Source organism: Tenrec ecaudatus, chromosome 1 (genome assembly GCF_050624435.1).
Source record: "Tenrec ecaudatus isolate mTenEca1 chromosome 1, mTenEca1.hap1, whole genome shotgun sequence".
NCBI classification, from domain to species: domain Eukaryota; kingdom Metazoa; phylum Chordata; class Mammalia; order Afrosoricida; family Tenrecidae; genus Tenrec; species Tenrec ecaudatus.
The window spans coordinates 25,827,665-25,949,560 of record NC_134530.1 but is presented as its reverse complement, the minus strand read 5'-3'; the positions used below and the strand labels follow the sequence as shown (position 1 = coordinate 25,949,560).

The 121,896-nt window shown below is 56.1% G+C and overlaps 2 protein-coding genes across 3 annotated transcripts; one reads left to right on the top strand and one right to left on the bottom strand.

The window, feature by feature from the left end:
• The first annotated feature begins 390 nt into the window (after window positions 1–390).
• On the top strand, window positions 391–6,246 carry FAAP20 (FA core complex associated protein 20). 2 transcript variants are annotated; one of them, XM_075550183.1, is made up of 4 exons: window positions 391–470; window positions 702–843; window positions 942–1,243; window positions 5,629–6,246. In XM_075550183.1, exons 1-4 carry the CDS (start codon window positions 397–399, stop codon window positions 5,636–5,638), a joined length of 528 nt encoding a protein of 175 aa, XP_075406298.1. In that variant the 5' UTR covers window positions 391–396; the 3' UTR covers window positions 5,639–6,246. The 2 variants fall into 2 exon arrangements, with proteins under 2 accessions (XP_075406298.1, XP_075406290.1); XM_075550175.1 differs by having other exon boundaries at window positions 5,625–6,246.
• Window positions 6,247–6,937: 691 nt separating this feature from the next.
• Window positions 6,938–118,500, bottom strand: PRKCZ (protein kinase C zeta). Its single transcript, XM_075550162.1, has 18 exons — window positions 118,251–118,500; window positions 112,562–112,683; window positions 111,077–111,166; window positions 110,101–110,151; window positions 42,668–42,753; window positions 38,286–38,417; window positions 36,511–36,592; window positions 35,103–35,155; window positions 33,257–33,445; window positions 30,359–30,456; window positions 16,465–16,551; window positions 15,929–16,064; window positions 15,722–15,809; window positions 13,669–13,788; window positions 12,936–13,015; window positions 12,411–12,500; window positions 9,525–9,640; window positions 6,938–9,129 (listed from the first exon to the last, which is right to left on the bottom strand). The coding sequence occupies exons 1-18, from the start codon at window positions 118,319–118,321 to the stop codon at window positions 9,042–9,044; spliced, it is 1,779 nt and encodes a 592-aa protein (XP_075406277.1). The 5' UTR covers window positions 118,322–118,500; the 3' UTR covers window positions 6,938–9,041.
• Window positions 118,501–121,896: the final 3,396 nt, after the last annotated feature.

The window sequence follows — 121,896 nt, the reverse complement described above, 5'->3', positions numbered from 1 at the left end:
GTGCCAGCCCACCTGCGTCCGCTCTCACTGCAGTGGAGGAGAAAGTAACCCTGCCTCAGTTTCCCCACAGGCTAGGGTCAGGCTAAGCTCCTGTCAGGGTCACAAAGCGGCCACAATCCCGGTCTTTGACGGGAGGGTCTCCCGGGCGCGGGGCGGGGCTGGGGGCGGGGCTCTGTGCTGGCCGCGGGGCGGGGCTCTGTGCTGGCCGCGGGGCAGGGCTGGGGGCGGGGCTCTGTGCTGGCCGCGGGGCGGGGCTGGGGGCGGGGCTCTGTGCTGGCCGCGGGGCGGGGCTGGGGGCGGGCTCTGTGCTGGACGCAGGGCGGGGCTGGGGCGGGGCTCTGGCCGCTGGGCGGGGCCACCTCACTTCCGCTAGACGCGCACGCAGGGGCGGGGCACATGGCGGCGGAGGCGGGCGGCGGGCGCCGGTCCCGGCTGAGGCTGAGCCGCCGGAGGCCGCCCTGCGAAGCCGGGTGAGGAGGCCGGCGCGGCCGGCCCGCCCGCGGGGGTGAGGGAGGGTGGGGGTCGGGACGCCTCCCTGGTCCGCCCCCAGCTTCCCGCCCACGGGCGCCACCCCGCGCCCCGTCCCCTCCCCTGGGACCCCTCCCTCTTGCTCCTGGATCCCGTCGAGCCCCTCCCCCGCAGACCCCACGCCCCGAGCCCCTTCCCCGCCCCTCTCCCGCGCTGACGCGGCTGCTCCGCAGGCCCCCCAGAGGTCGCCCCTGGTTCCTGCAGCCGGCCGGGAGCCTGGGCCTCGCCGAGCCGTGGGCCGAGCTGCTGCGTGCTGCGTGCCCCGACGGGGACCTGGCCGCCGCCACCCCACCGCTGCCCGCCTTCCGGCCCCAGGTGAGCCCGGGGCTCCGTGCACACGCGGCACCGAGGCGCCCTGGGGCGCGCGTGTCGCTGGGCACACGCTGACCCAGCCCGACCACCCCTTCTTACAGGAGCCCAGGGGCGACCCCCAGCCCGCGGCGCCCGCAGAGACCTTCACTGCCGGAGGCGAGGTCTTTGCCTGGACTCCCTTCCCGCCGCCTCTCAGGTGCTGGGCCCGCCCTTACTCCCTGCACTGCAGGGCAGGGGTGCGCGCGAGGACCCCGGCCCAGCTTCCCTCCCAGGGCCTGGAGCCCGAGCCGGAGCCGGAGACCCTTAGCGCCAAGGAGCCACAGCTGGTAGAGAAGTCGCCATCTAAGGAGGCGGCACCGGCCCTCCAGTGCTGCCCCATGTGCCAGGCAGAGTTTGGCACCACGTGAGTAACCCCCCAACCCCAACCTCCAGGGGACCCCATCCCTGATTGGAAACTACAAGCGTCTGAGTGTGCATTGTGTTGTCTTGCTGGGATGACCAGGGTGGGAGTCTGCCATTAGCCATACACGGGAGACCGCGTCTTGGGATGCAGGGAGCCTCTGGGTGTTAGTTAGCCAGGGTGAGCGATACAGCCCCCTGGGATTATGGGTGATAGTACGAAAGGTTTTCATTGCCGGGGGGTTGCTGAGTAATTTTTTTTCTCCCCAAAAGGGGATGGTAGGTCGGTCAAATCCATCTGGACGCTATGCCCTCTAGCCAGACCCAGCTGGGCCTGATAGCTAGACCCACCTAGTGTCTATCTCCAAATAGGAAGGCCGGCTGGTGGTGTCTGGAGAAACCTTTGATTTTCCCCGTAAAAACTCAAGGTGGTTTTATAGCTTCTTTCTAAATAAGAGGAGTGGAACTCAGTTTCACAAAGGTTAAACTGGATTTCCCAACATGGTGGTTGGAGGGTGGGTGGGGGAGTCCCATATCTTGCTCAGCCAGGCTCCTTACCTATGGGGCCCTGAACTGCCTGCTCAGGCCTTCCCACTGATGAGGGTCCAGGAGAGGGAGTGAGTGGGTTGGTGGTAACTAACTACGGCCACCACAGGCACCAGGTCCCACAGGCGGGGAGATTGTGTGCTGAAGTTACTCTGTCTGGTTGTGGGAGATCGAAGACAGCCCTCTCCAGCACAGCCTGGAGGCGAGTTGACCTCAGAGTTAGCCCCGAACCTCAAAAGCCCAGATGGAACTAGTTTTCAGAGTCCACAGCACAAAATCTGTACAGGTGCTTAAATGCTCCTATTCTGATGGGTGATGGAGACAGACCCTCAAATGAAATGTCTCGACAGCTCCAGTTTGTAAGTTTGTTTTTTAATCAGCACCAAGCTAGGAAGGACCTGCTGTTGACGGGCGCCCCCCCCAGGTCAACCACGTAGGCAAAGCTAGCACACCTGTGCGGCAGGTACCCAGCAACTGAGAGACGCTCTGATTCACATAGCTTAGTCTTTGTAGACAGCAGCAGCTGGTTGTGGAACGGGGATGCTGGTGCATAAGCCCTTTTAGGCCCTGGGGACACGGCAGGGCCTGCTGACTGCCTCAGGTACGCTGTGTGTAGGTGAAGCCACAGGCAGGCCCCAGGTAGGTTTGACAGGAGTGTTGGTGGGAGGGTAAGCTCGTCTGAAGTACTTCTAGAAACTTCCCCAGCTGGGAACCAGAACTGGTTGCTCCTACACCAACTGGCAGCCTCAGGACGCAACGGTCCTCCACAGGGTGCTCAATGGCGGACGGACTTCCAGCATGCCTTTCTACCACACCTTTCTTCCAAGGCACTTGTGTCCACACCACCCAGACTCCTGAGCCTGGAACAATACTGGGGACTTACACCAGTGCCCTGCAATGGTTGTCAGCTGACGTGCACGCTCACTGACCCTGACCAAGCACGGCAGTCTTCTCTTACGACAGGGAGGCGTCCTTGCCCCGTCCCGTCACACTAGTCAAGCAGGTGACACTGGTGACGGCATTCTGGGAGCTTGGCTCTCGTCCCAGATTTCACGATGCCATCAGGGTGACGCAGACCCTTTCTGCATTGTGAGGGAGTGGGAGCAGGCAGGGGAGGGGCTCTCCTCATGCTTCCGGATGATCTAAAAAAAGACTCCTCAAGTCAGGGGCTCGAGGGAAAAACGCTCTTGTCTTGAGCTTTGAAAGCCGTTGTTTCAGCGGCTTGGCTGAGTGCCCCGGGTGTGCTGAAGGGTGTGTTGGTGACGTGTGGTTCAGGTTTCAATGTGTCTGGGATGCGTCTAGCACGTTCTTTTGTTTGATCGTGACAGTGAGCGAGTGTACTTCATTCTGAAGGAAGACACTTGGGGCTGAGGAGGTGGCACTGTCTCTGATGAGCGCAGAGGGAGGACCAGCTCTGGGTCCTAGGGCACTCCTACAGCAGGTGACCACCGGGGAGCCCCGGCGGCCCAGCAGGGACCACGGACCTCAAAGAGCCCACAGGAAGGCCCAGCTTAGTGGTCCAGCGTGTCATCAGGCTGTTCGAATTGACTGGCAGCCTTCGGTGGTGGTGGGTGCATAGCTTTGAACCAAGTTGGTTCTTGGTGACTCGGGGTTGTTTTAAGGACAAGACTCTTGTAGTGATTTCTGGAGGGGTGATGCCGGGCCCCAAAGTGGTCAGGCAGAGGCCATACCGTTTCTTGATGACCAACTGGCACTGTTGGCCAGTATAAGAGAAGGCCGCTGGGTCTGAGGGTGAGGAGAGGCCATGTGAGCACAGGAGGGGGCACCAAGGTGACAGGGCCGGCAGCAGATCTTCAGGTCTGGTGGTGGTGTCTTTCTTCGTGGCAATAGGCTTGACTGACTTCTTCCAATAGAACCCAGGCATCTGTTTAGAACCCTTGACCCGGAACAACCCTGGAGGCCTGCTGTTGTGGGCTGGGGGCGCGTTCCACCTCTGGCAGCCACTGTGGGCTGCACAAGCCCAGGAGGCTGCAGTGGAGGCAGGCACGCAGTTCAGGCCGGTCAAGTGGGAACAGAGCTGGGGACCGGGCTGTCCTGCACGGGGTTGTGAGTGCAGAGTGCCTTGGGTCGCCGAGCTAGTCAGGGAGGCGGGTCACGTAGTGCCCCAGTGGCGGTAGCACCAGGCTCCTGCAGATTGTGTTGAGACTTGGGATGCTGCCCCCCATCCCTACACCCCCATCGCTGATCCTGCAGGCAGGAAGTCCCAGAGCTAGCAGCTGAGAACAGATCTGTCACAAACCCATGCTGTGTGTCCAGCCATACTATGTAGACGTTTGCCCGAGAGAATGGCCCCGAAGCAGCAGCACATGTAGGAAAGGGCCCAGGAGCCCGAGCATGGCTGTGGATGGCTGCCCTTGCCCCAGGCCCTGCCCCTCTCCTGCCCGTTAGGTCTCCAGCAGGCTGTTCGTGCAATGGCACCTTCTTTTGCCAGCACAGGCGAAATGAAAGAAGGGTGTCTAGCAGATAGTTCTGGAAGCAGACCTGCACAGGGCTGTCCAGAGCCGGAGATCAGGCTACCCCTTCCCAAGGTCTCCTGGCGTCTCCCACCAGCTGTCCCCTTCTCGGCTGGGTTTGAGGGTTCATTGTGACCTCTCTTCCGGCTGCCCGCAGACCTTACGATGGTCTCGTGCCCGATGGTGAGAAGGTGAGGGGGAGACAACTCAGGTGTCATGGGAGCTGGCCGGAATCAGCGTTTGGAAGGGCCCCTCCATCTTCAGTCAGCTGGATGAGCTCCTGGAACAGCGTTGGGCCGGTTTCCTTCAGCGGTAGCTCAGCACCCTGGCGCCCCACAGAGGCCTGGGCCTGGCGCGCTGCTGGTGGGGGGGGGGCAGAGGTGTGGGTCTCAGGCTGCTGCCACCATGGCCCTCGGCCAGAGCTGGGTGGTCAGCTTCCCTGTGCTGGGGGACGAGCTCTAGTGGCGCTGGGGTTACCCAGGGGACTGCTAACTTCGAGGGGAACGGTCATATCCACCAGCCACGCCTCGGGAGTAAGAGGCGACTGTGAAGACTTCTGGCCTCAGAAACCCCCAGGGGCAGTCCACCGTATCCTGTGGGGTCGCTCTGAGTTAGAAAGGACTTGCGGCCGTGAGCTTATTTTGGTGTGGTCTTCCGTAGGCACTCACTGCCATCTAGTCCACTGATGTGTAGAGACCCAAAGGCTAAGGTAGAACTGTAACTCTTCACAAGAGTGGAAAGCCTCGTTTTTCTTCAGAGGCGCAGCTCGTGGGTTTGAGCCTCCCACCTGGAAGTCAGCAGCCCAAGGTGTAAGCCCAGCATAGGTCTGAGGGGATGACAGATTCATTGTGGTTCTTGTCAACCAGAAAGCCCAGGGCTCAGTTAGCCAGTTCTCCCGTTCCTGGTCGGTTAGCGAGCCGGCACCCAAGCCGATGCTGTCTACCAAAGCCTCAGGGTTGCCAGTTACTTAGACATCCTGGAGATTGCTTTTGCTCCAGAACCAGGAGCAGCTGGCTGCTCACCTTGTCATGCGGCTCTGCTGCAGGGGGCCCTGGTGGCGTCGTCGTGCACGCTCATCTCAAGGTCAGCAGTTGAGAACCCCAGTCGCTCCTCTGGAGAGAGGCTTTCTACTCCTGTAAAGTTAGCCTTGGAAGCTCACGGGCTGCTCGCCCTGTCCTGCAAGGTCACAGGAGTTGGAAATGACTCGATGGCAGTGCGTATGTTTGTTTGTTTGGAGTGCTGCTCAGGGCAGGCAGGTGCCCGCTGACATCGGCATGGGCACAGCAGCAGCTAGTGCCTCCTGCCCGGAGCCCCACAGGCCAGGACTGGGTCGAGGTGAGTAACCTCTCTCTCCTTCCCTTCCAGGCAGTCCCAGCTAGACATTGACGGGCACCTGGCTCAGTGCTTAGCAGGGAGCGCTGATGACGTGGTGTGGTGACGTCAGTGCCCCCTCACTGACTGTGGAGCCCCTGGGCTGGCACACTGCCTCGGCTCTGGCTGCATCAGCTCCACACCTGAATGGCTGCCTGAACGACATCTCATCACACATCCGTCCGCAGTGTCTTTGGGTTGAGAAGTACGCTCGCCTAAGCTTCAAACTGGTTTGAAAGCAGAACCGCCCTACGTGGGTCTGGGGGACCACTTGGTCCCCGGTGAGTAAGCGGCAGCCCCTTGGGCAGTGGACGCTGCTCACCCCCGGGGACAGCTGACTGGACGTGGATGCTGGGAGTCTCCGGGCTGTACAGAAGCTGCAGGCTGAGGGCAGCTCTTTTTTGTTTCTGTACTCTGCACAGTGAGCCCCAAGTGTAGTCTGTTGACCTTTCTCCTTGGGTGCTGTCCGGCTGTCCTTAGGGCCCACCTTGACGTCCTGACACCCGCAACCCCCCCCCCCCCCCGCACCCCAGCTGCCTGAGAGCTCCGGCCGGGGATAAGTGGGCTAGATGTAATGTAAAAAAGTCTGAATTAAAGTTGTGTGTTTTCCTTTGGATTCATGTGGAGAAATCTATACTTCCTTTCAAAAGTGGCTTCAGGAACTTTTGCTTTTTGGAAACAATGTTAATGGGTTGAAGTGTGTGGCGGGGGGTGGGGGTGGAGGTGGTGGGAATTGAAGTCCTGATCTTGGGGGGCCTGTGCGCATGAAATTGGGCTTTTGAAGATGCCTTCAGTTAGAATGAAGCCATGCTGGAGTTAAAATCGAATTCACTGTCATTGAGTCCACTTGTGACTCATAGTGACCCTAGAGGACAGGGCAGATCTGCCCCCGTGGGTTTCTGAGACCTTAACGGAGTGGAAAGCCGCCTCTCTCCTGAGGAGCAGCTGGTGGTTTTGAACTGCGGACCTGTGGCTAGCACCCAGCATGTAACCCATGACGCACCAGGGCTCTGGAAGCTGGAAGAGGGGGTGCTATCCAGTCTGAGTGGGGCCCCTTAGATAAGAAGAGACACCCAGGGAAGAGGGATGGGGAGGACAGAGGGATGCTGTGAGCCCAGGGCTCTCAGGCACTGGCAGAGCCAAGGAACTTCTCCAAGAGCCCGGTAGCACTGCCCCGCCAACGGCCAAAGGACGGATTCCTGCGCTCATCGGCCGCAGCCCGTGGTGTGTCCCCGTGGCCCCAGGAGGGTCTCATGCTTCCCAGGTCCTTTAATGAAAAACATCACCCACAGTGTTCTCATGAGTCTTTAATGTTTGTGAAGAACACCAACAACCTTGGCAGATCGCCCACGGGAGGAAGCTGACCGGCAACGGACCCCGCCCGGCCATCGTACAAACCAACCACGGAGTGTGCCAGCAGCCTGGCCGGCCCGAGGCCTCGGGAGCCGCTTCAAAGATCCCCGCTGCAGCGGGACGCCCCCTCCACAATCACACCCGCAGTTACAGCCTCTGCCTTTATAATTTATAAAACAATCTATATATAAAAACTTTTTCTTCATGAACAGAGCACTCTCCATACATTTTATACACGGGCAACCACGCGGACAGTCGGACGGCCACCACGGCGATGCTGTGGGTGAGGGCCGTGCATCGCCGCCAGCACCAGTGGACCCCACGTGGCACGCCGACCCACACCGGGCTCGGGAGGCAGGCTGTCCATGTCCGTCCTCGGTGTCCTGGAGTTACATGTGACAGGGCCGCTTCACGCCACTGCCGCCTGCCTAGGTGGCTGTTGCTGACCACCAGCTGGGCAGGGACCATGTGAGCCGCCTCTGGCTCCGCGGGGACACTGTGCGGTGAGGAGTGCCGGCTGCATCACCCCGGCCCCATTGGGGAGAAGCTGCCCCAGGTTGTGTGGGGCTGAGGCAGGCATGCGTGTGCATGTGAACGGCAGCGTGGGGCCCCGGGGCGGCTGGCACGTGGGCGTTTTGGCACTCCGTCCTAGCACCACGGGGCCTGGTGGATCCGAGGTGCCTGTTGAGCACCAGACGTGGTGCCGTACCTGAGAAGCCTGTGAGAGTCCACGCAGGGACACCGCCGCCCCCTGCGTACCAGCAGCCCGGGCTCGGCACGGCCTGGTGTGCAGCCGCACACTGCACAGGGCGCCCAGGGGCCCGGCTCCGGGCTGGAGGCGCAGTCCCCGCAGTAGGTGGCACCCGCCTAGACGGCAAGGGGTTCAAAAGGCAGCTGTCACCTCAGCATGCTTGGGAGGAGCTTCTAATTCCAAATATGGGAAGAGTCACTCCCCACCCCCACCCCCAGGGGAAGCCAGCTGAGTGACTGCGCCCTTGGCAGGCCACAGAAGTGGGCAATGAGCTGTGCCGGGAAAGCAGGGTGCCCGCAGGCATCTAGCTGAGGCCACAAATACCCAGTGCCACTGAGCCAACCCTGGCGCAGGGTACGGACTGTGGTGTCCGAAGAACATCATTCTGTGGGGTTTTCCATGGCTCGTTTGGGGGTTAGCAGATCGCCAGGCCTTTCTTCCGAGGTGCACCTCTGCCTCTGGGTCAGCAGCTGGGCGGGTTCACCATCTGGGTCCAGGCCCCTCTTCTCGGTCCCCACACCACACAAGACATCCTATTGTTGGCTCTGCTTCATGGTCTCAGACAAGTGTTTGGTGCGGGCTCGGTTCCTGGTCCTCCTGTTTCTGTCTGCAGGAGCTGCGGTCAGCCGCAGGCAAAGACTACCCTACGGTCCAGCGTGCTGGCCTCGGCCCGGGGCCCAGCCGGTGAAGGGTGACCAGGTGAGTGACATGCGCCGTAGGAAAATACTTGTTAAATATTAACAACAGGAACTTACCGGGACTTAGAAAATGTTCCGAGTTTGTACAAATTCTCCACCGCCGGATGTCCCATTAGGCACTTAAAACTCCCGCCCCCCCACCTCTATCTGATAGTGCACCGAGTCCTGCTCCTCTGTGGGGCGGGGCTGCGGGCCGGCACGTGCCGCTGGGGAAAAAAGGCATCGGGAGGAAGCTTCGACATCACAGGTACACTTTATTCCCCGGACACGCCCCACGTGCGCGCGCCTTCCGGGAGGGGCCGGCGGCGCATCAAGTCCCATTTCTGGAGAGCCCGTGCCGTCGCGGGGGTCCCCACAGCCTCTGCCGCGCCGAGTTCGCCCCAGGCACGGGCAGATGCTGTCCACACGGAGCCTGCCCGTCGGTCCGGAAGCCCAGACTGTTCTCCCAGAGGGCGGTGCCTGTGGACGCTGCCCCCCGTGGCTCTGGCAGCGCCGGTCTCTCCCTGGCCGCACTCCAAGCCTCGCGCCCAGCCTGGCATGCATATGCTGTGGCTAAGGATAGAGTTCAAGGGTCATTCACACGGTGTCTCCCGGCGGGGCGGCCGCCCGTCACACGGACTCCTCGGTGGACAGCAGTAAGGGGTTGATGTACTCGAAGCCTTCAAACTCCGACTGGTCAATCCTCTTGATGACGTCCCTTCGGGCAAAGGGCAGAGAGCAAGGTCAAGAACATCTCCCCGGTGTCTGCCCCTCCCTCCCTGGTCACGCACCCACAGCTGTCGGTGCCCACGGGTCAATTTAGGCCCCTGGTGATGTTACGTGACAGCGTAGAACTGTCCCTTCAGGTTTTCTTGCCGTCTTTACCAGGGCAGAGTGACAGGTCTTTTCTCCTGGGGGTCAGGGGAGGGGTCCCCAAACTGCTGACCTGGGTAGCAGCCGAGTGCTTACACCCGTTGCACCACAAGGGAAGGGAATGTAAAGGTGCCGACCTCAGGCAAGGGGGAGCCTCTGGCCCAGATGCCGGACGCCGCCATCACCCTGTGCCTCGGGCCAGCTTGGCACAGGGCGGCCCCGCCCCAGGGGAGGACTCACTCGTCGTCCGGAGTGAGCTGTACGGGCTCGCTGGTGAACTGCGTGTCGAAGTTGTCCAACCCATAGTCGTCCGTGATCTGCGGCTGGAATGGAGGGAGCGCCTGCTTCTTCTCCAGCTGGAAAACAGCAGGGCACCGGGCGGTCAGGGCTGTGCCCGTGCCCTCTGCTCGCCCGCACGGCCGAGTGGCCAACCGCAGGATGAGGGCACTGAATGCTCCAATCTGTCGTAAAGGATCACGGCGAGAAGCTACTGTTTCTTATTGTATCCCCCTCTTGGCTCTGCAGATCTCTCTGGCCTGTCCATGTACACCACTATCCCCCAGGAACTCAAATCCCGTTCCAAACCAGTTACATCTCTGGGAGCAAAGAACCTCCTTTTTCTCCTTCAGAGCAGCTGGTGGGTTTGAATTGCTGGCCTTGTGGTTCGCAACCCTATGCCCAGTGCCCAGCACCACCAGGGCTCCAGAGAGCAGAGGAGGGGGGCCCTGACTACCATGGAGAGAGTGGAGCTGGGGGCGGAGTGTCCTCGGACCAGGGTCTCTGGAATAAGCTTCTCAGCCAGGGGAAGCCTGCTGCCAAGAGGTCGTAGGGGTACCAGGCCCCTCCTCTGGAGCAGGTGGGAGTTCTGCTGTGTGGGGAGGGGGCTCTGTGGAGGCCTGAGCGGGGCTGTCGTGCTGTGTCTGCCCCTGCCACGCACCTCCCCTCCCCACATGCTGGGGAGCCCTCCACGCCAGCCTGGTCCTGGCTGGGCCTCACACAGCACCCTCTCTGGTTGGTCTCACTCCTCCCGTAAGCCCAGGATGCCACAATCAAATCTCAGCCCTCGGTGCGCCCAGCCTTTCACCATAATGATGCCTGCAGTGGGCAGGTGTGGAGGGCTGGTCCCCAGGGAGAAGGGCACGGCTTTCTGGTGTCGGAGAGCCACAGGGGCAGACCTACTTGGTCCTGCTGGGTTGCTACCAATCGGATTTGACAGGACATGGAATTTGGTTTGGGTTGTGCTTCTCCGAGTCTTAGGTCCTATCACACCCCCCCCCCGTCCGCCCCCCACCATGGATACACCACATCACCACCATCACTGCCACCGTCACCACCACCGCGGACATCACTCTAGTCCACAAAGGTGACAGCTCACTTCTGCGCTGAGAGTAGCGGAGCCGCTGGCTTCAGTCCCAGGTGTGGGGGCAGCCGTGGGAACTCAGGGGTGGAGCTGGGGAAACTGAGGCAGGGGTGGTGGAAACAAGCCAGCTTTGGTCATGCCATGGCCAGGAAAGTGGCTGGGGCGATGCTGGTTTACAGGGACCCAGGTCTCGGCAGGTGTAAAATGGTCTTTTGTGGAAAACACCAGGGCCCATCTTCAAAGTCATCTGGAGGCAGGATTTTCAAGTGCTGGGTGTGTCAGTGAAGGCACTGGGCCCAAGAAGACAACAGGGGGCACGTGGGGGGGGGTGCACTGTGCTCACTGGGCCTGGGGGAGGCTGGCCATTCCAGGAAGGCGAGGACATTGTGGCAGAGGATGTGGGGCCTGCTGGAGCCCCGTCAAGAGCCCCAGATGGAGGGCACCCGTGCCTTGTTTAGCACCCGCTCAGGTTACCGTGGGTGGTCTTTGTGCAGCCGGCAGGTGTAACTCCCAGACCGTGAGTCCTCCTGGACCCCCTGCCTGGGGCAGACGCCATGACTCAGAGCTGCCCAGCTGGGTGCCCCACCTGGGCTCCCAGGAACATGTCTGGAGGCCAGTGTGGCAGGGTCTGGCAGTCTGTGTGGGGGTGATGCCGGAAGCGAGGCCGTTGGTTCAAATCCCAGCAGGGCAACCTGTGGTGGGCAAGTTTCAGCAGAGCTGCTAGGCTCAGAGAGGAGGAAGCACGGGCTGGCGATCTACTGGAATCACTCAGTGACACCCCCTGGGCCCCAGCCGACGACTGACTGACGCGGTGCCACGGGGTGAGCTTCCAGGGTCAGCGGCCGCTGCCGTGGTTGAGAGCAAGCATGCCCAGGATCTCGGATGGCGCAGGACGGGCAGCACCTTGTCCTCTTGTGTGTGGGGTTGTCCAGAGTCAGCTGACATGATGGCAACATCGACCACAGGCTGAGCTGTGGACAGATTGCCCTGCCCCGTGGGCTGCAGATCCACAATGTTCACTGTGTGAACAAGAGCGTGGCCGGGCCGGGGTCAGGTGGGAGTGGACACAGGACAACCACGCAAGCTGGGGGCAGCAGGGAGATGGGGAGCGCTCCATCCCTAAAGCTGGGCTCCGTGCTGGTCTCACTGAAGAGCAGGTCGGGCATGGGCTTTCTTGGCGCTCCAGCCAATCCTCTGTCTTCTCTACCACAGGAAGCAAGGAGTCGAACGCTGACCACAGGTAGCTCTTCGGGGACTGCTGAGGCTCATTTAAACATATTTTTAACATCGGGAGCCTTCCCACCCAAACTCCACGGGTGATGCCATAGGCTGCCTGCTGGCATATCACGCGATAAATAACAAGACACGGCTGAAGACGGTAGGCTTTTAAAACTGAGCATAAAACCACCGACAACGCCCCGCAGGGCACGGGCAGTGCTGTCTGCACAGAACCACCAGGCTGGGGTACGCACAGCAGACAGCCGTCTGGACCCTCGGGGCAAAGTGCCAAGACCCCAACGGCCTCAGGGTGCAAGTCTAGGATCCCTTCTGCTCTCTGAGGCCCTGAAGGACCAGGCCACCCCACTCCTCGCCGGGTCACCAGGAGGCTGAGCTCCCCATGCCTGTGTCCCTACCGCCACACTCAGAACTCCTATGGAGCTAGCCCTAGTCCCTCAGCACCTCCACACACTCCCGCCCCCCACCCTCACACCACCCAGAGCCTAGCCCGTTCCCCCTCGGACACGGCCGTCCAGTGACGCCTTTACCAGGTCCCAGTCGATGCTGCGGAAGAAGGCGTGAGACTTGATGTCCGAGAATCCTGTCTGGGGCCTGCAGCCGAGCCTCTCTTTGGGGTCCTGGGTTAGAGTTCAAACGAGGAAGAGTCGGCAAGGCAGCATGCAGACCATGCGACTGGCAGCCCCCGCTCCCCAGGAGATTTCGGGGTTCCGGGCACCCCTGCACACCAGCGCTCCTTTCGTCAGCAGGGCCCTCCACGCCCCCATCCCAAGCTCTCCCAGCTTTCTTCGGAGGCTGTGAGGGGAATGGGCACCTCCGGGCTGTGGAGCTCCTGTCAGGGAGCAGGCCTTCCACCCCCACATGTGACAACACCAGCCCAGCGGGGAGAAGCCTCCGACGATGCCCACTGAGTGCAAAGGTGCGGGGCCAGGAGCTCGGCACCCCCATGCAGAAGCATGCGTGCACAAGGGCTCGTGCAGAGCCTCATTGCCACAAGCAGCAGCAGTAGCAGCAGCAGCGGCGGCGGCGCACGGGGCTGCAGGGGCTCGTGGTACCTTGTTTAAAAATCCTTTGAGGACGTGGGAGGCTTTGACGGAGAGGAAGCGAGGGATCCGGATGGGCTTCTCCAGGATCACTGTGGAGGGAGGGGGATCGTGAGACCACATCTGACAACATCCTGACTCCCTACTCCCTCCAGTGCGCTTGCCCTCGCACACTTCCAGGCCAGTCAGCTAGCGCCCCATGTGCCAGAGGCCCAGGGGTCTGCCCCTCGCCCCAGGTCCTTGGTTCACAGTCGGGTAATCAAATGAGCCACCTGCACGGACTTAAGTCCAGGTGAGCTCCGCCCCTGCTGCCTTCTCGTTGGCCACCAGAGGGCGCCTGTGGGCAGCAGCGCTCAGGGCCACAGACAGGCTCACCCCGCAGCCCAGGCTCCCCGAGGTGGAGCTGGGTCGTGGGCTGGGAAGCAGGGTGTTCCGGGTGGGTGGCGCCAGGATGTGGGCTGGGGCCAGGGGCTCTGGGGTAGGCCAGGGAGTGGGCATGACCATCGGGGAAGGGCGGGGGCACTATCAAAGTGGATCTGAGGGGCCCCTAGCCCCTTTCCCATAGCTGCCCCCATCTGCTGGCCCCACCTCCCTATCTGAGAATCTGGGAGCGTGGATGCACCTGGGCACTTACAAATCAACCCTGCCACGCACACCTCTGAGACAGGTAGGTAGGACAATGTCTGAGGAGTCGGGTGTGTGGTGTGTGTACGGCCGGGTCAGGGGTGCCTTAGGGGTCACGTACCTTGGAAAAGGTAGTCCTCGGTATTCATGTCGGGGTTGTCGGTGATGATGTCGAAGGGGGACCGCCCAGCCATCATTTCGAACATCAGCACGCCGAGCGCCCACCAGTCCACGCTGAACCCTGCAGGGAGCGCACCCATCACGCCCGGTGGCTGGCCACACCGACCAGCTATGTGCTGGCAGAGCCGCCTGCTGCCATCCATGTGCTGAGACACGTTGAGGTCAACAGGGCACCTGAGCCAAGGCCAGGGAGAGGTGTGTGCATTGCCTCAGCTGGTGCTGTGCTGGGGTGTCGTGGGCTTAGGAGTTTCTTTCCCTTCAGCCCCAGTGTCTGAGCCTCTGAGCAGGGGCCCTGGCCCCGCGAACAAACTCAACTCACGGCGGCACCGCAGCACAGAGCAGAACTGCGCTTCCCGGTGGGTCTCCAGGAGCGGCTGGTGGTTTGGAACTGCTGCCTGCAGTTAACACATAACTCACTGTGCCACTGGGTCTCCCGTTTGGCGTGTTTAGGGAGGGTGGCCCGGTCCCTTTGCAGTCCATCCTGGTGGGTGCCCACCTCTCTCTTGCGGGCTTGTTATGGGGAAAGGGCAGTCCTGTCGCTGAGCACCAGTCCGTGTCACATCTCTAGGTCAGCCCTGGCTCATGGCCGCCCCACGCACAGTGGAACCAGGCTGCTCAGGGTCCCACGCCATCCTCGTGATGGGGCTACAGACGGGACATTGAGACTCTCGGCTGATTGTCATTGGCTAGCTTCTAGGATCCCCAGGCCCTTTCCCTGGTGTTTCTTGTTCTGGGAGCTCCGTCACAGCCACATGCCACACGCCACACTCCACTGGCAGCCGAGTGGTGGCTGGGGCCGGAGCTGGGTCCTTGTGTGGAAGGCAAGCATTCTATCACGGGGGTCCCCCCACTGCCTCTACGCCCCACCACTCTCTGCCTGATGCTGCAGTTCACCGAAGCCGTCATCCCTTGGCCTTGGAACCTTGCTGGTGGTGCCTCTGACCACACACATTTACCGTGGGGCTACATGGATGGCAGACTTCTTTCTTGGTGTCTGGTTCTAGCTGAGTTTTAAACTCCGACAGTAAGATGATACAAACACAGGCCTGTATCTTCTAGACTTGCTGACCGCCCCACCCACCCACCCAATGCTCAAGTGATGACTCTACCTGAAATTATATCCTAGTTGGATATGTGGGGGGGTGGGGGCTGCGGTTCTGGCCTTAGTTTGGCCCGAGGACACAGTGATGCCAGCGTCTACCCAACAGCCCACCCGCCAGCACTCAGTCCAGGTGCTGGTGTCACAGGTAGCGGCAGTCTCCGCCTGGCGCTGGCTCTGTGCGCTCCCGTGGCCACTGACCCCTCCTCCTCTGGGACTAGGTCCCTGGCATCCAAGGTGCCTCCCAGGTGTGCGTGAGCCAAGAAGGTGAGCAACTGGATGCCCTCCCCCTACCTCATCTTAATAATAAAACATTGAAAAAACATATTTACTGTCTTGAGCATGGTGTGTTCCCTGAAAACTCTTAGGTAGGCAAGCATGAACCTATCAGACACTGCAGCAGCTGGGTTCGGGCACCGGAACAATTATAGGGCTGGCAGGAACCAGGCTGTACCTCATTCTGTTGTGCATCGTGTTGCTATGGGTCAGAACCGACTAGATGACACCTAATAACAACCCTATCCTAGTGAGCATGCACACGCGTGTGAACACACACACCACACGCTGGTTCACTGACCGCCGTGTCTTTAGCTCCTCCCTTCCTTCTTCCTACCTAGGAGGCCCCTGTCCTGCATCCTGTAACCAGGAGCCCCCGGTGAGTAAGCAGCTAGGCTGTTGGGGGCTTAAAAGCAGGTGTGAGTGAAAGGCGGGTGCTGGGGGACAAACCCAGGGGAGATAAAAAAATGGGACAGAGCGCACACTGTGCGCATGTCTGGGAGTGACTGGGTGTGTGATGGCCTTAGAGCTGCTCCAGGCCCTCCGTCGGGTGGGGTCAGGCGGGACCCAGGAGGGCGGAGCATCCAAGGGTGAGAACCCCCCCACGCTCCGAGCTTACCATACTCCTCTCCCCGCAGAATTTCTGGGGCGATGTAATTCGGGGTCCCGCAGAAAGTGCTCGTGGTGTCTCCGGGGCCCAGGCCTTCCTGTGGGGACAGAGCTGGTCACTGGGGTCCAGTGTGAAGCACAGACACATGGTGCAGGGCAGCAGGCTGGGGGCGGGGCTTCAGGCTGGGGGTGGGGCAGGACGCGGCCAGGCACCGACCTTGCACATGCCGTAGTCGGTCAGCTTGATGTGCCCATCGGCGTCCAGCAGCACGTTGTCCAGCTTGAGGTCCCGGTAGATGATTCCCCGCTCGTGCAGGAAGTTCAGGGCAATGCAGATCTCCGCGGCGTAGAACCTGGGGGCGCGAGAGACTTACTTAGGCAGAGCCACCTGGCAGGGACTGCTGTGGGCCCCACTCCATTAGGAGGTGTGGAGTGTGTCTCTCCTCCAGCCAGAGGGCTTTCTCACCAGTGGCCTTCCCCCCAAGCGTCCAACTCCAAACCAGAATCCCACCTCCACCCTACCCCCCGCCATGGGGTTCATTCCACTCAGAGGGGCCCGCGTCACACCCAGGGATGGCTGGTGGTCGAGTGAGGAATGAGGGCAAGAGAGCATGGGCTGGAGAGGAGGGAGGGTGGATGCAGCCGGGGTCCCACTTGAGTCATGGAGCACCACTGTGTGTGTCTGGATGCTGAGCCAGCAGGGCTATGTGCCCCCAGTGGCCCCGTGACCCCCTCCCCAGCCCCGGTGCCCACCTGGCGTGTTCCTCTGGCAGTTTCCGTTGCCTCTGCATGTGGAACATGAGGTCCCCGCCGTTCACGTACTCGATGACCAGGAACAACCTGAGCGGTAGAGAGGGCACAGTCACCGCCGGGCTCGCTCTCCCTCCCGCTCCACAGGGGCATCAGCACCAAGCACCCACGGCCGGCCGAGAGGGTCCCTGTTCTCTGAGACGCTGCAGGTCTGCACCCAAGGAGAAGCACCCCGGAAGAAGGGCCTGGTGGTCCACTTCCCAAAAAAACAGCTGCCGAGCTCCCCGAGGTACCCACTCGGGTCCGACATGCGTGGGCCTCCAGGTCACAGCGGACTCAGTAGCGTCTGGTTTGGGGATATAAGCGGAAGTGTGGTCTGGAAGTCTGCTTTTCAGTTAAAGCAAAATTGCGTTTGGGGTGCGTTTCCTTTGGGGTCCGACTCTGCTCCCCACTGGCCACCTGCTTTGTGTGCTTTTCTGTGTGGCTGAGGATGAGCAGGTGCCCGGGGTACCTGTCAACTCCTGGAGACAGTAAGGAAACCCCCACCCCCAGGCCGGCCGGAGAGGAGAGCAGAGGTCAAGGTCACAGGCTGCACCCTGCTTCAGCACCTTCTCCGGCAGGGAGCACAGCAACCACTCTGCATTTGGAGAAAAGAGACTGCCTGTCGGGGGACACCGCGCCGTGTCCCCGACGCAGTCGAACTCCGCTTCCGTCCACTCCTTCATTTAACCCGCCCAAGAGTTAGTTCCCCTTGCCTCCGACATTAGCTGTCGAATAAGGAAGACCGCAGGAGAGCGGAGGCCCTTGCACGGCGTGCTGGCCAGGTACACGCACAGCCCCGTGACCCGCCCACAGGGCAAACCCATCTGCCCCGGTGCGAGCACAGCCAGAGAGCTCCGGGGGCAAGGGTGGCAAGGCTTCCACTTATGTATTTGGACATGCCATTGAGAGACCAGGCCGGCCACCAGGCTTGGTACAGGGGAGGAGCAGCAAACGGGGAAGGATCCAGCACATCTGTAGACAGGCTCCCGTGACATCCTTCAGCTGGCTGACTGCATGGACTCGATGGTTTGTCAACGCCATGCTGTTTACCTGCCAGCCTTCCCCAGGGGTGGGGAGGAGGGTTTCACAAAGTAGGTTAACTTGCTGCCTATCAGAAAATGACGTGTCAGGCTCCATATTCTGATTAGAAGGTATTTTTTAAAGGCAGAAATGGGAACTAACATTGTGACCAGCAAATGGAGCGTCTCAGCAGGACGGGTACCAAGGGCTCTGTCCTGAGGCCACTATCTACATGTTTGCTTGGGGGACCACGGGGGCTCAGCCAGCTTCCACTGAACTCCCCGGCCACCAGGACATGTGTGAAGTTCTCTCGTAATCCTGACCTTGCCAGCATAGTTTTACTGGAATCGTCGACAAGAATTGGGAGAGAAGTAGACCCATAAGCGACTGGAGGTATGGAGAAGGGCTGAGCTCCGTTCCTCAGCCTGCTCAGGGGCCAGTCACTCTGGAGAGACACGAGCCCTCTGGAGAGAGAGGCTGGGGTGAAGTCCAGTGCAGGCAGGTGCCCCAATACTTCGAGGAAAGAATGGGCTCCAGCTTCCTCCTTAGCTTCCACCCAGGTGTCACCTGCACATTATCTCCCTCCTCCCTTCCCCGGGTCCAATGCAGAAGACCCAGCCCCAGCACACTGGATCACAGGGAAACCCGATGGCAACAATGAGAATGAAGGAATAATATAAGCCAGGCATTGGCCAAGCCCGGCTCACAGCCTGTATTTGAAAATAAAGTTTTATTGGAACAGAGCCACGCACACTTCTCTCCAGAATGGCCCTGGCTGCTTTCACACTGCAACAGTGAATCTCAGTGGCTGCCACAGAGACCGCCAGGCCCACAAAAAACAAGTGTATTTCCATCAGGCCTCCTGAGAAAAAGTCTGCTGACCCCTGGTATGAACAACAGCCAAGCAAACACAGTAGCCTGCACTCCCTAGGAACCACACACATCCCTGGGTGGGGGACAAGGGGCAGGGACTTTCCCAGGGCCATGCAGCTACTGTCCAAGCAGGGACAGCGTCAGCCCTTGGAGGAGTAAGGGGCAGCCGGTAGGCAGGAGACCTGGAGTCCCACTGGAAGGAGGGGTTGGCTCCGGGAAAGAGAGAGCCTGCCGCAATGTTGAGTGACAGGTACAGGAGGCTGAGCCAGAGAGAAACCCTGCTCAGAAATCACGCCGGCACAGGGGAGTTTGAAACACGGCTCAACGGGAAGCATGCGACCACCTGAGCAGCAGGTGAGCCAGGCAAAGATTACAGCTCCAAGCAAGGCTGACGGGGCGCAGGAAATCTCCCCCAAGAGGGAGAGCCAACCAAGCTGGCCCTTGCCTCCTCTGAAGAGGGCTGAGGCCAGACACAACCAGGGCCGCCACCTAGGGCGAGCGTGCCCCCGCAATGCCACACGGAGCGGGCCGACATGCTGCTCAAGTGCAGAGTGGCAGGTGACTTCATAGCGGATGGAGCCCACGCCCTGCCCGGCGCGCCCTCCCTGATCCACGCTGCCTCGCACCCCCGGCAGGAGCCCAGCGAGAGGGCAGGGAAGGCGAGGGTCAGAGAGCCGAGCGATGGGGAGGAGGACCCTGCCAACAACACCCCATGAAAATGGGGCCACCGGGGCCACAGTTCCCACGCAGGAACCTCGTTTACGGTCAACTCGCATCCCAAACACACAGAAACGTCACGCCACAGAATGCCGTACATTAAGAAAGTAAAACACGAGCCCAGGGGGTGGCCCGGAAGCAACCAGGCGCCGTGGGTGTCTCCTCGTGGCAGCTCCCGTGGCTCAGAGCTGTGCCATGTGCTCCGGGGTCTTCCATGGCGGAGGGAGTGTGGGGAATCAGATCACTGGGCCTTGCTGAGCTGCCTCGGGGTGGACTCGAACAACCGACTGTCTGGTTCACAGAAGCTGTAAAAGGACGGGTCGGCGTGAATGGCACCCAGTTTGGAGCTGACACAGTAAACAGCAGTAGGGTCACGGAGGGAGGTGTCACCAGCCTGGCACACGTTAACACACGGTCACCCCAAATGGGAAGATGGAGGTGAGCCGGCGCCCCTCCCATATGTCGCAGGACCCAGCAGCCTCGCAGGGAAACCAAATCCACTGTGAGAAAGGCCCAACTCAGGCCCCTCGGCGAGTGCTGACTCAGAGCCAGCCTAAAGGGCCAAGGAGCGCTGCCCTGTGGGCTTCCCAGACTGGGGCTCTTTCTGGGGGTAGAGAGTCTCAGCTTTCTCCCAAGGAGTGGCCGGGGGCTGTGAACTGCTGACGCTGTGGTTAGCAGTCCAACGCTTAACCCATGACGCCACCAGGGCCTGAGAGTCCTGATGCTCCTCAAAATGTCTCAGAAGGATAAGCAAATGAGGGACACCCCCAAATTCCACGAAGACTATACAGACAAGGGATACCATGGACCAGTCGTTCAGCAGCATGAACGTCTGTACAAAACCTCCAAGGATGAAATTAACAAACTCAAACCCGACAGCATGACCCAGAACAGAGACAAGACGAGGCCGGCTCCTTCCTCGCTGCCATCGAGGTGACCCCGACTCAAAGTGATCCTATAAATGCGCCGGAGTGGAGAACCACGACACAGTCCCTGGCTGACACAGACAGTTAAGTGCTTGGCTGCTTCTGGAAGACCCTAGCCCCTGAGGCCCCACAGAGCACAGCTCCGCTCTGACACACACAGGGGGCCATGAGTTAGAGCCCAGGTGACAGCAACGGGGGTTGCTTTAGGGAGTGAAAACCACAATCTTCATAAATGTTGGAAGGACCTTTGAAATAATTCAGTGTTCTTGATAAAAACCCTAATAACAGACAGACAGAAATTGTTTCTCTATGATAGAAGGTCACCATCCAAGCCAGATATCTGCCTGTTATCTCTCTGCCTCTTGGTCCATTCCTCTGACTTCCGACTCTAGGGGCTGGAAGTCTGCACACTTCACCCCCAGGCTCCTATGCCTGGAAGAGACTGGATGGCATGGGAAGAGCTATGACCCCTTTCTTCAGCTCTGGGCAGGGCCATCCAGGATTAATATGCAGAAACCGAAAAGCTTGTTGCTAAAACCTTCTTTGGAAAAAAAAAAAGGTCTCCTCTATAAGTGACATGAGATAAAATACTTAGGACTAAATACAACAGTATTTTAATAAAAGGCCCCATGAAGGAGACTATGAATAAGTGAAAAGGTAGATCATGAACTTGAATAGGAAGATTCAACAACATAACCCAAGAGCCGTGAGAGTTAGGTTTACTGTGCCAACCTGGCCTATAGGGATTCATCAGGTCGTAGTTTGATTGGAGGGCAGAGAGGTAAATGGCTCTGGAGGGTCAGCAGGTGTCAGGTGTGAAGGACACTGCGTGGAAATGATGTGACTTTGGAATGTTACCCAAAGAAGGCATGACGGCCACCATGCACCTCTGCTCCCAAGTTTGGCAAGTCACACAGGAGAGTCCTGGGTATGAGCCCCCTACCCCCAACAAGCCTGGTCGAGGAGCTGGCTGGGGCCTCTCAGTGAGGAAGCAACCACATGGCCACCTTCCCTGTGGGTGTCTCAGTATAAGCAGAGAACAGTGCCGCGAACCCCATGCTGAAGGGGTGGGGGCTTCCACATGAGCCCCTCACTCTTCAGGGCTTGGGGATGACGTGCCAACGTGGCCCAGCCAGCTGAAATAAAATCACACCCTTACGATTTAGTCTGCATTTCCTGAACCACAAACTCACTTCTGCTGGTGCCACTGGTCCTAGCCCCTCACTACCAGGTGGGCCCCTGGCCTGGACGCCTCTGCCTGGCACACACCATGCTCTGGAGTTTGGCTTTGACCTTTGAGACGCCGTGCGGCACACGCGGGCTGGAAGGCACCAGGCTTGTCAGGAGAACAAAGGCTGCAGTGAGGAGCCCACGTCGTGCAGACGCGTGTCACTCAGCGCCGGCTCCTTCTATTCTGGGGCTCGGGTGATGACTGAGCACAGTTACTGCACTTTGGGCGGCAGTGACTCATGCTCAGGGGTTGCACCAAGGTCATGGCCGTATGCCTCAACCTTGTGGCCTGCACCCCAGTGCTGATGGGCCGCCAGAGATTGCTTCGCCACCATGGGGCCCTGGCGTTCCTGCAGTGCCCCCTCCCTGTGCCTCTTCCTCTTCCACCAAATCACCACCAGGTGGCTCCACAGGGGAGAGCACGGCCCTTGGCTCTGCACACCTGTACATGCTCCCTGTGGGCCAAGCGTCTCCTACACTGTGTTCTGCGGGGGAAGGAGGCTCTCTGCACTGGGTTGCATGCACTCTCCTGTCCCCCCCAGAGCCTCCTGTGGGCAAGTACTGGCAGGTATCTGGTTACTGTGGATCTGACCCTGTTCCTCATGACAGACCCCATCCATCCCTCATGCTGCGACCCCAGCCCCCTATCTCTTAGGACATGGCCCATCCCCCTGAAATGGTGACCCGATTTTCTTCACTTCAAACTGGTTTCTGTTCTTCACACTGTGACCCCATTCCTCATGCCTGGGCTCTACTCCTCAGGCCCTGGCTCTGTCCTTCACACCATGTCCTCAGACCTCACTCCGTGTCCCGTGTCCCTGACAACAAACAGATACAAACTCACTGCCACCGAGTTTTTCCTGGCTCATGGGGGCCTACGGGACAGGGTTGTGCTGGCCCTGTGAGTCTCTGAGACGGTCACTCTCTACGGAGTAGAGAGCCTCGTCCTTCTCCTGGGAGCAGCTGGGATTCCAGACTCCTGATCTCGCGGTTCACAGCCCAGCGCCAAACTGGGATGCCCTGTGTCACACACCACGTTCTTATTATCCGCACGGTGTCGTGAATCCTCACACTGTGAGGCTGTACCGCCTCTCCTGGGAGCTTGAAACTCACGGATCATCGGAGTTGGCTTAATCTGACAGGCCTCGCCTGACTGAGTTCCCCAGTGGCCCTCAGTTTCCTAAACGGCTGTGATATCATACAACCCTGCTGAAGAAAATGAAACAAAACTGCCCCAGCCACACACCGACAGGAAATTGCCAGAAACTCAGGCAGAATTGAGAAGATGTGGAACAAGGGGTATCATTGCTGATGTCGGCTGGACTCTTGGTTGTAAGCAGAGACTGTCAGGAAGATGCTTCACTGGCTATACAAGGCAGTGGACCGTGTGCATCCTAACATTCTGAATAACGCCAGAATGGGGATTCCAGAACAATTTGGAATCGGTACACGGATCAGACAACAGTTTGAAGAGAACACAGAGAGACGACATGCTTCAGAACTGGAAAAGGTTGGCGTCCTGGTTGCCTCTCCTCGCCACAGTGATTCGCTCTGCACACTGAACAAATAATCCTAGGAGCGGCATCAGAAGAAGAACGCAGCCTCAGGACTGGAGGAAGGCTCACTAGCAGCCTGCAGCGTACAGGTGGCACAGCCTCGCTGACTGCGGAAGAGGACTTGAGCATTCGTGGCTGAAGAGGCTCCGGCGTGTGTTAGGCTGGATGATGAACCAAAGGAACGCAATCGGCCTGACAACCGACAGAGAAACACCCTGAAATCACCAAGGGTCTCACTCCTGGGATCAGCCTCCCACCCCATCCCCAGGGCAAGGATACACTGTATCTGAGAATCTCGAAACAGACCTCCTCAGACTGTGACACAAACATGAACGTGGACAAGGAAGAACTATTGGGGTGCTCAAAGCGTGCTGCTGAAGGAAGAGGGGCCCAGCCATTGCCCAACGCCCAGAACGCAAACGGGCCCATCTGTCGGAAGAGATGCGGGAGAAGCCCCAAGTCATCCGTTGTTCATGTCTAAGTTCAAGGCAAAGCTGCAGACGATGAGAACAAGTCCGAGAGAGCCAAAGTTCGACCTTCGCTCTCTATCCCGCCTGCATTTTAAGGCCATCTCACAACGCATTTGACACGCTGGGCGTGAAGGGCAGCAGCCCAGCGGAGCTGTGGGAGGACATCAAGACCATCGCTCGTGAGGAAAGCAAACAGGAAAGAAAGGATCAAAGCGGCTCCGGAAGAGACTCGGAAACTCGCTCTTAATCGCAGAGGAGCTGATGCACGTGTAGGAAACGCAGGAGTCCACGAGCTGAACAAGACATCTCAAGGGGCATCGTGGGGAAGACAAAGTAAACTATTACATTGAAATGTGCACCGACCTAGATTCGGAAAAGCCAAAAGGGAAGTACATGCCCAGCGGAGCTTAAACGTAAAGAACCCAGAAAAAATTCAAGCCTGGAGTCGGGCTCCAGAAAGATGCTATTGCCAACTGCTGAAGGAGGCGGGAAAGCACACACAGAGCCGCCGCACCAAGAACAGCGAGCGCACATCCCACTATTTCAGGGAGAAGCATCCGAGCAAGAGCCAAGGTGCTGAGGGCAGAAATTCAAGCTGCACTGAAGCATTAGCCCACAACAAGGCTCCAGGACTTGACGGAACAGCCATGGGCATGTTCCAACCAGCTGAGGAAGCACTGGATGGCTTCTGCTTCAAAGCAGAGAATCCCAGAAAGATGTTTACTTGTGTTTTATTGACTATGCCAAGACATTCTACTGTGCGGATAAGAAACTATGAATAACCTTCAGAAGACTGGGAATTCCTGAACATTTCACTGTGTTCATTTGGAATTTGTACAATAGAGGCAATTGTGTGCTCAGAACAAGGGATTCTGCATGATTTAAAATCAGGGAAGGTATGCATCCGGATTGTATCCTCTTACTTGTACCTTTTATTCAATCTGTGTGCTGAGCAAATCATCAGAGAGCTGGAATCTATGAAGAGGGCGGCATCAGGATTGGAGGAAGGCTTATTAACAACCTGCAGTGTGCAGATGACACGTCTTGCTTGCCGATAGTGTGGCGAAACTGAAGCACTTGCTGATGAAGATCAAGGATTACAGCCTCCCATGTGGATTGCAACTCAATGTCAAGAAGACCAAAATCCTCACCGCTGGGCCAGTCGGCAACATCGGAAATGGAGAAGAGGTCACAGTTGCCCAGGACTTTGTCTGGCTTGGATCCACCACCAATGCTCATGGAAGCAGCAAGAGGTCAAAAGGCGCATTGCATTAGGTCAATCTGCTGCACAAGACCTCGTACTGCCGGGACTGTGCGGTCTAAAGTGCGCCTGATCCAACCCACGGTATTTTCATTTGCCTCACATGCGTGTGAAAGCTGGACAAGGAGTCAGAAGACTTGATGCACTTGGAATGGTGGTGCTGGTGAAGAACACTGACAACACCACAGAGTGCTGAGAGGAGAACTCATCTGCCTTGGAAGAAATACAGCCAGAGTGCTCCTGAGAGGCAGGAGTGGCAAGACTTCGACTCACACACTTTGGACTGGGGGTCAGTAGGGACCAGTCCCTGGAGGAAGACATCACGTTTGGTAAAGTGGAGGGGCTGCGAAAAAGGGGTAACCTCCAGGAGCTGGAATGACACCTTGGCTGCCACAATGGGGAGGATGGCACAGGACCGGGCTGTGTCTTGCTCTGCTGAGCAGAGGGTCGCTGTGGGTCGTAACCGACTCGCAGGCACCCAACCACAACATACGGTAGACTGCCGAAAGAATGCACACATCCGGCGGGAGAGCTCCCACCAGAACACGCCTTAGAGCGGAGGGTGAGACATCATCAGGAGGGGCGGATGTTGCTGGGGTCAGCGAAAGCAAGGCAGACCCCCGATGGGATGAACAGACACAACAGTCACCAGGATGGGCTGGAGCACAGCAGCAGCCACAAAGAGGGCAGAAAACCGCGCTGCCTTAGACGAGGGTGGGGGCTTCAAGAAGCTGATGGAAAAGCGAAATCCTAAGCTAACGGAATTTGTGTTCGAACTCTCCCAAGTCCCCTAGGACCCAGGCCATGAGGAGGCCAGGCTAGCACAACAGCCATGAACAGAAACAGCGAATGGCTACAAAGAGTCTTGCTGATCAGCCTTTTCTCCTGAAGCCCTACAGTGTGGGATGAACAGCTGCCCTGAGAAAGACAGAGCCGTGTGTTCAGCCCGGGAAGGATTTCATGGGACTTGAAAAGAAAAGAGATGTGGTTAAGAGTCTTGAGAGGAGGGGCTCATTCTGGATCACCTGCGTGGCCCCTAAATGCAAACCCGTATGTTCCTGGGAGACCGAGAGAGATGTGACAGGGACAGAAGAGAAGGCCTGGGAAAGCAGAGCAGAGAGGGTTTGAAGATGCTGGCCTTGGGGATGCTGCTGCCACAAGCCAAGGGAATATGGAAGCCACCTGAAGCAGGAGCAGGCAGGGAAGGCTCCTTCCCTGGAGTCTCTAGAGGGAATAGTGACCTGTTGACACCTGGGCTTTGAACTTCTGACCACTGGAACTGTGAGAGCATACCTTGTGTTGTGAGCCCGTTTGTTATAGCAGCCGCAGGAAACCCGCTTATTTGTCAAAACCAACACCCAATCTCTGTTGAGCATAGGTTCAGGGTCACCACCAAGAGCAACCTGACCGCCACTGGGTAGAACAACACTTTCTCACATAGACGAGAGGGCAGGCCCAGCTTTGGCAGTGGGCACTGGTGGCAGGGTCAGTGAGTTCCCTCCCCATGGTTGCTGCAGGGAGGCAGGCCGCAAGCAGCCCTCTTGTGTGGCTGTGGAAGGGCCCTGCTCCCTCTCCTGCAGGCACAGGTGTAGCAGTGGGGCTGGCCAGGTGCCCTGTGACACGCACACATGAATGTAGCGAAGGCACTCGTGGATAGAGTCTTCTTGATGAAGAGGAAGAAGAAACAGGACGGAGGGTGCCCCGGCTCCGCTCAGCTGCCCCAAGGTATGTTCCAGGGCAACAAGCATGAGGTTCTGGTAGGCTGTCCTTCTCGCAGGCTCCTCCGGCTGAGACAGTTCACTGGTGTCCTTGACATTGACCCCCACCTGGAGAGATGTCCCTTCTACAAGGTTCTTGGGTTGAGATCTGGCCACGCCAGCCCCTGGCAGTACCAGCCCCCTTCCCTTCTCTCTCACAAGGTCCCTGGGTCACCCATTTGTAGGCTGTCCCCCAGCTGTCCCTTCTCAGGCACCCGCACCTTGACGCTGGGAGCCCATTACGCATGCTGAGTGGCTGTCTGAACGGTGCGTGCAGGCGGGCTGACCACAGGGGGCACATCTAGACTTGGCTGGATTGGGGGAGGGGGAGAGAAGAGACACTTTGTGCTGGAGAGGCTTTGAAACTAGATGGTGGTGATGCCTGCTCACAGCGGCGAACACGAGGCGCGTTCCCAAACCTTACACGATGAAACGGCAAGCTTTCGTCCGTTCAGAGAGGTTTTCCTAATGCCGGGCTCATGTGGGGACTTGGCGCTTTATTTATCGGACTCCGATTCAGGCTGGCCAATGACCACCACCAGGCTGCTCATGGGTTTAATTGGCTTCCTGTTGTGTTGGGTCCAGCTGTGACAGCAGACAGGGTGACACGCATCTGGCCCGGGTTAAAACCACACGGGGTTGCAGCTTCAGGGCAAAAGCTTCTCATGAAAGCTGCCGTTACCCTGCAATCCCGGCCAGTGGCAGAGGCAGCAGCACCGCCCCTCCCGGAACAGCTCCCTCGTGTAAAAGGCAAGCACCCTGGGCCCCGTTTCCCTGAGGCCCCTGGGCACCTGCCACCCGGTGATACCACCACAAGGCCTCGCTGGCCCCTCTGGGCGAGTCACGTCTTTGGCCTGGGTGCCTGAGTGAACCTGGCTGGCGATGTGGACCCCATGGCACTGTTTGTCGGCACCCATCGTGCGAGATCCAAAAGCTACGGGATGGCTTATTTACTCAGGGGCACAGGATCAACGCCGGGGACAGTCCCAGCCACACCTCATGCGAATGCCTGGCTCAGTCCCAGCCTGGACTGTTATAAGCTCAGATACCGTACCGCGTGAATTCCTCCAGCAGCCTGACCTGAGGGCGCAGGCATTCGGCAATGTCTTCTTTTAGGAGGGGGAAACCGAGGCACAGAGGTGTTAGCCTGTACAAGGTTGAGCATCTCATTGGAGGAGGGTCCAAGCTGTCAGCCCCTGAACATTATCAGGACAGAAGGGGGGGGGGCGCTGGAGTGTCTCCAAAGAAGGGTGTCTCTCTGGGAAACCACTGTCTGGCCTGCTCCCTTCCAGGGAGCCATTCCCAACTCAGCTAGCTGCAGATACTGGGTAACAATGCAACTGAATCTTGTGCACAGACACGCACATGAAGTCTACCCGCTGCCAGGACGCTCAGTCCCCAGACACAGCCTGTTCTGCATGCAGGTGTTTGTAAAGCCACCCCTGCACTACAGGTCCCAGCACACACGCGGGGTTCCGAAGTCTCCTCTGGGTGGGCTGTAGCGTCTCACTGACTGGTTTCCACATTAATTCATCAGCGACATGCAATCTCATGCGTGTCCACTTTAGGTGAGCCCACGGCACACTTTCACCCGTTTGTTTGTAATGATCCCTCACCAGTACCGATTAAGTGCCAGGCATGAACCAAATGCCGGGGGCATCACCGTCCTCAGGCCAGCCCTCCTCCTATGGGGGCACTGACTGGAAACAAAGACAAACAGGAGAGAGGGTTTGTGAACAACTAACTGCGAGGTCACGGGCAGGCTCCGTTTGTTTCTGTGTAAGAGGTGCACTCATTAATTCTTCCTGAGCCGTGGCTGCCCAAGAAGCATGCAGGCTGTCTTTCTCCTCAACAAGCCTCTCAAATGCCCTTGGAGGAAGCAGTGCCGGAATCACACTGAAATACTTAAAGGAGGATGTTTCGCTTTGTTTTAAGCCCTAGTTTTCTGCAGCCAGGAATCTGGGAAGGATCAGGGGCTCGGGCAGTGGGAGCAGGGAGGGAGGGAGAGCCACCAGGGCCCGGACGCAGGAAGCTCTGCACAGGGAGCCACGTCGAAACACCAGACTCTTTCAGATTGACGTCCCTACAAGTTTCTATGTTAAGATTAATTTTTTAAAACCCAACAGCACCCTCACTATTTAGGAACTGCAGGGGTGGGGACCGGCTCCTCTCCTCGGGCATATTCCATAAGGACAGGGGCTGTGAGTAAGCTCAAGCCTGGGCGCGGGGAAGTGTGTGGGGACACAACAAAGGACGCCATTGACACTGCTGGGCGTTTGGCTGCCCCCGGAAAGGGGGCGAGGACAATGGAGCGGAGGTGAGGGAAGGGCAGGACTCCTGGAGGCACGGACAGGGAGGGCCGGGGTGGGCTGAGCGAGGAGCCGCCCACGGAGCGGAGGTAGAGCTGGAGTGGGGCAGGTGGGTGAGGCCGGGAGAGGCAAGCTGGGGACAGGTCGCCGAGGGCCCCACTCCCATGCACTGGAAACTTGGATTCACCCCAGAAGCAGCGAGGGATGCAATCAGAGGAGCGTTTGAAGCTGAGAAAAACACCTCAGATCTGTGTCTTAGAAAGATGGCTTAGCTCCAGGGGGAGGAACGGACAGAGGGGAAGGCCCCGGGGACCGGACTCTTCTGTGGGCGGGGTTCCGGGGGGAGGGAACAAGAGGAATCTGAGCCTAACAAGTGAGGAGGACTCACTGGGAACCAGGCTGAAGGGGAAAAAATGCAGGTTCCGGCGTAAGCCATTGGGATGTGGGAATGCCGTTCACCTCGTAAACCTAGATGGTGCGCACAAGCTCCGCAGGGCTGGGAAAGGGCCAGCTAATTCCAGGTGCTCTGGAAAGACGGTGGCCATCTGTACAGGTCAGACCGGAGCCTGGGACTTCGGAGTAGAGATACAGGTGTGTGAGCCCCTGGTCGGGTTTACAGTCACAAGCTGGGCCGAGGAGTGACCCTGGAGCCCGAGCCCGCTGTCCTTAGAAAGGCCTGGGCACCACCCTTCCCCCACTGATGTAAAGCGTCTGCCAAGGGACAAGGGAGGGACTCTGTGCCCGAGGGCTTGTGTGAGGACCCGCTCGAGGCCCTGCTTTCCCCTAGGGCCTGGAGTTGGTACAAGCCACAGAGCGGTGCCTCCACAGCTGCCGCCAGTGAAAAGCTGGGGCGCCAAGCCCCTGAAAGCTCCAGGCAGCCATTTCCCACCTGTGACCGCAATTCAGGGTGGGGGAATGAGTAGGGGCCAGGGCCTGGGAAGCCTCCCAGCGTTCCCCCTGGACATCACCCCACGTCCTTCTCCCTGTGTTGCCGACATCCTGTTGCTGCTGTTAAGTTCAACTACATGCTGAGTCCCGGGGCCCTGCCAGGGAATGCTCAAATCTAGGGTGGTCTCCCTGCCCCCCCCGCAGACCACCACACTCCCCTATCTTTCAAACAACCTAATGACATGCGTCCACGCCCAATGAGAGGGTCAGTGAGTGTAAGGAAGCCCCTCAGTGAGAGGGCTCAACAATGGCCTCCGTCCTGAGATGGACGGTGCAGGACCAGCAGCGTTCGGTCATCCTGCGGTGCAGGGCGCTCCATGGGGGCTGGCACTGACTCAGTGGCCAAACCACACCACCTCCATCCAAGAGTCCATGCCCAACACCCTGGCCCGGGGCTCACCACACGATGTTAAAGTATTAGAATTCTAATGTACACAGAGTTATAAATAAACCCGCTACTTATTGATTTAGTTACTAATCAGTGAGATCTGTAAGCACAGACACCCCACCTCTTCCATTCACCGTGGCCTCCCCGCACCTCACCCAGCACCTGCACGCGCGAGAAAGTTTTCAGTAAACAGTTCATCAACGGAATTAAATCATTTAGGCTCTGATGTATGAGATTTGCTTAATAAGGCACCAACGAATCTAGTCTGATGAACCCAAAAGCCCTGTGATTGGCCTTGGGCGGGCTCTCCAGATGACAGCTGAAGAAGTCTCACGCCAGACTCAGCATCGTGCAGTCAGACCAGAAAGCCGCGGCAGCCCGGAAACACCTTTGCCCTTACCGACTCGTCGTCTGGAAGCAGGAGTGTAAGCCGACCAGGAAGGGGTTGCTGGATGCCTGCTCAAACACATGCTTCTCCGTCTGCACCCAGTCGATGTCCTGGAATAGAAACCGGGGGCGCTGATGAGGCTCCGCACCGCCCGGCGGCAATACAGGGCGTGCTGCACCTCTGCGGGTGGGAGGACAGTGAGAAGTGGGAAGGGCAGTGGCCATCAGGAAATGCACCGGCGCCCCGATCACGGGGTCGACCACCAGCTTCATGACCTTCGCCATTTCCGAGGGCCATTATGCCTCACCACCACGATAGCCTCTCACCAGATCACCCAACTTCTAAGGGGCTCTCTATGGAGGGCTTCAGGGAACCCCCACCACAGCCTTGGGAGGCTGGCACCATGACGTCCCTTTCAGACACGAGGAACATGATCTTGGGAGGGTCAGCAGGTTCCCCAAGGGCCCACAGCTAACGAGGGACGGGCAGGAATGCAAGCCTGCACCCGTGTCCAGAGCACGGATCCCAGGCCACAGGAGTCCTGGCGGCGTAGGGGTTCTGCGTTGGGCTGCAAACGGCAAGGCCAGCAGTTTGAAGTCACCAGTGCTCCTCCGCAGAAGGCAGACATGGCCTTCTCTTCCCTGAGAGAGGTCCAGTCTCAGACTCCCGGGCAGCGCCCCCTGTCCTGCAGGGTCACTGTCGGTTGGCCGGCCGGCACAGACTCGACGGCAGTGTGATGCTTGGATTCTTTGAGTTTCAGGCCACGGGGCTGCCTCTCTCTCAGCCATGCTGCAAAGCTACAGTCGATTCTAAATCAGGATGTTCTCGTAGCTCTCGTGGCCTTAGAAAGCAGAGCTGGGTCTGGCCCCCCCAAACCTCCGAAGCGAACCCCTTCATTTTCCAGGTGAGGAGGAGAGGAGAGAGAAGGCGGTGTCAAAAGGAATACCACCTTCCCCAAAGGTGCCGGGAACTACGTGAGCGAGTGGACGTCTAGGGTGCACCACCGACTGTCTGAGGGTCCCCTCCATGGGCTCGTTTCCCTGGGCTCCCCTCGTGCTGGAACCTAACAACAGAATGCACACAGAGCTCCTGATCACACCCTGCTCCCCTCTCCCCCCCTCGGGCTGCTACCGTCTGCTACAGATCGGCCTTGTTTCACTCTGGCTTCCAGGTGCCAAAGAACAAGACTGAGAGTGCAGAGGAGGATGCTCCGTGTGGTAGTTATGTCACCTGGTGTCAACTTGAGACCACTAGGAGTGAAGGGGTGGAGTTTAGCCTGTCAGTCAGGTCACAGCTTGATGGCCTCATTTGGCGGTGCTAAGGAGATCAATGGCTCACTAGAGGCGGGGCACACACTCCCTCCCTGCCAGACAGTCCTGCTGACAAGCCACATGGAGGTATGTTGATGGAGTCAGAGCCCTGGAGATGGAGGAGCCACGTGGAGACCCACGCCAGCACTGAGATGCTTTCGCCGCCACTGGATCCACAAGATTTTCCACCTACTGGCCTGTGATCTTCCTACACTTGGCGTCACTGCATGTGTGTGTGTGAGTCTGAAGAGGAATTTACAGACTGATATTGGACATATGGGCTAATATAAGACTTATATGGATTTGATCTGGACTGGGCTGGGCTATTTTCTTAAAGTACAATTACTCTTTATATAAAGTTCTCTCTTACACACACGAGTGCCTCCTTAGATTTCGCAGTCCACCCAGACAACACACTCCACGTCGCCCTTGATGAGGGAGCTGCAGATCACCATCAATCACAGTGAGACACCACTGCAGATACCCCACTAGAGGGGCCACAGCACAAAGACAGAGGGGGCCACGGGCCCACGAGGACCTGGAGAAACCGGAGGCCTTTTTGTGAAATGACGCGGCCACTCCGGAGAATGATTTGGCGGCTCCTCAAGAATTGAAACCTAGAATCGATCTCACGAGCCAACAACTCCTCTCTGAGGTACCCAAACACACGAGACCGGAAGGCAGGGGCTCAAGCAGCTATGTGCAAAGCCGCACTCAGCACAGCCTGATCCACAAGAGTCAAGAGGTGAAAGCAGCCCACGTGTCCATCAGCAGAGGAAGGGCTAAACACCACACAGTCCATCCAGACAACATCCAGGCAAGAAGTACCGACACACGCCACGCTGCGGAGGGACCTTGGAAACGCCATGCCGAGGGAAAGGAGACAGAGGAAAACGTCAGCCCGGTTAATGTGGTTATGAAATGTCAAGATTGGGTAAATGCACCGAGAAAGTAAATGAGTGGCTTCCGAGGCCCAGCATCTGTCCTGGCGCCTCATCTCTCTCCCACAGCACAGCTGGTGGGTCTGAACCACCGACCCTGCGGTTAACAGCCCACGTGCCACCAATCACACCACCCAGCTCCACGAATGTACTTGGTGCTGCTGAACTGCACGCGAAAATTAAAATCACGCGGTAGGTTTTATGCAGTGACTCCACAACTACTGGACGGGAAACAAGGACATCCCGTCGGAATGAAGATGTAACATGAAGGTGGTAACATTTCGACGTCAGAAAGCAGGGGCCTGAGAAGTCTCTAACTCGGTAAACGACTGCAGAACCCGGAGCTTCCACTAAGTTATTTGTGAAGACAGCCGAGCCTGGCGGGGGCCACATGTGGGGGGAAACAGGGCCACCGCTCGGGGTGCTCTTCCTGCCTCACCCCCTCCAGCCCTAAGACACCCCAAGGAACATCACAGTGACAGCTGGCCGTGCCCACCCAACTCCACTTAACTTAGCAATGCAAACACACCCTCCTTTTAAGAGTTCAGCTCTCCCCAGGCCCGATCCACACCACTGCAACCCCACAGGTCCGGGTGTCCACTGAAGCCCTGGGAGGGCTTCTCCGGGCATGGGGACCTCCTGAGGCGGGGGGCACTGACCTCGTCATCGTGGACCAACTCCTTCTTCACCACCTTCATGGCGTAGATCTGGTCGTTCTTTTTCAACCGCACCAGGAGGACCTTGGCATAGCTCCCGCGCCCAATGACTCTGATGAGGTCGAAGTCCTGCAGCCCGAGCCCCTGAGAGATTTTGATCCCGTCCATCCCGTCGATAACCGGCTTAAGGTCCTGCGGGTGAGACAGAGAGAGGATGGGTCTCCAAGGAGCATGAGGGAGGCCTGGTGCATGCCAACTGAGCCCGACCCACAGGGTGCACAGCCCACAGCTCTCTTCACACAGGGAGAGCGGAGACTCACGCACCCACCCAGCCACCCCAACCAGGGAAGAAGGCCAGGGGGCTCCTGAGGGTGGCCCCCGCCCATCTGCCAGCTCGTCGTTCCGGCTGGCTTGCTGCTGTGTGATGCCGGCAGTTACGCCCCTGTCATTTCACGTGCCGGCGTGGTCACCCATGGATGGGGCACAGGTTTCAGCGGAGCTTCTGGACGAGGAAGCAAGGCCTGGTGACCTACGTCCAAGAGTCATCCCGTGATGCCCTCTGCCTCACCACAGAACACAGGCCAACGAGCTTGCCTGGCCAGGTCTCCAGGAGGCCCAACCACTGGCGGAAGGCCAGCGCGGGCGAGGAAGACCCTGGTGGGGCTGGCTGGCACAAGCGCCCCCATGCAGGGCTGGGACAGTGACATGGGCTGGGGCGGCGGCAGCAGTAGCAGCAGAGTGTGGTGCTTCTCAAAGCGGCTAGAAGCCCGCAGCGACTCCTTGCTACAGGTGTGGAGCTGGTCACAGGTGGTACTCGAGAGAGGTGTGGGATGCCCAGGGCTAAGGAGATTGGTCACAGGGCCCAGAGATGCCCAGCCATCTGGGCTGGGTCACGGCAAGGGAGTGCCTGAGCCAGCTTTCCAGCCTCGGGCGCCCCGCGGGGGACTGATTACAAAACATAACCGGATGCTGTTCTGCAGAGATCAGCCACACCCCGAGCAAGTATTATTAGGGATCCATAATGAGAGAGTGGGGACAGTGGTCCCTCCTGCAAGTGGCAGGAAGAGCGGAGGTGGGGGCGGAGCTCCGAGCCGTCCTGGGGAAGAGCCCGGATTCTCGGCTCCTGGTGCTGCAGAGGGTGACAGCCGCCAGTGGCTTTGGGAAAGGTCTATTTCTTGAGTTTTGTGGGGGAATGAAAGTGAAAAACACCAGCCTGTGTCCGTCTGTCTTCCCGGCTCTAGAGGAAGGCAGGCAATCAGACAGCCTGGGTGTCGCCGCTGCTGGGACTCTGCTCAAGAGCCGGCCCCGAGGGTCCGTTCTGCTGTTGGGGTGGACAGGCTACTCGGGGAATGGCCAGACTCGGGGGCTTTCAGACACAGCATCAAGGTGGTGCCAGGGCCTGGATTTCCCAAGTGGCCTTTGGGGACAACAGCTGGGGGGGGGGTGGGGATTCATACAGGCTGTGCCACAGCAGGACACACTGACAGCACAGGAGCTTGGAGGAAGGCATCCCCCGATCTGACAGCCAAGGGCCCAAGGCTCGGAGTGGCCACTCGTCCACGGCCCCGACAAGGCCTGCACTTCATGAAGACTTGTGTTGTGAGCCCCGTGACACCGAGACACACCGTGGCTCGTGTCTTGCCACGATCACGTCTCTGCCCGTCCATCTGGTCATGATGGCCTCTGATCTACATACGAGGGAGACCTCAGGGGGGCTTCCCCCACAAGACTGAGGCGTTCCTTCCGATGCCCCGGCATCATTCCTGAACCCGTCAAGTCTGGCTTCAAATTCCCCACACTGCCCTGACATAAGGAGGACGTTGAAACCACGGCTTTCCCAAACACTTACCTCCGAATCATCCTTAATGCTGTCATGTTTCCGGGATGAAGAGATGTAGGCAACTGGTGGAGAGCGAGAGAAAGGGGCCGTCACAGACATCCCCAGGAAGATGGTCCGAGGGCCCTTCACAGGGATGTGGCAGGGGTCCAGGCCCTGCCAGCCGTACTCAGAGCAAGTCCACGGCCTGGGCCAGACTCATCCAACTTCAACTGGAGCCTGACAGCGAAGGCAGGCTCCTGGGTACCACGCCTGGGGGCGGGGCCTGTGAATCCAGTGATAACACGTTTCCCCTGGGGGTTTGCAGCCTGACGTATTCAGTATTCAGAATGAACCTATTTAGAAGGTTTTGGGCCCTGTACTTCGGACACCTTCTCAGGAAGGATCTCAGGCTTGGTAAATAGGGGGTCTGTGAGGAAGAGGAAGATCCTCCACAAGCCTGGGTGACGCGGTGACTGCAAAGATGGGCTCAAGCGTAACAAGGGCGAAGAGTGGCCCCGGGGACAGGGCTTGGCTCTGCTGCGCACAAGGTCGCTGTGACTCAGGATTCGCTTGAGGGCATCTTACAACAACAACAACAACAAGATTTTGGTGTCTAGTTTCTCCCTAAGAGCATATGGATGGATGGAGAGATGGACAGACAGGCAGATGGGTGACTGTTTATTTAGAGTCTCCTTCTGGTGAGGTCCTGTGCCAAGTTATCTTCTGCCGCGTGATCTCCCTGAAGCCCTAATGGGCTCCCAGTGGGCCAGGGGCTCACCCTGATCAAAGGCTAGCTGGGGATTCCGCTCGTCATCGAAACAGCTCAGAGTCGTGAAAACTCAGATCTGGGTCATCGATCCATCTGTTGTTTGAAATCTGAGCGCTTCTTTAAAAATCACCCCCACCCCAACCCAGGAGAACATGAGTAGCATGTGCTTGGGACTCTGCAGAGTGGGGACCAGAGGTCTTGTGCACAGACATCTGTTCTGGGCAGCAGCAGGGTTCTGGGGCAAGGTGAAGGTTACCCTAAGAGGGCTCTAGAACTCCTCATGCCTGCACAGAGGAGAGGACTCCTGTGAAGGGCCCCCCACTGCCCCGGGGAAGGCAGTCTGCGGCGGGGGGGGGGGGGCGGCTGCTGGGAGCACGGCATTCCAATGAGGAAGGCCCTGGTGCACTGTCCCCAGTACATCGCTGCCGGCACACCCCCCCCCCCCCGGGCCCCTCTACTCACAGTGCAGCCATGCCAAGGGTTGCCGGCCCAGCCCTTCCCACAACCCCAGGACTCTGTATGAGCCCCACACCAAACCCACTCCCACTGAGTTGATGCCGACTCGGCGACCCTGTAGGCCAGGGCTGTGGCTCTTCATGGGAGTCACCGTGTGGGCAGGGCTAGGAAGAACTCGGTCAAGAGGGAGGGGCAAGAAAGCATCAGCCCTACTTCCACCAGTCTCCTCGGAGGGCAGGTCCCCGTCGTCATTCTTGTCATCTACTGGAGGTTCTTGGGAAGGCATGACAGAATCCTGCGGGGAGACAGGCCAGTGAGAGCACCCTACGGGCGCCAGCCCGGGACTCCTAACACTGCCGGGCAGCCGCAGCTCCGGCACTCACACTGTGTCTATCCCCGCACTGCGCGGCTATCCGCACACCCCAGGCTCTCCCTGTACCCATCCCATGTAAGCACATTGCTGTACCCACACCACAAAGCCACCCCACAACCGCAAACAGATCCCATGTGTAACCACATCTTTTCCATAACCCCAAGGTCCCCCGCACCCAGCCTGTGTCATCACACAGTCGGCATAACCTCCTGGGTTTGTCAGCGGACCCCCTTGCACACATCCCGTGGGACCACGCCCTCTCTGACCACGTTGTATGGTCACGCACTGCGTGTGTGAGGAAGGACACGGAGGTAACCTGTGGCTCCAGTCAGATGCCCACCCCATCCCTTAGGTGCTGGCCTCCTGGAAGGTGTTTTATAAAATGAGGTCTTTCACATACTGCTTGGCCTCTGCCCAGCTCTGGCTGCCGGTGTGTCTGGTCAGTAGGCCCAGCCTGGGCACACCCTGGGTGGCCCCACTCGCTGACCTCACAATACAGCCAGCCGCTCCAAGGGTAGAGGTCTGGGTTGCAGGCTCAGCCCTTCCCACAACCTAGGACTCTCCCTACAAGCCGCAAACCAAACCCACTCCCATCGAGTTGAGGCCGACTCATGGCGGCCTTACTGGCCAGAGCAGAACTGCCTCTGTCACTCTTTACAGGAGTAGAAAGTCTTATCTTTCTACCAAGGAGCAGCTGGTGGCTTCGAACTGCTCACCGTGTGGTTAGCAGCCCAGCGCACAGCCACGATGCCTCCAGGGCTCCTTTCAGGACTCCCTGTATGTGGAGGCTAAAGAGAACCGGGGTCACAGTGCAAGTGTGGGTGCAAGGGCACGTGTGTTACTTTGGTTTCTTTCAGGCATCCACACACCAGGGTGTGTCAGGGAGAGGACTCTGCACCCTGCACAATTGGAGGGGGGCCCCCACCCCCAGGACGGTGCAGATGCAGCCTCCCTCACCACACCACCACGACACCCCACTGGCAATCCCAAACCTTGGCTGCCGCCACACGCTGGCAAGGCAGTGGGTCTATAGTAAAAATGCAACCGGCCAATGGGAGCCAGGGAGGATGTGGAAGGAGAGCCGCTACACTGCGGGGCCAGCGACCAGGACCACCACACTGAGCACACACAGACCTGCTGCCTGACAACCCCTGTGCCCTGTGCGCTTTCACCGGGATCAGAGTGAAAAAATCGATTGTTTTCAACAAGGAACCCCCCCCCCCCGCCCCTGCATCCTGGAGCCAGGCAGGGCAGAGCTCACTCACGGCTGTCTCCTGACTGGGGCACTGCCTGTGCTGGTCACCTCCTGCACCGCAGGGTACACTGGAGGCCCCCACAGGGCACTGGGGCCTGTCCCAACCCCGCTCACTTGATCTCTAGCCCAGAGGTAGAGATCCTTGCTAGAGCCTGCCAGGATCCTGGGGGAAGATGCGGGAAGTAAGGGTCAAAGGGGCCTGGATGGACCCCTGGCTTGAAGCGAGACTCCCTGCTTGACCCACCCTGGGAGGACTCCCTATCCAGGACTCCCCATCCAACCCACCTGCCTCTCTAGGTCTGGACCACGGCCCCCCAATTCCAAGTTCCCTGCCACCACCCTCCCCTTCCCCCAACTCACCATATGCTTTTCACAGGTCAGCGGGACGAGGACGTGGCAGCGTTTATGGACCAGGAGTTTGCAGTTGATACACTTGTAGCCTTGCTTTCCGAGACCCCATATCCTTTCGCTGCACTGGCCACAGTATGCTCTCTGGGGACAAGGAGGACAGTGTCACGCCATGAACCCTGCCGCCCGGGCCTCAAGTTCACTGTGGACCCACTGACCACTTCTGGCTGCCTAATTTTTTCCAAAAGATGACACACACAGTTGGAAGGCAGCTCCCCCTCCTCACTGGGGCCACCCCAGCCCAGGAGCCCCCTCTTGGGTCCACCAGGGAGCAGCACTGGGACCACGCTGTGTGGGCAGAGAGGGGGCCCTGTGGGGCACAGTCACGCAAGACCCTGCCTGGCCCCCTCCTAGGGGGAGGGAAGCTGCCTTCATGGATCTACCTGCCTGTCCATCTGTCCGCCAAGTAGCACAGGGTTCTCTGTCTGGATGGATGGACGTATGGCTGAGCAGGACGTAGGGGGAGGCCCTCACCTGACCACATCAGCACAGAGCGTCAGGAGGGAACAGTGGTTTTTGTCGGGCACTGTGATGTGTGATGGCTTTTCATGGCTAAAGGGCAGGACGCACGTAAACAGGGTCGATTAGTTTGTTCCCTCTCTAGATCTAAAGTGATTGGTGCATCTTCTTCATTTGCGTCCGTTTGAAACCAGTGACGATGGTCACTTGCTGAGCGGGGCGCTCCCGGGCTCGTGACTCCTGCACAGCGCAAGAAGACGGGGTCCTCGGACCGGTGGGCTGCCTGCACGCCCAGCACCACCCTAATGTCGCCTTGTGGGCCGGAAGGGAAGAGGGCTTGAAGCCCTAACTGATGAAATGCCAGTGCTTCTGTATGGATCCCAACTCCACACAAAGGAAATGAAAATCCGCACACCTGGGCCAGTAAGCAATAAGCAGAACACACGGAAAAACCACATGGACCCTGCCATGGATTTCACGGCTACCTGGATCCACGATCAAGGTCCGTGGGGAAGCAGCAGTGAAGGAATCCAAGAACCCACCACACTGGGCAAATCTGCCGCCAAAGACCTCTCGACCACATTAAAGGCAAAGCTGCCACCTGGAAGGCGAGGGTGCCCCTTGGCCACGCCTTGGTCTTTTCTAATAGCCTTAGATGTATGCAGACACCAGATAATAAACAGGAACCCCAAACCACGCAAGATGACTTGGGGTGAGGGTGTCGGCCAAGAGTTACCAAGCGCCCTGCTCTGCCGGAAGAACAGGCACATCGGTGTTGGCAGCAGTCTGCAGGGAGGTCCACAAGCTCCGTGGAAGCAAGACCGGCGAGACTCGGTCTCGTGCACTTTGGACTTGTTCTCAGGAGGGACCAGGACCAGGGGAAGGACATCACGGTTGGTAACGCAGACCATCAAAAAAAGAGGAAAACCGTCAATTCCATGGACCGACGCAGGGGCTGCGATGGCGGAGTTGAACAGGAACGACTGGGAAGCCGGTGCAGGGCGGGAAGTGCGTCGTTCTGGTGCACACAGTCACCATGAGTCGGAGCGGTGAAGGACAAAGACGAGGAAGCAGCAGCAGGAACGCAGAAGCGGGATCACGATAGTGGAGAGGAGGAAGCATCAAAGAATCTCCATTCTACCTTACAAATCCGGCTGGACCAGAGGATGCACACTGGTACAGGTAAGAGCTGGAAACACAGGGAATCCAGGACGGATGAACCCCTCAGGACCAATAGTAAGAATAATGATACCAGGAAGGTAAAGGGAAGGTGAGGGAGAAAGAGGGAACCGATCACAATGGTCTACATAAAACCCCCTCCCTGGGGGATGGACAACAGAAAAATGGATGAAGGGAGACATCGGACAGTGTAAGGCATGACAAAATAATAATAATTTACCAATTATCAAGGGTTAGTGAGGGAGGGAGAGTGAGAGAAGGAAGGGGGAAAATGAGGATCTGATACCAAGGGCTCAAGCAGAAAGAAAATGTTTTGAGAATGGTGATGGCAACACATGTACAAATGTGCTTGACACAATGGATGTATTTATGGATTGTGTTAAGTTGTATAAAATGCTTTTTTTTAATCATCTGAGATCAAAGAGGGTAGCATTTACCCAAAAACGAAGTTCAAGAGGGCATAGTAGAGAAGACACAGGAATGGAAACAGAAAGCACAAATAGAAGGTGGGATAGAGGATGCTATATTGTGGGGATTGTAATCAACGAGAGGAAACAAAATGGATCCTTAAATGGAAACTTAGTCTGCTCTACAAACCTTTACCCAATTCACAAAACGTTAAGTGAAAAAAATGAAAGTGATTCCAAAAGTATTGTTCCCTGTGAAAGGAGCTGTATGCGCCCCCAATAAAATGATTTTTTTTAAAAGCATCGTTCCCGATTGTCTATGCATGGGTTTATCACCCAACCAAAATGTGTTTACATATGCCTCTGTAAAGAGCTCTTAACAATACACTTGTCTTAGTCCCCCACCCGGACCCCCCCAAAAATGTAAAATCAAAACAGTGGCTTCAGAGGGGCTGGCGGCCCAGTTAAGTCCACGGCAGAGTGGGCAGCTCAGAAAGTGGTGACCAGTTTTTGAGATTCCCCCAGGGGTCCTCTTGATAGTGTCTCTCAAAGGGGGCAGGAGCATAGCCGGGGCTTCGTACGAAGCAGCTTAAGAGAACTGAGCACTGAGAGGGTGGCGGCAGGCCGGGAGCTGTGCCCGGGCACCGGACTTCTCTTTGGGGTGCAGGGCACGTGTCATCCGTAGGGGGTAGCGAGGGCTGGCCTACAAGCATTTCGTTGGGAAACCTTGCCTAGCCGCCCTCCAGCCTTGCTCCCGGCTCCGTGGGCTGCCCAAACTCGAGGAACGCTGGAAAGGAACAGGATCTGAGTGTCCGGGAACTGCCGGGTTGGCGTGGGGTAAGTGAAGACGGCAGGTGCTGGGGGGCGGGGGGTGTCAGAGAGATGGAAACACTGCCTTCTGAAGCGCACCGATGCAGACGGAAGGACGGACGGAACATGCTGTCGGCAAACAACGGCTTCCCGTTCTGAGATCTGTGCTTCACCCTCGTTTCCGGGACTCCGTCAGCGAGCCTTTTTGACGTACCTTCGTGCGGCTGTGCTGTTGACTGGTCGGAACGGAATTCGTTTACCCAAATGACCAAACCCTCACAACACAGGGCGCTGGGGGCCCTCAGTGTGTGGTGCTTTGTGCCAGCGTCCTGGGGAGTCAGCGGGGTAAGCAAGAGGGGAGGCTGGGCCCGGGGCTCTGCCTGAGACAGGCGTCTGACTCTCTTCACGGGAGGCAGGAGCCGTGGGCGGGAAACGAGGAGTGCTGGGTTCCGACAGCTCTGTGCCCCATCCACTAGGACCCTGGGCTTCCAGCCCCATCCGGGGGGCTTCTGCCCCTCCTTTGCCGAGATCACCTCCTCCAGGAAGTCCTCCAGGCTCCGGCACCACCCACATTTGCCCTTCTGAGCACTGCCTGCCTGTTGAAGCCTGGCACTCAGCGCTGTGCACACTCAAGGTCACTCAGGAGCACGTCCTGGCCTCACCAACCTGTCTGTGGCCCGGGTCAGAGCACAGCAGACTGGCCAGCCCTAGAGAGTGGCTCTACCCCGAGACCACTGAGGGTGGCCCTGTAGGAGAGCACAGGCTGTCTGCGTGTGTCTGAGACACTGAGCCTGGTGGCACCTGTCCTGGTGTGGAGATGGGTGGGAGCGGAGGGGTCAGGGCTCTGTGACAGGGACAGGTCAGTCCACTCACTTGCACACCCACTGGGTCACCCCTGCACTGAGAGAGTGGCCACTCCCAGGTGTCACATGCCTCCCCGCACATTGGAAACGGGATCATCAGAAAGCCGCTCAGTCACCTCCTTTCCAGAAGACGGAGAAGCTCCAGAGAAGGGTGGACAGAGTGAGCAGCCCGCAGACTGGGTGGGCGGCAGGGTGGAGGTGAGGGGACAGGTCTGGGAAAAGGCTTCCAAGGACACAGACCCTGCCTGCCGCTGAGAACACAGGTGATGTGGGCAGCCCCCCTGGGTGCAGCCAGTACAGGAGTTGGGGCGGGGATGGGGAGAAGGAGGGTGCCCTGAAGAGGGGCTCCCGAAATGGAGCTACAGTTCCAATCACATGCCTGCCCCACCCTGGGAACAATGTGAGATGGAAAACTCCTGGACCAGGCTCCCATGTCCGGTGAAGCAAGCATTCCTGTCCTCCTGCCTTGGGACCCCCACCCACCCTGGCCTGGCACGTGGGGAAGTGGGCCGTGGCTTGGGGAGGCCAGGTCTCGCCAGCTGTCTCCCTGGGCTGGTACGAGGCCGACAAAGAGTGGCAGTAAGAGCTACGCTTGCGCCCCAGTGGCACCACTCACCCTGTTAAAGCGCTTGGCTTGGAAGAGGTGGCCGTTGGCGCGGTACAGCTTCCTCCATCTTCTGGCTCCGCGGCGGTAGATGGACTCTGGGGAGGAGGGGAGCGGAGTAAAGGAAACGCCGTGGCCACCAGGCCAGGCGTGGCGACGACAGGCCGGGCCGTCCAGGCTGCCCACGGGGGTGGGGAGCCACCGGGAGCCCAGGACTGCAGGACAGTGCCCGCTCTCTCCTCACACGACTCTTATCTCATCACTGAGCTGTGGCTCAGACAGGCAACCCACGTGCAGGGACAAGGGCAGAGAGCCACGGCGGCCCTGGCTAGCCCTGCCAGGAAGGACGGTATCCAGCCAGTGCGCTCCCAGCCCTGCCCTGCCGCCTGTTTGTTTTGCTTTCCCCCTGGGCTGCTCCGGGAAAGCCAGGGCCCTCTCCCACACAGGGACACTGTCCAACCGGCTGCAAGCTGGGCACTATGTACACAGGCCCGTGCGTGCTGCCCAGGCCTTGGCCAGCTTAGCACGGCTGACCACGCTGCCGCCCGACTCTCGGGTGGAGGGAGAACCGGCCGGGACCCCCTAAGTCACACGGCACCAGAGACGTCCTCTCCACAACACGCACTAAATAACGCTGACTCGCAGGGGATGGAGAATACCTTTGATTCAAAGCGAGGGCACTGCCCCAGTGGACGGACGGCGGGGAGAGGGGCCGGTGCTGCTCTCTCGCGCGGCCATGTGCGAGGGCTCGGTGTCGGCAGGCGCGTGTAAAAATAAAGTCCGTGGACGCAGAATGCACAAAGGGGAGCTTTGTGCTCAGGCAGAGCTGCCGCCGTGAAAGCCACTTTCATGGGCGCAGGGAAGGCCGGCTCCCGTGAGTGTGCCACCGGTATGGAAATTGTAACGAAATGTTTTTAGAGCAAGCAAATCACCAGCTCGGGCTGGAACCTGCCCGAGAGCAGGCCACAGCTCTTGGCGAGGCGAGAGGGACACCAAGTCCACAGGATCCTTCCAGAAGCAGAGCGCAGAGAGAGGGAGGGTGCGCTGCAGCCTGACCACCTCCCAGGCCCCCAAATCCTAGCTCACACCTTTGAGTCGTAGTCCAGGGTCTGCAGGAGACACGCCCTTGGGAAGGACAGCAGATGCAGCGCCCCCACCTCCCCCCCAAGCGTTTGCCCAGGGCCAGAGAGGTTTCTCACTGCCCTGCCTGGCTGAGCCCAGCACATGTTGGACCCCCTCCTCCAGTGTCTGTAGATCTGCCTGCCCCACCCCCCACGTGGCTCCCACCCTCCTACTAGCTGTCCCCCTCACACCCCTGCCCCACCGTCTCTCAGGTCCCCTCTACACCCCTGCCTGTCCCCTCACATGACCCCACACATCCAACAGGCTCTTGCCTCATGACCGCACACCCACCTGGCTGTCCCCTCACGGGGTCTCGCCCCCCCCCCCCTCACTAGCCTGGCCAGCCCCATGTGGGTGAGCCCTGCTTGACCTCCCTGGAGGCTGGGGCTCCTGGCTGGGGCCCTCAGAGACAGCAGCCTCCCCGGGCTGCTCTCTTTCTACAGTACAGAAGGGAGGCTCCGCCTTGGGGAGCCTCCGAGGACCTGCATGCGTGCACAGCCAGGCACCAACCACAGGTGCCGCCAAGAAACAGCGTCCAACTCTCTAGGCTGGACGCCGGCAATTCTGCCCTCTGTGTCCACCAGACATGCTCCCGGTCACCAGCGGTGCCACGGAGCCAGGCTCACGCTCTGCTGCCCGGTGTCCTCCCTGGGTGCCACCCCGGGCTCGCATTCGGAAGAGCAGAACCCTCAACTCCTCTTCGCCTCCCCTGCAGCCGCCCTGCTGGTGACCCCACGGCACCACCATCTGTCCTTTTCCATTTAGCGCCCCCTCAGTGGCCTCCAGAAAAAGGGACAAACGGGTTCCTCTCAGAGCTCGCTTCCCAGATCCACACTCACCGTCCAGGGGCCCCACGGGCTAAGCCCGAACACAGCGCTTGTTTGCAGGTGGGCCTCAGGAGGGTGGAGGACACACAGAAAGAACAAGGCTGGGTCTGACTGCTGGGGTCAGGGCCCCCGACCCCTTGACTCCCTCCTGATCTGTGACTATACGCCCAGGGCCTATGGACAACCCAGAGAGCCAGAACCAGCCAAGCTGGGGCTCCAGGTGGCTGGTTTAGTCTCATGAGAGGCTCACACTGAGCCAGCCAGAGGCCCCCAGGGCCTCCTGTGCCCCCCATGTAGACCAGGCCTCCCCTCTTTCTCGGCTGGGCCACACCACTGGCTGCATGCTCCTGACCACTGTTCCAGGAGTCGTGGCTCTCACGGGCAGATGCTTGTGAGCCCTGGCCAACGCCCTGGGCGCAGTCAAAGTATGCAGAGAAAGCACAGGCCTGACATTCCAGAGCGGGGACAACAGTACTCCCTCGGGATCGGTCTGACCAACTGGCCAGGATGTCTGCCGTGGAGCCTGCCCCCAGGCCCTTGGGGCCCTGATGACAACACAAAACCCCTCTTCCTACACACCCCTTTGTCATGGGACGCTCAGTAAGGCACCCACAAGTAAGGATTTCTCCGCTACTGGCAAAGAGCTGCCATCCTGTCAGTCTAACCGACGGAGACCCCACGCGTATGTATCAGAGTAGAACTTGAGCTCCACACGGTCTGCTGAGGCCTTTTTTTTCAGAAGCTGGTCACTAGGCGTGTCTTTCGAGACAACCTCTGAGTGGACTTGAACCCCCAACCTGTGGCAAGCAGCGCCACCCAGGGCTTCCTGTGCAGCTGCCGATGGGCCTGCAGCTGCAATTCTGAATTCTAGTTCAGCTAAAAGCCAGAATGGAGCTGCCCTTCAGAATCTTGGAGCTGGCCCTTAATTAATTAACTGCTATGCTTAGAGAAGGCTGGGGAGGGCCGGGAAGGATGCAGGATACGGACAGGAGTACAAACACACCCCACTGAATTCCTTTCTCGTCACATCAGCACCTGAAAGGAAACCACGGATAATTGGCAGAGGGAAGCCCACAGCAGGCTGGACAAAGGGGCTGTTGTGGGTCCACGGTGCCTCCTGAAAAGTCACAGGGAAGTGCTAACCCCAATGCTTATGAACGTGGCCCGGCTTGGGAGCAGGGGGATTCTTCTGCTATGTCAATGAGGTCATACAAGAGAAGGGTGGGTCTTAAACCCAGTCACTTCTGAGCAGCGTCTGTTAAAAGAACCTAACAGACACACACAGGGGGGTGACAGGTGTCAGCGGATACAAGGAACTCCTGGGCTACAAAGAAGGACCCGCCCCGTAGAGCTGATGCACCAATTAGGACTTTTGGTCCCCCAAACCGTGAGACCATGAATTCTTGCTCTTGAAAGTTACCCTCTTGTGTATTTCCTTTTGTTACAGTAGCACTAAGTAACTAAAGGCACTAGCCCATGGGGTGAACAGAGAACCTTCCGCGGCCCCCACGATGCGGAGCACAGATGTGATAGCAGAGCGTCGCATACGATCAGGAAAGTTACCCAGAGCTGAGAAAACAAAAGCAACCCCTGTTTCCCACCACAGACAAACCCGGCTTCTCAGAAACGAAGTACCTAAGTAGGAGAAGGGGGGAAAAAAGGAAAGAAAAAGATAATAGCCCCAGGGTTAAAAAAAAAACCAAGCCCAAACTCTGAAGACATAAAAGACATTAGCCAAAAAGAAGGAGATGAAGGCATCTAACTTCATTAGCGGTATTATGCTCACCAACAGGGATCATGAGAGAAAGACAAGCTACACACTGGCCGGGACACATGCGTGTAGCTCAGGATACAGCAACCCCTTGAGTAAGCCAACAAGGAAACAGCAACTCAACTATGAGCAAGTGCCTGGAGAGAAGTAACGATGATCAATCTGAAGAGAGGCTCCACCTTGTGAGTTGTGTGAGAACCACTCACGGGTCAAGACCACACGGCGTGCTTTTACGCTCGAAGGAGCAGCACAAACGGATCTCGGTCAAGGACGCAGAGTGACCAGAGGTCACTCATCCTCCCGGAAGGGTCTGTAGCCACACAAGAAGTTCTTGTAAGGAGAAGCATGTGTCCCGGCCAGTCCACTGCTCCTCCTCACAGTCCAAGCGAAGCTCTCGCATGTGGCGCTCACATTCAAGAGTTCCCAGGAGACCCGAAGGCCCACCCACGAGGTGCACCGTGGGGAGGACATCAGCCAGCTGCGCACACGGGCTTCAGGCGCTCAGGAGTAGGGACGTCTAGGAAACTCCCCACCGCAAACCCCAGGACGTCGCGCTGGTAAAACTTAACAGGGAGGCCGCCCATTACTTTAAAATACACACGTAGGTGATGATGTTCCTCTCTGCTTTTGTATTTGGTTACTGATGTGCGACTGAGGAGAACTACTCCGATTAAAGAGCTGGTGAAGATTATTCCAAGTATCATGGACCTGTGGACCCACAACCAACGCTCATGGAAGCAGCTGCCAAGGAGCGCTAAAGATGCTGCACAAGACCTCGTTGTTGTTAGGCACCATCCAGTGGGGACCTACCCAGAGGAGCCCTAAGTACAGCAGAAGGAAACCCTGCCTGGCCCTGGACCATGCTTGCAATTGTTCCAACCCCCGAGCCCACTGTTACAGCCACCGTGTCAATCCACCTCATCAAAGGCCTTCCTCTTCTTCCCTGTTCCTTTTAGAGTGTTGGATAGCGAGGATGTTACCCTGATCCCTGAAGTGCAGCTGCCCCAAGCCCTGGTATTTCCCATCGCCTCATATGCACGCGAAAGTTGGACACCGAATACAGAGGAATGAAAAAGAATCAATGCATTTGAGTTGTGGTGCTGGCAACGACTACTGCAAACATCACGGACTGCGCTCAGTACAGGCCGCTCTGCCTCGGAAGAAGGCGGGTCAGAGGGCTCCTTAGAAGCAAGGATGGCAAGACTTCGTCTCTCCTACTGCGGACGTGCTGTCAGGAGAGGCTCGTCCCTGGAGAGGGACATGGTGGCTGGCAAAGGGGAGTGGTAGTGGGCGAGGGAAGGCCCTCAAGGAGCTGGACTGACCCTGCGGCTGGGGCAAAGGGCTTGGGCATCGGCACCATGGTGAGGGCAGCGCAGGAGCAGGCCGCGTGTCCTGCTGTGCACAGGTCAGAACAGACTCCATGTCGACCACCACCTCCGTCACCGTTAGGACAGCGGCTGAACACAAAGCTATTCAGGAAGCAAATGGGCAATCTCAACTTTAGGACAGGTAGAAGGAGGGCAGGAATGGGAGAGCTGCGTTTGTTTTTAAATAAACCAGTGTGTAGAATATATTTAACAGGTGCTTGCCACTTTGAACCCATCACGTGGACAGTCCAGTGTCCTTAAATCCATGCCGCGTGCTGTGCAGTCATCACCACCCATAAAAAGCGCTCGGTGCTCCTTAAAGGAGCGGGCGAGTCTAGGGTCAAGGTCAGCTCTCCAGTGCTGGGACGCACACACAGGCTCGGCTTATCAAGATTCTCTGTGATGTACCACACTTACCTGGGGGAAACTAACAAACGTCATTCCCACAGATTCCCCCCCCAACAGCTGTGCTGCCTTAAAGTGAGCACAGGTGGATTCTGTCCCCCTGTAGAGGCAGACATTCCCTGATTATCTCCTCCCGTGGAGGCACCATCCCCCACAGGACTTCCCCCACTGCAGGTATTCGGTAACCTCACCTGTGAGCTCAGGGACTTTACTGGGATTACCACCCACCTGTGACGTATGTAACTCCTGAATATGCATGACTCATGGCTATGGATAAAAGCCCCCGAACAACAAAGACGCTCTCTCCTGCCCTCTCCACCTTCCACACCCTGTGGACCCACCAAGAGGGGCTGAGGTGAGCATGCTACGGTGAAATGTGTCTGACTCCTTCATTTTACTCTCTCCTGTCTCTCTCATTCTCTCTAACCTCTTAGCTGGACAATTGCGCCTACCGGACCGGTGATAGCGTGAGGGGCTGGTCTCCCCCACACTCACCCTTTCTTGGTGTGCTGCCAATGCTGCAGAAACAAATAGTCAAAAGCCTAATACTTCAAATACTTTCCTCAGACTCATCTCCAAGGGACCATGAGGAGGCTCTGACAAGGAAGGGCCCTCCTGGGTGTCTCCACACTGTTCTCACAGCCGCGAAACGGATCCTTCTATCTTAGGATCTTCTTCTGCTTCCTCTGACCCTCTGTGCTTTACCGAGCATGATGTCTTTCCCCAGGGTCTGGTCCCTCCGGATAACCTGCCCCAGCTAACCTCGACAGAGTGACACCACCCTCCCTTCCAGAGCGCAGCCTGGCTGGACCTCCTCCCGTCATGATTTGTGCATGCTTCGGCGCTCTCTAGTATATTCAGTATTTTTCACTAAACACCAGAACTCAAATGCATCTGTTTTTCTTCCTTTTCCCTCATCCATGGCCCAACTTTCACACGCACACGGGGCAACTAAACATACCATGTCTTAGGTCGTGGTTCTCGGAGGTGTACTCCATCACTTAATGTGGCCCTTCTAGCCATAATCCCTTTTGTCTTGGATTGTGATTTGTGGTCATAATCCCATTTTGCAGGGCGTTCTATGCTGTGAACAGGAGTGAAGGAAAGATGTACTGAGTCTCCGCTCTACTGGAGGCTGCAGGTCATGTCACCATCCTGTTTCCCAGGGGGTATGGTCTGCTCAGAGCCATGCCTCTGTGTATGAGAGCCATCTCAAACACACACAGAGAATCCAGGACCATCAAAGAAGAGCCACGAGTGGAGCACACTTGAGATCTCTGCCTGAAATGGCAGAGGCTGAGGCCAGAGGCAGGAGAGGCTGCGGCACAGAGACCATGGGGCAGAGCAAAGGAGCCAGGCTACCAGAGGCTGAAACCAGGAGGCGGCATAGAAGAGCAGCGGCCAGACCATGAGACTGTGAGGCAGAGCCCACGGAGGAAAGGCCAGGAGACCACACGGCTGAAAGACCTGCCTGCAAGTTCTGCGCCAGCACAGAAGCCGAGCATCATGGGGGAAACGTGGGTTATCAGACTGGGAGAAAGGAGGACGGAGGGTGGAGGCGTCTGACCTCTCTCTTCATGGCAATAGGGAAGCCAGAGGGTGGCAGATGTGGCCTCCGTGGCTTGTGTACATCCTCAAAGTGATGTCTTTGCTGATTAGCACTTCAAAGAGGCCTTTTGCAAATGCGATGAAACTGCAGTAGGAGTGATTGCTACTTCCAGGACCAAACAGACCGGCCCAAGAGGGCTTCTGAAACAGCAAATCCTCACAGAAGCAGAGGACCCCATCTCTCGTCCATGAAGGGGGTGCTGGATTTGAAGCGCTGACCTTTGGCGTAATAGTCACACACTGACCCACACTGCAGACACGGCTCCTTCCCAAGGACATACGACATTGCACTTCTGTTTTCTTTCCATTCAAACTTCTGAATTAGGTGGGCGTTTACACACGAGATCATGACTTCTGCACTCGATAACTTAAACAACTTATCCAACCTCCCGTGGCTCTTCACGTCCCCACCCCCTCCTCCCTTGACTACTGCTTCCCAGGGCTGACTGCAGACCCACAGCACAAAGTCCCTGACAACATCCATCGTCGTCATCTTTCTATCAGGAGGGACCACCTTCGAGCACGTCAGTCACCCACAGCGAAGGCTCTGGTCTACATCAGCAAGCAGTCAAGTCCTCACCACGGTCAACGAGCACGCACTCGGAAACCTTCAGGGTTCACCAAGAATAGGGTTTCCGTGTCGGAGCTGGGGAGCAGGCGGTGAAGCTGTGCTTCCGCTCAGCATGTCGGGTTTCTGAAACAGGAGCCTCTCTCACCCAAGGCCGGCTGGAGCCTCAAGATGGTCCCTGCACTGTGCCCTTATGGCATGAAAGAGCAACAAGGGGGAGGGGGACTCGGTGGCAGCAAGTCCAAAAGGAGAGACTCGATTGGCAAGGCTCACCTCACCCAGCTGGCCAACATAGGGGATCTGGGGGTCCATGGTATTTGAGTTCACCCAGAAGTGCCCCAGGAGGGAGGCACGGCACTCAACTCCCCAAATCGCAGCCAGTGGGTGCGCACAGAGCACGTCTGCTTTGAGCAGACTTACCCGCGTGGGGCCAGCCGATCACGGCGACTCGAAAGGCTCAATGAGCAGCCCAGGGCCACGAGTTGATCATAATGGTGGGGGTATGACTGGAACAAGGTCAGCAAGAATGGTTGCACAACCTGACCGTCACCAGTGTCGCAAAATTACAGACATGCTGGCCGGAGCAACGTCTGACTGAGTGTGTGTCACATACACACACACATACTCACACGAGAAGAAATGCCCACAGAGCGCCGGCCTGTTGTGACACTCACTGTGTCACCATGAGCAGGAGTCAACTTGATAGCAACTGATACGACCTGCCCCCCTCCCCCCACCCACTACCTGAGAGGTAGGAACCCTGGGCAGGGTGGGTCTCGGGGCGCCAACGGGCCTGACAGCCCCGCTTTACTTGGCAGGCTGGCTGCACAAGTAAAGAGGGTCACTGCCTGGGAGAAGCAGCCAGGGGAACCCCAAGAACCCCAGGGTACGAGGAGACAGCAGGGGCACTGGCACTTTTTTAGCACGGTTTTAAATTCACAAGGAATTGGCGGAGCATTCCCCCAGACTTGCAGTCAACAACCGCAGTACGACTCTCTTAGGCGACCCTGATGCAGATGTCACAACTGATACCGTGCAGGTGGTTCCATGGCAAAGAGCTCGGTTGTTAACCCAGAGGTTGGTGGTTCGACCCCCCCACCCCCCCAGGCTGTGTAGGAGCAAGAGCTGGCGACTGATTCTGTAAAGATTACCACCAAGAACACTTTACGGGCAGTTCTGCTCTGTCACACGCGGTCACTGTGAGTCAGCACTGACTCACTGGTACACAACACTGTCTGTTGAATTTCGGGTGAGTGCGGTCGATCGAGACTTTTCTTAAACCTTACATCTTAGGCTCAGCCTGGTCACTCTGAGCTTGGTTCTTGAACATGTGTCTCCTTGGCCTTGTCTGCGTTCCCAGGCGCTCGGTCACCATGGAGACGGAGCTTGTTAGCATCCACGTGGTCGTCCTAATTATAGAACTGTGCAGCCATCCCGGAGCTTCTCGGGAGCTTGCCTGCACTCCGGTTGGAAGAAGGAAGAGAGGTGACCACACGGTGCCGGCGCTGGGGGCTCCAAAGCCTGTCATCCCACAGCAGCGGCCCTGCTGGGGCACAGGGAGGAGGAAGTGGCCTTACGGATGTGGCTGAGTCTGGGCTTCTCTGGCACCCGCATTGTGGGTCACTGTGCTCTGGGACCTTCTCCAGGATGGCCCTGGATGGTGGCCCCAGGCTCCCGGCCTCCCTCAGAGGGAGAGGAGGCTGGGCCTGGGCCTCTGCCGGCCCTTCTTCCTGACCTGACTCACTGCCGTCAAGTCGGTGTTGGCTCACGGCCAGTACAGGGTAGCACTGCCTCTGTGGGTTTCTGAGCCTGACTCTTCCTGGGAGTAGACAGCCTTGTCTTGGGTTCCGGAATGCCAACCTTGCAGTTAACAGCCCGGCGTGTAGGGGCCACCAGGGCTGCCTAAGGAGGCCTTGCTCCACAGGGCTGTGACTTCTCTGGCTGAGTCTGAAGATGCCCACCGTCCCGGGGCTGCTGTCCTGTGTAGGGGAGGGGTCAGCTGGGCGATGTGGGTGGGCTGCTGCCCTGGGCCCTGACCGCAGACTCAACGTGTGCTCCCAGAGTAACCAGAATCCTGGGAACCTGCTCGTGAAGGGTGGCACTGGTGTGGGGTTTCCGATTTGGCTGTTATGGGGAGGGTTGGGCTTTCTAGGGAGCTGCTAGCAGTGAATCCAGGGGTGAAGGAGGAGGCCAAATAGTGTCCTACAAGACAGGCAGCCAGACCTGGACACTGCCCTGGACAGGCTGACTGTCTTAAAGGCCCAGAGACACCCCAGGTAGCCACATGGGGCCCTCCAAGAACAGAGAGGTGCTTTCTCACAGTTCAGGGGGCTAGAGGTCCAACTTCAGGGCCCCTGGAAGGGGATTCTTTGTTGGCTCTGGGGGAGGACTCTGGTGTCGGCTTCTCTAGCTCCTGTCTGGGTGACAACTGACTGCCCCGGTCACACTGTTTGCTGGAAACAACCAACACCGGGCTCAGCAGCCCGGGACAGTGACCCAGGCCATACGGAGAGAGGCCCTCCAGTGCAGCCACCCCAACACAGGAGCACAGGGTGGCCTCCAGGGCGTGCTCCCTGCCCACCATCCTCACTGGGCTCCCCCACTCATCCCAGACACTCATGCATCTGACCCACAACAGTGACAACGCAGACTGTCGCGTGTCCAGGGCTGGGATCTCCTGTCATCTGAATACCTGGGTCTGCACAAAGGGTGCATGCTGATGTGTGTGTGTGCATGTGCATGTATACAGTGGGATATGCTGTGTACGTGTGTACACACATGTGCATGTGTGGCGGGGTGAGTGACCAGAGGCCCCAGCATGACCCCTCTTGGCTGTCCTCCTTCGACCAGGGTGAGTTTCTCTGGGTCTCCCCAAGTCCTGGGAACCCAGTACCCTCCCCATGCGGGGAGTGAGTGAGGGGCTGGGGCAGCATTGTGTAGGATGAGGTGGGCCAAGCGCCTTGGCAGGAACTCGAGGGAGGGCAGGGGACCCTTCTGAGGGCCCTGAGGCTGGCTGCCGGAGTACCGACACCCACCTGGCATCTCTGCCCTGATATCACTCGACATGGGGGACTCCTGAGTTTAACCACTGATCTATTTCCTGGCTTATAATGTGAATAAAATACAACATGCCTTCTTTTCTTCTTATTTTTGGTGACATAGGGTTACACACCAGGCTGTTAACCACAAGGCTAGCAGTTCAAAACCACGGACCACTCTGTGGAAGAAAGATGAGGCTTTCTACCTCTGTACAGAGTGACAGTTTGGGGAATCCATGGGCAAAGTTCTATCTGTGGCTTTGTGAGAGAGTTAAGGTTTATTGTGCCAACCTGGCCAATAAACACATGTGGGGTTAATTGAAGGGCAGAGGGATAAATGGCTCAGTGAGCCTCACCTTTCAAGTTCTTGGGTCTCTTTCTTTCTGATGGTCAGACCAGGATGCAGCTGCCTTAGCCAGTTCCCTGCTTCAGCTGGCAAGGCTCACTTCCTGCAAGGCACCCCTGAGGAAAAGCCACATGGACCTACCCTGATGCAGCTCTGGGTGCTGGAGCAGCCGTGTGGAGACCCCTGCCAGCGCTGAGATGCTCACATGTTCACTGATTTGGCTTTCCTCCTGCAGTCGGCAGGCATCAGTGCGTGTGTTTTGTGAGATGGAGGACTTTGTAGATCGGTGTCGGACATATGGGCTAATAGACTTATGGGCTTGGACAGCACTGGGTTGCTTTCTCAACGTACATGTACCCTTTATATAAAACTCTCTCTTGTATACATAGGAGCTTCTGTGGATTTGTTTCCCTAGTCTACCCGGACTCACACACTATGAGTCGGCCTTGACTCCATGGAAGTGCCTTGAGCTGAGTAGGCTTTTTAAAGGGTGAGAGTAACATGGCACACCAAGTTCACAGGGACCCCACAGTGGGGAGACAGCTGACCACAGCTCCAGTCACATGGGGCAGCGAGCATCCCAGAGGCTCCCCTCCTCTCCCACCCCAGTGCACAGGGCATGTGCACTTACACCACAGATACGTTCCACGGGCGAACAGAAAGATAAGACAAGTGCTTGGAGTCCAAATGCAAGGTCCTCAAGCTGACCTGGGCTGCAGGCTGGCTCTGGAGGCTGCAGGGCACTTGGTACCAGATGGAAGAAAGGGCCCGCTCCAGGGAGTGTACCAACCATGACCAGGACCCGCTCCAGGGAGTGTACCAACCATGACCACCAGCACACAAAAATTCCCCAAACTCCCTGCCACTGAGCTGGTGCCGACTCACAGCAGCCCCAGGGCAGGCTGGATCTGCCCCTGTGCGCTCCCGAGACGGCCACTCTTTGGGAGACCGAAAGCCTTCTCCCTAAGCTTACCTGTTGGTGGGTTTTAGCCGTGGCCCTGCAGTTGGCAGCCCAGTACATAACACTGTGCCAGCAGGCGCGTCTGTGACCAGAGGTACTGACTCAAACTCACCCGCCTTCGGGTCGATGCCGACGCCTTGTGACCCCACAGGGCAGAGGAGAACTGCCCCCGTGGGCTTCTGAGACTGTCACGCTGGACAGGGGCAGGAAGTCCTGTCTTTCTCCGTGAAGCAGCTGGTTTCGAACTGCTGACCTTGCTGTGAGCAGCCCAACTCGTAACCACTGAGCCAGCAGGGCTCCTCTGTGACAATCAGCACAGTGAGTGTTTAAACTGGCGAGCCCTCCGGAAGTAAAGTCACCCACAGGGACAGAACGAGCAAGATGGATGCCATGTGAGGAATCTTTAAACAGAAAACCAACAAATTCCTCTCACTGCCATCGAGTCGATGCCGACTCATGGTGACCCCACAGGACAGGGCAGAATTGCCCCAGTGAGTTTTTCAGATTGTAACTCTTTAAGAAAAATTATTAATAAATGCTTTTATTGGGGGCTCGTACAGCCCTTTTTTTTTTTTTTTTTTTTAACAATTTATTGGGGCTGATACAATTCTTTACACAGTTCATACATATACATACATCAATTGTATAAAGCACATCTGTACAGTCTTTGCCCTAATCATTTTTTTTTCTCTTTTCTTCTTTTACATTTTATTAGGGACTCCAACAACTCTTACCACAATCCATACATATACGTACATCAATTGTATAAAGCACATCCATACATTCCCTGCCCCAATCATTCTCAAGGCATTTGCTCTCCACTTAAGCCCCTTGCATCAGGTCCTCTTTTCACCCCCGCCCCTCGTACAGCCCTTTTAACAATCCAACTGTATCAAACACATCTGTACATTTGTTGCCATCATCATTTTAAAAACATTTTCTTTCTGTTTGAGTCCTTGGTATCAGCTCCTCTTTTTTCCTTCCCTCCCCCACCTTCCCACCCCCTGGACCCCTGATCAATTATAGATTATTATTATTATTTTCATATCGTACACTGCCCACTGTCTCCCTTCACCCACGTTGCTCTTGTTTGTTCCCTGAGGGGTGGAGGGGTGCTTATAGGTCACTCATTATAGTCAGGTCCCCTTTCTCCCCCCACCTTCTCCCTATCCTCATGGTATTGCTACTCCCATTACTGTTCCTGAGGGTTTCATGTGTCCTGGATCCCGTGTGTCGAGAGCTCTTATCTGCACCAGTGCACATGCTCCGGTCTAGCCGGATTTGTAAGGTGGACCTGGGGTTGTGGGAGACTGTAACTCTTAATGGAAGTAGAAAGCCTTGTCCTTCCCTGGAGGAGCGGCTGGTAGTTTTGGACTGTGGATCTTGTGGATTACACCCCAACACGTAAGCAACGGAACACGAAAAACTGGGAGAGATGGTCATAAAAGGACTCAAGACGTAGATAGGAACTTTGATCCTCGACCGCCCAAGCCAAACCCAGCCGACCGCCACTGAGTCAATGCGGACTCAGAAAGACCCCAGGGGACCCAAGGAGCAGACTGCCACCCCTTCTTCCTTCTGTGGAGCTCCTGGTGGGCTCGCTGCTCCAGGGCTCCTTTGAAACCACCTGCCTGTGAGAGATAAAGTCCAGTTCCTTAAGGCTGCCCCCTCCTCGAATGGAACAACAACACCCCAAAGAGCAACAGCTTTGGGGGCACTGGAGGGAAAGAGAAAGGTCCAAGCCAGAAGACAGGGAGGAGAGTGTGCACGATCAGGGCCTGGATCAGAGGCCCCTGTGCCCTTGAGGCGAGTCCCTGGACACAGGGCAGTTGGACAGCGCCTCCTGGACTGGAGAGACCACAGCTGGAGTTCAGGGCTATGAAGACCCAAGGAACCAAGGAGGAACGGGACCTTGGCAGTGACATGAACCTCAGAGCTGTGTGCAGTCTTCCTCTGGGCCATGTGCCGCATCCTGCACAGAAAGCATCGGCTAAAAGCAGGGTGCGGAATGACACAAGTCTCCGAAATCTCAGCAGAGGCTTTCCCCATCTCAGGATGCTTGGGAGACAAAGCTGGGGATCGAGGCCCTGGTGGGTATCCAGTCTGGCACAGTTGAGACCAGACGGAAAGACATACCCTCTAGGACTCAGGGGAAGCGAGTGACAGACCGCACGTACCCGGAGCATCAAGACTGTTTGGCCACAAGTCCATGAAATCTTTTGCAGGGAGATAACATCATTCAGTGCTCGTGCACATTTTCAAACGCCCGTCAGAGACTACCGGGCAGCCAGGAGACAGGGGCCCTAGGACTGATGGTCGCTAGAAAGAGACACGCTGGTGACTTCGGTATGCAAACTATGCTTTAGAAGATGGGCAAAGAAGTAAACTGGACCTAAAGGGGGAATCACTTAGGAGAAATTTTGGAAGCGGATTCCAAGTGACTGAAATGAATAATTCACAAAACAGACCTAAGACCCTTTTGGACAAGACATACACCAATAGAAATGACACCGAATGAAGCAGAGACGGGCATGAGAGGGCAAAAGGGCACAGAGAACAAAGGCAGGATGAAAAGGGAGGTGCTGGGGACTCCTGAGGGGGGAGAGACAGGGGAGGGGAGACAGAGGGAGGGGGAGGGGAGGGAGGAGAAGGTAAAGGAAGAAAGGGAAGAGACAGAGAGCGAGTAAGGTAATATCTGAAGATATTTTCCAAAGGAGATAAAAGACAACAAAGCTCCAGATTTTAAAAGCTCTACAAACTGGCAAAAACTTAAATATTTCTCTTTCACTAAATTGCCGAGTTGGTGAACAAAGACCATTTAAAAAGCAGTGAGAGAGAGAGAGAGAGAGCGCGCGCAAGAGAGAAAGAGAGGGGGGGGGTAGGTTACCCTCAGGGGAATCACAATGAGTTTGACAGGTAACGTTGCGATGGGAACTGACAAGAGCCAGAGGAAAATGTACTAAAAGCTCTGAAGAAAATGACTGTCTATCTGGAGTTTTTACACCCAGTGGAAAAGGTCTCTCAGAAGCAAAGGCAGAAGATGGAAATTTGTGCACAATCAAAAAGCAGATAATTCGCCGCCAGCCAATCTGCACAAACAGAAACCTGACAGGAAGCACTTTGAGCAGGGAGAAGAAGTGAGGCGCATGGGGGGCGGGGCACCGTGGGAAACAACGCCTCCCTGGTGGCGGGGCGGCCTCGTGAGAAGGACGGAGGAACCCAGCAGCCACGGCCCAAACTTTGACAAGATGGATACACAGAATTAAAGTGTTGCTAGAACACTGCCCGATGGGGAATTGGTAAAAACATTACAAATCCATGCAAGTAACACAAGTCTACTTTACGCCAATAACAACCCCCGCCCCCCCATGTCTTTGCCAGGCGCCTCCCCCCCTCCTCTGCGATCACTTTCGCCCTCACAGCTACGGTCCAGGGTAACTGGCCGAGTGCTACTTACGACAACGTCTCTGGGGGCATGAGCGCTGGCAAACAGGGGAGGCGCGTGTTATATTTGAGTAAAAATATGGTAATTTACAGTACATCCTGAACATGTCTCTTATCATTTCTGGGGCAGCATCAAAATAATTTCTTTTTTAAAAAACAGTTTTATTGGAACTTCACTCTCAAATATTTTCTAAGGTAGCATCAAAATACTACTTTTCCAGAAGTACTGCTTAACCAGGTGATAAAAGTGAGGAACAGGGGCAACAGCACTTGATTAAAACCCAGAGTGGGCAAGAAAGTGGGGCGAGGGGCACAAGCAGATGTGAAGACAAAAACCAGGCGGAGGAGGATCCACTTAAAATGCACCACATAGTACACGAAACGTGAGCGAACTAAATGCTTCAATTAAGACACAACAGATTTCTGCTTATACAGAACCATTTCCAAAATATGGTCCACAAAAAAATAAAAGTAAAATGGTTGAGTTGGGAGGGGGGGCATGGGAAATATCTTGTAAGTACTAAGGTCTCCCATTTCTCCCCCATAAAGTTAATCTGACACCACTACTATTTTTTATCAGTTTATCCTAAAGTGCCACATCTCATGATGATCAAGATGAAAGCGCCGATTCCAAAGGAAGCGGGAATGAGTAAGCGAGTATGCGGTATGATAACATGAACAAATCTGTCTTGGAAAATACTCAGCCCAGCCAGAAAGCTCCAGGAAGGACGGAAGGGGCAAAGCTTCGTCTTGCACAGTTTGGACATGTGCTCAGGAGGGACCGGCAGACCCTGGAGAAGGACATGCTTGGGAAAGCAGCGGGGGGTGGGGCGGGGCTTCCTTCTGTTACATGCAGGGTCACTGCATGCCAGGACGGACTCGGTGCACCTACCAACATCGCATGAGCTACATGAAGAAAACCAAACAAAACTGAAAGGAGAGCTTGACAAATATCTAACTGGTTGTGGATCTATTTAACGCAGCTCCCAGAAAGCGATAAAAACTAGCAGAATGAAAAATATTGAAACATTACTCATTTGAAACATAGACTATGTTCTCTGATCACTGTCAAGTTAAAGCTAAAAATAATTTAAAGATCTCTAACTGGATAATTTCCAATGTATGAAGATAAAACAGTGTATTTCCATATAACCCACAGGTCAGAGAAGGAAAGCCAAGTAAATTTCCCCCCAAATAAAAGGTAATGTGACAGATCTGAACATGTAGGATAGAGAGAACTTAGGGCTCACAGGACGATCACAGGACTAAGACACACAAAGAAAAGAAAAAACGTAGCAAGAACTGCTCTAAAAATGAGCCTCTAGGAAGTGAAAAGGAGTACAAATCAAGCTCCAGGGCTCCAGGGGTAGAAATAACACTAACGGGAACAGAAATCATGGAAATAGAGATACAGATACAGAGAGAAAAGCAACAAAGTTGGCTATTTGAAAAGATACATAAAATAAATATCCATCAAGTCTGATACAAAGAGAGGGTGAAAAACAAAACCCCAAACACCAAAAGCAGAACAAAAGGTCACCGCAGAGTCTACAGATAATAGAGAGAGTTGGGCATTTGAACAACATGACTCACCGATTAGACGGAGCAGACTCAGAGAACACCACTCAACAGCCGTTGGGTCTCGTTGGCTCTCGGGTAGCTTTGGGCTTAGCTTGCCCTTCTATTTCTAGTTTTTCAGGGTGTAGGATTAGGCTGTTGATTTGGGATAGTTCTCTCCACTGCTTACTGTACACTTTCACTGCTATCAAGAAGTTTTGTCAGTCTAGCTGTCATGGAGGGTCTTCCTCTTTTCATTGATCGTCTACTAAGCGTGAAGCCCTCCTCCAAGAACCAGCCTCTCCTAAGAACATAAGACAAAATCTCGCCATCCTTGCTTCCAAGGAGCGCTCTAGTCTTCCTGCATGCTCTTCTCCAGTCCCAAAGGCCTCGATTCTTCCTCAGTTCCCTTATTCACTGCTCAGCTTTTGCCCCCAAGCTAGTACAATGGCATTCTTCTCCAATACACATGAATCCTTCTCAGGGCAGATCCCAATTCAGGGCACAAAGCAAGTCTCTGTAAGCGTAAAAAGATCGAAATCACAGCAAGTAACTCTTCCAGTCTCTGTGCAGTGAAAGTAGAAATAGATGAAAGAAAACAGGCAAATACACAAATATGTGGAAACTAAATAACGTAGACCCATCAATTGATTAATGGGGTCAGAGAAGAGGAGAGAGAGAAATGGCAATGAACATACAAACACTCAAACCCATGGGATGCAGTGAAGGCCCAGCCAAACATACTGCCACCAGGTTAATTCCCACCCAATCAGGAATTAGCAAAGAAACGTCTTGGACCTGATGAGCTCACGGAGGAACTGTCCAAAGGTTGAACAGAAAGTGACTCCAATCCTATGTAGTAAACTCTGCCGACAAACAGAAGAGAAGGGAACATTTCCTAATTCTACCTGGCAAGACACCACGGTCAGACAAAGACGTCACAAGCAAACTACAGACCGATATCCTTAGTGATATTGTTCAGTTTTCCTTTTCATTGGGCGTTTCTTTTTATTGTATAGTCACAACTATCCAACCCAACGCCAGCAAAACAGACTTAGACGCAGGTTCAGAGGAGGACACACCATGATCAACAAGGCATTCATCACAGAAATACAAAGTTGCAACAACAGCGGACCATCCATCAATGTGTTACAAGGAAATAATATACTATAATGTAATACAATGTACTACAATGTACTACAATGTAATACAAGTGAGCACTGGAAGCATCTATGGGCATGCCAGGAAATGTGGAGACAGCTACCTGGCCAACTGACCGGAAGCAATCCGTATCTGTGCCCATCCAAAAGAACGGTGCCCGTCAGAGTCCTCAAACCATACAGCAGCATCGCTGACATCACACCCAAGCAAGAACTTTGCTCCCGACCATCTGCAACGGTGGCAGCAGCACATTGATGGGTAACAGTCAGAAGTTCAGGCTGGATTCAGAAGAGGACGTGGAACAAGGGATATAATCGCTGATATCTGATGGATCTTGGTTCCGAGAGCTGAGAATACCAGAAAGATGTTTATTGACTATGCGTTTGACTCTGTGGATCACAATAAACTGTGGAGAGCCTTGAGAAGATGGGGAGTTCTAGAACACTTCATTGTGCTCATGAGGAACTTGAACATGGATCAAGAGGCAGTTGTGCAAAGAGAACAAGGGAAGACTGCATGGTTTAGAATCAGGAAACATGTATGTCAGAGCTGTGTCCGCTCATACTTGTCCAATCTATCTGCGGAGCAGATCACCAGAGAAGCTGACTTAAATGAAGAAGGCGGCAGCATCAGGATCGAAGGAAGGCTTATTAACCTACCGAATGGGTATGCAGATGACACAGTTTTGCTGGCTGAAAGTAGGAAGGCTTGAAGCACTTGCTGACGAAGATCAGAGACTGCAGCCTTCAGTGCAGATGACAGCGCAATGCCAAGACCAAAAGCCTCCCAAGTGGACCAGTAGGGAACATCATCATAAACGGAGAAAGGGCTATAGTTGTCAAGGAATCGGTCTTGCTTGGATCCGCAATCCATGCTCATGGAAGCAGCAGTCAAAGAGATCCAAAGTCTCTTTGTATTGGGTAAATCTGCTGCAGAGACCTCTTTAGAGTGTTGAAGAGCAAGGATGTTACTTTGAGGACTAAGGCGCGCCTGACCCGAGCCATGGCATTCTCCATTGCCTCATGCAGGTGAGAGTGGGCACTGAATAAGGAAGAGTCGAGGCATTTGAAGGGTGATGCTGGAGAAGCATATTGAAAGTACCATGGACTATACTAAAAGGACAAACGGATCCGTCTTGGAAGAAGTAAGGCCAGAGTGCTCCTGAGAGGCAAGGATGGCAAAACTTGGTCTTACAGACTTTGGACATACTGTCAGGAGAGATCAGTCCCTGGAGAGGGGCATCCTGCTTGGTAAAGTGGAGGACCAGTGAAGGAGAGGAAGGCCCTCAGTGAGACAGGTGGACACAGTAGCTGCATCAACGGGCTCGGGCACAGGAGCCATCGTGAGGGTGGCCCAGAACCGTGCAGTGTTGTGCAGAGGTCGCTATGGGTCAGAGGCGACTCGATGGCACCTAACGACAACAGGAGAAGAAAGCAATGGCTAGAGCAAGGTAAAGGACGACTTGGCATCTCAATGGATGCAGACGGGGCTATTTGATAAGATTTACTACGTGTTTGGTCCAGTGGAGAGGCCGCACAGAGAAGGTCCTCAAGGAGATGGACAGACTCAGTGGCGACAATGGGATGAAGCACAGGAGCAATGGTGAGGGTGGCACAGGGCTGGGCAGTGTTTCCTTGTGCTGTGCACAGGGTCGCCATGGCAGTGACACCTAACCACCTCCTCTTGATAGTCAATAGGAGCCCTGAGGATGTGGTACATTATCCGTCGGGTGCCAACCACCAGGTCAGTATTTCCTGCCTACCAGCTCTTCCATGGGAGAAAGAGGAGGCGTTCTGCCCCCATACAGATCTACAGCCTGAAAGCAAATGTTTTGAGAATGATGAGGGCAATGAATGTACAAATGTGCTGGACACAATGGATGTATGTATGGATTGTGATAAGAGTTGTACGAGCCCCAAATAAAATGATTAAAATGGAGATCTAGAGCCTTGGGACCCATAGGGACAGTTCTACTCAGTTCTACAGGAACACCACGAGTAGGAAGAGAGTGGATGGTCCGAGATTTGTCTTGTTTTGATATTCAGGAACACAGGAAGAGAGGATACTCCTCAGTACGTGCTCCGGGCATTGGGAAGAGGAGACGATGGGGATGCCCATCAGTAGAAGACGGATGAAGAGGCTTTGGTGCATCACACAATGGAATACTCTGCCGCACTCAGAAACAACGGAAACCACTGAGCTCCTCACGGCATGGACTGACCTGAAGAACACGATGCTGAGTGAGATCAGTTCGTCACAGGAGGACAAATGTTTATGAAAGCACAACAGCCACTGCTGGAGGTGCGCACAACAAGAAAACAAGCAGGCACAAACGTGCTCGATACCATGGATGGAGGGACGGATTCTGATAAGAGTTGTACGGGCCCCCAATAAAATGATTTACAAAAGAACGAAAGCAAGCAGCCCCATGAAAACCGTGGCCCCGAATCTGAGCAGACACCTCACCGAAACAGTCATGCAGATGACAGACGAGCCTAGAAATGGAGACCGAGTACATCCTTAGGGAACTGCCAAATAGGGAACAACAAGACCTACCACGACACACCTGCTAGATGACTAAAGTCTCCAGCAAAGACAACAGCGAATGCAGCCGGGACACAGAGCAGCGGGGGCTCGCCGCACTGCTAGTGAGGATGCCCAGTAGCACGGGGCTTTGGAAGACAGTCTGGCGTTTCTTCAAAAGCTCGGCAGCGCCATGCCACCCGACACAGCACGTGCCTTCCCAGCTACCTACTCAACGGACTATTTATGTCCTCACCGAAACCTGTGCACCACGGCGGAGAGCAGCTTTATCCTTAACTGCCAGAAACGGGAAGCAACTAAGATCACCTTCAACCGCTGGACGAATAAACACATGGCGGGACATCTATCAAATGCCGCGGTATTCGGTGATAAAGAGAAACAAGTTCCTGAGCACAGGAAGGCAGGACGAACCCTTAAGTGCATATGGCTAAATGGAAGACACCGATCTGTAACAGCTACTACTGGATGGCCCCGATTACATTACATGGTGGAAAAGGCAAAACCCCGGAGAAGGTGGAAAGACACGTGGCTGGGGTGGGGTGGGGAGGGGTGAGGAGGAGGGAGAATGATGTACAGAGGGGCAAGGGGCTCTTTAGAGAGGTAGAGCTTTTCAGTACAAGACGGTCCTGGGAAACCGACCGGGGCAGTTGTACCCTGTCTCCCAGGGTCTGGTCTGGGGCTTGCCCACGGAGCGGCACTGTACACCCACCCAAGCTGAAGGCCGCTAAAGCACCTTGCCCCACAGTACAGACCCGAAGGAAGTGTGGTGCCCCTGTGAGGCTGCTCACAACATCACCGCTGACAAAAACCCAAGCCTGGACAGGAAACCAAACAACGCCCCTCACCAGGAAAGGGATGAGACACACAGTGGAGCAGGACACAGCTGTGGGGGACCAAGTGGCCAAGCTCACTCTCGAACCACGGGAGCCCCACACACATGATGCTGACCTCAGGCTGGTGCCCGAGCCAGCAGCACGCAGTCTCGACACGACGTTCAGAAGCAGGCAGAACACCTCTGCGGGGACAGGAGCTGGAAAGCAGTGAGGTCTGAGGCAGGGGCTGAGGTGTGAGTGAAGGGGATCTGAGGTCAGGTGATGCTGTTCTCTCCCCTGATCAACGAAGAGACGCTAGGAGGCGTTAGCTCACTCTGTAATGGCCCAGAGTCTACAGTTTACAAAACGGGTCTTATGCATTTTACCCAGGGCCTTGACCCCTGTTGGAAAGGTTATTTCCCTCCTAGGCAACAGGAGCCCTGATTGGTGCGTTACCTAACAACCCAATCTCTTGACTAACTGAATGGGAAACCACGGTGGCCAGCTCAAAGAGGGCAGATCGCCACTTGCAACATGATTCCTTTTCCACAGTCCTGCCAACCACCCAAGGCCATAGGTCAGGCTTTTGAAGGGCCTGGGCAGGCGCCTCTTCCAAGTCTCCCATTTCAGGGCTTCGACTCATCGTATTTCCTATACTGGCTAGCATTTAGGATCATCCAGTTTTTTAAAATTTTGGTTTCTTCAGCCATAAGTGAATTGGTTCAAATTCAATTTCTTCTTCAGCCATAAGTAAATTGGTTCAAAGTCCAGATTTTACATCAATTAAAAAGAAGGAAGAGGAGGAGGAGGAAGAAGAGGAAGAGGAGGAGGAAAGAAAAAGGCCTCTGAAAACAGAGACACTAGACCACGGATCCCTCCTCCGGTACCAAGAAACTAAAGGGTAGGCCAACAGGGCCCACGGGTCCCATTCTCAACTCTTTATTTGCTTCACATGCTCAATATCTGTGAGGCTGAAGCAAAAATTAACATGCTGCTGGAGGCACAATAACTTTGCAAACCAATGACTTTCAAGAAGAATTACTTGTACACGGGTACAGATAAGAGCTGGAAACACAGGGAATCCAGGACAGATAAACCCCTGAGGACGAATAATAAGAGAAGCAATACCAGGAGGGAAAGGGAACACAATGATCTACATATAATTCCCTCCCAGGGGGACAGATAACAGAAAAGCGGGGAAGGGAGACAGCGGTCAGTGGAAGACATGAAAAAAAAATTATATATTATCAAAGGTTCATGAGAGATGGAGGGTGGGTTACAGAGGGGGGAAATGAGGAGCTGACACCAAGGACTCATGTAAAAGCAAATGTCGTGAGAATGATGATGGCAACAAATATACAAATGTGCTTGTCACACTGGATGCATATATGGATTGTGATAAGAGCTGTACAAACCCCCAATAAAATGATTTAAAAAGAATAATTAGTATCCCTATGTTTGAAATCATGGGGAAGTATGCATCAAATACACTTTGCTGTCTAACCACGCTGAAGCATACAATTCCATGGCCATGATTACATCCACAATGATGTGCAAACAGCACTGCTAGCTAGCCCAAATCGTCATCATCATCCACCTCCCCAGAGAGACCCCAAACACAACAAGCAATAGTTTAGCCCTTTCTGTCCCCTGCGGAGTCCCTGGTAGCCACTAGCTGCCAACTCCAGAGATTTCACCTAAGTGGGATCAGGCAGTCTTTGAACTGCTGTGCTCGTAGTGGGAGGTTCGCCTGTGATGTAGCAGGAGTCTGAACTCCATTCCTTTCTATGGCGGGAGTCATACTTCACTGCACAGATCAACCACGCTGTGTTTCCTGACGCACCCAGCCAGGGGACACTTGGGTGGCTTCCATCCAACTCGTTGGGTCCAGTGGACTACGGCACTCCCCGATATCTGAATCATGCTGCTCCTCCGCCCACACAGATACCCAGGAAGTGCACATCCCACACAAGAGAGTACTCAATCCTGGCACCGCGCCCTACAAGCCTACCTTTGTCAGAAAGTCCAGGCAAGGTGGCCCAGGAGTGTCTGTCTCTGTGCCCTCCCACGCCGCTCCAAGTCCAGCACGACCTCAGAGAAGTGGGCGGCAGACAGTGCAGCTCCCCAGTCACACACGGCGCGGCCTGTCTTCTGGTCATCTCACCCTCCCTGAACAGGCCTGCTCTGGAGCCTCCCTGCAGACCCTCTACAAGCCAGTCATGCAACCTGGAGCCGCGTCTCCACCCCATAGCCATCCCGGGGCCGCCTTCATCCTGGGCTGCCTCCCCATTCCTCACCCCTTCCTCAACTTGCCCTTCTTCCCAGGCCACACCCACGGGATGCCACCCTTAGAAGCACCCCACCTTGACCTCTAGATTCTGCTTCCAAGGCTGGCCATTCTCTACCTGTCAACAGTCTTCGCGGAGTCTGAACTGCCATTGACAGCTGGCAATGGCAGCGTCTGAGCTGCAGGCTAAGGCTGGTCTACCAGAGGCTCCTCAGAAGAAAGGCCGATCACCCTACTTCCAAGGAGCTGGCCATTCGATAGCCCTATGGGCACATGGGGGCACCACGGGTCAGTCACCTGCATGGCAGGAAGGAAAAGCCAAGGTGGTCTTGGAAACCAGGGTACACCACATGACAGGACACAGCCCATTTGAAAGACTGAAGAGGTGAAAAGGAGTCTTGTCCAGGCTCCCCAGCCCGGCCAGCTGCGTGCCCCACTGCCCGAGTGTGAGCTGGCCACTCTGGGTGAGGGGTGGAAGGTAGGCACATGCCACTCCGAGACCACACTCTATCCTCACCTCGGGCTTCTCTGTCTGACCCTCACCTGGGGCACATGGGTCTGGCGTGTGCGCCCCCCAACAACAATGGGGATCGAAACTGGAAAATCCAGAAACTGCAGGGCCAGCTCAGTATTCCCAGAACGGGGAGGTGGGTGGGCGGGTGGAAAAAAAGGGTCACATTACAAAGCTGGCTGGAGGGCTGCTATGGATTGAGTTCAGCTTCCCAAAACAGGTGTAGGAAGCCCTACCTCTATATACCTGCGGAGAGGGTCCCAGTGGGGAGGAGCTGCCTTTGTGACTTAATGGGGGCACGATACTTGTGGGCCTTGGGAGAAAGACTGGGCTTTCTACTCCCGTAGAGAGTTGCAGTCTCTTTGGGGCCAGGGCATGACACCCCATCAGACTCACCCAGAAAACACTCCTAAAGGTCAACAAACAGACCTTAAATTATTCATAGGCTTTTTTTGGTCATTGTTTTTTGTTGTTGTTTTGTTTTCTTTTGTTGCTTTGTTTTGCTCTGTTTTATTTTTGTGCATATTATTGTCTCTGCAGGTCTATCTATATAAGATAGGCTGGATAAGCAATCTGGAGGAGAAAACAATGGGACCGATGGTTGGGGGGTGGGGAACATGAGAGGGGGGATGGAGGGAAAAGGAAGTGGTGTTAACAAAACCCAGGGACAAGGGAACAACAAGTGATCCAAAATCAGTGATGAGGAGGGTCTAAAAGGCCTGGTAGGGCTTGATCAAGAGCAATGTAACCTAGAGGAATTACTGAAATCCAAATGTAGGCTGAGCATGATAGCGGAACAAGAGGAAAGTAAAAGTTAATAGAGGAAAGAGCTGGGAGGCAAAGGGCATTTATAGAGATCTAAATAAAGGCACGTACATATGTAAATAGATCTATATATGAGGTTGGGGAAATATATCTATATGCATATATTAATAGGTTTAGTATAAAGGTAGCAGATGGACACTGGGTCTCTATTCAATGCAAGAACATTTTGTTCTATTAAACAGGCATTCCATGATGCTCACCCCTCCGGCATGATCGCTGAAGACAAATGGGTGCATAAGCAAATGTGGTGAAGAAAGCTGATGGTGAAGAAAGCTGATGCAAGATAGAGCGTCTGGGGTCTTAAAGGCTTGCAGGTAAGTAAGTGGCCATCTAGCTGAGAAGCAACAAAGCCCACATGGAAGAAACATACCAGCCTGTGTGATCATGAGGTGTTGAAGGGAGCAGGTATCAGGCATCAAAGAACAAAAAATCATATCACTGTGAATGGGGGGGAGTGCGGAGTGGGGACTCAAAGCCTATGCAGGCAATTAGTCATCCCCTTACAGAGAGGTCTGGGGAGGAGACAAGCCAGTCAGGGTACAGTGTAGCCATGATGAAACATGCAACTTTCCTTTAGTTCTTAAATGCTTCCCCCCACTCCCCACCCCACTATTATGATCCCAATTCTACCTTATAAATCCCACTAGACCAGAGGATGTACACTGGTACAGAGAGGAACTGAAAACACAGGGAATCCAGGATAGATGATCCCTTCAGGACCAGTGCTCAGAGTGGTGATACCTGGAGGGTGGAGGGAAGGTGGGATAGTAGAAAGGGGGAACCGGTCACAAAGATCTACATATAACCCCCTTCCTAGGGAACAGACAACAGAAAAGTGGGTGAAGGGAGATGTCGGACATGTAAGATATGACAAAATAATTTATAAATTATCAAGGGTTCATGAGAGGGGGGGCGGGGAGGGAAGGGAAAAATGAGGAGCTGATACCAAGGACTCAAATAGAAAGCAAATGTTTTGAGAATGATGAGGGCAACAAATGTACAAACGCGCTTGACACAATGGATGTATGGATTGTGATAAGAGTTTTTATCCCCAATAAAATGATTAAAAAAAAACTCACAGTGGCAATTCTACCCTGTCCTATGGGGTCCCTGTGAGCCAGCACCGACTCCCTGGCAATGGGTTTGATCCATGTAGTGGTCTCGTCAAAGTCCATCTCGTAGGGGATGCACAAGGAGCAGAGTGAGCAAGCCAGGCAGCCCGCAGAGAGGGGGAAGCAGGGCGCCCTGCTGCTGAAGATCACCCAGGGGTCATGGAACAGAAATTGACAGGACAAGCCCCTACCTGCCTGCAGGGCCAAAGAGAGAGGACCCCCCACCCCACTTGGGACCGGTGCCTAACATTCAGATGTCCAGCCTCCTCAATACTGAAAGTACCACGGACTGCTAAAAGGGCAAACGAGCTCTCTTGGGAGAAATCCGGCCAGAGGGCTCCTTAGAGGGAGCGCTGGTGAGATTTGGTCTGACCTATCTTGGACATGTCAGGAGAGACCAGTCTCTGGGGAAGGACATCATGTTTGGTAAGGGGGAGGGGCAGCGAGGAGGGGAGGCCCTCGATGCAGTGCCTGCACCGATGGGCTCAGGCACGGGGACACCTGTGAGGACGGCGCACCGGGCAGTGTTTCGTTCTGTTGTGCGCAGGGTCTTGCTACGGGTCGGAACCCACCCAAAGGCACCCCACAACCACAGCGGCGGCCCCCTCAGCCATCAGAGAGCACATCTGTGTTGGTGAAAGCCACCCCCAGTGCCTTTGCTGTTAAGCAGCACAAGATCACTAAGATAAGGGGTTGACCAGGAGTCTGGAATTTGCAGTCAGGCAGCAGGAGATCACTAACCAAGATAAGGGCTCTAGGGATCCCTGAGCCCCACCTGCCCAGGTCAGGCTGAAGCACAGGTCAGTAACCCCCTAGTGGGCACTCTGGCTTCAATCCTATTAATAGAGTCTGTGGACAGGAGAAGAGGTGGGTGACCTAGGCAGTGGCAGGGGGAGGTCCCCCGAATTCAGGCTGTGGGTAACCCAAGGGACAGAAGTGATGGGCAGGAGGGCGGCTCCCCTGGAGAGACCAGGCCAGAATGAGGTGCTAGCTCCTGACCGAGTTCTCCTAGGTGCCCTAGAGCGCTGGCCGCAGCCTGGGCATGGGGAGCAATACACAGTTCCCTACTGACTCAGTGGGGGCTGCAGACTGGCCTGGCATCACAATCAGCACACTGAAACACTCCTTTCCACACTGACCGTCAAAACAGTGCCGTGAAGGGGAAGGGGTCGGTCTCCGGACTCCACTGCACAGATGGAGAAACCAAGGCTGCCAGGGCAAGGCACATCTCCCACAGTAAGTGTTGTCCCAGGAGCTCCGGGTGCTTGCTCGCAACACCCACCTCCACCCCCGACACCCATGGATGCACTTCCAAGTGGGCGGTCTCCCAGGTGCTCTTGGGCTAATGGAATGAAATGACCAGTGCCACCTTCACCCGCCGGGAAGTCCATCTCCACAGCAAGTGTTGTCCCAGCTGTGGCACCCCTACCCCCACCCCCACACAGGGGACCACTCAGCCAGGAAATGGAAGAGACCATCCTGGGAGGCTACAGGGAGTCCCCAGTGTGGAAAAGAACCAATCCCAAGGCTCACTGAACGACTCCATTCACACACCTGCTGGGAACAACACACTCCGGAGACAGACAGCAGATGCAGGGTGGCCAAGGCAGGGGAGGGACAGACGTGGCTGTCAGGGGTGCAGTATTCTGTGCCTCGACCAACCGATGAGGGTCACAGGAACTCACGCTGCGACGACGATGACTAGGACACATAGCAGGGCTAAGCAGACACAATGCCAGCTTACTGGGTTTGACCCTGGACTTGAGCTATCCAGACAGGGGACTGGGAACTCTGCGCTCTCCTACAACTGCCTGGGAAGCTATAATGAAAGAGAAAGCAAGAGAGATCAGTGATGGGTCTGCAGGAGCACCGCCATGTGTCCACCGGACAGTCGGGGACATCTAACAGTGGCGGCGTAGGAGGGCCGTTCCACCCCCATCTGTCAGATGGGCTGCCGGCCGGAGGCAAAGCCACGGATCCTTGAAACACCAGCAGGGCCACCAGAGTGGGCCGGTTTCAGGGGCGCTCCAGACTAAGCGTGACTAGGAAAAAAAGGCTTGGTCGTCTACCCCCAAAATCAGCCAACAGATACTGTTCGGTGCAGTGCTAGGTGAATGCCAAGGTTGGAAGGCATTCGACCCAGACAGTGGCTACGACCATGGATCAAAACGTTCCAATGCCCATGAGGCTGGCATGGCGCTGGGCTCTATAAGTGGCCTTACACGTGGGCTGGCCACGTGTCAGCGCTAAGGCAACAGCACTGCCAATTTGGTGTTTTTGAAGTCAGCTGTGGGTGAGTATGACTATTACTGCTACTTTGGTGTGGCAGTGACCTCTTGTGTGTCTTTCCTGGTCTGAAGTGTTTCGAGCTGGCACTGTGTTTAAAATTTGGGGAAAGGCGCTGGGGTCAAGGCTGGAGCCATTACGAAAAAATTAAGGGAGAAGAAAAACCAAAACAAAACAAGAAACCTGTCCATACCCTCTAGCATCCCCACACTCTCCTTCATTCCTGTAGTGCCAGCTTAGGGGGAGGGGCCCTGGGTGACGCAGTGGTCTTGCATTGGGCTGCTAACCGTAAGGTCAGCAGTTCAAAACCACCAGCTGCTCCGGGGAGAAAGATGAGGCTTTCTACTCCCGTGAAGAGTTACAGCCTTGGAAACCCACAGGGGCATTCTTACTGCCCTACAGGGTTGAGATGGGTCAGAACTGACCTGCTGGCAGTGAGGTGAGGGGGGAACGTAGGAGGCAGTGGGCCCTGTGTCCCGCAGCAGTCTGAAGCTCATGCCACCACCAGCCCCACCCCCACCGCCCTCTAGGCTCAGGGGGAGGAAGAGGCATAGAGCTTGAAGCACAAATGAAATGCAAGTGAAGCTGAGTCACCAAGGGCCCTGTAGTCCAAAGCCTGCCTCTTTCTGAGCCGGGGAAAGTCACGGGCAGCTCCCAGTCCTGTGCCAGGAGTGGGGGTCGTGGGGGGAGACAAGGCCTGCCCCAGTGCCAGAGCCTTTCCCACCTCACCTGTCACTGCCCATCTGAGCAGCCCCCACGCCAGCCCCCCACCAGCCCTGCCCCCCTCACAACAGCCTGGGGATGGCTTCACCCTTGACCACCTAGAAACAGTAATCTAACCAGCATTGGATGGAATGACAATTACAGCGTGTCTGCTCCCCAGCTGCCCAGAATGAGACACCTGGGATTTATGAAAGGTAAGTCCAGCCCCTCACCTCTTCCTCCCCAACCCTCACGGCTGCTTCCCCCCAGCCTCTCCACTGTTCCCCCACACCCTCACCTTGGCCCTCCTGCACACTCCCCGTAGCCCCACTTTTGCTACCCCTTTCCACAGCACAGCCCGTCCACCCAGACGGGAACAACACAACTCACCAGATACGAAAAGTAACTGCTGTAATGGGTGTCTAGTCCCTTCCACTGCCCTTCCTCTGCACAGAGTGACCTAATCCCTCTGCGTGACCCTGTGACTCACCACCAGCGTGCACTCACCCTACCCTGTCTGCCACTATCCACCCAGGAGAAGTTCTGGATCCATCTCCAAGCATCTAAGCTGTACCAGCACAGGGCCACGCTGTATCCCCACACGGCCACGCTGTATCCCCACGCGGCCACGCTGTATCCACACTCATCACACTGTATCCACACTCACACTGTATCCACACTCACATACGGTATCATCACTCACACACTGTATCCACACTCATCACACTGTATCCTCACTCATCACACTGTATCCTCACTCACACACTGTATCCATACTCATCACACTATGTCCACACTCATCACACTGTATCCTCACTCACACACTGTATCCACACTCATCACACTGTATCCACACTCACACACTGTATCCTCACTCAGCACACTGTGTCCACACTCATCACACTGTATCCCACTCACACACTGTATCCACACTCATCACACTGTATCCACACTCACACACTGTATCCTCACTCAGCACACTGTGTCCACACTCATCACACTGTATCCTCACTCACACACTGTATCCTCACTCATCACACTGTATCCACACTCAGCACACTGTATCCACACTCAGCACACTGTGTCCACACTCAGTACACTATCCATACTCGCTACACTGTATCCTCACTCATAACACTGTAGACCCACACGGCTACACTGTATCCACACTCACTACGCTGTATCCACACTTGGCCACACTGTATCCCCACATGGCCACACTGTATCCACACTTGGCTACACTGTATCCTCAACCAGCCACACTGAGATTATCGCTATGCGGCCATGCTGCTGTGGTCCCACTGGCTGCTGACTGTGGTGCTGCTGTCCCATGGTGCTGCCGACTCACAGCCACCCTGTGTGCAACAGAACCCAACAGTCCTGCGCCTGCCTCCCAAGTGGGCTTATGCCTGAGCCCACTGCAGCAGCCAGTGCGGGTGTCTGCGGTGCACCTGCTAGTCATCTCCCTGCACCTATGCCGCCAATCACCTTCCTTGCGTATTTGCTATGTATCTGTGTTACACCAGTATAAGAGATTTCGAAAAATTCCTAGGGGAAAAAAATCCATTATTCTTTCATTCCAATTTTTCAAGAATTTTCTGAAATTCCCTTTTACTAAGTATGATGCACCTACACCTGTACCATCAACATCATCATGAGCAGCAGCAGCAGCAGCAGCAGCAGCAGCAGCAGCAGCAGCAGCAGCAGCAGCAGCATCCCCACTGCCGTCAAGCTGGTTCTGCCTGGCAGCCCCTCTACAGGGTCTCTGAGGCTCTCAACCTTCAGGGGAAGCAGCCAGCCTCAACTTTCTCCTGTGAGATGTCCCTTTACCACCTATCAACTCTGGGTCTCCACTATCTACTGTGTGCAAGGGAGCTTCTAAAAGCTCATGGAAAATGGAATAAAGAGGTCATGGAATTTTCCTGAAAATTTTTTGAAGCGCTCCCCCACATACCCACCTTCACCTCCGCCCCCCCTCCCCTGGGGCATCGATGATATAAAGGGTTTCTCTGGACTTGCTAGGAGTCCTGGTGGCTTAGTGGTTACACACAGGGCTGCGATCCCGAAGGTCGGCAGTTTGAAATCACCAGCCACTCCTCAGGAGAAAGAGGAGGCTGTCTACTCCCATCAAGAGTGACAGTCTCAGAGACCCACAGGGCCCGCTCCACCCTGTCCCGTCAGGTCACCATGAGTCCGAGAGGACTCAATGGCAGTGAGTCTGTTTTTATTTTGTTTTTGTCTCCAGACCTTAGGACACAGAATCATTTCACTCTCACAAGTCCCCCTACCTAGAAGACGGCGGCTAACACCCCCATCTTACACTTGGTGTCCCAGGCTGGCAAAGCAGCTGCAAGGTCTGGACTCCAAGCCCCCGGGATCCTCCAACATCAAGTTACAAAGTAGCAAGCACAAAGGGATTGGGGGATGGAAACAGGACAGCTCAAAGCCAGGCTGAGGCATGGTCTTAGGTCCCAGGACACAAGCCTCCCTTCCTAGACCAAGCTTTCCAGTGAGGCTAAGGGGCCCTCTGGACACCCAGGGTTAGTGGGTAGCAGTGACCAGCACTGTAGGAAGGCAAAGGAAGTCCCGGCCGGGGGTGCCAGGCACTGGAACGGTTCATCAGCCCCACAGGCCAGGGACTCACCAGGCCTGTTTTCCAAGAGAGGAAACTGAGGTATAGGAGGCGTACCATCCTCTGCACTGGCCCAGTGACTGGCCCGGCCCAATCTCGGCTGAAGTCGGCTTGGCTCACGGCCTTGGCAGTTCAGGTAGAATGAATGAGGAAGACATGATTTGAACAGTGAGCAGAAACAAGCATTAGCAGCAGGGCCTTCCGGTGAAGCAAAACTACTTGGCAGTTTTCTCCATGGACTTTGTAAACCCAAACTGGGTGGGAGCCTGCAAACCAGGTGTGAGTGGGTCCTAATGAGCGGGTGGTCAGCTTGCCATTTCCCTGGGCATAAAGTGAGCTCTCTGAGAAGCCAAGAAGGAGAACGCCGAGACAAGCAGGAAGAAGAACCAAGAGCAGAGCCCGTCTGAGATCCCTTCTGGGAGAGGCAGCCGTGGCCGTGGCAGCAGCACTGAGCGGGAGCTTCCCGGCCCCCGGGACAGAAGAGCTGAGTGTCTTGGGGCAGGAGGCCGGCTAAAGAGTGGGGCTGTGTAACACTGGCCCGAGCAGCACAGAGGCCCAGGACCACCAAGCGCAGAAGCACTGCAATGTAACCATTCCTGATCCTGTCTTGTAACTTGTTAGCTTCCTCATAACCCTGAGCATTGCCTGCAACAAATGATCCAAGGAGCAGGGGAGTGAGTGACGTGGAAGAGGCCACAAGCATCAGAATAGGGCCAATGAAGGATGGGGTGGGAGGCTCACCCCTGCCTGGTTGGCCTCGTCCTGGGGCAGATCTGACGCTGGTGTCTCCTCACCCCTTGTGTGGCCAGAGGAGGTCAGGCTCGACCCCCACGTCACTTCCTCACTTCCCCACCGACTTGTCGTCCTTGGGGTTTGAGGACAAGGTGAAAGAAGGGGAGAAGACCAGGGCAGGGGGACACAACATTTGCAGTCACCTAGAAGGGCAGAAGAGAAGATCCCCGCCCCCCAACTGACCTGCCCCAGGTACAGGTTTCAGATTTCTTGAATCACGGATGAGACTGGAAAGAGCTTTAATATCTAAATACACAAGGCGGTCTTGTTTCTCCTGGAAATTAAGTCTTTCAAATGGGTTTAAGGATTTACTGAGGGAAAAGCCCTGAGCTGTCATAACTAAGCCAGATGCTGGGGGGGGGGGTCCTCTATCTATAGAGGGAGCTTCTCAAGGCCAGGGGGAGACTGCAGGGAGCAGAGAGGGTAAGACGGGTGCCAGCCAAGGCTGTCTGTTCGTTCCCTGCAGTCTCCCTAGTCAAAACTGCCATCACCTCTTTGTACAAAATCAAGTGACCGTCCCTCCCCCTGCGCTCTGCCTTCCCAATGGCAGGAGGTGAAGGCAGGAGCCAGGTGTGCGCACCTGACTTACCTACCGTCTGCATCCTACTTAGCAGCAAAGCACGGCCTGCCTGACTCTTGGAAGCTCAGGTGACACAGCACCCAATGGCTGTGGCTTTAGAATGATGAGGGACCAACTACTCCTGGGGTGCAGGAGCTGTAGAGCCCGGGAAGGAAGGTGCGCATGTCATGTGATCACCAAATAGCAACAGGGACCTTCCTGGGTCACGGTTTCAGGCAAGACCCAAACTCCTGCCCCACACCCACTCAGAAGGCCTCTGCAGACTCCCCCTGCTCTCTGGGCCACTGTCCAGTGTGGCCACTGTGTGGGCAAAGTGACCAACACCCTGATTTGGAATTTTAGCCTCCAGAATGGGGACAGCCATTGCCTTTCCTTTACAGCCAAGCTCTGCAGTGCTTTGTCAGGGGAGCTGCCAGAGACGAGACAGAGTTGGCCTCCACTCATACCTCCCCCGACTTCACGGTAGTCAGGGAGTACCCCGAGAAGGCCGGCCATGGGAGGCACATGGCACTTACCGCCGGAGCCATGGGGCAAAGCCGGACCCACCGCATGGGAGGCCAATAAGGTGACCTGGGAGGAGGTCAGGACAGCCAGAGGGGGTCAGACGAGTCTGGTGTGCAGCTGGTGACACTCCGCCAAGCAGGTGACAAACACAAGATGCCAGCATAAATGTCCTTGTGTCCTTGGCATCCTCGGCTCGGGCAGACGGTCACCTTTACAAAATTCTGGCAAAAATGCATCTACCTCTGCAAAATAGCACAAGGCAGGGGTGGGGATGTATGGGCAGAGTCCACCCGGGGGTGGGGGGCAGCCAGCCACAGCCAGGTCTCCCATTTGCCTTCAGGCAGGGGTGCACGTGTGTGCGGGTGGTGCTGCGGTGAGGGTGGTGAGAATGCCCGGCTTAGGACACAAGCAATCACTCAGGGCCCGAGACGCAGCTCCCAGCCTGGCTCCTCCAATGGGGTTAGTTGGAAAATATGCTTTAAGATGTTTCTGTTCCTTCCGAGTGAGCTGATTTAGCCAAATGCTCAGTTTAATGGAACAGGAAATAGATCAGACACAAGTTTCACAGGATCAACACCGTAAAGGCTCACAAAATGCACGGCCAGCCCTGACCGAGGCTCCCAGAGACTCCACAGCCCTGCTCATCCCCTGCCCCCTGGCGGGTTTTCCTCAATCCCTCCAAAAGACCACCATCCTTCCCCCTCCCCCAGCTCCTCCTCCTCCTCCTCCTCCTCCACGCCTATGCAGGAAATATGCCTACCACTGAAGCCCATCCACATAGCACTGTCTATCAAGTTCTCTGTCCCCCCGCCCCGACCACCCCCTCCTCCGGCCTGGGCTCCTTAGGGGGTACGGTGCTTCTCTAAATGGAGACATGAGCTTCCCTGAATGCTGTGCTGTGTGTGCATGTGTGTTTGTTGTCTGCTCCCTCCAAAGGGAGATTAGGGGGTGTGGTCCACACATTGCTGTGTTCCCAGCAGCCACTGATGTGTTAGGATGGCGGGTGGGTGGCTGAGTGGATGAATGAGTGTCAGGGTTCCAGAAGGTACACTGTGGTAGTTATATCATCTGGTGTCAATTTAGGACTTGAGAGGATGAAGAGTGGGTGGAATCTAGTCTGTCAATCGAGTCATAGCCAATGAGGCCTCTTATGGGCATGGCCTTCTCTTAAGTTTCTGGGAACTCTGGTACTTCCTCCTTGGAAGCGGGAGACATCCTCTCTCGGCTCATTCCGTGGAAGACAATGCAGCTGATAAGACACATGGCATGATGCCCTGGGAGCTGGATAGTCACATGGACCTGCCCTCATGCGACCAGATCTCTGAGTTGGAGAAGCCATGTAGAGACCCCTGCCAGCGCTGAGATGCTGACAACACCATTGGATCCACAAGACTACCCACCCACTGGCCTGTGATCTTCCTGCATTCGGTGTCATTGTATGTGTTTCGTGAGTCTGAAGAGGGCTTTATATTGGACATATGGGCTGACGTTGGACTTATGGGCTTCATCTGGACAGAGCTGGGACGTTTTCTCAATTTTCAATGGCTCTTGTACAGCACCCTCTTTTTCATACATACACGAGTCTCCATGAATTTGTTTCTCTAGTCTACCCAGATGAACACAGCCACTTTCAGAGGACAATCTCACAGGAGAGTGCCAGCCCTTCGCTCGCTGATCACTTTATCCTTGAGTGACGCAGACTTCTAGCCACCAAGTCCACAGCTGGAACCTGCCCACTGCTCCCTGGGAGGCTGCATGCTCTCTTAAGGGTTCAAAGTCTCAGAAGCCCAAAGGGCTGTACCCCCATCCTGTGACTCCATAGCAGTTAAGTTTTGTTTATTTTCATTTTTGAGATCAGTAACTCGGGAGGGGACGCCACTGACCAGTTGATGCCGGGGACACAGAAGCCTAGTGTCACCCATCTGTGTGGCTTCAGGACCCAGGGGCAAGCTTCTCCACAGATCACCCTGGGACCCGGTGGGGCACCCAGAGGTGGTTCCGGGCAGCTCCGAGGCCGGCTCAGGGCAGCATCTGGCTGGATGTTGGTTGTTCTCGTGGTCTGGGATTTGCGGTGCTTGAAGGTAAAGGCTGTGTCTTTACAGAAGCAACGTCTCTGACTGGAGAGATGCGCCAAGGGCCGCCTGCCCCACAGGCGCCACATCCGCTGGGTCCAGACCCAGCTACTCAGCCCGCTCACCACAAAGCCCCACACCTGCCATCACTCAGTCTGCCTGGATACCACCAGCACCCCGGAGTCAGCCCCGGAATGTTATTGCAATGCAGCCTTGCTGGGCGACCCCAGGCTCAGCACGTGGGATGACATACCTGGGATCTTGAGGCCTCATCTGTGCCATTCTGCCAGGGAAACTGTACCCCGTTTCACATGGGCTGGAACTCAGGCTTTGCCTCTGAACCCCCAGGCTCCTAAGTGGGGGTGGGGTGGGGTCCCACTTGACTGGGCCTCTGCCCTGATCCCACCAGACACTGTGCTGCAGCAGCAGGGTGGGGGCCATGAGGTGGGAACTACAAGGTCATCCCAGCACTGGAGGACAAGGCTGGCCAGAAGCAACATGGCCAAGGGCCCACAAGGAACAGCCGAGAGGCACCAGGCACAACTGTGACCTTCATCACAATGATAACAGGTAGGTGTGAGGGGGATGGGGGGGCAGAGCTGAAACCAAGGCCCCCTCGCCAGTTTGCCCTGTCCCCCAACAGAAAACCTCAGCTGTATCAGAACAGTTTAAAAGGTGAACCCAGGGCTCAAAGCACCAGTTCCCCCCAGCACCCCAACTGCCTGAACTCTTAAGATGGCCCTGATACCTATCCGGCTGAACGGCCCCGGGGAACATTGAAGGGCACTCTCAGTACTGTCCTGGTGGACATGCCTGTCCTGATAGCTCACACAGACAGACCCTGCATCCTGCAGGCCCACCCAACACTTGACTGTAATTCCACACTGCAAAGTGCCACCCTGATAGAAGCCATGCTGTGGAGGGCTCCAGGCCTGCCTTAGCCGTGCCGACCACAGCCACACCGGTCCCAGCAACAGCCCGCCCCTACTGTCTAGGGCAGAGGGCTCAGCTCCATGGGGGCCACACCCCAGCTCCCTCCCGGAGCACCATGCAAGACCCCAGGATGAAGACAGGTCCGAGGAGGGCTGGACCTGACACCACAAAGCAGCCCCCACCTCATGCTGGTCCCTGCCCAAGGAGAAGCCAGGCTCCAGGGGCGGTTTGCGAGACCAGCAAGCAGATCACCACTGAAGCAGCAAGAGGCCTGATCCATATACGCTGAGTCATGATACACTTGCCGGGGCTCCCTTCCCCGACAGTCCCCGCGACACAACCTGGGAGCCTCGCATGAGGCTCTCGAGGGACCACTTCCCTCGCAGTCCTGCCTGGCCCCCAGGTGCAGAGGGAAGCCCTCGACTCCTCCCTTTCTGCACCACACTGCCATCCTTTAGAGCTTCCACGCAGCCAGCTCGCTCATCTTTCTGCAGCCATCTCCAAAGTCCATCCTCAACCCCCACCGCTCGGCCCTACCCTGCCCCTCCCGTGTGATCCCTCAGAGCGCCCCCTGGGCACTCCTCCCGGCCTGTCTGCTGAAGGGCACATGGTCCCTTCCCTGGACACCCCACACTCTCCATGTGCTACTGGGCCATCAGGATTTGAGCCCCAGCGCCAGGCCTCCCGGCACCCCCCCCCCCATAGATGCCAAAGGGCATTCCGTATCTGGATGGTGCAAGCAGTTACAATCTCTACAGTGACTGGTTCAGCATCTCCCCCACCCCCACCAGGCAGTCTCAAACGCAGGCGGGGCCCTCCACTTCCCCAAGGCCCTACGGAGCAGCTGTCCCCTGCACACAGGTCACCAGGACTCCCTCCATGGCCACAAACAACACACTCCATCCGTCACCCTTGAACTTGGAGCCCCTCTGTCCACCTCCTCCCTCCAGGTCCTCCTCCCAACCTCAATAAGTAGATACAATACAAACAGCCTCAGAAAGGGCAGGGCTGACTGCCGATCCTGTCCCTCGGGCTGATGGCACAACCAAGAAGTCAGGGGCCCCCGGCAGGGAGGGGCCGGGGGAGTCCATGGACACTGCCAAGTGCAGGCGTCTCCCCCAACACAGAGCCCCTGAAAGCAGGATCCTGATGGAGATGCAGGAGCTGGAAACGAAGGCCCTCTGCCGCGGCCATGGCGACCAGGTTCACCCGCAGAATGAGACAAACTGAGGACGGAGACATCTGGTGACTGCCTTTGAAAAGGGGTGGCGACCCTCCTACATGGTCAGGAAAGACCTCCCACTTGGGGGAGGACAGAGCGGCTGGTGCAGTGTGGGGGTGGTCAGTAAACACCTGGCAGGGGCGGCAATCTCTCCGAGACACATTCTTCTACAGTGAGTGCTGGGCTCAGGGGTGTGACGGGCTGCTTCCCGGGGGCTGACTGTACAGAGACTTGTGCGAGGAGTCATGCCACGGCACACTTTCTAAGATGATAAGAAGGCGTTTGTCATCTCCGCTCTGGAACCTGGTCCTCCCTGGGGGATGACCATGAGCACCCACTACAGCCCAGGGAGGGGCAGGGAAATGGGCCCCCAGGAAGGAGCCTGGAGCCGCCTACTACTGTTATTGACCAGGAGTGGCTATAGTCCCATAGGTCACCTCGACTGTCCTAATTCGAGCTAGCAAATGCACACCCTGCTCGGCAGGAAGAACAATGACATACAAGTCCCCCTTCCACACACTTTCTGGTGGGTTCCCAGTTCCCTGCACACCACACATGCAGCCTTTACAATAAAAAAAAATGATTCTTCGGCATAAAATGCCAGCCTCTCCTCTGCAGAGGGGGTCACCAAGCCTAGTCAGAGGGACCCAACATTCACCCCCTTGGGCTCTCCTGGAACTCCCTTCTCCTGGGGACCGGGCACAGCCAGCTGACCTGAGCTCTGGGCTGGTTGGAGGAGGCTTGAAGCCCAACTTGGCAGGGAGGTAACAATGCACACAGCACGATGGGGCCCCCAGGACACCAGGAGAGGGCCACGGTGGCGGGAGCTCAGAGAACCCAGGGCCTTGGAATAGTGTGTCCCACCACCTGACAGGAGCGGGTGCCCATGTGCGAGCCCATTCACGCCAGCACAGCCAGGTGATGGGCAGGGAGTGCCCACCAGGTGGCAGCACCACAAACCTGAGGCCAAGCAAATAGTCTGCCCTCCTGGGGACCAAACTGGGGTTGGGAGAGGAACACAGGAATTCCAAGAGTGAAAAGTGGGGTGAACTGTCACGGGGTAGGGTGGCAGGGGTGCTTTGAGCAGTAGATTCCAGGGGAGGAAGAGAGCGGGGTGTGAATAGGAGGGAGGGTGATGTAGGGGTGGAGGAGAGGGGCACCAGACAACCTGAACCACTCAGGAGAGAGGCAGTAGGCTGAGGGGCGTCCATGCCTTGGTCCATAGAGAAGGTGGGAGTCGGAGGAGAGGCAGGGAGGAGGTGGGTGCCCCAGTAGTCGGCAGTGACTGAAGTCTGCCTGCAGGTTCCTGCTGGCTGCAGTTCAGGGGACACTGTCTCATTCAGGTGACACAGAACCAGGCTCAGGACACAGCCTCACTCAGAGACCCTCCCGTCACCCGCCGTGGCAGGAGGAGAAAGCCACTGTTCACAACTGGCCCCTGGAGCCTCCGAACAAAGGCTGTCTTTCAGGAGGTCCAGGCCCCAGCCAGTGCTCATCACAGCAGTGGTCTGCATGGCTGGCCGGCCGTGCCAAGCTGCCCTGTGCAGGGTGGCCTCAGGCCTCCTTAGGACAGGAGCACCAGCACTGTGAGAGTCACACCAGTGCTGAAGCCAGCTCTCTCTCTCATCCTCCAGAGCAGAGGACTCCCCTCACTGGTTTCTAGGGGTCGGGATTTTTCATTAGTAGGTCACTCCAAACACCTGCTCCTCTGACACCTGAAAGGGGTGCAAACAGATACGCCCGTACCCAAACCACAACAAAAGCACAAAGAAGCCCCCTGGTTTTAGACGGAAACAAAGCTGCTTTTGAGTCACCCACGGATTCTTTTCACATCGATCTTGATGCAGTCTCCGTTTACCGGGGTGGCCCTAAGTGCCGCAAAGAGATGGCGGTACGGTCTCACAGTCTGAGAGGCTGGGCATCGGCCAGATTGACGCCTTCGAAGGGCCTTGAGAGAGAGAGAGAGAGAGAGAGAGAGAGAGAGAGAGAGAGAGAGAGAGAGAGAGCAGTCCCTGCCTGCCTTCCAGCTCCCAATGGCTGCAGGGACACACAGCTGTTTGTCTCCGGATCGCCCCGTGGATCCTCCCCCTGGGTGCATCTCCAAGTCCCTGCTCTGTCCTCTCTTCCATAAGATGCCATTCGAGAGAGATGGGTGCTCAGGCCTAGCCCACGTGGGTGTAACCTCCTTAACTTAACTGCGAGCGCCCAGACAAGATCCCAGAGGCACAGGGGGCGGGGGTTGGGACTTCAGCTTCTCTTCTGGGGCACAATTCAACCCCCCACAGATCTCACAGCACATCGATTGCTGTGTTGCCTTGTCTAGCCCCTCTGGTAACAAGACCCCAGGGCTGTCTGCCTCGTGGCGGATGGCCAAAATAGTGCAAGCTCAAGGGCGTCCTCCAAAAGCCTTCCTAGCGAGGCCTGACTCAGGGCATCTCGGGACACATCCGAAGGCTCTGGTGTAGCGGTCCTGTCTGTGCCCGATGCTGCTCTCCCAGCTGTCGGCATGCTTATTACACCCTTGACCCTGCAAGGCATCGACAGGACGTTCCAAACCCATCTCTATCTCCTGTCCCTACCAAAACTCCCCGTGTTTGTTCGGAAGCAGATTTGAGGGAGAAAGAAAAGCACAAGGCAGTATCTACAACGCAGGCACCACACGAGCAACAAAAAAAGATCAGGAATGTTTACACATTTCTCTCTCTCTCTCTCTCTCTCTCTCTCTCTCTCTCTCTCTCTCTCTCTCTCTCTCTCTCTCGCACACACACACACACAATGTGAAGTACAGGAAAGGGAAGTAAAAAAAAGTAACTGAATGGAGGAGGTGGGACTGAAAAGATTGTTGCTGTCAGTTGCCATGGAGACTCTGTCAAGAGGATGCCGGGCAGTCGTGGGGTTCCCCCCCCCACTATGTATTTTTGGTTTTGGAATCATGGTGACATTTCAGAGAGTCCAAAAATTAAGACAAACCAAGGAGGAAACCAGAAATAATGAAACCCAACGCAATACCACATAACCACACCAAAGACAAGTAACCCCCAGGGGCTTTTGAAGACCACCCCCACCAGCACCCTGGGTCAGGCCCACACCGGTGCTGCCTGTAACCATCCGAGAATGGCTCTGCCTGCCGGGAGTTAGCGCAAATCTGTACACACACGGGAACCGGGGGCGGCTCAGGTACTCACAGTGAGAAAGGAGGGAGCGCAAAGTGGAGGAGGAGAAAACGAGGCGGTATTGGGATCTGGGGTTGCAATCAGTCATCAGCATGAACTGAAGATCCAAACCGCCCCCCCCCACAGGCTTTCCAGGTCCACCCCCTGGAGGGCCTACAGCAGGGACACCCTGGAAGCAGTGAACACACCTGGTGACAAGATCTTGGTTCCTAAAGTCCCTTCGCCACCAAAAGGAAGTCATGCTCCTTTGAGATATGCCCGTTTCAGGCAGGAGCAGGGCGAATCACCGAAGCTACAGGATCAGAAGAGGAAATGTTCAAACACTGCTGGAAAAAGATGCCAAAACCACATAAGGACTGGCCCATAGGGGCTCCTACTAAGTAAGATGGAAATAATGTGACCCCCAAAATGAATGATGACAGAAATAATTCATAGCACACTCGATCTTTGCACAGAGGGTGCGATGGTGACACCCTCCAAAAACAACTGTGTCCACATCCCAATCCCTAGAAGCTGTGAACGTGACCTGATTTGTTAAAAAAAAAAAAAAAAGGTGGGGGAGGGTCTTCACAGTTATGTGAACTAAGGATCTTAAAACGAGATCATTCTGAATTATCCGGGTGGGCCCTAAACCCAGTAAAAAAAATACAGGTGCCACAGCCTTATCTCTGAGACCCCAGGAAACAGAACAGACCCTGGGTAACAGAGTACAATGGTGCTCCTTGGGGGGTTGAGAGCAAATCTCTCAGGAGATCCCCAAGCCTTCCTTCCAGGATGCTGGGGGGGGGGGGAGGTTCCAACTCCTGACCGTCCCATCAGCAGCAGAGAAGATTAGTCATTTGTGCCCCCAAAGGGCTCCTTAAATCCAAGGGCAAGCGTCCTTAAAACCAAACCAAATCCACTGCCACCGCGTCAACGCACACTCATAGCAACCCTCTAGGACAGGGCAGGACTGCCCCTGTGAGTTTCCGAGGCTGTAACTCTTAATGGGAGCAGAAAGCTCCATCGTTCTCCTACGGAGCATCTGGTGGTTTCAAACTGCTAACCTTGAGGGCCTTAGACCAATGCGTAACCACTATGCCAACAGGGCCCCTTACACACAGACAATAAAGGCGGCGATTACAGGGATGCAGTCATAAGCCAAGAACCCCCAACAAACACCAGGAGAAGGTGGGAGAGGCAAGAAAGCCTTCCTCAAGCCTTCACAGGGAACAGGGCCGATTTCAGACCTCCACGCTCCACAATGGGGACAGGGTGAGCTGTCTAAAGCCACCCAACTGTGGTACTATGTAAGGGAAGCCCTAGGAAGCCCGCAGACCCGTCCCTGTCGGTGCAGCACACAGCATCACCGGATGTGCAGATTGTCTAGAAGGGGAGTGCTGAGCTGGGAAGGCCCCCGGACCCCGGCAGGTATACTGTTCATTCTGCAGGTATAAAAGCACAACTGTGGATGGCACTTGGTCTGAGCAGGCATCTTCAGCTAAGCCAGGATTTGGATCATCTGATAAGCAAAACTGCCCTTTGGCAAGGAGAGGCCATCGGGATCACTGGTGAAGGGTCAGGGTTTAGGCTTTGGCACCTGCGCTGCCGGAGTTCAGCGGGCAGCTCGTGTCTGGCCAGCTGAGCCCCTGCAAGTTGGCCCACCCTCCCAAGGGGTCTCGGGAAGGGTGTGGTGAAGCTGTGACCTGGTGATGCCCAGCGGCTGCTGCACGAGGCTCCCCGCTGCCTTTTATGGGGCTCTCTCTGTGCCACCTGCTCCACGCAGTGACTGTGTCAGAGGCCCTGAAGCTGTGACGCTGGGTGCGGTTCCACGTCCTTGACTTTCCCATAAATAAGAACTCCGAAACTTCAAAATAAAACGCTACGGGCAAATCTGTGCTAGAATAGAACACCAAAGGGCAGGTGACGTGAGGGCATGGAATCAGGGCACATTCAAGAGCACTTGGCAGACGAACACGAGGGCGGGGAAATAACGGGACAGGCCCCGGGGCACCTCTCCCAACACCCCCCCTCCTTCACATCTCTAGGAGTGTTCTGTCTCTTCCCACCCTCCTGCCTCACTGCTCCGGCCACACCACAGGTGCCCCAAGCTGGCTCGGGCACACCAAGCCCCTTCTTGTGTACAGTACAGTCCCTTGCTGCCTGTCAGAGGTGCCCCTGCCCGCCCTGCCCCATGGAACCACGGGGAGGTGAGGAAAGCGCTGGCAGCTCCTGCCAGTCCTTTGGGGAGCCAAAGAGCCTCCCTGTGATACCTGCCCAGCCTTTGGTGCCTGGCTGGCCCCACATCTAGCTCCTACTTGGTGACAGAGCATGTGGCTTGAATGGCACAGCACCCAAGGAAGCAACTTTCAGTGTTCCCTTAACTGATTCTGGGATGCAGACACTGGGCGTCTTCCGGCTGCATTCCAAGGTGATTTGTAGACCACATTTGGGGACAATGTTGGAAGAGCTGGGGAAAGAGACCAGGCCTAGGGCAGCCCGGGGGGCGGGGGGGCTGTCCTCAGTACGGCTACCCAGTAAGGCAGGAGGTGACAGTGGGCAGGACTGTGGAGTGGCTGAGCTGTGCAGGATCTGTCCTAGGATGGCGTTGGGGGTAACTGGCTAACCCCAGGGAGATTCTGGCACCCCTGGGACCGCAGAGTCCTTGCCAGGAGAGTCCAAGGAGTGAGCGCACGATTTTCATTCTCATAATGAGATGGTGTTTGCCTTCCTCACTCTCCTGAGGGTGCTGGGGAATTTTCCACTGTCCTTCGGAAAGATCCGTATAACTCGATGGTGAGTGGATGCTTTCCAGACGGCCAGGGTGGATTGGTCCCAACACATACCCTTGGAGGGGACCTATCTGAATGCAGATCTATCTTTCCTGCAGGAGCATGAAACCTCACCCACGTGGTGTCTGATGCCACATGGTTCCTGCCCTTTAAGAAATGACGAGTTTTGGTGGCATATCAAAGAACAGCCACGTTTGTCTGGAAAGGCTATAAACTGCTCCCCCACCTTTCCAAAGACCCAAGTGTTATGAGAGGCACCCCACGCACTTCCGCCGCAACTCAGCACACCCAACACATGAACAGACAAGCAGGCGTGTGGACCCCGTGTCTCCCATGCAAGCAGACAATAACAGAGATCTGCAAGCAGCCAATACGCACCCGCTGCGTCACTTGGTCTACTTTCCCCACAGTTATTTTACTTTAGATGCCTTACTCACGTTACGGTGTTTACTGGACCATTCTCATTTTTAATGCCAAACATACTAAATACGGAGTGTGACGGCCTACCTACACGAAAACTCTTTGAAGTCCTCAATACTTTTTAGGAGTGTAAACGGATCGTGAGACTGGCTGAGCCGACAGCCTAGGACCTCCAGCAACTGGACGTGGCTGTGTGTGGAGTGTAGAGTGGCGGGGTAAGGGGGTGACAGGGGGTTACCATTCAGCCAACAACCTTCCCCAGTACTGCTCCACCTTCCTCTTTAACATCATTCCACTTCCAAAGGAGCCACCCCCACAGTCCACCCTGAGACCCAACGGCTTTTAAGGCCAGCCACACCCATGCCACGGTCTTTCCACTGCTGTGTGTGTGTGTGTGTGTGCACAAGCTGAACAACGAAAAAGGAAGACGAACCAAGGTGTTGCTGAAGAAGGTTGAATACCCTGTCACCTACCCAAAGACCCCAAACCAAACTTAACGGCCATCGAGTCAATGATCCGGGCAGCACTGCCGCCCCCGTGAGTTTCCAAGACTGTACGTCTATATGGGAGCAAACAGCCCTGTCTTTCTCATTTCACATCGCTGATATTGCAGAGCACAGCCCAGGGCAGAACCACTGTGCCAGCCGAACAAACAGACCAGTCCTGGAGGAAGCACAGACAAAGAGCTCTTAGAAGCAAAGAGGGGGAGACTTGGGCACCTATACTCTGGACGGATCTCTCAAAAGGGACCCACGGTCGGTCAAACAGAAGGTCAGCGGAAGAGAGCGCAACCCACCCCCGTGAGATGGATGGACACACGGCTACAACACAGAATCGTGTCTCATCCTCTTATACCGAAGGCCACTACACATCGGAGCCGACCTTACTGCAGATGTAAACGGTTAGACTCTTGCCTTTGAAAATCAGGAACAAGGTGTTTCCAATGGACCTTGAGCCTTTCAGAAGGGACGAGATGGCGGAAGGGAAGCAAAAGCAGCAGCGGCTCTTCCAGAAGTCCACCTGGCGTGGACCTCGGCGTGCTGCTGGGGGCTTCTGGGACTGTCACTCTTCACGGAAGTAGACAGCCTCGTCTTCCTCCCGCGGAGCAGCTGGTGGTTTCAAACTGCTGACCTCGCAGTTAGCAGCCCAATGCGTGACCACTGGGCCAGCAGGGCTCCTTAACTTGATCTTGAGACATGAGGCACAAAAGAGAGGGCAGAAGAGATAAAGGAGGGAAGGCTGCGGCAGAAACTGCAAGAGCGACAGACGAGGGAAGCACTCTCCAGATGGACAAACATCAGGAAAGGAATGGCTCAGACAAGGTGAACAGGCCCCACGTTGCCAGCCCTGCACCTCCCACAGGTGCTGTCGTAACTTCTGCCCTGATGACTCTGCCTCATCACTGCCGACGGCTGCTGACCGGCTGACTGCTACCATGCTGCTCGGGAGCACAGCACAGCTGATGGGCAAGCCGGCATCTCTAGGCAGCTAAGAAAGACAGCACAGATACTTGGGCATCAATCAAGCAGAGCTTGCCCTCACTCTCTCCCAGGCTTCCTGCTCAACAGAGGGGCCTCATCTCCAGGAGACGTGGGCTGGGGGTGGCTGGTACCAGCTTGTGAGAGCCAGCTGTGCCTGCCTCCACCCAGCTCTGCCTTCAGGGCTGTCAAGCGAGGAGCTAGAATTGGCCGTGGCAGGAGGATTTACACCAGGGGAATCAGCCAAAGCTACAAGTCAGAGCTTTTCTTCCCCAGAGAGAGCAGCACGCCACTGTGTGTACATCACAGACCGAGTTAGTCTCTAGGAAGTCTTAATGAATTAATCCTATGTCATAGAGCAATTAATTTTAGTCTTCAAGTGAACCCATTTTGTTCACGGGCCAGTGGAGTCTTAGGAGATCTTTTTCCTTTTGCCTAAAGCAGACACTGAGCAGACACTCGGAAGATGCACCTAACCACACACACACTTCAATAGCAGCTCTGACAGGTCAGGTGCCCAGACTGCTGTTCCTACTGGACCCACCCAGCCGGACCGACAGCCCCTGCCTTTCCCGCCCCACTGGCTGGGCCCAAGCCCACTGCTCCAGCCCAGGGCTCGGCAAACTGCAGCTCATGAGCCCCGTGTGGCTCTTTTGGTTGGTACACGTGGCTCTGAAGTGGAAAATGTTTAAAGGACATTATGCAGGTTATGGTGATTTCATTTGTTTTCAAAAGTGTATTTATGACTCTCAAATAATTTTAAATTGGTGAGAGGAGCAGGAGTGCTCTTGCATCTCAAACGTTTGCCAGTCCTGTTCCAGCTGAACAAATCCTGCCTCGACACTTCCTGACCGCGACTTTCCTGATTCTCAGTTCCCTGCCTGGATACTGTTGCAGGCTCAGCCTCCATCTGCTCAGTTTGTCCCCCCACCTCCACCTGTTCTATGTCCCCCAAAGTCCCCTGTACCTCTTCTTACCACCTGTGAGCAGGGTCCCCCACCCCAGACTCTAGAACCCCCTGCTGTGCTCAGGGCCTAGTGTGTGCCGGGTGCCAGTAAATGCTTCTGGGGGGACAACTGAAGGTACGCTTCTGGGTCTTACAGGGAAGCTGCCATCCTTAGATCCTGGGGCCTGCCCACAACCCGGGCAGGCACGCTTCTGCCACTGCCCACTCCCAGAATGCATCAGTGATTGCCATCCTGAACCCAGTTACCAATCCCGTCAACTCACCTCAGGGGTGAATCCACCATTCCTGTGGCTTCCGTGCATCTGAGCTCCCCAAAGCTCTGCGCTCATGACCCCAGTCATTCACTCAAGCCCCCCACCTCAGCTGCCTCCTTGGGTCTCACTAGCACACCACGCCCATCGGATGTGAGTGCCTGTTTCACAAGCATCCATCTGCAATCAAGAGGCAGTCGACGGACCACCCGAAGCTAGGGCAAGCCTGGTGTGGAAGGGGGAGAAGCCGGAGGTAGGCTGGGAGCCCAGCAGACAGTGTGAGGGGGGCTGAGGCAGGGCCTCACGTGACTGCTTTATACCTCTGGCCACTGCGTGGAGCGCAGTCGGGGACTGCTGGGCACCAGGGGAGACACAGCAAGGGCTCACACCCAGTCTCAGGAGATGATAGGTCAGGAGGGGCCAGCCTTAACAGGGTGGGTGTGGGTGGTGGGGTGAGAGGGTTCAAGGGCAACTCCCTGGGTCCCATCTGAGCGGCTGGGTGGGCTGGGGTCCGCTTTCCTGAGATTGGGTTATCCCAAGGGTGAGCAGGTATGGAGGCAGTGGGGGACCGAGAGCCCTGCTTGAATGAAATGAAGTCTAAGGGGACGTCCAAGCTGTGGCATGCACTGAGCACCCCGGTGGGACAGGGTGGGGCCTCCAGGGGGCCTAGGGGGTTAGGGACACCACCCAAGCTGGCTGCGAGGCCCTGCTGAGGAAGAGAGAAGGAGCCAGGGGTCTCCGAGGGGAAGTGTGAGAAGCCTGGTCCGCTCTGACTACAATGATGACGACGTTTGCCTGGAAGAATCCACAGGGGCCTCTGGGAACAGCAGGCTTCTGACCAGACTCTGACCCCGTCAGACAAAATAAGGTATTTTCTAAGATAAAAAATACCAATAATTCAATACGAACCCAAAGTCTCATAGTTGTACAGGAAAAATGACAAAACTCTGCCTCAACAGCCAGGAGTACACCCTGAACCCACATATCCGCTCTAACACCTCCTCTCATCACAGGACCCAGGCTCACTGGAGAGAGGGCTGGTGCAGGGGCTCAGCCTGAAAGTACAAGAGGAACCTGGCCCGGGTGTGGCTGCAGAGAATGAAGTGGCCCAGGTGTGGCGGCGGAGAATGAAGGCATGCTCAAGTACCTATGTCTAACTCCAGAGCCGGAACAGCAGGGGCGCGGCAGGGGGGGCAACAGGAGGGGCCTCCAGTGGTCAAAGCTGGAGCACCATGATCAACAAAACAAGCAAATTAGTATTGATTACAACAATTACACGAGTCCATACTGTTATTAAAAAAGAGAGAGAGACTGAATAAATTAAATGGGAGGCAAGTCTCTCAAGCAGAAGGAATTCCACACAATTAAGGGAGTGATGCCATCCTCCAGGGGTGAAGCATCACACAGCGCTCCTGAGGGTCCCGGGTGGGCGGGCCTCAATGACTCCCGTCCAAAGAGCCCTCTATGGGAAGGGAGGGAGGAAGGGGCCACTATGCATGGGAGAGGCCTACCTACAGCCAGATGGCCAAGGTCAACATCCGCAACAATGACTCTGGTTGCCGGTGCAACCCAAAGCCTTACCAGCAGAGATGGGCACTTCTCCTCTGCGATATTCCTGCTAAAATTCCCTAATCCCAGTCTCAGCAAACTCTACAATGCACCGCCGAGCCCAATCCGCTCACAGCAACCCTCCAGAATAGGGTAGAACTGTCCTTGGCGGGTTTCTGAGACTGTAAGTGTTCGCAGGAGTAGAGAGCCTTGTTTTTCTCCTAAAGGGTGACTGGTGGTTTCGAACTGCTGACCTGGTGGTTAGCAGCCTGACACGTACCCACTACACCACCAGGGCTCCTGGCGTCAATACCAATCAAACCATGAGAAAAACATCAGACACACCCCAATTGAGGGGCGTTCTACAAAAGGCCTGGCCAGTCCTCTTCAAAGCTGGGAAGACCCTCAAAATAAGTAAAGTCTGTGGAAGAGGAACCTAGGGAGATATGAGAGGAAGAAAGGTCTGGTCATCTGTCTGCAAAATGAGCCCACTGGAAAGCCTGTGGTCCACCGTGGTCCCAGTCCACACCAAGCCTGGGGATGGCGCAGGACTTCTTACCGATGTGTATGGGAGACTTTGCTAGGCGGGGCAGACTAAAGAAACAAATCCAGTGACATGCCTATACGTATAAGGAAGAGCTTTCTATCAAGAAGTAATTACACATCAAGAAAACACCCCAGCCCAGTCCAACTCAAGTCCAGAAGTCCGATACGAGTCCAAAATCCTGCTTCAGACTCACGAGTCCAAGAATCCTGCTCCAGACTGACGCAGATGCAGGAAGGTCACAGGCAGCTGGGTGCAGAGTCATGAGGCTCCAAGGTCGGTGGGAGCACAGCAGGGCGCCGGCAGCTCTCAGGGTCAGTGCCAGAGTCCCAGCCAGCAGGAAGGCGAAGGAGGAGATGAGAGCACAGTTCCCAGCGTCACACCCTTTTATTCCATCCAGGAGTCGAGGCTGCATCCTGAATGACAAGTTTGACTCCACCCTGAGCCAGGAGTGTCTAGTTGACATAAAATCATATAAGTACCGCAGGGCTAACAAGGCAGTAGCGAAACAACAGCAGCAGCAAGGGACATGATGACAAAACATCATGCGCTACCCCAGATGGGGCTTTGGGGGGGTGGGGTGGGGGAGAGGATATTGGGGGAGAGGGAGGAAATCTGAGTAAAATATGGGCTTTAGTTTGAAGTCAGTTCTGCTCCTAGCACTTCTACTCCGAGGCATCCGCCCAGAGCAGCAGCGATCAGAGGTGCGTACACCTGTGCTCACGGCAGCAATCTTGCTAACAGCCTGGGCGGTGAATCACTCAACATGGCTCTTAGAGCCACAGCCTTTGTTACTCCCACCAAACGACCTTTTGTTTCCCGGTGGGTCTGAGTAAGCGAGTGGGGGAACCATACTGACTGGATTCAATGATTCAGCTGTGAATGATTGTTAACAGGGTTCATTGTGACTGTCATCCTGCTGGTACAATTTCAGCCGTCTCAGGGGAGGGGGGACAGTCAGAGTGAAGAGCCAGGAGTGGAGCATGTCCTTTAGACACTGAGATGGCTGTGCCCGGAACCTCCTTGATCCAGGACACAGCTGTGACACGAGTCAGAGGCTAAGACAGAGTGATGGGCGTGCCAACCCCCAGAGAGAAGAAAGCCCCGTGCTCTGGGCAGGAAGCTGGCTTGTGGGGGGGGGGGGGGAAGGTGACTCTGGGAACTTAACTGGGGGAGCTGAGTTTGCTAACTCACACAACTGGAACAGAGGGCCTTGCGGCACAGTGGCATGCCCTTTGGAAACGTACTGGCAATGCTAAAAGAGCTTTGTAACATGCCTGAGCAGGGCAGAAGCCGGGCCAAGAGACTGAGAGCCAGAGAGGCCTGCTTGTGGGCAAGGCAGAGAAGAAATGGTCCTGACTGAGCAACCGTCTTCTGGGTATTTCTCACATGCATTGTAACCTGTTAACTTCCCTAGTAAACCCCTTAACTGCAAGTAGCATCTGCATTCTGTGTGGCATTGCAACGTAGAACCCGGCAAAGTAGAGAGCAGAGCTGTGAGACACAAAGCAACCCTAAATCCCCATCCGCAGATGAACGGATACACAATCTGGGGTGCGCACAAACAAAGGGAGTCTACCCAGCCAATAAGAGAATGAAATCAGCCCCCCCCCTCCAACCCACCCCCCTCCCAGTATTTCAGGGATCTGCATGTGGCCTTCTCTCTGGGGGACGGACAACAGAGGGGAGGGTGAGAGGAGACGCCGGATAGGGCAAGATATGACAAAATAATAATTTGTAGGTTGTCAAGGGCTCATGAGGGAAGGAGAGAGTGGGGAGGGAGGTGGGGGGAAGAGGACCTGATGCAAAGGGCTTAAGTGGAGAGCAAATGCTTTGAAAATGATCAAGGAAAAGAATGTACAGACGTGTTTTACACAATTGATGTATGTATATGTATGGATTGTGATAAGAGTTGTATGAGCCCCTAATAAAATATTTTTTAAAAAATAAAGAAATAAAAAAAGAGGATGAAATCTTGATATGTGCCACAGTATTGATGAATCCTGGAGGCACCACGCCGAAATATGTCAGCCACCAAAGGACAGACATGCCACAATCCCACCTACGTAAAAAACCACGAGGGGGGGAAACACAGAGGCCAAGATGTCTTTTGGCTACCAGGAGGAGTTGAGAAAGGAAGAAGAATTACTGCTTATTCAGTTTCCATTGATGGTGATGAAAAAAATTGTTGCTTAAGGGGGAGGTGGGTTTGCAGAGCTGAAGCATAGAATTGCTGTCAATAAGTTATATACTTGTGAAAGGTTGCATTGGCAAAAAAAATTGGCAGCTGAAGTTGCCTATTTATAACCACATGCTTGATGCCACTTGGTTCTTTGGTCTGGAGGTTAGGGTAATGGTTTCATGGGCCATCCCAGTTCATCAGCCTAACAACACGCTTACTTTTACCTTAGTTCCATGAGCAGTGCCTGGCACAGGAGCCATCCAATCCAAGCACAGCACCTGGTCACTAGTCACCTGAGCACCAGAGGAAAGAGGAGGAGGAGAAGGAGGAGGAACATGTGGCTAATTGCGTCCACGAACAACTGCCTCTTTGGCAGGAGACCAGAGAATTAGATGGTACCCAGTTACCACTACCGAACATTTTCATCAGGGGGCCTCCGGAAGAAGGCTAGGTGAAAGCGGAAAATGCAGAGCAGGGTTTCAATTTCTCATAGAATTCATGTTTTCCAGAGCCATGGAGATTGGCTGAATCCCTGAAACTACTGTCCTCAGACAGTCTTTTTGCCTTACACCAAGACTATCCCCTGAAAGCTTTTTAAACCCCAACAGTAAGTTGCAATCAGTGAGGAGCGTCTGCTCCGAGCACTGTGCTCTGTCTGTAAGGGGCCAAACTGACCACGGCAACACGAAGGAGCTGACAGGTAACTTCAGTTCCTGGGGAAGGAACCACTCAGTAAAGAGCGGCTTCGAGTGGCTGCCCCATTTGGAGAAAGTCCTCGCTGGCTCTGAGGGGCACACGCAGAAGCTACCGAGCTGTCGATTCTTCCCTGTGCGTCCCCAAAACAAGTCACAAGAAATAATAATAACCAAGCAACGTTACTTCGTTCATTGTAACAAATGCCCAACCATGACTTAAGACGCCAGTAGAAGAGACAGCTGGGAGCAGGCTAAATGGGAACTCTACCGTCTTCTTTGGTTTCCTACAAATCTAAACTCCCTAAAATGAAGCAACCCCCCTGCCATTGAGTTGAAGCGAACGCACAGCGACCCTTTAGGCCAGGGTAGAACTGCCCCTGTGAGTTTCCACAGCTTTAACTCTTTCCGAGAGTAGATAGCCCCGTCTTTCTCCCAGGGAGCTGGCTGGTGGTTTCAAACTGCTGACCTTGCAGATCACAGCACCATGAAGATGTAGTGCTTTAAAAAAAAAACTGCTCTAAATAAATAAATAAAGCCTATTTATGAAACAAAACCTTCTGCCTAGCCAAACCTAGGATGTAGCTGTGCTGGCTCAAGCTGGCTTTACTGGTGATTTTTCTTTGTAAAACACCACTCAAGTCAAGAAAGCAGAGAACCAACAGCTACCTGCTGGTAAGAGTCTTGGAAATTGGTATCCGGCTGTGGGGAGGCACAATGAAAAGGAGGCAAGCGAGGACAAAGAACAGCTATTTTCCACCAGGCCCCACGCCTGGAAAGCTCTGCCCGCCCCTTTCCTGGCCCTGCCCACCCTCACCCCCTAACCTGTTCCCTCTGGCCAGTCCCCTCCAGTCTGTCTCCAAGGCCCAGCTTCCTGTAGTCAGGGTCTGTGACGGGCTGTATGCCCACATCCATCCCCAAAGACCTTTCCAGATGCCAGTTGGCCTGCAAGACACAGGCTCAGAAAAAGATAGCCTAGGTGACTCCATGAGACAGCCCGGGCACAGAGGCCGCCCTGGGCTTCCAAGGCCACACAAAGAGGAAGACCACAGAGAAACCCTAACAGCAGGGCAGCGACAACTGTTGGAAGTCGGAAAGCAAGTGACTCAAAGGCCACTGGTCAACGGCGCAGAGCAGAACCCTGGAAAGGCCCGTGACGGAGGGACTCTGCATGTCAGAAAAGCGGGTGTCCCCGGGGCTGGTTCCAAACAAACCTTTGAAAGACGGTGGATGGAGGGAGGAGGGACTGGGATGGGTGAGATGGTGGCCACCTATGTGCTCAAGGATGACACAACCCAGCCCTCCTCCACACAGGACACTGCCCTTGGGCCTGGGACCAGCCAGCCCTCCATGGGAAAGTCCTGAGGGAAAGGCCTGAGCCCTGTGAGGTCCACCACCAGACCTGCATTGCCTGGAGCCCCAGGGTGGCCAGACAACCAGGAGAACCTTCGAGGCCAGAACACACAAGGAAAAGGACTGAGCGATGGGTGGAGGGGTAAAAAGAGGGGGGGGGGAGGAAGGGAAGGGGGAGGAAGTCAGAAGAGGAGACAGAGGATGGAGGGGGCGGGGGAGGAATAGGAAGGAGAGGCAGCACAGCCTGAGACCCTCAGGGCAGGTACGGGCCTGGGTGCTCTGCTCACCCCTTTAGCCCTCTCCACAACCTGGCCAGTCCAGCCTCCAGTCATCCTTTGCATTTTATGAGGGAGGGAGGCACGGTGACAGGGCTGATAGACAGCAGGGGTGGGGTCTGATCCAGGACATGTGGCCTTGCCCCAGGACACAGACACAGGTTCTGGGCTCAGCCTGCTGGGCTTGAGTCTGGGCTTCACCACGTGATTTGGGGAAGCGACTTGACCTCTCTGTGCCTCCGGTAAGGCGCCCTGGTGGGGCTGCCAGCAAAGTACTGCCAGGTCAGCAGTCAGACCCACCGGCCGCTCTACAGGGGAAAGACGGGGTTATCTGTTACAGCCTCTGGAAACACACTGCTACGCTACAAAGTGGAATCAAGTTCATGACAGTGTTTGGGGCTTTGAGGTGCCCCATGTACAAAGGCCAGCATGACCCTCACGGGGTGCTAGGGGATTTGGTGAGGTCACACACAAGAAACCCTACAAGCAGCCTGACAACGTCTGTGATTACCTGACAGTGCCTCCCAACCCCTACCCATCACATCAGAGTGTGGCAGTGCACCTGTAAAAGAAGAAAAAAAAAAAACCCAGACCTCTAGGGAACCAAAAAAGAACTCTTGGAAATTAAAAACTAAGAACAAAGGTGAGAAACTTAATAGACAATTCGGGAAAGAACACTGACATCTCCTACAAAATGCTTTTTTAACAGCGGGAAGGAAATGGAAAGTGGAAAAGATAAACTGAGAGAGATTAATCAGAGGGCCAACAAATGATCAGTGGTTGGTGTTAAAAGAGATGAAGGAAGAGTCAACTCTTCAAGACATAAGGTGAGAGTCTCACACCTGAATGCCTCACACCTGAATGGCAAGTCCTTCACACAGGTGACAACAAAGAATGGTTCCACGCATCAAGGCACATCATCAGGAAGCTTCAAGAACCTCCAAGATCATTGAAAAAAGGAATCCTGAGGACTTTCAGGAGAAAAAAACGAGTGAGCACACACACACACACCTCATCCCCCAAACTGAAAATCAAAACAAAACAAAAACACCTGAAAACATATACACTAAACACAAATAACATTCAACTTCTCAATCACACTGAGAGATAGAGGGCACTGAATGAAGAGGATTGTCTTTCTAAATGCTACAGGGAAATTATTTCTAATGCAGAGATCTATACCTAGCTAAACTACCACTGAAAAATAAATGATGCTGGAAAGGATGTTGATGAACCTGTGAACCCCCTCAGGGCATGACGGGCTTGGAGGACACTGGGCTGCGTGAAGTCAGTCAAAAACAAAAGGGCAGATATGGCATGAGCACACCCTTATTAGAAAAAAGGAAAAGTCCAAGAAAAGGTTTGCAAAACAAAAGAAACAAGCTTTCATGGTTACCAGGGGTGGGTGGGGTAGGGTGGAAAGAGGAAGCAACAGGCTAGAGGGGGCTTGGGGAAAGTTGTGGGGGTAGGAGGTGAACAGAGCAAGCCACTGGAAAAGTCTGCTAAGTTGTTTAAAATGACGAATGTAAAAGCAATGATCTACTATGTAAACCCCCACCTAATCCACACACACGCACATATGATTGAAAATCTAGTCAAGGGATGCTGGACCAAAACCGTTTCCAAACAAGGTCTCTAGGTATGTCCCTCCCAAGCCACCTTTCTCAAAACACCTCCCATGATCGCAACCAAGATTTTAAGCAAGCCAAGAAGAGAGGGACCAGGCAGAGGACAGAAAGAAGCTCACGAGGGCTGAGCCCGCAGGCACAGAGAGGGCTGCCCCTCTGGTACAAAGGTCAGGAGTGTGTTTGAGACAGGGCTGCTGGAAGCAAGAACATTAAGACATGTATGAGCACCAAGAAACACTGAAAGTTGCCCAAGAAAGGCTGTATAACCCTGGTGATTCAGTTGTGACGATTTATCTACTCCACGATGAGGCAGAGAGGCAGTGACTGACAATAAACCGTGACACAGTCACGTGGAGAGGGCAGAGGAGGGAGTGAGAGCTGACCGGGCAAGTTCCTGAGTAAGAAGTGAAAACAGGTAATAGCCGAAGGACCATAAATGTGTCATTTAGAATGCTGGAAGTAAGTACCAAGAAGAAATTCTTAAGAGTTGGAAATCAGGGCACGGGAATAGCGAGGAGACATGGAGCCACTTAATCAACCCTTTGAATTAGAATTATATAAAATTCAAAGCAGAAGAATCATGTAAAATACAAACGTTTAGAAGAAGCACTTAGCCATCATGACAAAATTTCTTGGCGGTGGACAAGGCATCAACCGGGCCCAGCTTGTACATGCTGTTTCACTGGCTCCTCACAAGCCCCCATCATACAAGAAGTAAACAGTGGCGAAGTCAGGGGAGTCCTGAAGAACCCCAGCCCCCAGACAGTGGAGGGCCCAGCCATCCGGCCTGGGTGGGGGCCCTTTACCACCTCCCCAGGTGCAGGGATACTCCATCCCACTTAAGCGGCAAACTTTTTTTCATCTTCACACAGAAGACACTGAAGCAACACACATTGACAAGATGACACATCTAGACCCCCTAAATTAAATGGCATCCTATACAGCCAAGGTCCCCTCCATCCACCGAGTACATGAAAGCCCTCTTGAGTGAGGGCTGAAACAAAGCTGGAGTCCCTAGGTGGTGAACAAGGCCCGCCAGTAACGAAAAGGGTGGAGGCTGGCATTCTCCAGGGGTGCCTCAAAAGAAAGACCTGGCCATCCATTTCCAGAAGCTCAGCCACTGAACCCCCGACAGAGCCCAGCGCCACTCGGATCCACGCGGAGTTGCCACACAGAGGGATCAACCAGATGGCAACCAGTTAAAATGAAGCTCAGAGGTCCCTTGTGGCCACGTCTTCTCCACTAGTCCACAACATCTGACAAACAACTACTGAGAGGCAGGTGGTAACAGGTGAAGGGAAAGTAAGACCCTATAAGAGGAGACAGGCAAAAAAAAAAAGAGAGAGAATGGAGGGAAGGTGGGGTAGGGTGGGGTGGGGTGGACAGAGCAAACCAGTGAGAGGTTTGTTAAGTTGTAGAATGCAAAAAAAACAACAACAAAACAAAACGGATGCTCTGACACATGCATCCCCATCCAATTCACAATGAAAAGCTTAAAACAAACAAACCAAAAAAGAACTACTACTAAGAAAAGAGTTTCTTCATCCTCAGCTTGACCGGCTTAGTGCTGGTTTGGAAACTCTTGGAGATGCCTCTGTGGCTCAGCTGCCCAGGGCGGTGGGGGTCAGAACGGGCCAGGGCAGCCTGGAGTTCTCAGAGAGGCGGGTAGAGCAGCAACCGCAAATGAGGTGCCCTACTCTACGGATGTAGGCTAGTCCTAAAAATAAACACGCCCCCCCATGGGGTTCACCCACTGTGCTGTCTCCACATGGCCACAGCCATCGCTTTATGATGGAAAACCACTCAAACACCAACGGCATAACTGGTTCAATGGCTCTTTTGGACAGAGCCTCTTCTGCCCTTCCAATCAAGTCACGGGGCTGGGTCGCGGTACGGTGAGGGGCTGCTCCGGGGCTGCAGGCAGGGTGGAGGCCTTATGATTGATTACCACTGGGGCTCGGTTCCCCCTGTGACAGGGAAGCCCTGCTGCAATGATCACAGAAGCACACCGTCAGGCCTTTCGTCCCCAGGCCCACTGGGATGGTTCTCCAAGACGGAGACCAGTCTATGGAACCCGAGTGGAAAAGAAGGGTTTCTTCACCATGTTAATAATGCGGGGTGTCAGAATGAATCTCCTAAGTGGCAAAAAGAGCCGGTTAAGCACAAACAGGGAAGAGAAATGCCGCGTGAAGCTCACCAAGGAACGCCGGAGTGACCAGCAGAAGGCACATGTGTTTTCTCCTGAGCCCGCACGCACGGCATTCTCATCACAGCTGTGCCCAGTGACCAGGCCTGGACAGGACTAGGGGAGCAGGGTGCAGGAAGGGAGTGGCAGCCCAGCGAGGACCCAAGAGGGGGAGGCACAGAATGGGAAGCTCCTTCCTATGCAGGTGTGAACACCGAGGAGGAGGCACCTGACGTGTACAGGAGGTCCCTCTCCAGGGATCCGAGCCACCCGTCCCACGCAGTGCACCGGCTGCAGTCTCACCCACAGCCCCCGGCTGAGCCCTGGGAAGCACAGTCCTCCAGGACGGTCCCTTCCGGGCTGGGCTGGTCTCAGCCCTCAGGAACACCCGCTGAACCCAGGGGCTCAAAGGGACAGGAAGTGAAAATAAGGGGCTCTTCAGAAATTGGGTGTCTCTCTTCACCAGGCAGCCCTAACAGTCTCCATCCAGCTGTAAGCACTGACTAGGGGGAGCGGGGAGGAGGGTGGCCTGCTGGCAGCAGGTGGTTTGGAACCCAGGGCAGCATCCACAGGGCGTGCCCACTTGGACTGACCTGACGACCCCAGATGCCAACTCACGCACTCTGGCAGGGCCAGCCCAGGGGCCTGAGGGCCCGGGGGTCTGGATGCTTAGGACAGATGCTATTTGTTTCAGCACCCAGCACACTCGCTCGACTCCTTATATAACTGAGCAGCTCCCAACTTGTGAAGGTGCAGGGAAGGGCCCTTCAGTGGGGCTGGTGCAGCCTTGACCTGCATGGTGACTGACAGGGGTCAGACAGAAAGAAGCCGGACAGAAGCGCAGCCTTGCCCCGGCTGGCATCCGCACTGGCATTTTGGAGGGGGAGGGGGCCCGACCCTCCTTTCTGCCCCCTGTTCGTCACTCCGTTCGAACCTGGCTGAGCACAATGCTGGAAGCGGGCAGAGTCCCGGGTCTTGGCCCGGAGCTCCAGTGCCCGGGCAGCCTCTTTGCACGGAGGAACTTGGCATCAGCCGTGCTACCCCTCCTCCCCCAGCACATGGCACCAGGAGAGGGCATGGGCCCTGTGTGGGCCCAGATCTCCCAGAGAAACTATGACACAGCTAATTTCCCCTCATGAGCACGCACATGTGGATGGCCCCCCCAAGCAAGCTCCATCCCCTGCCTCCTCGCCCACTCCCCTAACCGGCATCTCACCCTGTGCAAATGAGCTCTCCTTGTGGCCCACGCTGAGTTCACAGGGCAGTCCCTGTCACTGAGGTGGCCCCCTTCCGCTCCTGGGGGAGGGGCTGCTCCCGGCTCAGAAGGTCCCCTGCCCCCATCAACACCAGGCGCACAAACCAGGCCAGACCACCCGTCCCACCCCACCCCCACCCCGACAGGGGAGCTGCTTGTTTTCAGTTTTGGGGTTTGTTTTTTTTTTAAAAAAGGGAGGCCTGCAAAATGGACGTCAAGCAAGCACCCCCATTCCGGCATCCCTGGCAAATCATACCCCTCTTCTCAAGGGGACTGTGGAGCCAGGGGCTGCACTGGGCTCCGACAGCCGGCCCAAGGTGTGATGGCGGGGGTGGGGGGGTGCTTGCACATCACCCAGTGACACCGCCACCCCAGCAAAACAGGGCTTGCAGCCAGGTGGAGAAGTCCCTGTGGTCCCCAGGCCACAAAGGCCGAGCAGCCCCTCCGGAAGGGCCTGTCTATGGGAACAGGTGCCGCTGTCAGGGCAGACGCTCAGGGCCGCCAAGACCAGGGTGCATTGATAGTCCCCCTGCAGCAATGCAGTGTGGAAGGCAAGGGGCGACATGCACGCGCCCCCCTCCCACCGCCCCCCAGCGCCGCAGCCATAGCAGCCGACCACGCAGGGTCTCGGAGGCCTGGAACAGAGGAGAGCAGGGGGCTCTCCCAGGCCACGCCGCGCCCCTGCAGGGCCCGCACATACCGTCCGTTTTCGGGGGGTACATGGCCCCCCTGACTCCCTGGCGCCGGCCACCTCACTCCCGCGGCATGCTCCTGGTGTCTCTTCCCCAAAACCTGACCCCCAGCGGACACAACGCCTGCCCTGCACTGCTGGGCGCCAGGCCGCGTCCCTGCCCGCTGGCGGCGGTGGCGTCTGCGCTGCAGCATCCGCGGGCAGAGCCAGACGCGACTCGCGCCGCCGCCGCCGCCTGCACAGGACCCGGTGGACACGGGCGGTCCTCCAGACGCAGGGGACCCATCCAGGAGGCTACTCACCGGGTTTTCCCCTCCTGCCTCCAGCTCAGCGCGGAGCCCTTTATGCTCACGGAGCGGGAGGCGCGCGGGGAGGCATCTTCCTCCCGCGCGACCGCGCCGATGCCGTCCGCGCCGGGCCCCACAATGGGAGCAGGTCTACTGGCAGGCTGGCCGGCCGGTCCCCCGCCTCTCACACCCCTGCCTCCGCATGTCTCCAGGCTCGGGTGGTACCCGGCTCCCCGGGGAAGCGCAGCCGGCAGCTGAGGCGCAAACGAAAACACGGCATGGATGTGAGGAGCTGACGTCACACGAAAACAAGCATCTCCGCATTAAAGGAAGGACCAGGAGCGGGCCCAGAGCTCCAGCCTCAGCCTGTCTTTGACATGCAAATTCTGCACCCGGCCACACGGAGCCCGGAAACCCGGTCTGGGGGTCTGAGGCTGGGGCTCAGGAGCCCCACCAGGGCAGCAGGGGTCCTGCCTATGTCCACAGGGGGTGGGGGTGGGGTGGTCCATGGTGGGGAAGGGGAGGTGACCATGAATGTGGGGCGTCAGGTCACAGCATCATCTACCCCTTAATCTGGTGGCCCCTTGATGGCCATCAGATGGTCAAACAGTGTCTCTTTTAAACAGTGCATATAGTGGGCACCTGGAAGGGCAGGGATGGGGAAAACCAAGCTTGATGGGAGGGTCCCCATCCCCCTGAACTTACTTATCTCAGGAGCCACCCACACTGGCCTGCAGCCAAGCCCCCTCCAGACTGGAGGATGTGGGACTGCTGTCTTCTGCCCCTGCTGCGTGTTGAGGCCAGTCTTCCAAGTAGCCCAGGTGGGCTTTCAGCCCCACCCCAGAGCCCCGCCAGACCCAGGCACCATCAGCTGAAAGCAGGTGGCAGGTACTAATTCTGTTGAGCTCAGTCTGCTTTGGCTGACTTCCGGGGGTTGTCCAGGCCCATCAGGGAGTACACTCAGAAAATAAAGCTGCAGGAGATCTCTGTTGCACCCCAACAAACAAATCCCCCCCATGGGGGCAGCCAGGGATAGAGGTCTCCCACCTCTGAAATTTAGAGAGACAGCCAGGGCACAGACACCTCTCAAGGGCTGGGGTTCAAAGCCAGGCCCCTTCTCTTGCTAGCTCTGTGGTGAAATCACACCCCCCACCCCTGTCCCTCTCAAGGCTGTCCACAGAGCACCGGAAGACAGTTCCTAAAGCGCCAAACACATCAACACCACACCCAAATCTATCCCTTGCCATGAACTCAGGCACTGCCATCAAGTCGACACTGACTCCTGGTGACCCTGCGAGAACTGCCCCCTGGGTTTCCAGGACTGTCCCTCTTTCACAGGAGTTGAAAGCCTCAACTTTCTCTCGAGGAGCGGCCGGTAGTTTCAAACTGCTGGCCTTGTGGTTAGCAGCGGCCCAAGTGTCACCACTATGGAGGTCCACCAAAACCTCCAGCAGGTCACCAGGATGGGCACACCCTGGGCACTGGGCCAAGCCAGCCCGCAGCCTGCCTCCCTGTGAGCCACCAGCCAGCTGAGGAAGATGCGTACGTTTTTAAGATGGCAGAGTAAAACAAACAAAAAACAAACAAACAAAAGAATGCTATTTCATGGCATGCAGGAAGGTTGTCAATAACAAATTTCAGCACTGAGAATAAAGTTTTATTAGCACACGGCCACACAGTTTCCTTTGCCAAATGAAGAAGGCTGCCTTTGTGCATTAGTTTCCACAGAGCACAAGAGGCCCACAAATCAGGCCCTTTACAAAAAGGGTTTGCCAGCCCCTGAAAAAGACCATCAGCTTGGAAAATAACCAAGCTGCCTTATCTACACTGGGCCTCGACGGGCCATGTGGATCTGCCCTGAGACCATGCAAGAATCCAGCTACCACTGGCTGACGTCAGGAGGTTGTCCTTCAGCCAGCATCTCTCTTCCAAGTCACTCCCAAACATGCCCGTCTGCAGAAGCAGAAAACTGCAGGCTGGACTGGCAGACTGCTAATTTTACTGGAGGTCTATTTCAGGCAGGGAATTAGCTCTTCCACTTTGTTACAAATAATCTGAGATAGGGTTGAATGAAGCCTAAGCTTAGTAAAACAATAGACATGCCTATAAATACAAAGAGGAAGCCTGGCAAGGTGTTGACCGCAGAGGGAACCCACCCAGACTCCCTGGCTTGGAGGCCTGAGGCTCCTTGACCTGTGGTCTCAGGGGTCTACACCTGAGTGAGGATGGCTCCCCTGTACCACAGCGTACAGACTGGCTGCTAGTCGGAGTGGGGGGAGCACCTGATACAAAGTGTGACCTATGACCCAGAGGTCCACCAAGCTCCACACCCCTCAGGGCAGTCCCGAGGCAGGTGCATGGAGGTGGGGACACTGGGCTAAAGCCCAGAGCACTTCCCCACCTGCCCAGGGTCAAGCCCAGCAGCCCGTGCAGCTGGGACCCTCTGACGGCTCACCTTCCCCACTCCAGCACCTCACTAACACAGGGGCAATCCACGTGGACTCAGCCCCAAGCAACACCAGACACAGCACACTGCTGTGAGGTGGGGGGTGCCCCAGGGTGGTCTGGGCCAGACCCTCCCCTCCACGTTCCACTCTGAGTCAGGCTCCAACAAGGACTAGGAGGGGCAGACCAAGTGACAGTAGGCAGGCAGGTGTGGGGCTGTCTTGTCTGTAGAAGGGGGATGGCAGCAGTGGGGCCACCTGGGGGACAAGGACACAGTGCTCAGCGACCTCCCAGGGCAAGGCCCCACAGTTGCCACACTAAGCAGTGGGACTGCAGTCTGAGGCACTGCCATGCTCGGCCAGGGACCCTGCCTCTCCCTCTCCCTGCTGCAGCACTCAAGCTTTATTTCCCAGGCAGGTCACCTCTGGCTGGCTGGGGATGGAGCTGGGAGGCCGGGGCTGAGGCTAAGCCCACCTGGGAGGGAAAAACGAGCTGTGCTAGGCACAGACCTCATGCCTGGACTAGGTCAGCCTGGGCCAGCAGCACCTGGACACAGCCCCAGGCTCCAGGAGGACAGAGCCGCGTTGCCATTCAGAGAGCCAGGAGAGAAAACACCAGCGGGTGAACACACCAGAATCAAATGTTAGCATCTCTATGTGACAAGAAGCACAAGTAGCCGCAGGAAAGATGAGCAGCCTGGGAGAAGGCCTGGCAGCACCATGGGAGCGGGGCCGGGCAGCCATGAATGAACAATGCACAGAGGAGAGACACAGCGGCCAGTAGGGCCCGAGGGCCGGGCACCATGAGCTCACCAGCCACAAAGCCCCTCTGTGCACTGTGTGTGCCCAGCACACCTGCTGGGCCAGGCCGGGGCCCCTCAGGCTCCAATACAGGGCCAGCAGGTGAGCGACAACACCTCGTTTCCAAGTCACATCTCGTCCACCTTCTGCCACATACAACCTGCCCAGTTCTCAGTGAGGGGCAGTGCTGTTGAGGCCACAGAAATCGTAGACAGATGCCCACTCGGCCCCCTGGTGGCCAGAAGAGGGTCGTCCTAATTAACCCAGCCACAATCCGCACATGACAGCAGAGAAGCAGAAGGAATGGCAGCAACAGCCCAAGCAGTTTGGCGAGCCATCCTCCACCCCCACCCCACCCCCACCAGGAGACCTGTCACACACATAGTCCTGACCCTGGTTGACGAGCCCCGCTGGCCAGGGTGGAATTATGTCCGTCTAAAACTCATGTTGAATCCCTGACCCCTGGGACTGTGTTTGGAAACAGGGTCTTAGAACATGGTATCAATAAAGGAAGGTCACCTTGGAGTGGGGGGTTCCTAGTCCCATCTGCATGGCATCCTTATAAAAGAGACAGAGGAAAGATGGTCACGTGATGATCCAGTGATGCTGCAGCTGCAAGTTAAGGAAGGTCAGGAGGTGCAGGATCATCCCCCACAGTCTTGGGCAGACAGAGCCCAGCCCTGCATGCACCCTGACTTTAGACTCCCACTCTGCAGGACTGTGCATTTATTGCTAATGCACCTAAAAATAAATTCCAAACCAACTGCCATCGAGACAGTGCCGACTCACAGGGACCTTATAGGACAGGGTGGATCTGCCCCTCTGAGTATCTGAGACTTAGCTCTATACGGGCATAGAAAGCCCCTCTCCCGTGGTTTCAAACTGCTGATCTTTCAGATTACACCCCACTCGTAACCACTCTGCCACAGGGCTCCAACAACGCACCCAGACCTCAGTTATCTCATTAGCCAACACTTTCCACTTGTTTTACTATAGTGGGGTTGGGGGATCAGAAATCCATTTTGCACGTTAACAGCAAAATCCACCTGGTAAGGTGAAGCGCTCGGGAGTTAGGCAAGGGCAACGCCGGCTGTGATGGTTAAGATTATGTGTTGACGGGGCTGGGCAAGGATTCTTAGCGGTTCAGTAAGTGTGTAATTACACAGTCTTTCCCCGTGTCGTGATATGATGTGGTCATCCTCCGTTTTGCCTTAACATTGATTTTCACTGAATGACCTGGCCTGGTCAGTGAGTGAGGAGCCAGGGTAAACGTCCATCATGTCAAGTGGCCCACTGTGTGGCGCTGCTGTGGGAGCCCTGGGACACTCACGTGCCGCCCTTCCCACACTCCTGTCCGAGCAGGCCAATCCACAGCGGGGACAGTCAAAGCAGATGGGAAGCTGTCTGCCAACTACCCCCAGCAGGCCCCCCTGGCAGGAGCACTACTAGGGTGCCCAGGGGGTACAGACTGTATTGTACAGACTGTATTAGGTGATACTACCAGAGGGGATGACACCAAAACTTCAATGTATCTTTAAGATTTCTGTGTAAATTTCTGCTGAAATTTACAGAAGGGAGGGGCTTCCAAAAGTTCCTGGAAAAATGGGATGAAAGGATAATGGAACCTTTTCCGTGCACGTTCAGAATCCCCCTCATATTATTGTGGAGTTGTTGGGTTTTTTAAAATACCTCTGTAAGTTAGTAACAACAAAAAAAGACTTTTTTCTTAAGCCCAACTTAAATGTACCGATCTGCCTGTAAGCTAAAACTCTTGCCTCCTTTCCCACTGGAAGCTTCCAAATTGCACTTGACCGCAGGCATGACAGTTTCAATTGCCTCCTGTGCATGTGGAAGCTGAACACTGACTAAGGCACACGAAGACGAAGAATTGTGCACTAGAATCACAGTGCTGGCCAAGACCACTGGACGGCCAGAAGAACAAACAGAGCTGTCTTGGGCGAAGTACAGCCAGCGTGCTCCTTAGAGGAGGGAGGGCGTTGAGACTTCATCCCGTGTCCTTCTGACATCTCGTCAGAAGAGACCGGTCCCTGGATAAGGACATCATGCTTGGTAAAACAGAGAGGTGGGCATAAAAGAGATCAGATGGACTAACACAGTGGCCACCATCACGGGCTCAGACGTCACAGTTGTGAGGTCCGTGCAGGCCCGGGCGGTGTTTGGTTGTGTGGTTTCGTCTGCATGTGCTCCAAGCACAATCTGCTGCCGACCGGTATGGAATGTTCTCCGGGACAACGAGTGGTCACCAGGCTGACTTGAGTATTTGCTCCCTGCTGTCCTTCTGGAGGTCCACTCACATTCTCAGAATGCCTGCCCACGGATGGCAGCTTCACCCACATCCTCGCCTTCAGCAGGGACCCTTCCTGAGGTGCCCCGTGGCCTCTCGTGCCCCACCTCTGCTCTGCAGGGACAGGACCACAGAAGTGGCTGGCTCCCAAGGAGGTCGGTGCGAGGCTGCGTCATGGGCAGGCACAGCTGACCCTCCCCCAGAGACAGAGTGTGTTAGCGGAGAGGCAGGCAGAGGGCACAAACTGGGACACGAGGTGACGCAGGCAGGCTCGGAAGTGACGTGCGTGGCTCCCTGTGCCCCATGGGGTGGCAAAGCCGGCCAGTGACATCTCTGGGTGTAAGTGGTTCAAGGCACAAGATGGGGCAGACACCAATGCAGGGTCATCGCCGCCAAAGGGCTGCCGGGCATCCCTCCTGTAACCTCAGTATGTCAGGGGCATGTGTGTCGGAGGGGAGATCCGTTCCCACCTGGGGAGGCAGTCTCATCTCCTCTGTACCCACAAGGGCATGTGACTTCATGACTGTCAAGCTCAAGGATGTCCATCTATGGGCACATCTGTCTCCTGAGACCTGGACCCCCAAAGGCAGCAGGGCAGCAGGATGGTCCCACCTCAGCTCTGTAAACCCAGGTGGCTCCACACACAGGAGCGTCACCAATACAGGCAGCCCTAGGGGGACAGGTCTCTGAAACCCAACTGAGCCTGAGGCTTCCTCTGCCCCCTACTGCCTGGGCGCAGGGATCACTTCCCCTGCAGCCCTTTGTTGGCCTGACCTACCTGCCTCTCCGTGGCACCCCTGCAGGACCCACCTTATAAATAGCTCCAGGTCTCACACCTTGCCAGTCACTTCCATTCAAAGCACAATGGCACACTCTAGTGTCTAGGGCAACCTGGACAGGCAGCAGCCCTGTCTGGAAAGTGCTTTCTCCTCCTCTCCTCCTTCTTTGCCTTCCCAACACCCCCCTCCACCCCACCCCCAAGCCGGCTGCCTAACCTAAACCTCCCCTAGGTGTCTGTGCACCCCTGGCAGTGCCTGTTTACTATTTAACCTGCCGGCCATCAGTCTCCCCACTGGGTGCTGGATGGCAGACCAGGGCCGAAGAGCCTGTGTTCTCCTTCACCGCTCCACTCCCACTCTCATCCCAGTTCCTCCACACCTCCTCTCAGAGCACTCCCGCTGCCCCCAGTTGGCAGCTCAGTGGCTGCTCCCACCCCACCCAAGGCCCATTCACTCTGGGGGCCCCAGAGGCAAGCCACATCACCAGCCACTTTTTGGGGACCTCACAGAGCTCCATCTTCATCCCCAAGGTCTCCCAAGCACACACCTGACTGTGTACTCAGCCCCACCACCAGGTGTCCAGCGGGCAGCTCAGACGTACCTCAGCTCACCTGCCAACCCTGGCTTCCGGTCAGCACCTCAGTGGGGCGGGGAGCTGGGGGGACTGGGTAGGAGGGCTGATTAGGGAACTTCTGCTGGGAAAGGGGACCGAGCCAACAAGTCTGCACCAAATGCGTGACCGTCAGGGTCCCAAGACTACCAGGAGAGACTCAGACAGCACTGACCAAGGCCAGCAGGGTCAGGTGGGTCGGTGGGGGACTCTGTGCTCTGCCCTGCAGGGAAACCCAGGACACAGTGCTACCCTCCACCAAGAGCCCATGACCCAGAGGTTTCTGGGATGGGCAGAAGTCAGGTCAGAAAGTTCCTCTGACCTACTCGCTCTGGCTAGATTCCCATCGCATTTCCACCTCTTACCAAGGAACCGACAGAGAAACATGGAATTGGTGCAGACTGAGGACAGCGCTGTGGTCACTGGATACCAATGACCAGATCTGAGGGTGGACAGAGCTGGGGCAGACAGACAAGAAAGGGGTCCAGTCCTCTCAGCTTGGACCTTTTGTCCTGGAGGGGAAGGGTCAGGGCATACCTAGGTTTTCCTTATGCCACCAACAGTGCCACCACCCCCACGTCCCCACTGGCAGGGGCACAGCACCAAGAACATACGAGAGACCAAGGAAAGCGACCAGGGCCAGGCCCAGGGAGCCCCGCCCAGGGCTTGAGCCACCTTTGGATCTAATTCCCACAAGGTCCCGGCCCCAAGTCATGTTCTCCAGGAAGCAGCAGCTCATCCTGTCAACACCAGCCGCATGTGCCCAGCTCAGGCCCCCCGCGCTCGCCATACACGAGGAAGGAGCCATGGTACTCACTGTCCTCTCCTGGGCAGGGCATGCCGGGCTGCTCGGGGATGCTCGGGAACACTGTGGGCGAAGGAAGAGTGTTAGTGCCGCCACGGCCGGCCAGGGGGCGCCCAAGCTCCCACCACAAGCCCACCCTACAGGAAGTGGACCAGGGACCCATTCACAGGAGGCAGCTGTTCTCAACCAGTAGGTCGTGACCCCTTTGGGGAGGGGTCAAAAGACAGCTGTTCTCAACCAGTGGGTCGTGACCCCTTTGGGGGTCAAAAGACCTTTCCACAGGGATAAGCCGATTCATCACAGTAGCCAAATGAAAGTGATGAAGTAGCAACGAAAATAATGTTATGGTTTGGGGGAGGAACTGTGTGAAAGGGTCGTAGCATTAGGAAGGTTGAGAACCACTGCTCTAAGCTGTCGGCAAGCAGTGGCTCTTGGGAAAGGTTCTCTAAAGCAACAGGTCAGACACCCAAGGACATCTCTGTAGGCCAATTCCCCTTTATGAGACCCCAAAGTACGTTAACATATTCGGTGGGAGGCAGGGGGTAGGGCAGGAAGCAACTGAGGACTCAGGATAGCAAAGTTATCCAACTGACTTGCGCTAAGAATAAATTGCTATGGAAATCAGCAGAGATGCAGCAATTACTTTGAAAAATGATTCTTACAAGCACTTTAAAACCAATATCTTTATACTCCAGAGTTCAAAATTAAGTGTTGTAAAGGACACCGAGTTTTCATACTTAGCAACAACAACAAACTTTTTTTCCTCTACCGATGGGAAAAAACAAAAACCCAACAGCCCCGCTGCCATCAAGTTCATTAATATTCCAACTCATAGCCACCTGCCGGCAGAGTAAAGCTGCCCCTGTGGGTTTCCAAGGCTGGCAGCAGAAAACCTCATCTTTCTCCTGAGGAGTGACCAGTTGAACTGCTGCCCACAGCGGGCCCACAGGGGCCGAAGGGTGCCCGCCCGCACGCACAGGTCACTCACTGTGAATGACGAGCCCTTCGTCCTTGCACCGACTGGACAGGCGGAAGGCCTCCTCCAGCTCCATCTGGGAGGACACAGTGCAGGGGTCGCCTGAGTGGGGCAGAAGACACAGCTGAGGCAGGCAGGGCAGCGGGGGTGCCCAATCAGTGTGAGCTCAGGCAGGCAAGGTCTGCCCACCCAGAACTCGAGGGATGAGCTAGAGCGCCCAGCCACCTGGGGCCCCAGCAGGGGGCGCTGTGTCCACCCTGCACCCCAGCCACCCAGAGTGGGGAGCTCCTGGCCTGCACAGCCGACAATACTAGCAGTCTCCTTTGGTCAGTCTTAGGAGGCCTCCTCCCCACGCTCCCTGGACAGGAAGTGTCCACAACCAATGTTTCGGGTGGCCGCTTGCTACAGTGAGGACAGAGGAAGGGCCCAGGGGCCGAAAGGTGGCTGCTGCTGAGAAGCAGACTTCTACCCATTGCGCTCATGTGTGCACCTGTGCGCATTTAGAGATATAGGGCCACATATGTAAAGCACCTCCACGTGGCTCCGTGGGGTAGTTACTCCCCCTACCCGCCACCCCAGATACCTGTCTGCCCGTCAGCTCTGCTCAGAGAGCATGGTCCCTCCGTCCTCCGACCCTCAGCACCTCCAATACAAAGCCAGCATCTCAGCCTCTGGAGTCCCATGCTGATCTGCAAAGGGCGGGCCTAAAGGTCCCGGGAGCTGAGAGGTCAGCTCTACCTTTCCGGGAGGCCACGCCCCCACCACCTCCGCCACGTGCAGGACAGCCACCAAAGTTAAGATGATGGGTCAGTCCTCGCTCCATTAAAAATGCTCCTCCACGCAGCTTTGCGATGGAGAGAATGAAGGGCTCCGTCTGGCCTAAAACCCAGCTCTTGCCATCGCCAGACGGGCTGTGTTCCAGTGACCACCGAGCAGGGCGGGATTTGTGGGCCTTGAGGCCACACAACACCATTGGCTTGCAGAACCAGTCCCTATAAACAATGCCTCTCCCAGGCCCTGGAGCCATGGGGGGTGGGGGAGAGGGAGAGCAGCTGTGAATGAGGGAGGGAGAAAGAGAAATTAAGACAAAAGGAAGGAAGTGACACAGAAACACATACACACTAGCCCCCCCCCCCCACCTCCCCCAACTCCACTAGAGAGAGGGTGAGAGAGGCCGGGCCCAGGCTGCACTCCCCACCCTCCCCACATTTCCTGAGATAATGTAGGGTCCCTGAGTCCCAGTCACCACTGGAAAAAGCCAGACGAGGAGGAAGGAAGGTCAGATGAGGAGGGAAAGGCCTGGGGCTCAGCAACGGGGAGGGGGGCAGATGGGGGGGGTCCCAGGGTTGCAAACCGGCCATCCGCCCAACCCCACCCCAACACCACGCTCAGCCTCATCCCTGGCAACCAATCTCCAGGACACTCTGAACACTCTGTCCCAATGTCCCTGGAGAGACTGACTGGGGGGGGGGGGAAGCAGGGGTGCCACAGGGCTACCTTCATCGTCAATCCACTTGAGGGTGAGCGGCTGGCCCTGGTGCAGGCGGCACATCTCCCGCACGTCCTCACAGAGCTCTTCAAAGGTGATGGCCGTATCCAGGCTGGTGATCAGAATGTCCCTGGGTGGGAAGGACACGGCGTGTCTCACCACGGGGAGAGCTGGCCACACCAACTATGGCCTGATCCCATTAGCCACTCAACTGAAGCTCTAGGTGGTGCCAACGGTGACCCAACTCAGCTGCTAGCCCACAGGTTGGAGGTTCGAGTTTGTCCAGGGGGTCAAGGCAGCCCCGTGGGGACCCCCAGGGGGCACAGGTCAGCTGGAACACATGGGGGTCGCTAACGAGTCAGAGATGGTGTGGCAGCCGGTCCATTTCATCATCCATTAAAAGAACGGGTTGATTAAAAAAATAATTAAATTAAAAATAAATTTTAAAAAAAGAACGGGTTGAAAACTCCCCCCCCCCCCCCCCCAAAGGATGTCACAGCCCTGAGCTCGCAGCTGCCTCGGGTGAGGGCAGGGCTGTTTCCCCGACTCCACCCCGGCTTCTCTCCTGAAGAGCGGCCCATCTACCCACGCCCCCCCCCCCAGTGTAAAGCGTGTAGAACACGCCAGGGAAACCCTTGGGTCCAAAGGCCCCTCAGCTCACAGTGGAAAGTTGAGCTGGGACCTCTGTAAAGGGAGAAGGACAAAAGGGCATTCAAGACCATTTGCCTTATCAACTCAAAGGAATCTGATAAGAACCACCTGCTTCCCAAGCGCCCTCCCCACTGCAAACGCTGAGGTGAGGCCCCTTCCCAGCCTGCGAGGAGGGAGAAGCTCTTAATCTCTGAAGGCCAGGGCTGCTAGGTTTTAAAGGAGGGGGTGGGGGCTGGCTCACACCCCCTTTGTACAATGTCAGGCCTGTTTTCTAGCAAACGCAGTCTTAACCTTAGAGCTTTTTTTTCCCCAAACATGGGCTGTTACGGATGGAACTGAGCTGTGTTCCAAAGAGAGATGCCAACATCCTGGTCCCTGGCTCCCCGGAGGTAACCATGTTGGGAACTAGGGTCTTTGAAGGAGGGAAGGGGCTCCTGAGTGAGAGAGCAGGGCCAGAGGAAGCTGCCTCTATCCACCACGGCGGGGGGGGGGGGGGGGGGGGGCGGCAGGGAGAAAGGCAGGACCAAATTCTCCCTCTCCCAGCCTCAGGATGGGGAGACCCTACATCTACGTTCTTAGAACCCACTGTGGTGGCTAGATAATCTGGGGTCAGTTTTAGGATTCACGGTGAAGAGTAGAGTCTAGCCTGTCAATCAGGTGATAGCTTGATAACCTCACATGGAGGCCCAAGAAGATAAATAGCTCGCTGGAGGTGGGGCACATGCTTACTCCCTGGGAGACATCCCTGTGGAAAAGACACATGGAGAGAGGCTGATGGAGCCAGACCTCTGGAACCGGAGAAGCCGCGTGGAGACCCCTGCCAGCGCTAAGATGCTTACAACGCCACTGGACACACAAGACTTCCCACGCACTGGCCTGTGCTCTTCCTACATTCAGCGTCATTGCAAGTGTTTCGTGAGTCTGAAGAGGAATTCATAGATTGGTATCGGATATATTGAACTTTCGGACTTGATCAGGACTGGGCTGGTACGGTTGGTTCCTCAATATTCAACTGCTCTTGTGTATAAACCTCTTTCTTACACACGACTGTCTATGGATTTGTTGCTCTAGTCTACCCAGATTAACACACCCACCCAGCCATGTGGTGCAGGAGAAGAAAACGGGACGCACCACGGACTGCTACAAGGATAAACCCATCTGTCTTGGGAGAAGCAAGGCCAGAGTGCTCCTTCGAGGCAAGGATGGTGAGACTCTGTCTCACATACTTTGGACGTGTTGTCAGGAGGGACCAGACCCTGGAGAAGGGCGTGCTGCTTGGTAAGGTGGAGGGGCAGCAAAAAAGAGGGAGCTTCTTAAAGATAGGGATTTGACACTGGCTTTGACAATGGACTCTCAGGCATCTGGAACAACTGCAAGGATGGCGCAGGACCGGGCAGTGTTTCATTGTGTTGTGGGTGGAGTCGCAATGGGTTGGAGCCAACTCAAAAGCACTTAACGGTGTAAGATAAGATATAATAATTATTTATAAACTATCAAGGGACCAGGGGGACTGCCCCTGAGATGCCCCTGAGATGCCCAATAGTGCCCAGAAACCACCACACCCCTGGCCTCACCCTAAAGCAAGAGCCACAGAGCCTCAGGCATCCACTTCCCATGCTCAGATGGACAACAGCTGAGCTGCCCTGACCAACCCCGGGCACTCCCATCCCTCCCGTCATCTCTTCCTCACTGTCCAAGTGTGCAGGACAAGCACCCCCGGCCACCCCGTTCTCCTTGGCTAGGAGGCCCAGGAGGTCACATGCATCTGGGGAGACTGCTCATGGTAGTTCAGGCACCATAGAACACACAACAGGGCCGCTCAGCAGGGTCTGGTCACCATGAGTAAAGTGTGGCTTCTATTTGTCCCTTCCCTGATCATCACACGCCGTCCGAGTAGAAATCCCACCCCAGCCTGTCCTCCTGTAGCTAACTCACTCAACTCCCTGCCACCTAGTGGATTCCATCTCATAGGGACCCGACAGGATATCCCTAACGCTTTACGGAAGGGGACAGCTCCTCCTCCTCCCACGGAATGGCTGGCTGGTTCAAACAGCTGACCTTGTGGTTAGCCGTTCAATGAGACTCCACTTGGAAGAATGTCTGCAGCTGCTGCCTCCACCATCCTCAGAAGACCCAGCTTTGACTGCCTCCCCAGAGCTCCAAACCTCAGCGCCCCAGACTCCCAAGGGCTCCTGCTCTGACCCTGATGTCAGACATTCTGCTCTGGCTCATCAAGGTCAAAAACTCACACCATCCCCAAACCTACCCACCTGAGAAGCAGGTCCACCTCCCCGCCCAAGGGGCCTCACCCCACACCCACCAAGGGCAAGCCGGGGTAACTCCAGCATCCGCTCTCTACAATCCCAATGCTACTTTCTATGGACCAACCGTCCCTACTCGTGCCCTGACAAAGGTTCGTGGTCACATGACTCCCTCAGGTCTTCGAAGGGCCTGGGCCCCAGTCAGGCTGGCCGGCTCTCTCCCTGGTAACTCCAGAGCGCAAGCTGTACACATCAGGTGGTCTCATGAAAAGTTCTTAGCTGGGGAGACCCAGTAGCCTTTCACTTCTATGACCCCACTACACCTAGAAGGAGCACATGGTCATATGCTTTCCCAATGACCGCAAGGCTAGGGCTTCTCCAGCAGCAGACCAGGAAGTGGAAAGGCCCGTCTTTCTCCCGTAGAGCAGCTGGTGGTTTTGAACTGCTGACTTTTCAGACCGGTGAGACTACAGCCAGGACAGTGTGGCCATGCTTCAGAATGCACGCTGCAGTAGCAGGGCTGTTCCACTGGGCTGACCTTTGAATGTGCAGGTGTTTGAGGCACCGGAGCGGGGTGGGGGTAGTAGGTTAAAACTTCCAGAGGGAACCCAGGGGGCCATCACCAGGAGAGTGGTGGAAGAAACCTCCCCTCTTTTTAAGAGTAGAATCTTTTTCAGGAAAGACCATCTCCAGCTCCTGACTGTCAAGAGCTCCAGGGCACCCAGAACAACCTCCCTCCCAGGGGCAGCCTCGCTCAGGGCCACCCCACCTGGGCAGTCACTTTACAGAACGCAGGTGCTGCGAGCCAAAGCACTCATGCACTGGGTCTCCCCACCCCCAGTGCCCAGGCCCCAAGTTAGGCACCAAGGTCACTAGAAGCTGTGGGAAAGGCAGGCACTTGGAGGGTGGGAGTGGCAGAGAACGTGGGTGCCTGGGGCAGAAAGAGAGAAAGGGGGCAGAAGGGGAGCCTGCACAAAAGTCCTAGAAGGGGAGGGGGGAAGAGATGAAGGGGAGGAGGAAGGGAAGAGATGGGGGAGTGCAGAGGGGGAGGGGGCGGGAAGAGGGGCTTGGAAAAGTGGGAGAAGGGGAGATGTCCAAGAGGAGCTGAAAAGAGGGAGGAAGGATGGCATGAAGGAAGAAAGGGGGGAGTGGCCTCCTCAGCTGTTGAAACTGGAGTCAGCCTGTCACATTAAGGGGTGCAAGGAAAGCCAAGGGCTCCCCAGGGACCCAAGTCCAGGGATGGGTCAGTTCTCTGCTAAGCACTTTACCCAGCGGGCCCCCTCCAACTGGCCAGTGACCACCTTCACCCTGGAGCTGTTCCTGGGGAGAGGCTGGGGTCCCACTCACTTTAGTGAAGGGATGGCCCCAAGTGGGTATGCTCTAATAGCACCCTGAGATGGGCAGTCTCTGAGGTTAAGAGGAGGAGGAGCCAAGATGCTGGACAAGGGCAGGGGCAGCATTTCTCCACAGCTAAACTCGCCCCCATTGTTTAATCCCTGATGAGAGGGCCCCTGACCTGACCTCTCAAGGGGCTGCTGGGCTAGACCCTCCTCCAGAAACTGCCTTGAAGCTCTGCCATCAGTGTCCCTCCCACAAACTCTCAGGTACAAGCTGAGGCCAGGTGCGGGGGAGGCCAAGGGTCCCAGAGAAGAGGTGGAGGGCACTGACTCTGGACTACAAACCTGGGGGCAGCCCAGCCTCCCACCTGACTCAACATCCGGAGTCCGCAGGTCCTCCTCAGCACGGGGACCGCTGACTCCTCCAGGGCATGGCCAGAGGAAGCCATCCCTCTCCCAGCCCCCGAGGCGCAAAGGCGCAAAGCACAAGTCACTAAAGCCAGACTGCCTGCTTCACCAGCCTGGGATTCCCCCATTGGATGAGGTCCGAGTTCAGGGTTCCAGGAGACACATCGTGTCCCACAGCGGTCGCCGCCTCCCCACCCCCAGCCCATGTCTACACTGCCCCTAGGCCACGGTGCCTGGCTTCGCGTCCACAACACCAGGGGGTGCTCGGCACCTGGTCCCTGTGAGGTGCCCACTCGGCCCAGTCCACAGCGAGGTGGGCCCACGCCCCCGACAGACCGCGCCGAGCCCGCCGGCGAGCCGCGGCTCACCGGTCCAGCAGCAGCTCACCCGTGCATCAGCGCACGCACCTGTCTTCGCCTGCTTTTGTTTTTTGTTGTTGGCTTTTTTTTTTTAAGTCTGATCAATTGTGGAGAGGTTTAGAAAAACCCCAATCCCTTTCCACCTGTCTGAAGCGCTCACAAATTCCATTCAAATTTTAATCTGTAAAAGTTTGTAGACTAATGTCCCTGGCCAAATTTCCAGTGGAAATGTCAACATCACTGTCACCAGGTTGCCGGACGCTCGGCGACTTCGGTCCCGCCTCCCCGCCCCCGCCCCTGCCCCCGCCGGGCGGGGTGCTCTACCACAGTCCAATCGCTTGGAGCGCAGGGCCGGCAGGGTGCGGACCCTAAGAACCCACCTTTGCCCAGCCGCCCAGCCCTGCAGTCCGGGCGGCCCGGGGCAGGCCGACCCCGCCCTGCCAGCCAGCCTTCCTCCAGTGACGTTCAAGGGCGCGCGGGGCCGCTCCCGGGGTGGCCGGTCGGCACTGGCTGGAGGGTGGGGGGACCTCTCAGGACGCACCTGGGCCCGAAGGGCCTCGCTGTCACCCGGCACCCTGCCGTAGCCCAGGGAGCTCAGCAACGCCTCCTCCCGCGGTCCCCGGGCCCAGACGGCCGCCCGCGCGCGCTCAGGGTTCGCCGGCCGTCGGGGCGCACTCTCACCCGCTGTAGAACGCCTTCAGGCGGACGCGGACGCGGTTCCCGTCCATCTTGGCGCCCGTCCGGCTAGGCATGGCGTTCCCGTTGGCCGTCAGGACCGCGCCTCGGGCGGCGCGGGTACTCTGTCCATGGCTGGGGGCGCACCTACAGGGTGGCGCGGCCGGGGCAGGTGTGGCCCCGGGCGGAACGCGGAAAGGAGTGTGGGGCACGGGGACTCAGGCACAAGCAGCAGACGGACGCCGTGCCAGCCAACTCCGCGGGAACTTGGGCATGGGGCGGGGACGGGGGCGCGGTCGGGCGGGGGCGCGCACGGAGTGCCGGCGTCAAGGGGCGGGCGGGGGCAGCCGAGGGGGGACGGAGCCGAACATGGCCGTCCGGAGGCTGAGCCCGCGGCCAATCGGCGGGGCGCGGCGGTCCCGGGGCGGGGGCGGTGGCACCTGTGGCCAATGAGGGCGCCGGCGGGCCGCCACCTGAGCCAATCCTCGGGGGATCCCGCGGCTAAGGCCCAATCGCCGTGACGCAGGGCGGACTACCTGTCGGGCGGGGCGCGGACCCACCTGCGGCCAATGAGAGCGCGCGCGGCCAGGCTCTGCCCAGCAACGCGTGGCGGGTGGCCGGGCCGGGCCGGGCCCTGGAATCTTCTCGGGGAAATAGGTTCGCCCGGGCAGCTGTCCTAAAGTGGCTCTGACTGCAGTCTCGGTGCCTACAGGAACTTAGAAATGCAAATTCTTTCTTTCCATGGGACCTACAGAACTGAAACTTTAGCAGTCGGCGTTAACTAGTCCAGGGATGTCCCGGGATGCCGCGGGCCGGGAGCGAGGAGGGAAGCGGCAGTCACAAATTTTAAATACGGTGCTCCGTCCTGAAGCTTTTCCTCCCAGCGGATCCCTCTTCCTGGAAACCCCCACCCCTCCTGATTCCCCTGCTCCCCCTGGTCTTTCAGCCTGGGAAAGTCGCCCCAGCCGCCTTTCCCTACCCGGGCGCCCTTAAGTTTCTCACCTAGACTTGTGCGCCCTTCTCTATTCTGACTCAAAGCGACCCTCAAGTCCCCTTGCAAGCTCTCCGGGCTCCCCTGAGCTCCAGAATATGCCAGCTACCTTGCCTCATAAGCGCTTCATCTCCCCCCCCCCCATCCCCGTTTCCTGTCGGATCCACCTTCAAAATATTCCCGGAATCCAGACACTTCCCCCACTTCCCTTACTGCGGTCCAAGCTAAGTGGATTACTAAGCATTGGGCTGCTAAGAGCTCCAGTCCCGAGCCCACAGGGCCAGTTCTCTGTCCTACAGCGTCGCTGAGTCGGGATGCACTGGATGGCACGCAGTGAGATTTTGGGTTTGTACCAAGGCACACCTTGATCAGGGCTTTTGCCTGGAGCCTCATTTCCTATACCTGTCAATTGGCAGCTTCGTGATCCTTTCAAAACAGAAGCCAAGGCTGTGTTCAATTCTTCAAGACCCCACCACACTAGAAGGAAAAGCTACTTCCTTATGTGCCCCCCACCCACCTCATGCCCTACACTACACTACACCACGTGGACCTTCAAGTTCCCCACCTCATCCTGGCTGTCTCCATTCCAGCGTCTGAGGCTCCTACTGCCCCTGCCTCAAGGCCTTTGCACAGACAGCAAAGGGTTACCTAAAGGAAATCTCACCTGTGGCGGGCTCTGAAATCGTGCCCCTGTCCAAACAACTCACCCCCATCTTTTCTTTTCACACCTATTTTTTGGATAGCGTTTTGAAATAATAAAACAATGACCAGAAAACTCACTGCCATCGAATCAATCCTGACCCAGAGCAACCCTCTTGGACAGAGTATTATAACTGCCCCTGTGGGTTCCTGAGACTTTCCTGGAGAACGCCTCGCCTTTCTCCCGAGGCACAGCTGGTGATTTTACCACCTGAAAAATATAAGGCAGGCCCGTTCATTTTTTTTACTGAAAGCATCAGGACCCTCACACCCAAACGCACTGCCTTTGAGTCCAGGTTGATGCATAGAGACCCTGTCGGACAGAATGAAACTAACTGTCCCTGCCGCAGTAGAAAGCTTCATTCTTCTCCCTCAGAGTTTGGAGGATTCAAACTGCTGACCTTGTGGTTAGCAGCCCAACATATATCCACTATGAACCAGGATTCCTTATTTCCTTGACCCATGGAGGCTCTCAACTAGGGAAGCATTTGACTTTCCCTTCCAGTGTCACCCAGAACATATCGCCATACCTGCCATACCCTAGATCAGTGGTTCTCAACCTTCCTCAGGTCGCGACCATTTCATGCAGTTCCTCATGTGGTGGTGACCCCATAACATTTTTGTTGCTACTTCATCCCTGTAATGTTGCTACTGTTATGAATTGGGCAACTCCCAAAGGGCTCTCAACCTACAGGTTGAGAACCGCTGCCCTAGATACACCTTGGGGCAGTCCCTGGCAAGGCTGGCACCACACGTTTTTAGTCTCTTCCTAACGCCCCCTGCTGCAGTGTTAGTGTATGTGCCCCTTCCTCGGTATCCCCAGCTGGTCACACTGAGCCCCCTGTAGGTTGGGAATGAAAGGGGGCAGAGGTGGTCACAGGGACCAGCATACGGGGAGTACTGCAATGCTCAGGAATCATCTGAGTCCAGGGTGAGGGGGTTAGCCAAACAGGCCAGCTCCCCGGTGCCAGACCCCTCCAGAACTATAGCCCTGTCCCCTTGGCCACTGAGGCCTAGCCTGTCATGAGAACTCTCGATGGGGTGGTGGAGAAGAAGGCCACCACTCTTTGGGCACAGGTGGTGTGTCCTCTGACCCCACAGTTTCCTAACGGGCCACTGGCTTCCTGACACCATGCTGGCCCTGGAAGGGAAGGAGAGGAGGAGAGGGCCTGGAGGAGCCCTGGCAGGAGGTGCCCCCAACCCCCACGGCAAGCAGGCTGTAGATAGGCAGGGCTGCCCTCTCTGTTCTTGGAAGGTCAGTCCTTGGACATGCCCTACCCCCAAGGCTCGACCCAGATCCAACATCCCCACCGATCCCCTTATCAATAGGAAGCTATCAAGGGGCTGGGACATCCAGGTGGATTCGGTCCTAGAAGCTGGCCCCTGGACCTCCACTTGCCCAGCCACTAGAGGAAGGCTCTGCCTGACCTGGGGGCCAGAGGGTAGGGTTTAGAGGCTGGGACCCCTAGCTGGGCACCAAAGCAGGAGGATGAAGGACACTGGGGGATCTTGAAGCCACTCTGCTCAAAGTCTTCGGGACTGAAACAGCCCTTCTCAACCCTACGCCCTGGCTCAGCATCCTGTCCTCTGTTGCCTTCAGCCAGGTCTGGCCCCCAGCCCAATTTGAGGCAGTTGCCTGAGCCAATAGGGTGGGTGTTGAGATCACTGACTTGTCATCTCTATCCTTTTTTTAAAAAAATCATTTTATTGGGGGCTCATACAATTCCTATCACAATCCATCCATCCATCCATCCATCGTGTCAAGAACATATGTACATTTGTTGCCATCATCATTCTCAAAACATTTGCCTTCTACTTGAACCCTTAATAGCTGCTGCTCATTTTCCCCCTCCCTCCCCCCTCCCCCCTACCTCATGAACCCTTCATCATTCATAAATTTTTATTATTTTGTCATATATTACACTGTCCAACGTCTCCCCCCGCCTTCTTCTCTGATGTGCA

Bases quoted from the DNA above. Each gene is read 5' to 3' on its own strand.
- FAAP20 (XM_075550175.1), top strand. From the start codon at position 397: ATGGCGGCGGAGGCGGGCGGCGGGCGCCGGTCCCGGCTGAGGCTGAGC. The intron at 471-701 runs GTGAGGAGGCCG...GCTGCTCCGCAG, and splicing joins AGGCCGCCCTGCGAAGCCGG to GCCCCCCAGAGGTCGCCCCT. The intron at 844-941 runs GTGAGCCCGGGG...CCCTTCTTACAG, and splicing joins TGCCCGCCTTCCGGCCCCAG to GAGCCCAGGGGCGACCCCCA.
- PRKCZ (XM_075550162.1), bottom strand. From the start codon at position 118,321: ATGCCTAGCCGGACGGGCGCCAAGATGGACGGGAACCGCGTCCGCGTC. The intron at 38,418-42,667 runs GTGAGTGGTGCC...CCTTGTCCCCAG, and splicing joins AAGCCAAGCGCTTTAACAGG to AGAGCATACTGTGGCCAGTG. The intron at 35,156-36,510 runs GTAGGGCTGATG...GCTCTCCACCAG, and splicing joins CTCCGAGGAGACTGGTGGAA to TTGCCTACATCTCTTCATCC.